Here is a 144,179-nt window from a genome sequence, read left to right as displayed (position 1 = left end):
TATTATTATTATTATTATTATTATTATTATTATTATTATTATTATTGCTATTATTTTTATTTTTTACTATTATAATTTCAATGCTTTTACTATTATTTTTACTATTGTTATTATTATTACTGCTGTTATTATTATTATTACTTAACCCAATTTCACAGAGAAAAATTATCTTACAAAAACAGGCTGACCTAAGCGCTCCACCCATTGTGGTCAAGGCCTTAGCACCTGCTCTTGGATCTCAGCAGTGTCTAGCATAAGTGGTTCCTGTAAATTACAGGACTTTCTTTGCATACAGTCACTAAACACTAACTAAACAATAATGTACAATCGTTAAACACTAACACTCACTGCACTTACACTCACTAAACACTCACACTTACTATACACTCACACTCAATAACACTAAACACTCACTGAATACTCAACACTCACTAGGCACTCACTATACACTAAATGCTCCCTAAACACTCATAGAACACTAAATACTCACTAAACATTCACTAAGTACTAAGTAGACCATAAACACTCACTAAACATTCACTAAGCACTCACTATACACTCACTTAATCCTAAACATCTATTAGACACTAAACTCATTAAACATTCCCTATACAGTAAACATTCACTAAGTACTCACTATACACTAAAACATTCACTAAGCACGCACTATACACTAAACACTCACTAAACCCTAAACACTCATTAAACACTACTCACTAAACCCTAAATGTTCATTGGACCCCTAAACACTAGCATTCACAAAACATTCACTAAACCCTAAGCACTCACTAAACATTCACTGAATACTTACACACTAAACATTCACTTAACCCTAAACACTAACTAAACATTCATTAAACACTTACTCATAAACATTCACTAAACACTCACTAAACATTCACTTAACCCTAAACACTCACTAAACATTCACTTAACCCTAAACACTCACTAAACATTCACTTAACCCTAAACACTCGCTAAACATTCACTTAACCCTAAACATTCACTAAACATTCAGGATAAAATAAAAATTACAATCACACTAAGCCCATGTTCAATTTGTGCAGTTACCAGACCTTTCAAGATGACCGCAAGGCTCTGCAGCACCGCCCTGGTGAGAGCCCAACGAACTGCGCGGTACTGGTATATTTACCCTCTATGGTCTACAATGAGTAGTGACAATGAAAAGATCTTGAAACCATTTATTTTATATTTGTTAGAGGAACATTTGGATTTTGATAAAAATAAAATTATAAATGTTATATTTCTTAACTTCAAAAATTATAGCTTACTAGCAAATAATCGCCTATGCTATTATTCTTTTGTTAGAGCCAAGATTTTGTTCCTAGGCCTAGGTATGTTAGATTTCTTTACTTACTATAAATACCTTACACTTAGCATTCACATCTCTATATTAACAATTTCTGGCCAGAAGGCATATGAAGTTATCTGCACATTTTTGCACCTCAAGTTACCTTGTGAAAAAAATAAATTATACACCAAAAGCATGCAGAGGGACTTTTAAGAAAATAATATTTTAAGCCAATTAAAAAAACAAGTGTTCCATAGACTTTATATTAGTACTAATAGATATGACGATTATCAGCCATCTCCTCCGTATACTTTAAATCATCATCACCTGTTATTCTTCAAAGAACAGGTAATCTCTACAAATAAATTATTTAGAAACAGAGATTGCATCTCAGATGACTTAGATTATTTTTTTACGCCTATAAATCATTTTGCAACACAGGCTGCTTGAACACAGCCTAAAACTTCAACATTCAAAGCAAACTTGTCGTAATTCATATTCCTATTTTGAACATTTTGTTATGACTGTTGAGCTTATTAGGTCTACTGTCATAATGTTTCTGAGGAAGTTACGTTGACCAGCCCGGGGAGCATGTTAGCGCGCTGTCACTGACAGCACTGTTGACCTAATCACATCCCGCTTGGAGGTAAACAACGTAAAAAAAATCAGTTCAAATCACACAAATTACTAATTATACCGATGCATAAAAGGATCATATTTATATAACCATAGGGAAAATAGTGTTAGCTGTGAATTCGCAAACTTGTCGACGTGTTTGATATTGGAAATGAAAAAAGAAAGTTTAACACTACTTGGCAACATTACGTTGAGTCTGAGATTTTGTACAATATAAAAAGAATCATGTCGTCTGAGATTTGAGCATGACTGTGCAACTTCCCTATATCAACTATCATACACAAAGAGGGAAGCCTGCTAACAAACATTGCTGCTGTCACTACACAAACAAAAACAAACAAACCATTTCATGGTCCTTGTTGACGAATAAGACTGAAGGCTGATGATAGCAGCTATTCATTCAAGCAGGGTTTATGAAGTCTGGAGAGCTGAGAATCATACAATTAGTAGCAAGAAAAAACAATTAAAAAGTGCGTCCAAGTTTCTTCGACGCAATCGAGTTGTCTGTACAAGCCGCGGCCCATGAAGCTTTCAGCCATGGCCCGGTGTGTCCTATAGCGTTGACACAAACAAGATTATGGCTAACTTTAACCTTAAATAAAATAAAAACTATTCAGGCTAGAGGGCTGCAATTCTGTACGTTTGATGATTGGAGGGTGGATGATCAACATACCAATTAGCAACTCTCTAGCCTCAGTAGTTTTTAAGATCTGAGGGCGGACAGAAAAAGTACGGACGGACAGACAAAGCTGTCAATAGTTTTCTTTTACAGAAAACTTAAAAAAAAAAAACTGCAGTATACTATAGCGATTTGGAAGAACGGGCGGACACAACGGTTAAAACCATTCAAGAAATGAATAGCAACAATGAACTACAGCCATGACGCCAGCCTGCTCTTGCATTCCTTATAGTAGAAGAAAAAATTCAGCGACACTGTGAAAAGGAAAAAATGCACGCCTTACTGTATTTCCTCAAGGAGAAAAGATCTTGCCAGAACTTCCTTCTGCCACTTCTCGCTAAAACACACTAGTAAGACCTCCATTTTTTTCTTTAAACACACACTTTTCCTGGATTATTGAAAAATACCCGTGACTGATCTTCCAGGAACAAAGGGGAGCGTATTTTACTTTCTTAAAGAAAAATCCGCAACATTTTTCAAGTTTACCATTATATTACCCTACCCATTAAGTAAATTTCACGTGAGCAACATAAGTAAATTCAAATGAAAATCCTAACAATGAATTTCTTAAAAACAAATATGAAATAATGGATATGCAATTATCATATACACATTATAGTTTAAATATATATTTATCAGTGTGAAAAATGTAAAATTTTTACATAAGTGGAAACGCCAGTATAAAGTGTAAGTTATGTTAGGTGATATAAGAGGGAAGCAAGAAGAGAAAAATGTGGAATTACCAACAACACAAGGTGCGAAGAATTCCAGAAGTTAAGAGGGCACTGTGATTATTACAATTACATAATATCTGGCAAAAAAGTAACCACTATATTATATAAAAATATAACCTTTAGTAATGCCTACAGTGCACCACGTAAGGTGCCCTGACGACACAGTCTCCTTAAGGGGTAGGCAATACTGGAGGATTACTGCTTTCACAAACTGTACAACGAAAAATATCTGAATCCTCGACGTAACGAAAACAATGATAATAATATATCGCCTGTGAGCAGTGCTTTGCTCATCTTCATGCACACTTCCGAATGTAGGTTTTCAAATATAAAGTCGGATCATAATCAAAATATAATACTGGAAAAACATACCGTGGATGCAGGCGACGCGTGGACCTCAGCAGTGAGGAACAGCCATACCAAGAGACGCATCCCAAACAGGAGACCTTTATTGCCGTAGGCAGCAGCAATGATCATGTCTACTAAAAAATGTGAATTTGATCTCCTCTTACAAGCTGCGTGTTCTACGAGCCACCAGAATTCAGTGTCTCAGATTTATTCACAAGAGACGCCAATCTTCTCAATAAAACGTCACTTTGGAAAACAATTAATTGTAAATCATGCAAGACTGCCAAAGGCGATACCCTACGATGAGTTCTATTCCAAATTAATCTGTTCTTAAATTCTTCATGAACCCTTCCAAACACTCACCAAATCTTCAAGTTTGAAAAAGCAAATTTCTTCTTCACATTTGCTAGAAGGTATTGTCTATGATTTATCTGACAAACGAAGTTTACTCCAAGTATTGTCATCACTTTGTGATTTGTGGGATTTTTGAGCGTGTCAGCATTTGCATCAATCTGTTAAGCCAATAACGTATTATTAACAGAGTCTCTATCAACAAAAACTGTCTACCGATTGACGTCACTGAGTACCGTGAACTGTGAGCAATGATCGGAAACTGAAAGGCGGCGAGGCCTCGTCGAAAACTCCGCGTACAGCAGCAGATTATACTTGGGTCACGCTTTTATCACAAAAGGTAGTACCGGCTGGGCGGTAAAGCCCGGATAAACAGCCGTCTGGGGGTGCGGTAGGGGAGGCAGGAGACTGTATCAGATGACAACGCCACATTAGCCTACACTTTATAGAGAACAGTGTTCAATACGCACACATACAAGCATATCAGAAAAAAAATTAAAAATTACACCAAAATTTCTAATATATCTTGAGACATGTAAGAATGGAAACAGAAGTACTCCAAAACTTCCATTAACAAAAACTGCATAGCTATACTACAATACCAGTCATCACATTTCTGACATGATTTTAGCGTAACAAACGGGTGATTCACACATACTTCATATTTACTCCTACATTAACTTGTAAAATACGAAAATAACGGTAAAAGTTATTTGAAACAGAACAAATAATGAGTCACGAGGTTAACAAACAAAAACACAAATGAAAATACACACAATATATATATAAATATATATATATAATATATATATATAATATATATATATATATATATATATATATATATATATATATATATATATATATATATATATATATATAATTATATATAATTATAATATATATATATGATAAAATTTCCACTTCGTTCAGTCGTAAGAGGTGAGTTCAATTCACTTTGGAGGGAAAAACAAATTTGAGTACTATCCGTTTAGAACCATGAAGCCTCCGTTGAATATTCAGTGAACCTGTTAGCAGACCGTTTCAATTTATAATTACGGATAAGGAGGAGAGAGAGCTACCAAACTCATCATAAGACTTGTTGCGAACCAGTAGGCTAGCATCGCCTGAAGCCACTTCCTCTAAACTGACAACTGTGTACAGTACTGGGAAAAACAATATTCCTAACGTTTCTCAATCTTCACGACTGGCCCAATGAGAATACCTTCAACTGAGAAATCAATTTAACAGGACATCCGTTCTTCAAATCAAGGCCTTAAACTTACAAAAGTTATAATAGTTTTATTTTCAAATTGACCATTTAATTTGCAAAGAAGCCCCTCGTCACTCAGCAGCATGTACTTTAATGATACCTTTATTTCACTAGAACAGAAATAATATACCTTATTAGGTCTCCATGTTCCCATGTTGAGTTAGGACTGCTAGAATGCACAAGCAAGATAAATAGCAAAATTTTTCAAGTTTTTTATATTTTTCCAAACCTGTAGTCCTTTAAATTAATGGCCCACTTCAGCTAACCTCACTCTGGTACCTGAGCTAGAAGACTAAGTGAAGTGCGTACCAAGAGGTGGATGGGGGCTTCCCCCTAACCCCATACCTGTCTGGAAGTTATTCGGCTGTTCCAGCTTGCGTTTGCAAGCTAAATCCTTATGTAAAGAACTTCAGGTTTGTATGTTTGGAAAAATTACTTTAAAAATTTTGTTTTGCCCTGACAGATTTTCATCCTTTTAATATGAGAGATTGATTGATGTGTCTTGTTGGACTGCCAGCTGTGGAGATAAACTGAATGTAGTTTTGGAGATAAACTGAAAGTAGTTTAGAATCTCTTATGTTTCAAAAAGGATGCAATAAATAAGTTTTGTGAGATAAGGATAAAATGTTTGAAGTACTGTATTTCACACACTCACTTTAAACCTAAATACAGTACTTTCATTTTATTTATTTGCCACATTAATAAAGTACAGTACCTCGAAAACAACTGACTTCTTATTGCGGTGAGAAACAATCTGGTTGAAGTATCTTTTATCTAGAGGAAATGCTACGGCATTCACTGATAGCTGTGTTTAATAAACTGATAAGATGTTTTGTCAAGTCATAGGTGTATTGGTGTTTTACTGCTTTATACCGTGATAGGGAGACTGGAGGTCACATCTACATGAATTTATGACTGCGTTGGTCAGTGGCTTAAGTAACTTTCTTGATTGGAATGACTACTTTGCTGTGTACAATAAATTAGAAGCTGAAAAGGATCCCCAGTATTTTTTATTTGTGCTTTTCACCCTTAAATAGGGAAGTTTAATAAGGAAAATATTTTGTATACTCAAGGGAGAAGGAAAATTTTTTTGCGAAACGTATACTGGAATGTAGATAAAACTATGAACTGGAAATGAAACTGGTAGATTGTAAAAAAAAAAGTATGAATAAAATTGACTGAAATAGATATGAGATAAGAATCAGTTAGTAGGTTGAGCTTACTCTGCACATTAAAAACCTTCCTCTCAACATAAAATCAACCATATAGAAAGGAAGAATACAGAGGAGCCTGAGATGTGGTGATGAGAAAAGGCTTTTGGATGTTACAAGTGAGACTTGCCAGCCCTAAGTAATGCAAGTTTCTGCAAACCTTAAGGAATAAAGTAATGTATTTACAACAGCTTATCATCAAGACGCCAAACATTTAAGACCAAGAGAACTCGAGAAAAGGATTTACTTTACACGCTGTGTTATTTCTGACTCTCAGGTTTTGTCTCTGCCAATAACTCTTAGGTATTGGACACTGATGTTGGTTAATGAGACTCATGGCTTAATCAGTAAGAAAAAAATGCTCATTTCTCATGGTTTTATCTTTAGCTTTACAAAACAAAAATTTCCATGCTGACGACACACAAAAACCTTACTCCTCAAACCACTGTCAAAACTTTCAGAATTATAATCAAACAGTACAATTAATATAGCTTTTTTTTTCTTTTAAACAGTATTGCCTACAATAAATATGAAAACAAGATCTCTATCACAGAAAACAGACAACTTATACATGCACAGCTATAGTTGAGAAAATGCAGGCCTGAGTGATGAGTACAAAAACAAAATACCTATTTTAAGGAGTTGGAAACTATAATTTACATTACAGCTTAGGCATAGGTCCACATTATTTGCTATATGGTTATCAAAAAAGAAAGCCTAACACATTGTTAGACGTTGCAACACCACCTAGACGTACTTATAACTATGATGACTATGTTGCATGGAAGACCAGACATACATACGAGACAATCATGAAAACAAGGGCAAAACTGAAAGAGTTTCATAAAACTCCTGCCAAATATTATAATAAAAGTACCATTAAACCAGACATTAAAGTAGGTACTCAAATTTATGTTCAAAATCATGTTCTAGAAGGGCCAAATGTAAAGGTTTCCCCCAAATTCACTGGACCATATGAGTTGTAGAAGTGATAAAATTAAACAAATATAGAGTAATTAATGAAAGTGATCTAAAGGAAAAAGTAGTTCACCGGAATCATATAAAGACAGTAAAAACAGATCCATGGTCCACTGAAGTTATGGATAACATAAGACATGAAAATGCTGTAGATAATATTGTACAAAAAAGATATAATCTACGAAACAGAGTTAAATATGTATATATGTGTGTATATTAGTGTTGGACTGAGAATGTCATAATTACAATGCATGTAGTGAAACCTATATATAAAGAAAATCGGATAAAAGTCTATGTTACCAAAGCAAATGTAGAACACGAAAAAGAAAGAATAGATAGACTGGAAAAAAGGGTAGCACCAAGAGGCACAGTGATAAATAAATTGATAACATCACAAAACCAAAATGCAGAACAAATAGAAAAACGGAAAAATTTTATAAATCACAAGTCAATCAGAATGTAACAAAAGAACTGAATAAGTTGGAAAACATACAGTTTTTAAATACATTTGCTCTAGAAAGTGAAGTGATATGACAGGCACATAAAAACACATTAAATGCCATTTTGCTTGCTTATAAAGGTATTTTGAGCCCAACACTAATCACTCCTAAAGAATCAGAAGACATTATTAAGTTTTGCATCGTGGAAAAACACTTCCAGCCAACTGTGGAAGATGTATTCTTGTACTACAATTAATAAGTGCCAAAGTGCTTTATGATAAAATTATTTTAGTTGTACCTTTCAATACTAGGATCACAAACACATTAATCACTGTGTACCCATTTCCTATGATTGTTAATGAACAAACAATCATTCAAAAAGGGAACAATCAGGAATTTTGCATTATAAGAACATGCTCCACTATTGTCATTCTTCACTGATAAACAATTTAATGAGTGTATTCTGTTAAAAGAACAGGAATATATATGTAATTTTGATAACCTGTATAAGAATACTAATGCTTATCCCTGTATTCAAGAGATTGTGTTAAACCAAAACCAAGAAAAAGATGTATGTACCACAAACTATGATAAACCTTTTGAAGCACTTATAATTGATCAAGAAATCTTTGTATTTTCACTAAATACTGTTGTAGCTAAAATTAAATGTCACAGCATTAGTATAGAAATAAAGTTTAAAAATGTTAAATCTTTTACAATATCATGTCAGTTAGTTATAGAAAACCAATTATATTATGAACCCCATCTTTTCACAACATATAAATTCAGCAAACATATGCCATACCAGAATAACTCATATAAAATAGATGAATTTAAGTTGTCTAAGTTAGAATTAAGGAAGCTTGAAAATTTGAACTACGTTGATGAATATTTCTACTATAAAGAAACTGTCTCCCCAATTTTATCATTAGTACATCTAGTGATAATAGTAATAACTGTTATTTTGTTTATCCTGGTAGTGAGAAATCTTATTACCAGAAAAATACAAGGGATACTGACAGAACTCAATAATAATAAGAGTAATTGAAAATTGATGTTAACATTATTGTTACATAATAATAATTTCATATGTTTATGGTTCACATGTTTATTACTCATATGTTCATTTAATATACTTATGAATTAATATACTTATGATTTGATATTTTTGATATTTTAAAATGATTATTTTTGAGAATGTTTTAATGAACTTATGCCTTTTCCTCCCCAATTAGAAAAACTTTTTATTATATCCATTATTGCATTTTATTGCCAATTTAATTATTACTGCTGTATCTATTTTATTATGTTTAGTTAAAAACTGAAGACAATGTTTGGTAGGTGACCGAGTGATGTAATGACAGCTGGGAGAATATTAGTTAGGAATAAGTAAATATGAGAGAGAGAAAGAGTGAATAATAATGAAAAGAGAAAAAGAGAAAGAGAAAAAGAATAACGAAGCAGGAGTAGTAACAACACTTCCTGTGTCATGATTAGAAAATAACATTCAATAACAAAATGTTTACCCGTCTCACCTGTGAGCTTACCTTTCAGCTTTCGCCGGAACTAAAGACTTCTGGTGACGTCATTAGTCCCACCTACGAAGGAGGGACTAATTCATCTAAATACACCCAAAGAGACGTCGTTAGATAATCTCCAACCAATTAGGACATCTAACAAGGCCTATGGTGGGATGGGCATTTCCTTTTCAAGACCCTTCAAGAGGCAAGGAAGGAAGGAAGAGAAGCAGAACAGAGCAGATAGAAGATAGAGAAGCAGAGGAGTGAGGTCGTGAGACTCACCAGTTGTGGGTTGAGAAGAAAACAAGGCTCATACTTCGACTCGTATTCATGCTACTTAACTTGTATATACATTTAACTTGTATATGTACAGTGTTATTTTTACTAGTGTGGTAATGAAGTAAGAAAGCTGCACTGTCTTTTCCTAAACCTCCTGGGACTCAAACGTTACTATAACAAACAAAGCCAGGAAAGATAATGCAGCTATAAAGAAAATAATAAACTTCTTTACATATGAACGGCTCCAACAATAAAGAAAAGAACATCATAACATTTGAAGGTGGTAAATACATAACAAAGGGTGATGTCGGATGATCCTTTGGTGGCCGGCTCGAGGGCTGAAGGATGACGGCGGCTGATCCTTGGTAGCCAGCTCGAGAGGGGCAGCAGCAGGCTGAAGGATGACGTGGCTGGTCCTTCGTTGGCCAGCTCGTCCAGTACGAGTGCGGGGGCGGCTTCAGGTTTCCTGGAGGAGGCATCCAGGGCTCTGGGGGTGGGGTGGGTCATCTTGGAGGGTCGGACTCCTACTGAGAACTCAGGAACTGCGGGAGGCAGTGAGGTGGCGAAGGGTCTGTCGGCGCGTGGGTCGTCACCTTGGGTCGGCCGGGTCCTTCGGGTCACTCCGGGGTCACCAGCGTAAGGACTGGGGAATGAGCGACATACTGGTTGGGTGTTTACTGGTTTATTGGTAGTTCCTTACTGAGATTTTTGTACAGAATCTTCAAAGATGTTATTGATGCGTGCGAGCGGTAAAGTAGCGTCTACACACAGACAGGTAAAAACAGAGATACAGACTCAGACATCTGTGTTTGTCGGCAGACAAACAGATGGCGATATTGATAGACATGATTAACACACAGTGATGAAACATATATCAATGGAAAGGACAGGAGATTCTACATATGGCCAATTGCATGAGATTCAAGACAGATTAATGAATACAATGCAGTAGTGTAATATATGTAAAATGGAGAGACGTTTGGCGTCTTCACAAACAGAAACACACATACAGTTTGGTACAGAAGATTCGGTGGAACATTATGAGTGCATGGCAATGCAAGTAATGGTGACTGTGCACACATCAAGACAACAATGCTTAGGGAGAAACAGACGGAAATATTGTATGGTTGAAATCGCGTTCCTGTAAAGAAAGAAAACGAGACGCTTGCTTTGTCCTGTCCACTCCGATGGATGACGACTGACGAACACACGTGTTTGGAAGAGACAGCGGCGGGCTCTTACAATGTCAAAAGGCAAAACCAAGCTAGAGAGGGACTTAAAGAGAGAGGCTCATAGGCTAAAACAAGTTGATAACTACGTAGTATAACTTTGTAGGAAAACTACACAGCAAGAAAGAGCAAAAATCACCAAATGTAACAGAATAGCACTTGCTGCATTATTTCAAAACAGGCAAAATTATATTAAAAAACAAAAAGAATTAAGAATTAAGGCGAACAGCAAGCAGCAGAAGAGACACGTCTGTCTCAGACCCAGCCAAAAGGAAAAGTGAATGAGTACCAACTGGATGGCGGGGATTCCTCTCCTACCATTGGTAGCCAACTACCAATATCCACCTTGTCTTTAGTTAAATGGCCAGCTCCAGCTTGTGCTGAAAGTAAAGATCCTATGTCATGACCAAGGATTTGTATATGTGTAGGAACAATTTATATTAGTAGCACAGGCTATCATAAATACTTGGTTCAAACATTACAATTTCCCTCTAATATCTAACAAATCTGGGGACCAGTGAGAAACCATAAATTTCAATCAGAGGTGATGCAGGGGAGCAGGGGAGGGCAAAGCCTCCCCTTCATCAGTTGTCACAGGCATTTTTACTCAGTTTAGCTTAAGAGGATTATATATACAACGTATTATAACTGTTTATTAGCTTTTCATGCCTTCATCCCATCCAAAATCCACAGTTTCCCAAGAGACAGCATCTGACTTCCAACCCATCATTAGACCTACCACATATTTTAGCAGGGGTAGATGCAGAGTGAGGGGTCATGACTTCCTTGAAGGGGGCTGGGGGGGAAAGATAAGTTAAGTATACCTTAGATTTACAAGACCACTGAGGTGATTAGCAGCTCTCCTAGGGCTGGCCCAAAGGATTAGACTTATTTTTCGAGGCTAAGAATCTGAACCACATTATAGCGAGAAATGAATTTCTATCACCAGAAATAAATTCCTCTAACTCTTCTGCAGCCGGCCAGGGAATCGAACTCCGGCCCAGCGAGTGCCAGTCCACAGCTCTACCGACTCACCCAACAAAGAGCTGGAGCTTCCCTGCCCAGGTTAGGGCATAAGATAAACGCTCGGGCTGTGGCACACTGCGTAATTCCTCCGTTGTTTGGATACTTTCAGAAAATGCATTTGAATGTGCCCCCATCAGCATCAGTGAGACTTGTGCCCCCTCTACACAACACGCCGAGACCTCTACATTCCTATCAAAGTAACAGATTTCTCTTAAGAAATAATGGCATATTTCCGACTAAAAGGGGGTTCGTTAAGATTTAGCCATGAGCAGTGCTAACTTACCAGCCATGACGTTCTCGAACTTTTACTTAAAACACTTTAAAAGTGGACAAGTGACGCCATCTCAATATTTGCAGGGTCACTTGTGTAAACAAACAGTAGATCTGAGCTGGCTGTCCACAGTGAGCTAGGCTATGGCAGTTGACGTTTTCCTATAGAACTTGCTGAACAAGAATTCAAAGTAATATTTTGTCGCTCGGCTGTAATTAAGCTGTAAATTATCTTGGAATTGGTGTGGTAAAACCCTTTCGAGAATAGCTAACAGTAAGGGGGACCCGTTGGAAATTTGGACTTTTTTGGTGGGGTAAATAACTTGAGAAAAGGTTTGGGTACCTTATTGTTGTATTTCCTGTTATATATGTCATTTGGAACACGAAAAACAAGCGTAAAAAGAAGGGCGAATAAATGGATAGTGGTAGCCGTTCCAAAGGCACTTTTCATTCATTACTAGTACTACTGATTCTAAGCCTTAACATGCATGCGCTAGCTTTCAGTTCACCAATCAGCAGCTGCCAGTTTTCTGCGCTTAGCGAGAGCTGAGAGACTGGCAATTGATGCTTTCCTGAGTTATTTTACTTGCTGAACAAGAGTTTAAAGTAATTACCTCTTGCCAGAACATGTGAGCTTGTAGGAATCTTTAAAAATGCAGATAAAGCACGCAGCACCATTCTGCCACGGCTACCTATAGAGGCCACCCAAGTTGAAAGCAGAAATGGTAATGTTTTGTTTCCTGTTTACGAAAGCTTCGAATAGTGTGCAGGGGAGCTAGACTATGGCAATTGATGTTTTTCTATGTTATTTTACTTGCTTTACATGAGTTTAAGGTAATATTTTGCCAGTTGGCTGCTGCTAAACTGTAATTTACCCTTGACTGTGTGCAACCCACTGGTACAGACATGCAGTTTTCAAGGGTCATTTACATTTTAGTTATAGTCGACCGACAAAATATTATTTTAAATTCTTGTTCAGCAGGTAAAATAACATAGGAAAACGTCAACTGCCACAGGCTAGCTCACCGCGGACAGCCGGCTTAGAATTACCTAAACAAACTGCCCATTTCCTGTGTTAAATCTGCAAAATATTTGTACCCACAGACTCTGACACCGTTTCCTTGACATCAGTGGTAAACACTGGCGCCTATGGGCTTGGACAGGGAACTCTAGCGAATTTCCAGGACGCCAGAGAGCGAGATAATATTTAAGTAACTAGGTAGCTAAAAACCAGAATAAGGTTATAAACTGAGTGACTGTATTACGTGTTCATTATAATTCATTTGAAAATATTTGTTGTTGTGAACATTACGATGTAGCTATTTTTCGCATTTTTTTTTTTTATTTATTAATATAAATATAGAGTGTAATATACTAAATATATATATATATATATATATATATATATATATATATATATATATATATATATATATATATATATGTGTGTGTGTGTGTGTGTATATATATGTATATATATCACATACGCACAGTAAGTTTTGTCAAATATAATGGTGTTTTAAGTAATAATTTGGGATTTAAAACCATTGTTTCAGTCCTGTATTTTGATGTCATGGCATCTTGACTCCCGTACCAGTTCTAGATAAACTGCCATACTTAACTTTCTTACATCTTTGCCAAAGTGGTAACATTCATATGTACACATTACATGTCTCAGAAGTATACATAATAATATGGACTTAAATAAATGAAGTCTTAACAACAAAATACTACATTTCTATAGTAAACAATTCACTAATGCGTCGTCTGCTCTCGGACGTTTGTGGCAGCCAGATGTACAATAAGTCTGGAAAATTATTTCCGCCACAGTTTCACTACTTTGATGGAGCAAAGTACTGTAAACAAACATTCTCATGTATTTTAAGTGGTACTGTGAGTGAATTAAGAACAAAATAAGCACTATGGAGCTTCAGTTGTGATGTCAGTAAGGATAAAAACATGGATCAAAGGTAAAATTGCAATTCAGTTCAACCATATGACAGACGGGAATTCTGTCTCATATTTTCACTAGCATAGGCAACAAAATGTTTTATCATGCTGATTACAGCCAAAATCTTGAGTAATATCTATAAACATTACATATATACACAATTAATGTTCAGTACACTGTCAAATGAGCGCTGGGAAGGAAGTGACCAATCGCCATTCATTTTGCATCAGTATTTGGGAGGACGCCATATTGGATTCAAAATTGCTTTCAACACTTATTTTACAAAGAATTCACATGCTTATTTTATTTCTTATGGCAGTCTCCTATAGCTCATTTTGTTAATGAAGCTTCAATCTTTTGAAAGGTTTTCTTAAAGGTATAATTTTTTTGTTATTACTCCAATTAAATATTGAGTGAAAAGTGAAACTTCTGCCACCCATGTGTCTCACGCCCCATCGTTTTACCATAGTATCTAAGATTAGGCTAGGTTCAATGAAGTCTGGCTAAGTCGTAAACCCTTGATATGACTACAGCAAACCCCCTTGTATTCGCGATCTCACGATTCACGGATTCACATATTCACGGATTTCTCTGTGGAACGTATCTACCCATTATTCGCGGAAAATTCGCCCATTCGCGGTATTTTTCAGAGAAATATTCACTAATTACTGTATCTGCATCTCATTTTCATGAATAAATGCACTTTTTGTGATAAAACTACTAAAATACTCAGGTAACGCTCGAGTTACGATAATTCACCTTACGATAATTCAATTTTGCAATGGGATAAGCAATTAATACCGACAGACTCTATTATTTATAAAACATTTTTAAATTTCACGCAGGCGCAGGTGGCAGCATAATCAAGGATTGAGAGAGACCAAATTACAATAGACAACTTTTCCTCTATCTCTTTATCCCAGTAAAAGAGAATGATAAAAGTATTGTTAGTAACGTTATACTCTTGCGTAAATGTGTACAGCCATAAACAACAAACCAAGAAACTGTTTTTGCTTATAACTGAATTGGATAACAACAGCCGTACCTGGTATTTCAACTATCATATCATATGGTAATAAACATTTACCATACCCTATAGCACTGATGACGTTAGGTAGAATAGGACTGATATATTTTTACATTATACCCTTATTTGGTATGGATAAAAGATTGTCAAGGAAGTATACTGCTAAATTTAAGCTGCAAGTTGTAGCTGAAGCTGAAAAAACAATGTTCAAGCAGCTTATGACTATACTGTAAATTATCAAGCATCGGCAACATGGATGAAACTCGATCGTAATTAAAATTGGGGAGAAAGTATTTTAATCAAAACTACTGAGCACGAAAGAACACATTATTATTTTTATGCCGATAAACAATAAATACGTAAAGCTCGTATTATGATGAAATCAAGGGAAAATAGCGAACGGAATCTTGAATTTTTTTGACAAAACAAACGTCCCCAAACGGCCATCATCTATTAACGAACAAATAAATGAATTAATTTCACAAGGAGACGTATTTTTGTTTATTTCAACTTAAAAACACTTCATAGGCCTATAGCGAAAAATAACCTTGCTCCATATAAATAAAATATCTAGAGATTCATTAACACTAACTAGAAGCAAGAAAAGCGCTCTGAATTGAATTAAATACAGTGAAATAAACACCGCATAAACGGTTTCCATACCAAAGCATTGATCGCCACGCTATGACCGCAATTTATAATACAAAAACAATAGAAGAATATATACAATATTACCGGATACAATGAGTTAAGCCATAACATTTTAAAAGATGCATATTCATTATGTTGACGTTTGTATACTATGACGTGAATAAAGAGTACAGTATAATGTAGGCTATGCTACCATATATGTATACAATGTACCATAGTTTAGGCTAAGCTAATTCTTGTTATTCAATTTCTCTTTGCACTGAATTATCTTAAGTCACTTTGCATGAACCTCCAGAATTAGCTGATATTAATGATTACTATACCGTCTATGTCTAGAGTATAAGGTAATTCTAAGCTGGCTGTCCGCGGTGACCTAGCCTATGGCAATTGACATTTTCCTATGTTATTTTACTTGCTGAACAAGAACTTAAAATGATACTTTGGCGGTCGGCTGTAACTAAAACGTAATTGACCTTTGAAGGTTACAAGATGGTACCAACGGGTCCCCTGCCCTGACCTATACAGTTCAAAGGTAAATTACAGTTTAGCTACAGCCATCTGGCAAAATATTACCTTAAACTCTTGTAACACAAGTAAAATAACAGAAAAATGTCAACTGCCATAGTCTAGCTCGACTGGACACCATTTGGAGCTTTCGGTTGGGGCAAAGAAACGTAAACAGCAAAATATTACCATTTCTGCTTTCAGTTTGGTAGTGGCGGAATGGCGCTGCGCACCTTATCCGCATTTTGAATGATTCTTGGCAAGCTCGTATGTTCTGGCAAGTGGCAATGTATTTTAAATTCTTGTAAAGCAAGTAAAATAACATAATAAAATGTCAACTGCCACAGTCTAGCTCACCGCAGAACACCGGCTTAGAATACTCTCTCAGTTGGACTGTTGGAGGCATCGCCGCGTGATTGGCTCGCCTGTAAAACCGCGCATGCGTGATAGGGCCTGGCAATCAGCAGTAATAGTAATGCATGAAAAGTGCCTTTGGAACAGCTCCCTCTCTCCATTTATTCGCCCTTTTTTTTACGCTTGTTTTTTGTGTTCCAAATGTCATATGTAACAAGAAACACAACAATAAGGCGTCCAAACATTTTCCCAAGTTATTTACCCCACCCAAAACCTCAAATCCCCAATGAGTCCCCCTTACCTTTAGCTATTCTCGAAAGTGTTTTCCCCTACTCAAAACCCTGATTCCCAACGGGTCCCCCTTACCGTCGGCTACATTTCCAAGGTAAATTACAGCTCAATTAGATTTGGCTGCCAAAATATTACCTTGAATTCTTGTTCAGCAGGTAAAGTTCTATAGAAAAACGTCGACTGCCATAGCCTAGCTCACCGCGGACAGCCGGCTTAGATCTACCGAGTATACTTTATAGTGTAGGCTAGGCTATCACATATGTATACATGGTACTGAATACCCTAGTGTACGCTAGGCTATGTTCGAGATACGTTTTGGTATTACGTTTTTTCCAACAAACGATGTTTTTTTTTGGAACCTAACCCTATTGTAATTAGAATAATGGTAATTCTAAGCCGGCTGTCCGCGGTGAGCTAGACTATGGCAATTGACATTTTCCTGTTATTTTACTTGCTTTAAAAGAATTTAAAGTAATATTTTGTCGGCCGGCCGTAATTAAACTGTCATTAACCTTTGAAGACTACGCGACTTGAATTGCCTAACGCAGGGTAGGTCTAAGCTGGCATTCCGCGGCAAGCCCCCCACCCCTCCATAGCTAATATGGCAAAATTGTAACCAGTAAACACCCCTAAAAATACCAACATAACGTACCCTAGAGGTGTTTACTGGTTACAATTTCACCCGTGAATACGGGGGGGGGTTTACTGTACTAGGCCTTCGATAGTCCCAAGTTCCTCGTTAGGCAAGTCGATAGTTGTGGGCTAGCATTCGCTAGACCCGAGTTCGAGTCTCCGGTCAGCTAATGAAGAATAAGAGGAATTTGTTTCTGGTGATAGAAATACATTTCTCGCTCTGATGTGGTTCTGATTCCACAATAAGCTGTAGGTCCCGTTGCTTAGTAACCAATTGGTTCTTAGCCCCGCAAAATAAGTCTAATCATTCGGGCCAGCCCTAGGAGAGCTGTTGGTATTTCTAAGTAATAGAGACACTGCAGTATTTAGCGAGAAATGGCAGTTTCTTATAGTATTTTGGTTGCCTATTTACAATTCAACGTTATTTTTTGGCGGTTGGCTGTGATTAACCTGTAATTGTCCCCTGAAGTACATCCAACAAGGGGTTTCCTAACCCAATCTTCACAAGGCACGATTCATATCCCGTCCGGCAAGTGCAGTACCTTGGAAACTGGTTTTTTCAACACTTTTAGGGCTTCTGACACTGGCGGTGCATTTGTTTGTTGTCGGCCAAATGGAATGAACCTTCACCGTGTTTAGTACTGGCCTGGGGGGGAGGGGTGAGTTACCCATATGTTAACAAGTTATTGCACTTGCCAGACGGGATATGAACCGTTCGAAACAGACGTACTGGTGCTCTGTCTCGTGAAGATCGCGTATGGAAACCCCGGATTCCCATGGGGTCCCCCTTACCGTAGGGTAGAGTTCAAAGGTAAATTGTAAGTTAATTACAGCTGACCGCCAAAAATTAACGTTAAATTGTTAATAAGCATCCAAAATACTAAAAGAAACTGCCATTTCTCGCTATATACCCGCCGTGTACCTATAACTTAGTTCTACCGAGCTGTTAATCAGCTCAGTGGTCTGGTAAAACTAAGGCATACTTTTTTTCTTCCATAGCCCTAACCTCCTCACTATTCATTAACTATCAAAATGGTCAAAATAATACCAAGTCACATCAGTACTATATTTCCCCCATTTAACAATGAAAGGCTGAACAGTAGATATAGCCTACACCAAGGTTTAAATGCCTATAATGCATAGTTGTTCTTTAAACCGACCTAGACTGTGGGGGTGGAGTTAGGCCTAACCTACCTTATGGTTGGGAACAAAACTTGAGGAAAATATTTGATAAATTCACATAAATGAAGTGAAACAAAGTTTGTGGATTTACTCACCAGCCTAAGACAGTATGGAGGGGAAGTACAATTCAGCCAACATTGAGATGCCGTTGCTAAAGGCCGCAGGGTTTACAGCCTAGGCTACTTAGCTGAACTTGTTACACTTCATGCCAAACACTTGTAGGCTATTATGAAGTTGGGAAAACTAGAATAAACACAACTGCCATGTCACTTTATATCACTGGAACACTGAGTGAATTCCAAAATATTTTCACCACAACCACTGCTGAAGCGCTAACACAGCAGCCTAAGGTAGTTACGATTGCAAATTCTATAACTTAGCATGGATGGTAGATCTGCTGGCTAACGTTATGAGTTCTGGTTACCGGTTCGCAAAAACCCAAAGGATTGCGCGACTGCCGTGACATTGTTCTTGGTTTACGTCCAGTAGGCGTTCGTTAACTTGAATTGTTCATCGTTTTAAACTAAGACTTGCGCTGGCAAGGGGTTGCTCTAGGGCAGCCCCTCAAAATGTTCACCACATACCCCAAGGTGTACGCCATTTCTTCGGGGAAATTGAAATATGCATACACAAATACGAAATTCTGAGGTTGCGTTTATCAACAGCGAAATAATAATAATAATAATAATAATAATAATAATAATAATAATAATAATAATAATAATAATAATAATAATAATATACAGATTACTCCACAGCAATTTATAGATGGGCACACATACACAGTTTAAGATTAGTTTATTTCCAAACTGTTGGTTTATTTTAGAATAACAAGGTAATTTTATAAATTAGCTCCGCGCCTGTTTTTACCTTTTCAACTGGTTTTTTCTACAGTTGTATGAGTTCTGGTACTGGCGGTGCATCTGTTTGTTGTCGGTCAAATGGAATGCCCCTTCGCCGTGTTTAGTACTGGTCCGGGGGGTGGGGTGCCCTTACGTTAAGTTATTGCACTTGCCGGACGGGATATGAACCGTTCGAAACAGATGTAGGCTACCCGTGCTCTGTCTTGTGAAGGTCGCGTACGTAAACCCCTTATTGGATGGACTTTAGGGGTTAATTACAGGTTTATTACTCTCGAGCGCCAAAAATGAAAGGTAAATTCATAATTAGCAACCAAAAGACTGTAGACAATGTTAAGTTAGAAGGCATCGCCGCAGCGGAGCTACTAAAAGATTCACCTTTAACTTCTATTGCAAAATGGCTTACCGACATAAATAGAATAAACTAGTAATAATGATGATATCTTTGAGGAGCAATTCCTGTTATCGTAATCTTATTTATCAGACAAAGTCGTAGACATACATCCTGTGCGGATGTGAAGAGAAAGAGAGCGAGACAAATGTGCTCGGAGTCACCATAATCACATGCAGTTTCGATGCGGTAGTGGTACAGGTGCTGGGGCTGGATTTTATGAAATTCATCCGAAAAACGGATGGTGACGTCACATTTCGAAGATAACGAAATGGAGGAAAATTTTTTCCGCCATGTATATTCACATGACATGAAAGGAAAATAGCACTTGTAGAATGAAATTTTTATACCAGAATATTATGTTTGAGTTTTTCAACCGTTTCTACATTTATGAATGGTTTGCTGATAATGAATTACATTTGGAATTGGGCCATCACTCACTGACTGCCTGGAGAGTGGCGGAAAATTTGACGAGGCAGAAACTTTGTTGTCTGTGGCCGATTCCCAGATATCCTACCTCTATGAGGTAAGCCAATCGTACTTTCATATATTTAACCCATTCATCAATAAGCCTTTATGAAACATCATTAATAATGGAATAAATTTACGTGATGTCTCAAACTTGAACAGGTACTTTGTGAATAAGATATTGAGTTTCACGTCGTGTAGCGCTTGTGTGAATTCTAGTGAAATATCAATTAAACTTCTCGGTTCAATTCGGTTCTGAGAAGTCACTCGTTAGCGATTGACAACGAAATTATATCGAGCATTTTTGCTTTTTGTACGAACACAATTTTAGTAATGGAATTAGGCATGGATGAAATGTGTATCTTATCTTTCGAGTGCAATTAGGCTCTATCCTAAAGCTATAGTCGGTGTACGATGGGATGAGAGAGATTCGAACAAGGTCATTAGAGTTGATGTGTTGTCTATGGTTCTCTCTGTGTGTTGTAGTGATTGCTGCAACCGCGACGAAAAACTGCAGAGAAGTAGGAGGGCGAGAGTGAGAATACGCAGTAAGATTTCTTGAAAGGGTCCTTTGAAAATAAACGCGAGTAAATTGAGGAGGTTATGGTGTACACTAATTAATATTAGTGCAGCAGATTGCTGTAAAAATCGTTCAGATAGTGAAACAAGCATGAAATTTGGCACAAACATTCCTAAGACTACGCTCTCTTAGAAAAGGGCGCTGGCCACCTGAAAATCCAAGATGGCGGCTATTTTTCAAAATGGCCGCCATCTATGTTGAGATTCACTGGTTTGGGAGCATCTATTGATGGAATATGCCAGTTTTTTTTTTAAACCTCGACTTTTAGGTTATAAAAATGTTCCATACCACACATTTTATTGAAAACCCTTACTAAATGAATTGTAACCAAGATGGCGTACAAAATGGTAGCCATAAAAGTTTTTTTTCTATCCACAGCGCTAGCAGACATAGAGACCAACTGTTTTTATTTAATGGTATATTCATGTGATCAGACAGTTTAACTAATATGCTATTTTCAACTGAAATAGTAATGGTATGGTCACATACAACATTGTGTCTAAGACTGTAACCATAAAAAGAAAAGAAGAGAAATACGGACTAAACGCAACCAATCTATGTATAGGTCTCTCAACCTACACCTTTGAAAAATTCGAGGATAAGAAGGTAGGCATAGCATGACACATTGGATGCTCAAGCCAGATTATCTACTGAAGAGAGGGCAATATTTATCTAGACTTCACATTTGCAAGTGCACAGAGCTGTGCAGGGAAGACCCAGCTTGTAGCACTTGCACCTTTCCCGACAGCCTGCTTTGCATCCACATTTGTAAGCTGTTGGCAACTCTTGGCTAAGGGCGAGTTGGTTGTCCAGAGGACTTGCCATGCTTCACCAGACTTTTGCCATCCCCACTCAGCAGGGTTCTCTGGCTGTGGCTGACACTGGGTGGCCTGCCCCACACACAACCAGCCTGGCACGCAGCACGCTTGGTGTGTTGGAGGAGAGCTCCCTGGTTGGTGGAATGGCCTCATATGCCCTTTGTTTTCTGGCAAACATATCAAGTCTAGCCTCATCCACAGTGCCAGCAGTGCTGGATCTTTCATACATAAGTATGACAAACCTCCAGGACCTTCAGGTCACTCTCTTCCACTCTGAGAGGGTAGTGACTCAGTTTGGAGAACACAGTGGAGGCCTCTGGAAAGATGTTCCATGTCTGCCAGGCGGTCTTCTTGCCCTTGCCCGGAAGGCTGACACTGTATCACAGCCTTTATAAAGGCATTGGTCTGCTCATGAGCTTGGTCAAGAGCCATTGCTGAGAACTGGCGACTGGTCTTGTGCACAACAAAGTTGCCAGCCTTGAACCTTGTGCAACTCTGGGTGTGAACTCTCTAGGGTAAGCATGTCCCTGAGGTGAATAGGCAGCCAACGAGCATAGTTTGTATTATTGTTGGAAAAGAAGTAGGGTATCAGCTCATGCAATGCCTGGCAGTAGAGGACAAAATTGGCCTCACGGAAGGACCTGATCAGTAGGAATATCACAAGTTCCATAGACAACACCATGTGCCAGAAGTGGAACTGTGGACTCTGCTGTCTTCGAAGGTCACACCACTCCTCAAACTCTAATGCCTGCTCATTGTTGTTTGCTTTCTCAGCACAGTAGTCAGTGTATGCTGTCCTCAGGAGTTTGTACAAACTAGAGGCTGTAACCTGGTGCATCTGCCGTGTCCTGGTTACACTTGCAGCTGACAGGAAGGATTCTGCAGTTCCAGATGAAGCAACTCCTGCCTCCACCAGAGCTCCTGTCCAACCACTGCCATGAAGAAGAGTACCAAGAGATGTCATTGCTGCCATCTCAATGTGCAGACCACCAAACATTACCAGATACTTGTCTTCGCCATACTGATCAGGCCACTGCCACTGCACCTGCTTTGCTACGACAAAAGATTGGCTGATCAGCTGTGATTATGGGTATCTGGCCAGGGTTCAGAAAATCAGTGACATCCTGCACTTTCTGCATCACGTGTTTGATCGTAGCAACAGAATGAGCCTGATCACGCAGGAGAGGAAGCAATGAAGTTATGGTTACTTCAAATTCTGGGCTTTCTTCATTGAAGCGTGATGAGCTGACCACGTCAGATTCACTGCATCATCTATTTCCTGGGTGACTATGACCTTGTCTAGCCACTGATACTCCAGTGCAAGCTGTGGCCCCAAGATATCTGTGGGTGGCTTTGGTATTGCAGTGTTTGGTGGCACAGGGTTCTTTGTTTGAAAGGAAGCTGGTGAGATGTTTGTGAATGTGTCCGCAATTCAGGCACCGACCTCACTTTCTCAGGTGCAAACTTTAGTTGCTGTCTTTCCTGTCCAGTGTTCTCCTTGGTGGGGTGCTGAAATATGGAGATGCTAGTTCCATGGAAGGAGGTAGTGGCAGTAGTTGCAGATGGGTTGTGGTCGATGTTGTCCATCACTGCAGTGGTGAACAACCCCTTTCGCAGTACTGGGGACAGACCACACCTCCTCCACATATTTGCTAACTGTGGCATCTCCTAACTGTGCAGAGACCTCCAGTACTCTGTCATAAGAGATACTGAGGCCATACTGATGTAGCATTTCAACCAGGTTTCTCTTCCTGGTTTTGGCATAGACTGAGAGTCCCATGTAGACTGGGAATGGTGTTTCTCTGTCTTTGGAGTGTCTATGAGTTGTTGCTCCCTCTTTGTATTGGGAGTAGCAGTTGAACTGCATGAGCTGTGCAATGGCCTGGTCTGACTTTGATGCTCCAAATCGTAACTGTGACTTGATGTCAGCCCCATGTTCAACCATCCCTACAAACTGGAGCAGGAGAGGAGGCACAGAATTTCGTACACAAGCCTCAGAAAATGTGCCATCAAACCGTGACTGATGATCAAGTATAGACTTTCTGAGAATATTTGCTGCTTTAGCAATGATAACTGCCTCTGAAAGATCAGATGATTGAGCAAGTGCTTTTCCCACATCCTTTTGAAATGCAAGTAATAGATCTCTGCCAGATTTATGAGCCTCAAGTTCTGGAATTTCTGCCAGAAGTTTGTCTTTGAGTCTCGTGGAATTTACACTTGGTGACTCTACACCTAATTGTTCCAGACGTTGTTGGTAGAGGTGGCAAAATATCTGCCAGCCGAAATGTGACTGGATCATCTGAACAAAGGTTGTTTTCAACAATGTATGTCATCAGTTCTGACAGAACTAGTGGATACACATCTGATTCTGACTCAGTGCTACCTTGGTCTTTCTCAAGGCCCTCAGGTAGGACCTTTTTCTGTTGTAGAGGGCACAAAGACAGGCATGGTGATACTTAAACTCCTGTGCAATGACATCCCCACCAGTCAACTTAGCAAGGAGCTTGCCATCACTAAGTATCTCTGCACATTCACGCATTCTTTTCAAGTCAAGGCCCTTAGTACTAGCCTGTCTGAGATCAGATGCAGGTGCCACTTTCTCACAGAAAATGCAAACTTCATTGTCATGACTGGTTCGGCGCAGTTTTGCAATGACTAGTCTCAGTGTTGCTGGTCTGGTCATTGGATTGTCGCTTTCTTTGCACGGTCCAGTTTAGTGTTGTTAAACAACAAGTTTACAGTTCACATGGTATTTTGCTGCATTTTTCCTGAGAGTGGCCTCTATGCCATCACCTTCATCCAGCCTTGCTGGATCCATTATCAGTGGCATTTCATTAATTTCACTGAACATGGGAATGTTCCTTGCCAGCATTGTGTACCCATCATGGTCTAGGACATGATGACTTGGAGGTGATGTCAAGTGCTCACCTCTTTTGTCCTTCTGACAAAGACAACACAAACTCCAGTTTGTTTTTCTACTGCTCAATATTGGATTGGCATCACATTCTGCCATGATTTCACTTTTGATTAAGGCCGAGGGGTTATCCTTTACCACCTTAAACAAAGCACACATTCCTGTATGGGATTCAACTAGGTTCGGTCTCCCTACACCTAGCCCGATCATTCATCCAGTGCCATTTAAGTCCCGTGTGATCTGTACACCATCCGGTAAGTACATGAACCATCATGTACAGCCCCCATACCCTTGGCTCGGCTCTCCCGCGCTGGCACATCCTGTCTATTCAGGTGCGGCTATCTAACTATAGCTGGTCTGGGGCTGTTAGAAAGCATTTGGGACACTAAACTAAACTATACTACAAACTACTAGTCTAAGACTACAGGATTAGTAAAGCTGGATTAGCTGGCACTGAACCCCATGCTGAGTTACACAGCAGTGATGTCACCAGTGTGCCCTGGTTGTGTGCAGACATACACTTTTACATTTATTAATTTTCCTTCAAAATTGATGAGTTATTCGAAAGAGATGGCCTCATTAGGATCTAAAACCACAGAAACCAAGATCCATGCTTAAAACGATAATTGTTGAACGGGCATTATTTCTCATTATAATTATTGTTTCTACCTTTCTTGGCAGCCATATAGCCCCATATTTAAAGGTAAACTGTACTGGGAAGCTACAGAAACATAATATTCACAAGAAATAGTATGGAAGAGCTTTACCATATTGCTAGAAGCAAATACATGCCATTCTAGTGAAAAATTAGCCAAAATCTGTCGATACTGGCCGCCATCTTGGAATTTGGCCGCCATATTAAATTTTTGCGTGGCCAGCGCCCTTTTCTGATAGAGGGAACTTTTAAAGAGCACTTGTGCAAAATTTCATGCTTGTTTCACTATCTGAACGATTCTTATGAAATATGCAATTATCTGCTGCACTATATGGCCTTGTTCGAATCTCATGATTCTCATGCCGTCGTAGTCAGACTATAGCTGCCCTAGGTCTAATCGTAACTCGAAATGAAATACACTTCTGTCGTTGATGTGGTCAAGCTGAGGAAATCTATTTCTAGGTATTGCAAAATCTTATTTAGAACATGAAAATAATTGCATACCAGTTATGTACTGACTCGCCAGTCTAGGTTGAGAATTTGCATTAGTCTATTGGTGATTACTGATGAAGTAACAATACATAGAAGTGAAATATAGATATGAATACAGGTAGGCTCTATCCTAAAACTAGCACTAGGTCTAATCGTAGAGAAATTAACTTTCTTCCGTTGATATGATAAACTTTAAAATAGTAAACAAGCTTTAAAAATCATGTAATTTCAGGCATATCAAGAATCTGTTGAGAGTGCACTAATCATCACTATTTGCGTGCTGACATCCTGGCTTTACTTTGAACAGACACAATATTGTCATCCATCAGTGAATAAGGTGTGTGTGTGTGTGTGTGTGTGTATGTGTGTATGTATGTATGTATGTATGTATGTATATATATATATATATATATATATATATATATATATATATATATATATATATATATATATATATATATATATATACATATATACATATATAGCATTAAACATGCATAAATATAGTTTCTCAAATGTTTTTGCATGAGTTTTCTGATCAATTCTTGTGAATTATCAAATAGCCTATATTACAAATTGTTGCTTACAAATTTCCCTTGGAAAGATATATAAATTTTCTGCTTTGGTAAAAACTTTCAAAATGACACTTTCAGGGAACTATGCTTGTTTTTATAGAGACTGGGTAGGGTACATGGACATATGAAATTTTTACAGTAGTTTATCATTTTGCTGTATACCTAAAATGGACATAAATACTTCGTTTTGTCTGATCTCTTGGATGTACACCATAGTTTGTCTCACGGATTCAACATTCTTATCAAATGGTAATATACTGGCTACTGTTGAGCAAGAGTCCGTGCCAGCACAAGGCTGGCTAAATCTAAGTAGTAAGTGGTAATAATGAAAGTAGTACTAGTAATGGTAATTGTTTGTAAGGGCGACAAATCGCGCCTCTCCTTCTTGTGTTTCTCCCTTCAGATGTACATTAATCACGTCATGTATATTACCTGTCTTTATTTCAGATTCTTTATGTACCTCATCTTATGCATCACTGTACGGCCTTTCCGCTGATATGTATATCTACCTTTTATACGCCATGTAACAAATATTGTATGTATTTTTATGCTTGTAAGAAAACACAAATTCTATATGGACGAGGCGGGGGCCCTCGGGTCACCCGCTACCTTTCTGTCCACTTTTTGTTTTGTAAACACCTGTCGAGAATAATAAAGAATCAGCCTCTTTTGACATCTCTCTTGAACCTCACACTGGTGACCCCAGGTCAGGGACAGGTAGTGGTTTTGGCACAGCCGTTAATGGACTAACTACGGCGGCACCCTACCATCAGAAAGCCTTTAGCGGACTAACTACGCGTAAAGTTTAGGCCTCTGATAGCACCCTCCCTGGCAGAAACCGTGCTATTAACGGACTAAATACGGCGTATCCAAAAGGGCACGTTTTGGCACTTTGTTCGACCTCTCAAACAAATCAGCACCATTAACAGACTCAATACGGCGCATTTTCCCGTGCTTTGGTGCATGAGAAGTAAAGATGTCAGAAGCAGAACCTCAATGCGAACCCATGAACATCGTCTGCATGCCTCCCTCACCAACAAAGCCAGACACAGTGAAACTTCCTGTTCTCGCAGCAAAACACAGCAACATGGTTCTGGTGCACAGATGTGCACTTTCGCATGGCGCGCAACTCAGACGATGCTACCAAATCAGACATAGTCATGACGGCGCTCCAGGAAGAAGTATTCAACAGAATCTCTCCCTGGCTGGACACATAAGCGGACTTAAAAAACAAACTGCTGAATTCTTACTCCATGTCCGTGTCCGAGAGAGCGCAACGCACATTTGACATGTTATCCCAGCCCCTCGGAGATGCATCACCCAGGGAAACCTGGGACCAGCTGCGGGGGTTGATAACACTCCCAGGCTGTGATGAGAACGGGAGGAAACGGACTATAGACCTAACAAAAGCAATTTTCCTTCGGCTCCTCCAGTGGGAAGTTCGGCGCCAGGTAAGGGATGCAGAGAACCTAGACATGGGTGTCTTAGTCGACGATGCCCAGAAACTATATGAGGCCGCCAAGGCCTTGACACACGCCACCGCCCTCGCAGCCACTGGCCTGGGAGCCTGCAACCTGTCGGAGGAAGACAGCAACAACGACGGAGACATCAACACCGTTTACAAGAAGAGACCACCACTCAGAGAGCACGGTACATGGTCAAACCCGAAGTGGTGCTTCTACCACAGAAAGTTCGGGACCAACGCCAGAACCTGCAGGCCTCCCTGTTCTTTCACAAAAAACAACAAAGGCGGCCACAAGTAACAGCTGTGGCCGCGAAATCCAACTCCCCCTGACCAGCAGGTTTTTTCATCACGGACAAAATTTCCAAACGTCGCCTGCTGGTAGATACCACTGGCCTTTCGTCATAGCGGATGTTAAGTTCCCCCTACTGGGCGTGGACTTCCTAGGACACCACGGACTTCTAGCTGACATCGCCAGACATCGTCTCCTTGATACAGAACATGCCACTCCCGTCAGCTCTCCACCAGACCTGGAATGCCCACCATCTGCTCCACAGCCCCCAACAGCTACATGTCCCTCCTACAGGAGTTCCTGGACGTATTCAAACCAGAGCTGCGCCAGTCACCTGGGGCTTCAGCAAAGCATGGCATCTTCCACCACATCACCACGAAGGCCCACCAACTCACACCAAGTTCCGACAACTGTCCCCCCAGAAGCTACAAGACGCCAAACGAGCCTTCGCAGAAATGGAACACATGGGCATCTGTAAAAAGGCATGAGGCCTGTGGGCGTCTTCCCTCCACATGGTAAAGAAATCTGATGGTTCATGGAGGCCCTGCAGGGACTATCGGTGCCTGAATTTGGTAACAACACCAGACCACTACCCCCTCCCTAACATCCAGGACCTGACGGACGCCCTCCACGAAGCCAAAATTTTCTCCAAGATGGACCTACTGAAGTCGTACTTCCAAGTCCCTGTACATCCCGACGACATCCCAAAAACCGCCATCATCACGCCTTTTGGGAGCTACACATTTTCCTATTCCACTTTCGGTCTCAGGAATGCAGGCGCCACATTCCAGCGCCTGATGGACACCATCTTGGGAGATCTGCCCTTCTGCATCTGCTACGTCGGCGACATCCTCATTTTCTCCAGGTCACCAAAGGAACACCCTCGCCACGTCCGCACCGTCATGAAACGCCTGCAGGACAGCGGATTAGTTGTCAGGTTCGACAAGTGCATTTTAAGGCAAGAACAAGTAGACTTCCTTGGCCACGAGATTACCCCAGTAGGAGTGCGCCCCACGGCCTCTAAAGTAAAAGCTATAGAAAATTTCCCGAAACCACAAACCATCAAGGCCCTTCAGGAGTTTCTCGGGATGATAAACTATTACCGGCACTTCATCCCAGATGTCGCCTGCATCATGTACCCCCTGACATCAATCCTGAAGGGGAAACCAAAAACACTAACATGGGAAGCTCCGCAGCAGCAGGCATTCATTCAAACGAAAAGGGCCCTCTCCAGTGCCACCACCTTAACTCACCACAATCCCACCGCTGCCCTCAGGTTGACAATGGACGCCAGCAACATCGCCTGCGGTGCAGTACTCGAGCAGCTGGTGAACGGCACGCCCCAGCCCTTGGCCTTCTTCAGCAGCAAGTCTTTGCCAGCTGAGACCCGCTACAGCACCTTCGACAGAGCTGCTGGCTATCTACCAGGCTGTGAGGCACTTCAAATACCTGCGGGAGGGAACCGAATTCATAATCCTAACAGGCCACATACCCTTGATTCACGCATTTGCAAAGCAGGTGGACGCATGGTCTGCAAGGCAACAGCAGCACCTGACCGCCATCTCCGAATTCGGTTGCACCATCAACTATGTTCCTGGCAAGAAAAACCCAGTGGCCAACGCTCTGTCAAGAGTAGAAATCAATTCCCTTCACCTCGGCATCGACTACGAAGACCTGGCAAGAGAACAAGCAGCAGACCCAGAGACAGCAGACTACAGGACGGCAGTGACAGCTCTCAAATGGGAAGACGTGCCCTTAGCAAACTCGGACGCAACTTTCTTTTGCGACACCAGCACAGGCCGCCCACGCTCCCTGGTTCCCGCCTCTAGGAGAGGGCAAATGTTTGACATAGTCCACGGTCTCTCCCATCCATCGAGGTGCACAGCGGCGCGCCTCACGACTGAAAGGAAAGATTCAGTAACTCTCAAATCTCTAGCCTGGAACAGACAGGCTCTGCACTTATGTGACAAACTCAGGAACAAAGGGGAAAGACTGCTGAAGAGATAGGACAGGCCATGTGACCCCCACCCTTTTTGCCAAGGCCACAGCCAAGGGAAACAGTCTTAGGTTTTAGGTCTCTGTCTGAGACATGAGACAGAGGTTTGAAGGGCGACCTAGCAAGGCTCCATTACACTAGCATGGTGTCCCATTCTGGGAGCCTGGACTCTTCAGGGGTCAGTTTATCATTGGCAAGGATAACTCCACTGAAGTGGAAAGACCCAACCCCTTCAGTTTGAAGACCTGAGATAAGGCTGAACAATAGTGTTAACTGCAGAAACTGGGAGGAGCTTGTCTTGATGAATGTAGTAGAAGAGGAAATCTGCAATCCGCAGAATGGTGAAGGTACCCAGTCATCTCTCGCAGCCATGCAAGGAAAGCCTCTATCTCCCAGGGTATGCTGGATAATCTCCATGCATCAAGGCATAGAGTGTGAACTGCCTGACGGTACCTGAGAACGTGGGGTTGACACAGGAGTATGGGCCATGGGGACAATTTGCTTGTTGCCTTAATCCAAGTGTCAGCAGATTGGTGTACCAATCAGTCTGTAACTAAGAAGAAGTCACCAGTCGTACAGACCTGGGTTGACAAACACTTGATTACCCTGTGGAAGAGACTGAAGGGTGGGAAAAAGTAAAAGGTTCTCCCAGGGATGTTGGAATGCATCCTCCATCAATCCCCACGGGTCTGTGACGGGAACAGAAGACTAGTAGCTTTCAGTTCATTCTGGTTGCAAACAGATTGATCATCAGAGAATCCCACATCTCGAAGTCCTCTGCTACTCAGGGGGGGAGGGACCACTCAGTCCCCACTACCTAATCTCAACAACTGAGCTGATCATTCTGCTTGCCCAGAAAGTATCTGACTGACAACTCAATGGCTGGGAGAGCCACCCACTTGTGCATCTGCAGCAACTGACATAGGAATAATAGTACAGGATTTAGGCCACAGGCCAAGCGCTGGGATCTATGAAGTCATTCAGTGCTGAGAGGATAATTGAAAGTAGAAAGGTTTGAAAGATGGAACATCAGGTCCTCCCTAACTTCCCTACTCAAGAACACAACACACGAAGAGGGATCTTGGAGATGGATCAGTGTTGCCTCAGTTGCCAATGGAGTGCACATAGTTGACTCTGCCCGAGGCTCCAACTGCTCCAACAACTGACTCAGGACCACCTGCCACAGCAGAGCTGGCTGTTCCTGTTGGGGCAGGATCTGTGCTGCTACCTTCCTGAGATTGCTCAGATGTGAAACCAACAGGATCTTAATCTGCTGCGGGGAATGAGATTGGACTTCTCCCAGGTGATCACAATTCCTAACTCAAGACAAGATGCTAAAGGTCAATCGCTGTCCCAAAGGGGAATACCTGAGTAAGCACCTGAGGAGCCTTTGCCAGTCTGAAGCAAAAGGCCTTGATCTAGAAGTCATCTCGTAGACAGAACGAAAGCATTTCAAAGGATCTTGATAAATGGGCACTCGAAAGTAAACATCTTCCAAGAAGGTGAAGACAATGGCTCCTTCTCTGGGCTTGCAAGAGCTGTATCTCCTTTGCTGTCTGTATCTTTGTTTCAATAAATTATTGTTTCTAATAATCTCTTATATAAACTTTTCTTTAACACTTTAATCAAGCTTTTCCTTGTCCAATCATCCATATATAATTTTACCCCTTTTTAATTGTTTTCAAGTATAAACCCAATGTAATTTGTTGAAGTTTATATTACACTGCTCTCTTTCGTCAGTTATTTCTTCTATTCATATAATTAGGCTTTGCTTCACTCCATCTCATATTTACTATAAAATTAAGGATACCATCAGGTTTTGTGTAATAAGAGTCTTGCATCCGAATGAATTTCCACCATCACCCAAGTTTGGAGCGCTATCAGCCGAAGGACGAACCTCACCTCTTACGCTGCAACAGTTCCACTTGTGACCAGCAACCCTGGCTTAAATCTGACAGCTCAACCGAATCACCAAAGAGAATTCAGTCACACTGATGGACGGAGCAAAAGATGATCTCCTGATGACCAGAACAGATTTCAAGTTTCAAAAGTTAAACAAAGCCATCATCTGCTTCTACCTAGTTGAGCTCCCCCTGGAACCTCTAAAGAACCTGCCAAACATTCTTGACACAGAGATGTGCAACCAAACAGAGCACTGTCAAAGAAAGTGCTATCTACTTTCAAGAGGACCAGTTCCAAACCAAGTACGGCTCAGAATATGGGGATGGTTTCCCACAAAGCCCCTCAGGTGCTAATCACCAAAACTGGTGCAGAGGACCCATAATTTGTGGAATCTGCAGTAAAAAGTGTGAAACCAAGGACTGTCAGGATAAATTTAAGAGGCACCTACCATGCCCAAGTGCCCCAGCTGTTCAGAACCACATCATGCATGGTTCAAACACTGCAGTGCAAAGTTAAAAGTGAAGTTGAACCTATGAAGACTGACACCAGCACCTGTACCTTAGCAATCAACTTGTCAACCAGAAACAACCAGACAACCCGTGGAAGCAGAGCAGTTTTTTGTCAAGAGAAACACAAGCCTCGCAACCAACACCCTCACATTCTCCTTCTTGCTCCACCCCCTCACCTCAGACCTCAAAATCCTCCTGCAATTGTTTGTCCACGGTCCCCCATGCCAGACCTTGAGAGTGTAACAGAGAAACATCCAAGTGTGAAGAATGCAACTCTTCTACTTCATGTATGATTCCATGGAAGCCATCAAAGAAGTGACTGGGGCAGACCCTACAACTGTAAAACATTACTTTTCCAGTTCCTAGATAAGGCTGAACAAGATTACGGCATTCGTGACCACGACGATTCTCCCAGCAAGCACCACTTTCGCTAATGTTAACAACTCTGATTGGCTGTTACCACTTCTCCTACTAACACCTTTTCTTTCCCTGTTTGGCCACCTAATGTCTACTGACAATCCTTCAACTATTGCCCTATCTTTCACTTAAACTGTTACTCTTTCCTTTATCACCTGCTGAAGGGGGATAAAAGCAAAATATAATTATGCACCTACATTCTATAGTCCTCCTTTGAAAGGCAAACACAAGCCAAGTGCCATTAAATACTCTGACAGAACACTGTTCTCCTCAAGAGAGACACACAACCATGTCTTCCCTTCAGTTATGGCAGAAAAACTTTTTTCCTCTGACCAGACATTTTTTTCTTTTTCCACCAACAATCCCTGCTACTAGATCAACATTTTTCCCTTTCCTTTCAATGTAAGCTAAACATGTTATGGAATCTCCACAACTTTTTTTTTTTTCATTTTCAATCTTTAACCATTTTAATCATGACCAATTTTTTTTTTACTTCAAATCACTGAAAGATAGTCACAGGCTGCTCTGTGAGCAAGAACCTGTGCTGGCATAACACCAGCTCAATCAAAAAACTAACAAGGATATCATTTAGAATGACAGAACTAAGACAGGAGAAAACTAGTTAAACAAAATACAAATATGATGATTTATTCTTGCAATGAACAACTTTCACTTCAGAGGAATACTGTATCATGTGGGATGTAACAAAGTCAACAAAAATTTTATAGAGATATAAGGACCAAGACTAGGACCTAGAAGTAGTAATTTGAAGCTTTCACTGAACTCACCTTTATCAATCCACAGAATCACAATGGTGGTGTTATCCTTTAAATAAACAAATTGCAAAAATGACAGGTATAATAAAAGCAGGGACATTGGTGGATATATCAGCAGAAGGTTGTGTACAATTCTCCTTCCATCATCATCCATGCCTTCATGGCCCAAAGGCCTATACATTATCATTACCTTGACAACATAATTATCTGATACTGACCATCTTGAGACACCTGCAGTTGTGCTTAAGAGATGCTTCACTATAAAACAGTCTTATACTCTTATAATAATGTCTTTGTCAGGAGTCAAACTTACTTCCCAGGGCAGGAGTAGGAATGAGATGTTTTTCAGTGACAGAATATAGTGGGTAAACAATACTCTTGACATGCTTGTCTTGAAGGCTTTACTGGAGTATGAAAACTCCCCATCAATGCCTCTCATTCCTAAAACCAACCCCCTTTTGCCACTACCCAAAAGACCGAAGTCGTGATTGGCCAAGATATGTGGTTTGTGGAGTGAGGCTCAACCTATCTGATTAAATGTTTTTGGTCTATGCTTAGACACCAATTTTTTGTGTGCTTTGCATTAGTCATGGCCATAACCTTTTCAATGCTGCACCTCCTAATATCTCTGTGTTTACTTTTATTAGGAAGAATGACTTCACTTATGTGTGCATGTGATGGTTCACTTAAGCATTACTAGGAGTAATGGGATTAGACCATGTTCATGTTCCAAAAGTTGTATGTCATGTCATCAAAAACATTGAGAACTGAAACCTGAATCATGGACAACCACACTGACGAAGGTGTCCCCAGACTTCTCATTTCTTGTTGACTCTTATAATAGCAGGGGAATTACTTCACAATCATGTACTGTAAGTCCTCACACTACATGCTTATACTGTATATTTAATTTTACAAATACATTCAGTCTATTTAAAGAATCAATTTACAAAGCAATGTTAATTTAGTCATTAATATAAAACTTATGTTAGCATCTGAACCCTTTACCTTTTCCTCCAAAGAGCAGTGATAAAGCATTAATAAAGTAATAGAAATCAAGAGAACTTAAATTATATTTAAAACCAGACCATTTTTCCACTGCAAACTGAATATAGATGAATGATGCAAATTTCTGAGTCATAAAATGATTTTCTGGCACTGGCACTACCTGAAAGTAAAGGACTATGCATACCATTATAAATATTACACCCTTTTTATGATTGATTGTTACAATAACCTGAGAAAGATCTCCCCAAAAGGGAGGTAATGATTATGTCTTTGCAGTGTCCCTTCACCCACAGATGCAATGACTTTTTACTCTTAATTTTCATATTTCACTTGGCTTCATCCCACACAATTTTCCAACTTCTCAATTTTATTTTGCTCCAATTTTTGGCACTCATTCAAGAGCAAAGTCTTGTCTCTAGTTTTTTGACATGTGACCTATGTCTAGTTTAACTGTATATTTACCATAATAATAATACTGTAAGATGGAAGACTAGGACTTATTGAAAAATCACAAAGAATATACAACAGTATCTAGGGTGGTTAATGTATTTAATCAGTAAGGATAAAAATGTAAAACATGAAAATGACAATTACATGCCTGCATGTGTATCTGAATGGCACCTGAAAATTTCTGGTGGACTGTCTCTTATTGTTTATAGATTTCAAATATAGTAAGGAAAGAAGTTTTAACAATAAAACTTGCGAGAGAGAGAAACTTCCTTAACAAGAGCACAGGTACATCAACTTTACATTAAACATATACTTGGAACAGAAATTTTTCTCTTATAAGTGATATCAAGAATGCACTTACAGCAATAAAACGATACTGGTAAAACAGAGGAAAACTATAAAATGTAAACATTTTTTAAATAAAAGTATCCCTTTCTTAAACAAAACAGGAGCAGCAAGTTTTCTCTTAAGAGTGATATAAAGAATGCATTTACAGAAAAAAAAAGAAAAAATGAAAAGGCAAACTTTAAAATATATATAAACATTTTAGAAAATTAAAAAGAGAGAGAGAGAGAGACTACCTCCACAAAAATATAGGTACAGGTACATCAAGTTTTCCCTTAAAAATGATATCAAGAATGCACTCACAGCAATGAAAAGCTACTGCCAAAACAAAGAGGGAAACTATAAAATGTAAACATTTTTAGAGTGAAGAGTGCCCCTTTCTCAAATATAACTGGAACGTCAGGTTTTCTCATAAAACAATATTAAGAATGCATAAAAAAGTTACTAGCAAAACAAATAGGCAAGCTTAAAAAAATAAAAATCTTAGAAAGTGACAAGGAAAAAAAGAAAAGAGAGAGAGAGAGAGAGAGAGAGAGAGAGAGAGAGAGAGAGAGAGAGAGAGAGAGAGAGAGAGAGAGAGAGAGAGAGAGAGTACATCAAATTTAAACTCAGATGTTTTGGAGCATGAAGTTTTCTCTTAAAAAAAAAAAAAAAAGATATCAAGAATGAACTTGCTGCAAAAATAGCTACTGGCAATAATGAAGCAAACTAAAAAATGTAAACATTTTTTAAAGTTATATATATAAATAAATATATATATAATATATAGTGTTCCTCTCAAACATAACTAGCATTTTCTTTTAAAAGTGATATCTAGAAAACACTTATAGAAAAACAAACTAAAAAATGTAAAAATTTTTTAAGTTATATATATAAATATATATATAATATATAGTGTTCCTCTCAAACATAACTAGCATTTTCTTTTAAAAGTGATATCTAGAAAGCACTTATAGAAAAACTACCAAAACAAAGAGGCAAACAAACATTTGAAAAATGAAAGTGTCCCTTTTTTACACAGTTTTCTCTTAAAAACTTTGGCAAAACAGTGGTAAACTATAAAATGTAATTATTTTAGGAATAAAGAAATAAGTGTCCCTTTCTTACACACAATTGTATCATTCTCCCATGATACCTTGCAAAACCTCTCTTCTGACCTACAGGCTAGACTGCTGTACATTGCCTTTATCTAAAGGAAAAAAAATACTGTATTGGTCAATAAAACATACTATAAAATGGAATATTCCAAGGCACTATCATACTTAACTTAAGAAATAATAAAAACCAAAACGTCAAAATCATACATCACAGTAAATATGCATAAGTGTATATATTGGGAGAAGCATTCATGAATTTTGGACAATTTTGTTCATTTTATTTTAACAGAATCTGCCAAAGTCAAAATGTCTCCCTGACACAAGAAAACCTTTACTTAAAAGTATCGATGAAATGGAAAATGCATACTTTATAATATATATATATACAAAAAAAAAATTATCGTGCTGCATCATATCCAGGGAAGAGTGTTATGAGGATTTTGCTCAAGTGTTTGTTTACATCTATTTTGTAGTCTTGGCCCAAGTCACAGCGGCATGCAGGACAAGAGTATACTTCTGCTTTAAATGATCGGTGAAGACACAGTGAGCAAACATTATGCTTACATTCAGTTGTAACAGGCTTGAACACCAGTTCTTGACAACAGATGCAGAGAAACCTCTCTTCAACCGCATTCAGGAATTGCTGCCAAGAAAATATGCCATAGCTATAATTATAATATCACGAACAAGAAAAACTTAACTTCTAACACAAAACAGAAAATGACAAATATTGTTATCAATGGTCATGAAACAATACACATGCTAGAACTTAAGTGATTGACATGGATGCCAAAAATACCAAAATGGCTTTTGGCTGCATGAAAATAAACTTAAAAATTTTTTTTCTGACAAGTTTAGAACCAGCGTACAATATTCTGATTCACAGTAAGAAAAAATTACAGCATTAGGTACACAGCTAATGTATGAAAGCAAGGTAACAAAATTTTGGGGAGATACTTTCCAGGGTAAGAAGCTTAAATGGTGGTCTGCTTAAACTGTTTAATAATAATGCAGTAACGATAATATTAATAACAACAGAGAATACAATAATCTGTTTTAAGCCAATATACAATAATTTCTCTGGCTTAGTTTACCATGAATCCTAACTGACAGATCATTAGTGACTGGCCTTTTGGCACTGTCTGGCAAAAGGAGACTAAAATGGATTTTGCCTTCTTTTTTGATAACAGGGAGACATGGTGATACATCTTTTTAGTGAAAGGTGCTTCTTGCAGATCTGCAGTAAATGAGTCTTCCCCAGGTTCAAGCAAAGAACTTGCTTGATATAGTACTACTGCTTCTAATATTATGGGAAGGCTCTACAGTAACAGGCAGCAGGTCGATTCAGGGGACAATGTCCTGGGAATATAGAGCTTTCCCTTTTTAGAACACCAAATACTTGGTCAAAATAGATTTTTGGTAATTGGTAGTATAACAGCCTCGCTAAAATTTGAAGTAGTTTTAACTGGAGTTTTTTCAATTTCAGGGCCTTAGCATAATGTTTTGCTTTACATAAAAGCTCCCAAGTAAAATGCTACACTTAAACGCTCAATTAGTGATTTGTAAAGAGATGAGTCTTCATTTTGATTCTCCCAACACTGTCATTAGGCCTGTGGTCCAAACTGCAATTAGAACATCTTGGGATAGAGGCACATTTACCATGTTCAAGAGATGAACAAGTGCCACATACTTGGAGGAGGAGGAGGGGGAGGAGGAGCTTACAGGGTGGGCGGGCTGGGAGAGCTGAGTGGAGATAGTCAGGCGCACCTTCATCTGTTTGGAGCTTGCATGTTCAATGCTTTTGAGTGGCTGGAAGATGTCATAACTACATCACAGACATTTTGTTCTCTATTTGGCTGCTTGTGTATTCGTCCTCCCCTTCTCACTCCCATACCCCTGCCTCCAAAGGATAATTCCAATGGTAACAATGAACTTTTGAGTGTTTCAGTTTACAAACAAAGTAAATTTAATATCAAAACAGCTTTCTGAAGTTGACACCTCAGCAACTTAAAAATGAACAGATTACAAAATAACATATTGGTGTAAACTGCCTAGCCATGTTGTTTCAGAAATTTTCTTGCCCATCAGTGCCTCAGTCTGTGTAGTGTACATGCACAGTGGACACCTGCTATATCGTGGTTCAGCATTCACGGCTCCAAAACAGCAGAATCGGCTGATTCTGGGAACATAAACATTACAAATGTCGGGACGATTGGTTTTTTATACGTAATACAATAAAAGATCTGTATATTAATACAGTATAAATGGATTCTGTAAGCAAAATAAGATTTTATTGCTATTTTGCTGTGTTTACCTTAAATTTAATATTTGAAAATTATAGTAAATCATTGTAATGTACATATGTATGCACGCACTCATTTGTATGCGTTATGAACTTTTTGGAGTTTTAGTGTCTTATTTCTATATTTATGATACAGTAAATCATATTTCATTAAAGGATACGTACAGTACTGAGAGCGAGGGGGGGTTGAACTGAGGTATGGTTACATCAGTAAATTGAATTAGGAAATAGCAGTTTTGTGATTTTGATTTTTATATATTTTATATAAAAAAAAATAATTATATATATATATATATATATACATATACATACACACACACACACACACACACACATATATATATTGATATTTTGACGTTTACATTAATATTATATTTGAAAATTTGTCAATAATTTGTTTATCATAAAAAATGTATTTGGCCCTCACAGTCCGGGCTACATATATATTAAGTACACCCTTATACTGGTTGAAATTTAAGGAAAAAAAAAAAAAGTGGAAAGAGGAAGAGATGCATATGTACATCGTAAAAAAAAAAAAAAAAAAAAAAATCTAACAAAATTGTATGTACCTTCCAGGGGAAGTTGAAAGTGAATTTTTCCAACCCTGTGTGGGGCCTCTTTCTCAAAGCACAGTCATAAAAATAGCCTAATTTTGCCGAGTTATAAGTGTTTTTTTTATATATTTTTTTATTTTGTCAAATTATAATTACAGCTCACACAATATCACAACAGATAAGGACTAAAATCACTAACAAAATCTGAGTATATTTATTGTAAAACATTTACGACTCATCCTTGGATGGGAAGTTGGGACAACATTCTGCTTTACCACCTCAAGCAAGACTAAGTCTCTCCCAGCTCACTCAGACACTCGTACTGCTATCTGAAGAGTTGCCAATAGCGATTTATGGCACATGGAACATTTTTCCTGCAAAATTCATTCAAACTGTATGGCACAAAATCTTGAATATACTGTATATGTATGTTACCGGTCCATAAGGGGTTAGTCACGAAAATAACATGAAAATACAGTAATTAGTGAATATTGCTCTATGAAAAAATCTGCAACTTAGTGAATTTTCTCGCCTTTATTTGGATTTATGTTCCATAGAAAAATTTGCAACTAACTGAAACCGCGAATGCTGAACCATGATATAGCAGGGGTCCACTGTACATGCATGCATACACAGACTGAGGCACTGATAGGCAAGAAAATTTCTGAAACATGGCTAGGCAATTTACACCAGTATGTTTTGTAAACTGTTCAAGTTTTAAGTTTGATGAGGTATCAACTTCAGAAAAGCTTCTTTGATATTAAATTTACTTTGTTTGTAAACTGAAACACTCAAAAGTTCATTGTTACCATTGAAATTATCCACTGGAGGCAGGGAACCTAGAAACTTTGGAGAGGGGTGCTGCTCCTCTTTTCAACAACAAGTTGACCCAAATTTAAATGAGTCAGGAGTCAAGTAAGAAATGGCCTTACTAATATAAGGGGCACTCCCTTTTGTATCACCCAATGCAGTGGAAGAGATTTTCACCACCGCTGTGGACCATAAGTCCTGCCCAGAGGCAGTCTGGATAGCAGAAGAGGCAGTTGATTCCAAGATAGCAGCCTCTTGAGGAGTGAAGGAAGGGCCCTCTGCCCTAACCTGATCCAAAGACAACCCAGGGCCTAATCGAACCAGATCTGGTTCACCTTGTCTAGGTTGTAGAGCCACATTAGGGGTTGTATAAAACTGTTTACTATATGCCAAGAAGTGGTGGGGGTAGAAGCTTGAATGGCCTACTAGATCAAAGAGAACTATCACACCCAGAGATGAGATAATTAACATGAGCTAAGACAGAATCAACATGATTTGAGCATGGCAACTATATAGAAGTCTTTGAATCCTTCTTAGGCCTGAGCAAAGCTTCAATGCTTGTAAGGAAATCCGAAGAAGTTGCAGCAGCTTCCTTAGGAAGATTGGTGTACTCACAAATGAGCTCAACAACCTCAGTGCATGTAGTAATCAACTCCTGGTTTTCAAAATCTTCTACCTCCTGACCACAAAAATCTTTCTATTCTATCGGTCAGATCAAAAGAATGTGAAACATCCTTGTTTAAGACTGGGGCGTAGGCCCTTTCAGGCCCAAACACCTTCTCGGGGCTTGAATGCCTGCTGATGACGAGGGTATGTTATTATGGGAATCATCCCACTCACAGGAAAAAGAGATAGATTTCTGATTCCTATGTGATGGATGTGTAGCGTTACACGGCCATGCAGGGCAAATGACACGTCCGCGGCTGACTGAACTAGAATGGTGATCACGGTCGCTCCAGGAGATCTAAAATGAGAAAGATGATGAGATGATGAACCAAGACCTATTCAGACTAACTGCATGTATGTGCTTCCCTTCACAGATGTGTCTCAAAACACGGCCACAAGAACTGGAGTTACGATCACAGACCCTCCTGGGAGAGTGTGAGAGAGAATGATGGACAGACGAATGTCTGTGTGGATGTGAGCTGACAGGACTTCTGGGATGATGGAGTCTTTCAGCATGGACGTGTGAGCTAGAATGAGACACAACATCTCTCAAAGGCAAACGTGAATGAAAAATTTGATGAGGAGACAAAGGCCGACGTTGGGTGTACATATGTGTATGTGTGGAACTTTCCACGGGAGAGGAAGAGCTGCAAGACCCAGGTAGGAGCTGACCTCTAGCAGACTTCTTCACATGTGATTTCTTGATAGGAGCCTTATCATCTTTCCTACAAGCCTGAACAGCATGACCATGGGAAAATGAAACGAAACCCCTGAAATATTTCTCTTGGAGGAAATCTGTCTGGAAGGGCCTACCAAACGACGAGAGATGATTGGAGGTGATACTTCAACATCAGAAACATGGCCGTGAGCAGGGGAGCCATGTACATCATCAGATGACGGAGAGGATGATTCCAAGATGGTCCTACAACTTCTCTTGCAAGGAGCAGCAACAAAGTCCCTAATCCTACGTCTAACAGGAGAGGACCAGGCAGATGAAGATGAAGATAAAGATGAAAACAGAGACAGAGGCCTGTGACGTTGCCTCTTCTTGGTAAAGATCCTTCACTGCTCAGGAGTCCAAGAATGACATTCAGAACAAGAATTAGTAACATTACATACATTAGCTCTACATGTGGTGCAAGTTGAATGAGAGTCAGTCTCAAATGAGGCAAGAAAACGAGAGCAAGGGCAGTTACCAACCCCAGGACATTTTCTCTGAGACTTACAGTAGGAAGGGCAGCAACACATCCAACCAGCAAGGAGGTAAGGAAGAGACTCGATGCATCATGGCATCATGGGTGACAGAAGGTTGGACGATGCCTCCTCTCTCATCCCACTGAACGAACCTCATTGCCACCAGTTCCTTATTCTACAATTTTATATGCTTTTTACCGGTTTCCAACTGGTGCTAAAAAATTTATCCTAAAGTTAAGACCCAGGTTTATTCTGTGTATGAACAATGTGAAATGTTAACTTTTCAAAGGTAATGATAATTGCAGTTTTGCATCTCTCTCTCTCTCTGAAATCTAACAAGTCCTCATTGGGTAAATTTTTATACCTTAAGAGTACTCAACATGTGTCATCTTGTTCTGTAAGTTACTCATATTTAAAGTATGAACACCACATACAGTACATGATAAATTTAACATCTGTTAATTAATGTAATTAATATAATTGTGTTAATCAGTAAATATACAGTAGTGCATTACAAAAGGTTTCAACCAATGATTGATTTATGATAGCATAAGCTCTAGCAACGTAAGTATACAATACTGCGAATTTACAAAATAAGGGAAAAAAGGTAGAAATGTATGGTTTTATATCTATAAAATACTGTAAAGTCTATTGTTTGTTGCTTATAAGCATATACAGCAGACAGTAATCTTTTCCCTATCCATATTAAAACATCCAAGACTCTGTGGGATAATGAAAATTCCAGGATATGACAGGAGGAGGAGAGAGGAGGAGGAGGAGGAGAGAGAGAGGAGGAGGAGAGAGAGAGAGAGAGAGAGAGAGAAAGAGAGAAAAAAAAAAAAACAGATGTATAACAGCAACCCGCACCCTTACTCCCTTACCTTATGAATACTGCAAAACTGCATACACTAAATATATACTTATAAACAATAGTCAACACACTTTAGTCTGCTTATAAACAATACAGAATATAATGCACAGTACAAAATAAAAAACAAACTGTTCAGTACACTGTATACACAGTGCATAAAAAGTTAACATTCAAATACTCTCTCTCTATCTTTGATATGTCAAACTGCCTACATGGGGCAGACTTGAAAAATCTTTTCTTTATAAAGAATAAGCAAGAGAGAAAGAGAAAGGAAAGCAAATGCACACGAACATGATGCATATATGTTCATACACACATACGCACACACATGTACAATACATATACACTTCTGATTTTATAATAAACAAGTACCAGCCTTTTCATACTGCATTTTGTTACCTCCACATTAAAAATCTAATAAACATTTCATTTGAGTGTGTATGTGTGCGTGCAGCACTTCTCACGGTGTTTTACAGCAAAATTGTTTTTTATTTTTTAGGGCATACAAAAATTTATGAAATCTTTACACCATCCAGGACATAGTAAGCTACCCGAGATCAGGCTATCATAAATAACTGTTTGAAACCTTTAGTAAATGTGTAATGCACTATATTTACTGATTAACACAATTATATTTATTATGCTCCATTAATGAATATTAACTTTATCATGTATTGTATATCAAATTCACACTTTGCATATGAGCAACTTACAGAAACAAAGTGACACATGCCTAGTTCTCAGGCCATGTACTCTCGACTCTCCTCACTAAGCAGTACTTGCAAATACCCTTGCATCACTAAATAAATCTGGCAAACATGCCACAGGGTAGCAATCAGGAATGGTTTTCTTGTTTAACTTTCTAAAGTCTACACAAACTCGGACTGAACCATCCTTCTTAGGCACTGCCAACAACAGATAATTATAAGGTGAGGAACTGGGCCTAACAATGCCTTCTTCCTTCCTCTCATTAACCTCTTGCTCTACCTGTTCTCTAACCTTAAAAGGAATTCTATACGATGGAACAAAAATAGGCTTACTTTTGTCCTCAAACTGAACATTGTGTCCTAACACATTTGTTAATCCTAACTAATCCCCTTTTAGTGCGACTATGTCTGCAAACTCGGCCAGAACGTCTTCTACACCACCAGCATATTCTTCATAATCAGCATTGGCTAAATGATCCCTAAAAACTTGCCTTCTAGCCTGTAAATCTGCTTCTGCAAAACTACAAAAATCCCCAACAGTAGCCACTGAATTATCTTCATTGACCCAGTCAACAAAGTCGACTGCACAAGTACCCTTCTGGTAACTGCGAACTGAATCATTACAGTTTAGCAATTCCACCCAAGTATACCCTGAACTTGAAACATTGTTTATAGAACCCGTACAGTTCCACCCTTCAGCTTTTTGCTGCACTCATCCACACACATCTGCCTGAATTTATGCACTCCTTTCACTCAAACTTTCACCATTGCAACCACACCAGGACCAAGCACCACATCATCTGTCAAAACTCCCTTATAACACCTCTTATCCACTGACACATGTTCAGCATCTACCCAGAGATCCTCCTGTACACCCGATCCATCCTCACCATCCACTACACCCACATCCGTCCCCTCATACGGCACAAACACCCCAGGTACTCCCACAGTTATACCACATACCACCGTATGAACCAAGATTTTCCATCTCCGACACGCTGAATGACCCAGTAACAACATATTCTCCAAAGCACCCCCTTGTATAACCAAAAATGGTCCTGTCAAAGATCTACCCCCGAGAGATAAACCTACATCTACATATCCCAAATTTCGTAGCCTATTTGCTTGAACAGCGCATACAGTTTCCTTGGCAGGTCTCAAAGAACGATCTGGAAACACTGATCAGAACAACTCATAATTCATCAAATTAACAGAGGTGCCTGTATCTATAAAAACTCTTACATTTATACCATGTACAGATCCAATTACGACGGGCTTCGACCCTGAAGGTTCCCCCCAGAAATCCTATATCCCAAGAAACACCCACAGAGTTTTCCTTTACAACTGATCGGTCTTTAGACAATGTCTGCTGATCACAAGATCCCCTCGAAAAATTTGCGTGAGGAACTTTCTTATTTGAGCTACCAAAATTCTGAAATGCAGGCCTACCATTATACTGTCTCCGAGACGGACAGGACCGCCAAGGATAATCATAACTCTTACAACTGCCACAATATTTAACACAGCAAAATCTCTTAATGTGCACCTCCATATTACAATTAAAGCAACAAACCCGTGAGGTTCAAGAACTCAAGCCCACCATCGACCTTTGGCTATTCTGACTTACAACAAAATCCTTCGAACCACGGACTGAATCTCCACGCCCTACACAACCATAGGCTGATCTAAGGAATCTCTGATCACTATTTCCTCTCTTCATTTTTGCAGCTTTTTTTTCCTTGTAAATAAATCCAATCAATTATTCTTGGCTGATCACAAATGCAAAATTTCCCAAGTCCTGTGAAAGGACACCCTTTACAGAAAAAAACCCAAGGAAAAACAATTTCCCCTGACAGAATTCCCATACAACAATAAACCTAGAAAGTTAATTCCCTTTACTCTAACAATTAATTCCCAAAACTTTTTTTTTTTTTTTTATAAGTCATTATCGCATGAGCTGATATTAACCCTTAAACGCCGAGCCTCTATTTACAAAAACGTCTCCCGTATGCCGGCGGCGTTCGGGAGCTAGCGCTGAAGCGGAAAAAAGTTTTTTCAAAAATCACAGCACACTTAGTTTTTAAGATTAAGAGTTCATTTTGACTCCTTTTTTTGTCATTGCCTGAAGTTTAGATGCAACCATCAGAAATGAAAAAATATCATTATCATATATAAATATTGAAAATATATGACAGCACAAAAAAAATGTTCATATATAATTTTATACAAATCGCGCTGTGAGCAAAACGGTTAGAGCTAACGGGTTATTGTTTTTTCTTTGTATTGTACACTAAATTGCGATGATTTTGTATATAACACATTGTAAAACGATCAAAGGAACACAGAGAAAATATTATCACAAAATGAATGAATTTTTTTTTTTTTTTTTCAAAAATTCACCATAAATCGAAATATTGTGCTAGAGACTTCACGTTTGTTGAAAAATGAAGCTAATTGATTGAATATTACTAGACTGTAAGTGTTTTAGCATACAATTGCGTTTTTTACCATTTCGGTCGAGTCAAAGTTGACCGAAGGTTGAAATTTTGGCAGTTATCGTGATTTATATGAAAATATTTCAAAACTGATAAAAAGCTACAACCATGAGTTATTTTCTGTTGTATTGTACATGAAATTGCACATTTTCATATATAAAACTTTATGTAACGACTAATATAAAATGGTGAAAATATTACGACAACGTGACGAAAGAATTTCTGAGATGTTCGGCTGAGTTACGCACGGACGTAAGGAAAATGTTTTTTTCAAAATTCACCATAAATCGAAATATTGTGCTAGAGACTTCCAATTTATTGCAAAATGAAGGTAAATGATTGAATATTACTAGAATGTAAGAGTTTTAGCTTACAATTGCGTTTTTTTACCATTTCGGTCGAGTTAAAGTTGACCGAAGGTTGAAATTTTGGCAGTTATCGTGATTTTGTGAAAATATTTCAAAACTGATAAAAGCTACAACCATGAGCTATTTGCTGTTGTATTCTACATGAAATTGTGCACATTTTCATATATAAAAGTTTATGTAATGACTAATGTAAAACGATGCAAACATTACAACAACGTGACGAAAGAATTTGAGAGCAACAAATTTCTCTGAGATGTTCGGCCGAGTTACGTGCGCAGACGTAAGGAAAGTTTTTTTTTTTTTTTTCAGAAATTCACCATAAATCGAAATATTGTGCTAGAGGCTTCCAGTTTTTGCAAAATGAAGGTAATTGATTGAATATTACTAGAATGTAAGAGTTTTAGCTTACAATTGTGTTTTTACCATTTTGGTCGAGTTAAAGTTGACCAAAGGTTGAAATTTTGGCAGTTATCGTGATTTATATGAAAATATTTCAAAACTGATAAAAGCTACAACCATGAGTTGTTTTCTGTTGTATTCTACATGAAATTGCGCACATTTCATATATAAAACTTTATGTAACGACTGATATAAAACGGTGCAAACATTACGACAACGTTTGAAAGAATTTCTGCGCGGATGTAAGGAAAAAGTTTTTTTCAAAAATTCACCATAAATCGAAATTTTGTGCTAGAGACTTCCAATTTGTTGCAAAATGAAGGTAAATGATTGAATATTACTAGAATGTAAGAGTTTTAGCTTACAATTGCGTTTTTTTACCATTTCGGTCGAGTCAAATTAGACCGAAGGTTGAAATTTTGGCAGTTATCATGGTTTATATGAAAATATTTCCAAACTGATAAAAGCTACAACCATGGGTTGTATTTTGCTGTATTTTACATGAAATTGCGCACATTTTCAAATATAAAACTTTATGTAACGGCTAATATAAAACAGTGCAAAAATTACGACAAAATGACGAAAGAATTTCTGAAATTTTCGGCCGAGTTACCGCGCGGGTGTAAGGAAAATGTTTTTTTTCAAAAATTCACCATAAATCGAAATATTGTGCTAGAGACTTCCAATTTGTTGCAAAATGAAGGTACATGATTGAATATTACTAGTATGTAAGAGTTTTAGCTTACAATTGCGTTTTTCGACCATTTCGGTCGAGTCAAAGTTGACCAAAGGTTGAAATTTTTTGTAGTCGACGTACAGTACGTCCACTTGACACCCAACAGACAATTTTAGTTGATGTATGATACGTCCAGTAGGCATTTAAGGGTTAATATGGGATTGTTTTTAGCTAAAATCTGATGACATTTTTTTTCACCATCTTTTCTTTGACATTGGTGTTGTTGGCAGTTTCTTTTGTTACTCTCCTTACTGATATAACTGGATTGCTGACACTGAATACAGAAATTCTGTGGAGCAGCCCATTTATGGCTCAAAGTATCTCGGATTCCATTAGTCCTACATTGAAATTAGACTGATATTCTGTGGACCAGTCCCTCACATGTTCAGAATATAATTGTCAATTTTTCATTATCCTGTGAATGTATTAAATGTATGCCTAATATCCAAGTAGACACTCCTAATTACCAATGTGCCTCTAATCTACCAGACCCTTGGTCTTATTTTTTTTTTTCTTTTTACAAATGTGCCTGTAACCAACAAAGTGTCATTTCAATGTTCCAAACAAATAAAACAACAAGTTGCCCCTTGTGATTCTAAATCCATTGATGTCTTATTTGTTTAAATCTGATCTTTCCATCAGCAGTTACAACAACTGTCTTATTTTATCAAATGTGCACCTATGAGCTACTGGACCTGTGTCCAATGTTTTGCATTTATGTGCCTGCATCTAAGATAACAGCTTCCCAATGTTCAAAAATAATTAATTACTAGATGCCCTTGTGACTCTGAATCCACTGATTTCTCATATGTCTAAATCATGACCATTCGATCAGAAGTTTCATTAATTTTCTAATTTTACGAAATATACAGCTGTGAGCTACCAGACCTGTGGTCCAGTTTGTTTTGTATGTAAATATGCCTGTATCTGAGAAAATACCATTTTAATGTTTGAAACTAATAAAATACAAGATGCCCTTTGTGATTCCGTATTCATGGATGCCTTATATGTTCAAATGTGACCACTGGCTCAAAAGTTAGCATTTTTTTTTTACATATTTTCTATTTGCTGGGGGGGGATTTTATTTGGGGTCTCTGTGCTTGACAATTGGGTTAAAATTGTTCTACAGATTCTAAACTTCAAATTGGTACCAAAAGACAAACTTTTACATCAACTTGAAGTGAAAGTAAAAAATTACATACAGTATGCTGGGAACCCCACTAACGGTAAATGAAGCATATTTTTCTTATTGAATCCATTTACGGTATACTGTATAACTGTCTTGTTATATCATCAACTTGATATGTATGAAAAAAAAAAGTCATCGCCATCTGCATTTACAATGTTTACGTTCTCATGATCAGTTGATTGAGCCTACTAATGAAAGAATTAGAATAATTTTTTAGTTGATAAAAAACAAAATTATTACCAGAACTATTATTTTTTGTGCATACATGTAAAACGGATATGCAAAGGTAAATTAACATACTTTATGTTAAAGAAAAATCACTGAAATCATAAAACAGCTGTTTCCTGATTAGTTTGTTTACATTATACTTGATGTTGTTTATGTCTGTTTTTTGGTAAGTGGTTGCTAATTATATGAGAAAAGATTATGAAAATGAAATTCGTTCAGCAAGTATCGACCATTTCAATTTTTTACTTTCATTTGTTTAAGAAGATGGGATTACAGAGAAAAAGAGGTTAGCCTAATCTTACCTTGGGCTATCGAAAATGCAACTCATAATACACGAGATATGTACACAATGACATGAAGTGTCGGGGACTAGCATATATGACATATTTACTCTATTTGCCTTATCATGGAAACTGTATGTGTAAAATACCGTATTTACAACTTTAGTACACATGGCATTTCTTAGTGATGATAGTTGTCGTTCTCTCCATGCCGTATCCAGTCTTCATTATTTTCTTTTTGCTTTGTTACAAGTTACAGTACAATAGTGTACATGTCCTTTAATAAAATGTGGAAAAAACTGTACATGTAAAAACATGAAACAAAAAAGTTCTAGTAAGTTCACCAATGCCAGCAAATGAGTGTGCACATATGTTATGTACCCTACACACACGATTGCATTTCTTATGGGTTGTAAAAACAAAAATGAGAAAATACAATAAAAATATATATGAGAATAGCATAAAATATAAATTAAAAGGGAAGGAGTGTGTGTGTGTGTGTTATAGGCTTCAATGTAAGTTGTACCTAAGTTGTTTTCCCATCCCTCTCTCTCTCATCTTTGTGCTTGATGTATTTCATTACAAGTTACAGTACAATATTGTACGTATCCTTTAATAAAATATGAATTATCACAAACAGAAAACAACACAAGCTCTAGCAAGTCTGACATCTGCCTAGCCCTCTTCACCTATCCAACACTGCATCCCCACCCCTTCCCAGTCAGGGAAACTGCTCCCCAGCTCCGTCGACCTTCCAAAGCCACCCTTTCTCTGAGTGAGTTCCTCTACACAGCCTCACTGCTTCTTCTCTCCCATTGCACCTAGTCATCCAACCCACCCCTACCTTGGAAACCTCTTGAGGCCTTCTCCACCCCCCAAAACCCTTTCTCAGTCTGTTTATGAGTGTAAGCAGTGTTAAGAACATTTTTCTGAGGCTGCACAGCATTTCCAACCATTGAAGAGCAGTTTCTCAAATTTTTTAAAATTTATATACTGTATGTCTTTGGTGCCTTGGTCCCTGGTCCAGGTGTGTTGGATAATGTACAGTTCCAGATAATGCTGATCTGGATCATCAAGGGATTACTGTTATATTTCTCCCCACCCTACCCTGAAGGGATTGCAACAACCTGATTAGGGTGGCTAGAGTTTAGACTAAACTCGTTTGCTGGAACATAGTAATACATAAATACAATCACTCCCACTATATTTGTCTTGGTGGGCAAGCCAGACAACACGCAGTCCTATCCCCGAAAAGCTCCCACACCTGAATCCATGGCCCAGTCCCAGGAGATAGTCCCACCTCTTCAGCGTGACTGGCACTTTGATACCTCTCCAGTCTAATCATTATTGGGTGGTTGACAAGACCACCAGAGCTCACACAATAGGCTTTGAATACAAACTCTAATTCCAGCAGTGGCATCCCATCTTGATAATCAAGACAAAAAAAAAGTTGGTGTGGTTTGACAGCAAAATGAAAGAAAGATGAACTTCGAAAAAGGTTTAGAGTAACAATGAGAGATGGAGGAGCAGTAGAGATTTTTCATTTACAATTAAACCAAAGAATCTTTTCTCTCAGTTCAAAAGTCCCCTCACCTTTCATATGGCATTAACACAACATTCTATTATGAAACTATGTGACCTGATCAAGGCAACCTCTCACTGACAGTGAAAGAGAAGATTAACAAGAATTTCACAGACTATACACCAGAATAAAAAGTTTTGTCTTAAAATTGGTTATTTTAATACAGGCAGTCCCCGGTTAATGGCGGGCTCGGTTAACAGCGATAAGGTTTTATGGTACTTGTCTAGCGCCGAAAATCGCAGATTTCCACTTATTGGCACCAATAATTGGGTATTGGTGCCGATACATACCTAACAGAGGCACCAATAACCAAAAATCGGCGCTTTTCGTTGCCGATAACCAAACCCCCCCCAAAAAAAAAAATTGCAGATTTTTGGTTAGCGGCGATTTCCGGTTATCATCACACCCTCAGAAACAGAACCCCACCAATAACCGGGGACTGCCTGTACTTACCTAACATTCATAGAGCTACAAGTTTTGAGCTGCCAGCTTACTCAGCAGTTTAGGAAAAACCCATTTACCCTCCCTCTGGTAGGTAATGAGAGTGTGTGCTTTCTATGTCTCAATTAGTTTTCTGCGTTAGGTAAGTAAGGAAATAACCAATTCTAATATGAAACTTGGTATTAATTCTACGAAACTTGCCTAACATTCATATAGCTGATTAATGCACTGATGAGGATGGTGAGAGTGTAGCATTCAGCAGACTGATAAACCCAAGCCACTGAAAACATGAATGATTTTAAAAGTAAACAAATGAATAACTCTTGCCTAATGTAGATAATTCTGCTGGCATTCTTGGCTCATCTCAGCTATAACCTCCTTCTTTCCTCTGCCTTCCTCTCTTCGGCTGGCCCTGCAAAGTGAGCAAAAAAGGGCTGGGAAGTGTCAGGGCCCTTGGGTAGAAGACAAGGATTCTGACTCTTGTCAGGACTTCTGGGTACTTATTCTCGGAGTCAGTACTTTGCCTCCCTACGACGGCTTGAAGGCGGCTGCCTGGGAGATGAGGGTATCTTAAGAGCTCTCCTTCTTCATCTCAATAGCTGCTTCTGCTTTTCCTTGAGGAAAGTACAATTGCTACCCCAGCTCTTGTGCAATATCTACCTAGATATCACGGTGAGGACAGAATCCCTCCTATGTAGAATTGCATTAGCACAAACACTGGTGATCTGATGAGCTAAAAAAGCAAGTGCTTTGTCCCCAGAAACCACTAACCTCCTAACAGAAGACCAGACTTCCATAGGAAACTCAAAATAACCGTGATGATGGCAAACTGCCAAAGATCCAGCCAAGCTGTGGTGGTAAACTACTGAGATACTCCATATATGAAAGGCATAGTGTTTTTATCTTCACAGGAACAATTGAAGATAAAAAGTTATTTAAAAATTGATTCTTTCAAAATAGGTTAATCACATAAATATACATTCCCAAACACTTTTTCATATGCAAACTTCAAGTTCATATTCTCAGAACTTTAACCATTACAATAATGGTTCCCACTTTCAATCTGATATACTACTTAGGGTTGTCTTCTGTTGCACTTTCCAAGCTGTATAGAGGCAATCAACAAGAGAGTAAATTAAAAATGGAACACTTTCATAAAAATTGCCAAATTTACATTATAAACTGCCTCAGCTGCATATCTTACAGCATTTTTCCTCTTTTCCTATGGTAACACTATACTGTAACTGCATAGCAACAATTCAAGATAAAATATTTCAATTCTTGTTCTTGTATTAGCATCTGTAAGATTAGGTACTCACAAGAAAAGATACTCACAGATCTTCCATTGGATAATTGTTCTGTGCACTCCTTCCACAGCTTAACATTTTTAACATCTTCGGATATGTAATCCTTTATTTCTTTGTCTAATGTATAGCCAACAACTTTCTGTTTCTTTGAGGCTGGAGATTTCAAATCCTCCTCCTAAAATGGGAAGTGGAAAAACAATTAACGAATAAATATAATGCAAATTTTTTCCGATCTTTAAATTATGGGAAATGACTGATTAAATAAATATTGTACCTGTATACAGTAAAGTGCAAATCATTCTCATCTAAAGAGGGGTGCATTTGTAAACATTCATTCGTACAGGACAAATCATTGAAAAAACTATGCATTTTACCTCAGAAATGAATATCTGATTCCCTGTAAAATGAAGGAATTAAGTATTGCCTTTAAATTATCTTTTAACAGGTTGAAATTATTCTGAAAGGGCAACTCATATAAAATTCTGTAACATTTATGATATTGCAAAATATCTTGTCTTTTTCTTGAAAACCATAAAATATGAAAAAAAATTGTCCAATGCATTCATCACTACCATGTTCATGTGATAAAATTCTCAAAGATCCATAAAACTTCTAAATAAACTTTGTATGACAGTTGGCTGTCAGTAACTATAGAGAACATTTATTAATTAAATGGCCTGCCCAGAACAATATACTTATCATCTACAGAAAATGAAAAGTAATTAATAGCCTTTCCCAACACAATACATTAGATATTACAGAAAATAAAGGTCGTAATAAAATCAAGTGCAAAATGTCAATGCTCTTTGTAATATTAACACATCAAAACCAGTGCTCAAGGAAATTGTTATTCAATCTTTCCAAGGAACACACAGAATTTCTCTTATCAGCAGCTTAGTTATTTTGAATGAACAGTTAAATGCAAAAATTAAAGGCCTTGCCAATCTCTTAAGTCTATTCAATAATGGAACCTTGGCAAAACCAGCTCCATCTATGGGGACCCACCCTGTATTAATGTTGTGAAAAAAATTTTTTTTTATATTGTACACAGCACATTTTTGTTTATAAGGAAAAACGACTGCCCCAAAAACATGGAGTCTCCAACACATTTCAGGCTATCTGAAGATACTGCAAAAACTGTTATCTTTAAATGAAAACCCTAAAATAAGGAGTGTACAAGACCTTACCACATTTTCATTATTTTTCCTCTTCTTTGACTTTGGCTTTTCTCCTTCACTATCTGATGAATTTCCTTCACTTAGCCTTTGTTTGGCTTCCTCTTTTTCCTTTTGTGCCTCCAAATACCCTTCAGGATACTGGAAAAAATGAAAAGCATTAAAAAAGTATTTTTTTAAAGTAAAAATTTTATCGAATTTCAGGATGAATGAAATTAACTACTTCAAATGTGGCTTAACCCACAAAAATTAACTAGATATAAATACCCAGTTGGATTTAGTTTCTCATACCATGATTCCATTTTACACAGATTCAAGGTCAGTAACTTGAAATCCCTGAGTTACAATATCAAGTATTTAAAAGGCAGATGTTTTAATTGCTCTTTTGAGGTTAATGTTAGAGCTTGGGAAAGGACATATAGTTTTCTCTTTTATTTACACTGAATTGTTCAGAACAATGTACACAAGATTATACCTACTTTCTACTCTATTAAGTACTGCATATTGAATGAATTAGCTATGCAGCTATTTGTGGATGTCTGAATCTGTAATGCAACAGTTAAGAGGCTCATGTTAAGTGCTGTTCACCATAAACATTTTTATTCCAAATTTTCCATTCACCAGTCAAGATGTCAAATGAGTTCTTGCCACTCTCTCCGATTTCTTGTACTTTCCACCTGAATTTCCATGGTTCTCTGGGCTGCCTTCCACTCTTACCTTGTTAATTCCATATCTACTATTTTTAACCATTCCTCACTTCTCCAAAACATCTCAATCATTCTTTCTGTAGTCTTCAATCATAATATAATCTTAAGGCTGCACTACAGCCAAGGATCTTGATATTTTTAAGGCACCCATCATTGCAATCTCCTCTACTTTATTTGAAAGTCCGTCTACATAAAACACAAGGGTACAAGCTTTCTCCAAGCATCAGTAAGTTTTGCACTTTACTCATAGGATATTCTTTTTAACCAAGCAATTTACTTCCATTTCATTCATCTAAATAGTCATCTTGGTACTCTCGTCAATATTTATATAATGCCCATCTAAATAGCTGTCACGGTACTCATTTCAGTATGTGTTATATATTATTGTTAATGAGACTACTAAGGTAAAACTACTTGACCCACTGTCAAGACCCAAAAATGCATTTGTTGCTCATTTGTCTGGCATAAAACCAAACTAACACTTGGTCTTGTCAAATTTTCTTGGCCTTTCCCTGAATATGTTCATTCCATGTTTAAACAACTTTATTTTAATATAATTTTTATTGAAGTTCCTCCATTTTTCCTTTATATATTATCAGTATCACTCCCTTTCTGGAAACTTGTAACAGTAAACAATGTTAGATCCCTGGTCTGTTAAACTCTTTTAAAATTAACATGCATTTCCCAATTCTACTGGTTCTTTCTCTTCCTTCTCAAGATTTTCAAATTCTCTGATCCAACATAAATTACTTGTTCTATCCTGATGGACATGGGTACTTTCCACCTCTAATCTTCCCAGGGACTCTCCTAACTTCTTTTGTTGCTACAGGCTCTACTGGTCCCCTTGTCCTGTCAACATGCTCCCCATTTAAATTGATTTTCTTCATTCAGTATTTTCAAACTACTATCTCAAGCCAATCCATGTTTTGTCTCTTTTAATTCAGTTTCTCTATTTTCACATATACTTTGCTCTAGTCACAACTTTTCCTTCTTTCCCCACTGACTGTTATCCATAATACTTTCTTCCTTCTGCTGTGCTGTGAATCTGATACCACTACTTCCAATTCATCTTTATTCCTGCTACCTGATTTTTAACTTCACATTTTCCCTACAAGAACTTTCTTTCCTCTTAACTCTTCACTGCCACAGCTTGATGATGTCCTATTCAGCTGCCATTTATACTTCTTGATTCCATCATTATTCCCTCTATCCATTTCCAGATGCTATATCATTTACTCTTTGTCTTTTGATGCCATCTACTAGCTGTTTCCACTGTACATCTTTTAATTCTATATATGACAATATATTTATAAAGTAATCTTTTTTAACTCATACAGCTTTCTGTTTCCCTGGTTCACTGTTCATTCTTTACTTTTTCCCCTGCCATCACTAACAATTCAGCTCACAACAGTTTTTATTAATTGCATTATGCCACACACAAAAAGTAATCATTCTCTTTGAAGTTACCTACTCTTCTTGTTATAGTACAATAAAAACATACTGCGTTCTAGCTGTTCTAATTAAATGTTAAGTGATGACCACATTACTTAGCATGTGTTATCAGCCCTTAAAATTGCCCTTGTATCTGTACCATGACAATTCAGTCGTAGTTAGTGCCCTTGCTGGAGGGCACAACCACCCCAGTCCAGTTTTGCTTTTAGATTACTAATTCAGCTGCAAACTACTAAGTTACTTATGTAAAATAATTCTAACTACATTTCACTACCACATCATGTCCTCTTTTCACTTATGTGCATTTTATCTGGGAAAAATTTGTTTTTCAATCAAATGGCCTTCTGGTATTTTCCATATTCCACAGTGCACACACTGTATTATACTACTACAGCACTAAAAAAATTGTTCCACCCTAAAGAAAAATAGTACAGCAATAAATAGGAGCCATCAAAAACAACAACAATAACCTATCCAAAATCTGTGCAAACCTTGACCAGTCATTCTTGTACTAATGTAGGTTGAAATGACCCATCTTTTAAGTGGACCTTCCTTACAATTCCAAATGTGTTCACTGAAATAATACTTCTCTATAACTTTCAGTTGCTTAGACTTGGACCTTAATGCAAAATTAACCAGGATGGATGTACAAATGAAAGGATTAGAGCTATATTCCCTCCCAAACCCTGCTGAGCAAGTGGATTATGATGATTCACCACTTATATGAAGGTACCACTAAAAGTATGCCTTGAACAGCATATTGTAATAGTACTAAAGGTTCAGAGAAGCATTCCTTTGGTCCAGCGGTACTGCTTTAGGCTTGGTATTTTTCATCCATTCCCTTTAGTTCCTTCCTACTTAGCTGAACAACTACTGTACTTTAACTTTACCCTGCCCAAAATTTCACATCCCTTTTTAAGAACTAATCTTTGGGTGAGCCACATCAGTACAGAAATGTGGTTCAGATGTCTCATTATAATAGTTATCATCACCTGATGATACTTTTACAGTAAATTCCAAACCTCCCAGAAAATGTAATAAACATATATACAGTATGTCCTCTGTATTCACAGGGGTTAGGGACCACAACCACCCATCAAAAGCAAAATTCCGTGTTTAGTAACCCCCCCCCCTCTCAAAATGCTTATAACTGCCTACTGTAATAGTTCAAACACCAAATACTGTACCCTATATGCATTAAACTAAAAGGCTTATAACTGCCTATTTTAATAGTTAAACACCAAATATACCTTAAACTATCATCCTAGAACACTTTAATATAATTTCAAAGTCATCTTACAACAATACCCTTAAAAATATATGGCTTACAGCTACGTGTGAAAACTAAATAAGTTACCCCTATATTCAGGCATGCATGTTTTCTCTCATACAGTTTTTAGTTTTAGTTTTGTATTTTTATGTTTATCATACAGTTATTCATATTTCATTGAGAGAGAGAGAGAGAGAGAGAGAGAGAGAGAGAGAGAGAGAGAGAGAGAGAGAGAGAGAGAGAGAGAGAGAGAGAGAGAGTTAGGTTTACATCAGTTAAAAAATTAAAAATGCCTGGACGGTTTGTTTTTATACATAATACAATAATACATCAATATATATATATATATAGATATATATTCTATCAACCACTCTCCCTTTCTATCTATCCATCTAGTACATTCTATTAGTATTCTTTTGGCGTAGAGAGAGAGAGAGAGAGAGAGAGAGAGAGAGAGAGAGAGAGAGAGAGAGAGAGAGAGAGAGAGAGAGAGAGACCTGTTTCCCCAGGTGCTACCCTTCTCACGGTCAATATGTCAACATGTCAAGATGATTGACAGTGGGAGACTTAGTAACAGTAAAAGATTGGGAATTGTGCTAAAATCTTACCTATTTTACTATATTTTCCTAAATGAATTGATACTTTGCTGTGTTTATATTAATATTAATATCTGAAAATTAGTACTGTAAATAATTTTTTTTATCATACCCTGTATACCTTAAACTAAAATGCTTGTAACTGCCTATTTTAATAGTTCAAACACCAATACAGTACTGTACATTATAAGAAATAATGATAAGTTTGAGATTATGTAAATCATACGGGTACAGTATACCCACACAAATTACCTAGTTATTGAAATGCAAAAAGTTGTAATTATAGCAAGGAAAATATATATATATATAAAAAAAGGACAAACTAATGTCATGTTTATCTATAAAACTATACAAAACAAATAAACATACATGTTATGTATGCATAAAAAATCTCTCTCCCTTATCAGAGAAAGAGAGAGAGAACAAAAATACAACTCTTACACTAGTGACAGTACGTACTCAAAACATCTGAGCTACAAGCTGTGTGACTGGCTACTTCCAACCCTTCCAGCCAATAGCACATCATCATGGAGCCTACCCTGCTGTGTGACTGGCTACTTCCAACCCTTCCAGCCAATAGCAAGTCATCATGGAGCCATGAACTTCCTGGAGTTTTAGTCTTATATGTTTATGTTACTGATACAGTAATTCATATTTCATTAAATGATATATACAGTAGAGAGAGAGAGAGAGAGAGAGAGAGAGAGAGAGAGAGAGAGAGAGAGAGAGAGAGAGAGAGAGAGAGAGAGAGAGAGAGAGTGAGAGTATGTACAACATACAAAGGCATGTCAAAAGGCTACAAGCTATGTGACTGGCTACTTCCCACCCTTCCAGCCAATAACGTGTCGTCATGAAGCTAACCCTGCTGTGTGATTGGCTACTTCCAACCCTTTCAGCCAACAGCGTGTCATCATGGAGCCGTGAACTTCCTGGAGTTTTAGTTTCATATTTTCATGTTAATGACAGTAATTCATGTTTCATTACAGGATATATGCAGTACAGAGAGAGAGAGAGAGAGAGAGAGAGAGAGAGAGAGAGAGAGAGAGAGAGAGAGAGAGAGAGAGAGAGAGAGAGAGAGAGAGAGAGAGAACTCATAGACTAATGACAGTAGTATACAAAGCATCCAAGCTACAAGCTGTGTGTTTGGCTACTTCCAATCCTTCCACCCAATACCATGTTGTCATAGAGAGAGAGAGAGAGAGAGAGAGAGAGAGAGAGAGAGAGAGAGAGAGAGAGAGAGAGAGAGAGGTGAAGTGAGTTATGTTTACATTGGTAAAACAATTACAGATGTTGGGATTTTTTCTTTATACAGTACATATTACAATGATAATAATCACTATTGAGGGATTTTACTTTAACATTTTATTGATATTTTATTGTTTATATTATTAATATTAATATCTGAAAATTAGTAAATCATTATTTTATCATAAAAAATGTATTTAGTCATAAAAATAACATGAAAATACAGTACTTAGTGAATACTGCTCCATGAAAAGATCTGTGAATTAGTGAATTTTCCACAATACATTTGGAGATATGTTCCACAGAAAAACCCACGATTGACTGAGGGTGCGAGTGCTGCGATCTAGCGGGGACTGACTGTAATCACCAAAAGTACCAAAATGTTAGACAATAATCCTCTGAAGAAAAGAAATTCAGCAAATTAATCACCAATGAACATAAAGGAAAATGTAGAGAGAATTCAGGGAATGCAAGTCTCTGACTCCAATGGCAAAAATTATTTTTTTATCCAATTTGCCAAAAATGTTACAGGTTGAGAGACTACATAACATTCAACACACTGCCATCAGCTAGAACAGTAACTATTTACTGTACTGCCCAGGTGAATGGGGTTTAGATTTAGGATCATTTGTTGTGATTCATGAATATCAGTTTCATACACCTCAACTGTTAATGGAATTGGAATATAAAATTTAGGCCAAAGGTCATGCACTACGACCTATGACGTCATTCAGAGCTGAAAGGGAAATTGAGAGTAAAAAGGTTTTAAAGCTGTAACAGGAGGAAAACCTTGCAACTGGACTAGGAAACAACTGTTAAGAGAGGGTGGAAAGTAAGATGGAAGAAAGTTGATATGAACGGAGGTACAACAAAAGGAATAAAATGGGTTGCAGCTAGGGCCAATGGAATGTTGCAGCAAACTTTAAAGTAATGCCTGCAGTGCACCATGAGAGGTGCACTGACAGCACCATCCCCCCACACGGCAACTGTTGATGTAATCCATGAACTGCATTTTTTGAATAATTATCTGTTAAAAACTTTTTAGAACACTCATTAACATAACATACTTCCAACTATCACTATTATTATAGCTATAGATGTGTTTCTTTCAAATATTCTTACCTGTTTAAAAGAATAAACCAAACTTTGGATCTCAAAGAAGCACTCGCTCTATATCAACTTAGTCATTTTATCAACGAAACTTCTACTTGGAGTTTGTTATGCTTCCACCATGCTGATGTCTCCACTAAAAAAACTTACAAGAAAAATGTACATTCACACTTTGAAAAGCACAGCTACTTACCACTAGTAAATATATGAGTACAAATTGTTTGACATGAATATATGTATAAAAAAACATTGATCGGATTACATCAACTACAATGAACAGCACTACCGACACACCCATTATGCAGCATATACAGTTCATCAAAATACAGCTGTGTCAAAAAGTTTACACGTGCATGCCAGTCCCGAGCCCACATTAAAGAAGTTGAACACAGGGTAATATCCCTGCCTTATAATAGAGCAGAGGTGCAAGTCTAGTGCAAGGGACAATGGGTCATGAAGAGGGCAATAAGCCAATGGCAAACATGCTGGAGAGAGATGCACACAACCTTGAATACACAATCAACACTAAGTCTTTCACTTAAAAAAACATTACTGAACTTCTATTCACCTGCATTTCTAAACCCAGTTCTGCAATTTTCTTTTTCCCTTCTTTAGTCCAAGGAGCAGGAGTAGGATCATCACGCTGCAGAAGATAACGCCAAACTTTAAATCCACTTTTACCCGTAGACTGCCAATATTTGACTATCTTATATATGCCATCATATCTGAAAATTCATTTTTATACAGTAATAATAAAAAATGGCAATAACATCCTTTAGCATTAAAACAAATATTCTGCACTAAAATTACTTCATGGGAATGACAAATGCACATAATTGATTTTCAATTATGTGGTCTGATTAAAATACATCATAATAATATAATAAGAATAAGAATAATAATAATAATAATAATAATAATAAAGTATGCTCAAAACTTACGTATCATGCAGTACACAATAACTTACAAAATATATTTAAGTATCGTACAACTCCTTGTCAACATGAATAAAAACTCAAAAGAACTTTTAATTAATCAAAAACTCATCATTGTCCCACGTGGTTATTAGTAAAATTAATATATTTAATCATAAAAGTTAAATCAACTTACAAATTCAGGTTTGATCGGGAATTATGGTCTTATCTTTTAGCTATTACTAGGTTTACAGACAGTATTTAACAATACAGTAATACTTACTCTATTAGGTTAAAATTTACCTATTGTAATAGTAATTTACCCTTTACTCTATTTTGTATGATCTACGACCAGTTAGCTATGGTATACTGTAGCCAGATATCTAAATATGGTGCACACAGTTCTTAGAAATTTATATTTTCCTTTTAATCGGTATCATATTAATCCTTTTAAACATTTTGTATTGCAGTATAAGTTTTTCTTTTCAGATGATCAAAACATCAAACCCATCTAATAGGCCCCAAGGGTAATAAACACAGGCATGATCATGGGAAGGCAGCTGTATGCACTCTTTTGTCCATTCCTTATATCAATCATTGTCCAAAATTTAGCAATTTCCTTCACTTTCATCATTCACTAATGTTGGAGCTGACATGTTATAACTGTACGGGGTGATAAACTTCCAAGTTACTTTTAAAATAATGTTGTACTATAATTACTGTAGGTAAAGTAATAATGCTTTTACTTGTTTATTTAACCAACTGCCATGAAGTATCAAATGGTCATTACTCCCATAATCTTTCTCAGGTGTTGATAATGGTGTCTGCTGCTTTACTATTTCACATTTTATCAATCTGTGTTAATATGCTGGATATGTTCATCAAATTCATGTATTAGTGGGATATTTTTTGGCAGGTTGCCAGAGGCACAGTAAGTGGTTGATTGATTGATTATGAAATTTAGGTCTTGAAGACCAAGTGCCGGAACCCATCAGAATTATTCAGCGCCATACAGTAAGTGGGGTAATGACTGTTAGGGGTGAAGTTACATGTTTGTAACTCTGCCATACAAGTCAACCCCTAGTTTTAGAACATTTTTTGGGCTTTAAATGTCAACTTGCATGCTGAAATTTATGGTATTTCACTTCTTAAATATTTTCTTACATTAATATATACTGGACTACTTCCTTTTTAGTGCAAAAACCTATCAATGATTTGCACTCTCCCTCCCTTACTATACTGCTGTTTGCATCTTTCTCAGTGAAACCATATCTATTAATATTAAACTACACTAAATGGCAAAAGCACAATTAAAACTGAACACAGAAAAATTAATAACAGGAGGATCTCGGGATCATGATGCTGCACTTACAAGTGTACTACTGTACTGTTCAAAATTACTGGTAATCTGGTCATTAGGGTTTCATTCTATTGTTGCACTTGTACATACACAGCATACATTATATACAACATCTTCAAATATCTTGCACTTGATGACAGCAGTTACTTGATCACTGATAACTTTCGGCAGGCTAAACAACTTTCTGTGACAAAGTTCTTGAATAATATATTTTGCCTGCTAGTGTCATACTTTTTTGCTGTTTTGCGTTTAACGTAACTTATTACAAAATCTCAACAAAGCTAATTCTTTTTTCTTTGGTTTCTGTCGAATTTTTTAAGCTAGTTGTATATTTCTATATGATACCCTGGGTTACATTAGAATTTTTGGGTAGCCTAGAGGTATCAGAGTTTAGGTTAGTTATTCATTATTCCTTACTCCATATTTTTGATACATTTATACTTCCCTTGGATGTATTTATGTGAAGGACTGAAGGGTTACTTCTTAAAGAAGTGGTAGTTAACAAGAATTTAGATGATGAAAAAAGAAAAGTGCACTTTCTAGGTTTCAGGTAACTATGTCACACTCTATATGTACATTAAACAGTAGTTCTTGCTATAAAAAATATTTTTTCTTTTACAGATTATTAGTATATAGTACCAATAGGTTGCAATGTACAGTTGGCCAATGAAAAATTGGCGCAGTTTCTTTATTCATTGTTCGTTATGGAAATATTGCCATATGCAGGTGCCATATTATTTGCTTTTCAATCGTGACAGCCTCAGAAGCAATTGGAATTTGGCTTTGCTTCTGCTCGAGTCTTGACGATGACCCAACGTATCGCACAGTACTGGTGTGTCGTCGTTCGTCACCTACAGCCGATCAGTAATAATGAAGCCTGTCAATATTCTTTAATAGCAAAGTGTAATTCAACTAATTTTGTCCTTTGATCAATGAAGTAATTGACATGGCACATTTAGTTGGCCTAAATTTGACTTCCGATTCTGACACCTGATTACCTATTTTCAGCAGTATCTCTCTCGGATGCGTCATGTGAATGAATGTTTAAACCGACAATATCTATATTACTCTGCTTTATTTGATTATTCCCGTTATTCTTTTTTTATTGACAAAGTTCTCCTTTGTTCTTATCCTTTTCATTAGTGCTTAACATAATTTACTCAGACCTAGCTATCCCATGTCAAAAACCAACATAAGAAATCAGACGAAAACAATTTAATCTTTCTTCAATCTAATTCCTCGCATGTCATCCTGTTTCATATATATATATATATACACATATACTGTATATATACACATAAGAAAAAAGTAGAAATCCATGAAGTTGTAATGCAGTCAAATAAGGAGTAAAGCTAACAAATGAAAATAAACATATCCATAATAGTAGGTGAGGTGTGTATATATATATATATATATATATATATATGAGATGAATTAAATAGAATTCAGTCCTAACATAGGCCTATAAGTACGTATAGATTCACATGAATAAGAAAATGTTAGAGTATAAATAAGCCGAAATAAAGTCAAATACAAAATAACACTGTTAAACTAAGGAGAATAAAATGATAAAATTGGTCACATTATATGAAAAGGCAGCATAACTCATTAAAACTGTATAGGATCCTCGTGCATCTAGCACGCACTTATCCTATTTGGCACTGATGCAACAAGGACTTCGCAAGTGTCTGCTGCTCCCCTCTCTGGCCCTAAGTTTTCCCAAATATCTATTGCATGCTTTATAAGGTTCTCTTTGGTGTAAGCATGATTAACACCCTAATGTTGGGTCATGTAGGCCCATAAGTTTTCTATTGGGTTCAGATCTGCAGACTTGGCAGGCCAGTCAGTTCGAACCACGTCTGGATTCTGCTGGAACCATTGCTTTACAACCTCTGCATTGTGGAGATAAAAATTGTCTATGGTGATGTATACTAGCATGGGATACGGCAATAATAGTTTTCGAACTGAGGGTACTAAAATGTCCCGTAAAATTTTGATACACTGATTGGTGTTCAGAAACGGTCATCGATGGCAATTAGCCCTCCCGGTCCAATGGCAGCCATCCATCCCCATGACCCACCTGATATTCTGACACTACACCTTGAAGTCGCGATATTATTTTCAGCATATCTCTCCACAGAAAATATTATTTCAAATGACAGACAATTCAACAGAGAGTAGTTAGTCATAAAAAAAAGAGAGAACAGTAGGTCTACAACTTACAGACATTTTCTTCCATTTTTATGTTACAACATAGACCTATCTTATGAATTATACTCTATAAATGAAAATTATGTTTCCTAATAGCCTATTGGCATGCATTGATATTATATCTCAAGACAACTATATGAAGATAAATATGCAGTATAATCCCCATTAAACAGATAATTCGTGTATGAATAGTCAAATACATATAGTTATTGATCAGTTCTCAGCTTTAGGTCTAGGATATATATGCAGTAATAAGGACAAAATAACAAAAGTTTCTTTTTTCATTTTGCAACTATTTATTATTTTCACTTTATAGTCGAATTGCATTAGTTTTTTATATATAATGTAATGCACTCAAGTATATACTACATATGTTTATAATAGGAATAAACAGGTCCCATCCTTTTTTCTTTATGCCGTTGCGTTAGCAACGGTTTCCTTGCCAGAATCCTGTAATGCATTCCTGCCCCATGCAACCTATTCCGCACAGTCTACACACGTATTTGCAGTCTAAGCTGCTGTTTCACAGCAACTGCTGTCATCTGGGGTTGTTCTTTGACAGCTGCAACTATCATATGGTCTAGCTCTTTTCTGGGGCTTCGAGGAGTTCCACTCTAGGCCTATTTTTCACACTTATAATTTTTTTTTCTAATCTTTGATAGCATTTTGTGAGTTTCCATTGTTTTCTGTAAAATTTAACAAATGAAATCGTTCAATTACTGTCAACTTTACATTGAAATGATAATATAGGACTATGTTTATACGATACTGCTAGTGATAGCTGTCTCCTATTGTTGCCAAAACGCGTGCAAATGTGGCCTCTTCCAATGTGGAAGTTTTGATGCAGAACTGGGGTACTCATTTTACGGTCTGCCAAACCAAGTGTGGAAAAAAATGTTTATACTCTTTTTAGGGGTTCATTGTGGCCAGATATATTAGTTTCTTATATTTTATGATTCATTGTCCTATATTCTCGGCCATTTGCATATTTATATATCTTTTCATATAAAAATGACCGAATAAAAAAGCATCAAAGAGTGGCTGTTTTAATACTTAATCATGAAGCAGCAGAAGTTGATCGAGCCAGGAATGTCTGATGACTGACACGTCGAATGCAGACGACATCAGAATGACAGCAGCTTTAGGGATCCATCTAATTATGGTAGCTTAACTTTATTTAAATTTGTTTTAGTAAATGTAAAAAATATTGTGATTAACTTAGGGAAGTTACAGGAAATGATCTTTAGACTACGAAGGAAAGCTATGGGTTAAATGACTTTAAACTTTAGGCTACCATAGAAGTCAGTCCTGTGGAAATGTGGCAACACTGTACTATGGCAGTGGTCGTGATTCGACGTTTTTATCACTTCGCTTGCTCACGTGAATTTTGTTATATGGAAAATAGTTTTACGTAATAATATAACATGATGTTCTAAAGATTACAGTGACTGTTTTTAACGCCATTACATAAAATTTACTCCAACTTCAACAGAAAATATATTAATCAGGCATGAATAATAAGGTCAGGCAGGTGATCGAAAAATTATGAAACTCTGCCAATTCTAAATTGGCCGACTGTACAATATTCTCATTCCCTTTAATTTACTGCAGTGTACAGTTTTGATTCTTATATATATATTCCTATATATATATATATATATATATATATATATATATATATATATATATATATATATATATATATATATATATATATATATATATATGTATGTATGTGTGTGTGTGTGTGTGTGTGTGTGTGTGTGAACTTCTCATTTCAGCAACTCCATTACTATTTCCTTCAAAGTAAACGTTTGTATCTAGGTTAACTCAAAGAGTAACCAAGTTAGTTAACATTAGTTCACCTTTGTTTTGAACATTAATGGGGGATAGCCTAGAAGGGACTTTGTCTTTTTAGACATCACAGCATCGTATTAGTATAGCGACACTGTGTAACAGCCAAACAACCAAGGGCAAACCCTGACATTTGGTTTATTTACTATCAGCTATTTGAAGTATCAAAGCATCCCAACTTTAACACAATTTCCACAATTGTCGCTTCACTGAGACTTAGTTCCCTTTACTTTTCTTTCGCACATGTGTAACTATTCAGATTTCTCTTCATGAATATTTAGAGCCAATTGTTTTTGCTATCCCATGCATTTTTTGCATTTTACTGCCTATTAGTGATTGGTATATTGAAATGGAACACTTTTATGTTGTACAGTATTCTGTTTTTCATAATTCTTCAGTCGCAATAGTTTCGATAAGACTTTTTCTCTGTTAGACAAGGCAAACGTTCAACGAAAATATGTGCAGAGGAAATGGAGCTATTAGGCTTAGCTGCAAAGTACAGGATTGCTGTTAATTCCAGAGATAGGAAAGATGAAATAAAGAATTCAGTTTTGGAATATCTTGTAAATGAAGAAATTGTAGGGGAAGAGACTACGAAATTCGTGTCAGACAAAAAACTCTAAAAGCTTAGAATACATGTAATTAGCTTTACAGCTTGGGCATGCGAAGATTGAGGCTGAAGAGAAAAAACTTCAGACAGAAGAGAGAAAATGATATTTTAATAATAAAATAAGGTTTGTTCATACTTACCTGGCAGATATATATATAGCTGTATTTCTCCGAAATCCGACAGAATTTCAAAACTCGCGGCACATGCAGTGTGGTCAGGTGGTTAATATTCATTCCCGCCGCTGGGAGGCGGGAATCAGGAACCATTCCCATTTTCTATTCAGATTTTCTAGTGCCACTGTCTCAAGAGGGGAGGAGGGAGGGCACTAAAAGTATATACATCTGTTAGGTAAGTATGAACAAACTTTATTTTATTATTAAAATATCATTTTGTTCATGACACTTACCTGCCAGATATATATATAGCTGAATCCCACCATTGGAGGTGGGAAGAGACAGAATAGGATTTAGGAAACAAATAAATGTAGGCGATTGACGCCTTGGTTCCTTACCTGTTAGCATAGCTGACTTCGAGGTTATCTGTCACCCAAGCCTGCTTCTGCTTTTCTAGAGTCTCCAGCAAGGTAGGGACCTATAAAGCTGGAGAGATCTAGATGACCTGTCCACGGAGCGTGACCACAATAGGACTAGATCATGACCATACAGAGAGGGAAAAGGAGCAACGACCAACCACCTGACCGACCTATCTAAGGCAATGAACCTAACATAGGTTAAAAATTGGGACGCCCATCTCAATGGCCACCCAACAACCAAAAATACAACAACAAGATTAAAAATACTACCTAACCCCTAAAGGATAGGATGAGTATTGCCCTCTTCTCCCAACATCGCGGTTGCATGAAACGTATGGTCCCAGCGAAGAGCAGTCTTCAAATGTCGTCTTCACATCCCGCAAGATAATGCGGCTTAACACTGAATTACTTCGCCAGAAGGTGGCACCAAGAATATCATTCAGGGCATATTCTTTTGGAAAGCCAAAGTCGCAATAGCTCTTACTTCATGAGCCTTTACTTTCAGAAGTCTCATGTCACCTTCTAGGCAGGAGGAATGAGCCTCTCTAATAGTATTTCTTAAAAGAATGCTAAGGCATTCTTAGACATGGGAAGATCAGGTCTCTTCACCGAACACCACAGACTGTCCGATGAGCCTCTAGTCTCCTTGGTCTTGGCTAAGTAGAACTTGAGAGCCCTGACAGGACACAGGACTCTTTCTGACTCCTGCCCGAGCATCTCTGTCAAACCTTTGATCTCAAACGACTTGGGCCAAGGGTTTGAAGGATTTTCATTCTTGGCTATGAACAAAGGATTTAGGGAGCATACAGCATTAGGACCCCTAAAGCCAATATGTTTGCTAATGGCTTGCACTTCACTAATCCTCTTAGCTGTCGCCAGAGCCGTTAGGAAGACAGCTTTCCCAGTCACGTTCTTAAGGGAAGCTGAAGACAGAGGTTCAAAAGCACTTGACATAAGAAACTTCAGGACAACATCCAGATTCCAAGAAGGCGCCCTGAGTTGAGGAATTTTGACAGTCTCAAAGGATCTCAGTAGATCGTGAAGATCCTTTGCTGTCGCATAAGTTCAGGCCTCTGTGCCTAAAGACTGCCGACAGCATACTCCTATAGCCCTTAATAGTTGAGACTGCCAGTTTATTCTTATGCCTGAGATAAAAAAGGAAGTCAGCTATTTGTGGTACAGAGGTCGTGGTCGAGGAAACTCCCTTTACTCCTGCACCATTTCCTAAAAACAGCCCACTTGTACTGGTAGACACTGCATTCTGAAGAAGGTCTCCTGGCACTGGCGATAGCCTTGCCACTGTCTCGAAAAACCTCTTGCTCTTGCCAACTTTTGTGATAGTCTGAACACAGTCAGACTCAGAGCGGGAGGTTTTTGTGGAACCTTTCAAATGCGGCTGCCTGAGAAGGTCCACCTCAGTGGAAGCGTCCTTGGAAAGTCCACTAGGAAGGCCAAGGTCTCTGGGAACCAATCTGCTGCTGGCCAGAAGGGGGCTATTAAAGTCATCCTTGCTCCTTCTGACGTTGCAAATTTCCTTATCACTTCTCCCAGGATCTTGAAGGGAGGGAAAGGCGTGAAGGTCGAGACCCTTCCAGTCCCAGAGGAGGGCGTCTATGGCTAACGCTCCTGGATCTAGGACAGGAGAGCAATAAAGGGGGAGTCTTGTCGTCCTGGACGAGCAAAGAGGTCCACCAGAGGACGTCCCCATATCCTCCACAACTCTTAAACATACCTCCTTGTGAAGGGTCCACTGGTGGTAGAAGCTGGTGTTGTCGACTGAGAAGGTCCGCTCGGATATTCTCCACGCCCTGCAATGAACCTCGTGAGAATTGTGACCCCCGAGCATGAGTCCAAAGCAGGATCTCCTCGCAGGATGAACAGGGAACGGGAGATCGAGTACCCCCTGTTTTTTGAGGCATGCGCTAGAGCTGTGGTATTGTCCGAATTTACTTGGACAATTCTGCCTGAAACTTGGTCTTGGAAGAATTGAAGGGCCAGAAAGATAGCACCCAATTCCTTGAGATTTATGTGCCAGGACACCTGTTCCCTCTCCAGGTGCCTGACACTTCCTCCCTCCTAGTGTTGCTCCCCATCCTTCCCTGGGGAGCGCCGGAAAACAACACTAGGTCGGGCTCTGAAGATAAGAGAAACCCTTCTGCCAAGCTTTAAGGGGTCGAACCACCACCTCAGATGATCCTTGATTAAAGGAGATATCTTCAATGACTCTTCCAGATCCTCCTTGTCCTCCAGTTCTCCGCCATGAAAAACTGGAGCGGTCTGAGATGAAGCCTCCCAGGGAAACAAACTTCTCCAGCGAGGAAATGGTCCCCAGCAAACTCATCCATTCCCTCACCGAGCATGTTTCTTTCCCTAGGAAGGATGAAACTTTTCCTAAGCAAAGCAGTTGCCGTTCCTGGGATGGAAAAGCTCGAAAAGCCACTGAATCCATCTGAATCCCCAGATAGACGATGGACTGAGCCGGGATCAGATGGGACTTTTCTTGGTTCACAAGAAGTACCAGGGACTTCGTCAAATTCAGCGTCAAAGTCAGGTCCTCCAGACACTTCCCCCGAGAAGATGCTCGTATGAGCCAATCGTCTAGGTAAAACGAAACACGAACACCCGCCAGGTGAAGCCACCTCGCAACATTTTTCATGATCACCGTGAAGATCATGGGAGCAGTGCACAAACCGAAGCAGAGAGCTCTGAACTGGAAGACTCGTCCCCCCGGCACAAACCTCAGGTACTTCCTTGAATGAGGATGTATGGGAACATGGAAGTACGCATCCTGTAAGTCCAGAGAGACCATCCAGTCTCCTGGTCTTAAAGCCCCTGAGAACCGACTGGGCGTTTCCATCTTGAATTTTTCTTTGAAATAAAGCGATTCAAGACGCTGACATCCAAGACCGGTCTCCACTCTCCCGACTGTTTCGGGACTAAGAATAGTCTGTTGTAGAACCCTGGAGAATCCAACTTCAGAACTTGTTCCACGGCTCTCTTCTCTATCAACTGCTCCAGGAGGTCTAAAAGAATCTGTTGCTTCTCTCGGTGGTAAGAAGGCGACAGATCCCTGGGCGACGTGCAAAGGGGTGGCAACACGAGAAAGGGGATCTTGTAACCCTTCTCTAGAACACTTAGCGACCATGCGTCCGCCCCTTTCGTTCTCCAGGCTCCCGCAAAATAAAGAAGCCTGGCTCCTACTGGTGTCTGGAGGCGTAAGGAGTCACTTTTTTCCCCTAGGTTTTGAGGGGGCCGCTCCTCTGGTGAAACCTCTTCCTCGCGGAGACGATCTAGAGGAAGAAGTTCCTCCGCGAAAGGGCTTCTTCTTCCTGGCGGACAAAACTGAAGCTGAAGAAGAAGAAGGAGCTGGAGGACGTCTCGAAGAATGCGCCAGCAGATCTTGCGTGGCCTTCTCCTTAAGACTTGAGGAGATGTCCCGAATCAAAGACTGGGGGAACAGATGGTTGGACAAAGGGGCGAACAATAACTCTGCCTCTGAAAGGAGAGACAGACTTAGATGTGAAGTCGCAAAACAAGGCCCTCTTCTTTAAGAGGTTGCACCAAAAATGAGACGCCAGTTCTTCTGATCCATCCCTGACTGCCTTGTCCATACAGTTACAGGACACCAGAGAGCTCCCCAGGCTAATTGAATCAGAGCTCCTAAGCTTAAGATCTAAAGCTCCCAAGCACCAGTCCAAAAATTAAACACCTCCATGGTGCGGAAGAGACCCTTGAGATGATGATCTGTCTCTGACAAAGTCCAAGAAACCTTAGCAGTAGACAGATGCGACCTTCTGGGAGCATCGACAAGACTGGTGAAATCCCCTTGAGAAGCGGAAGGAACTCTAGGACTGATATCCTCTCCCGTCTCATACCACATACCAGCCTTGCCGAAAGCTTAGACGGAGGCACAGCAAAAGAGGTCTTGCCATGGGACTTCCGTTCCTCCATCCACACGTTGACTTTCTTGAAAGCCCTCTTGGTCGCCAACGAAGAAGTCATCTTCATAAACCCTGGCGATTCCTCGCTTTGGAAGAAGCTAACTGAGAAGGAGGAGAGAGAGGAGCCGAGGGTTTAAACTTGTCTCCAAAACAAGTCTTTAAGCAAGGCCGGTTAAAACTTGATAATCGGAAGCAGAGGAAGCAGACGAGGCTCGACGTCAGCAGGATCCGATTCGCCAGAAACCTCTCCCGCCACAGCCGGAGAAACAACCGACAGTCACCCAACACTTTAGGGGAACGAAGGCCATGAGGTCCGATGACGAAGAAGAGATCTTCTTTTCCCAGACAAAAGAGAATGCCCGTAACGCCTTGAAGAGCAACCTGACGAGGCGGGACGCCCTTCTGAGCGCTCCACCCGGCGCCCCGCCCAAAAGCCAGAAGAGCGCGTCCTGCACAGACGCGCCCTGAAGAGCGGCAACCGAAGCGCCTTGGGAAGAAGCGCCACGTTGACGAGCGCCACGACGGGAACTTGTGAGCTAAGAGGGCGACAAAGCGGCGACACAGGAGATGGAGACGAAGAAAAAGGAGCAGGAGAAGGAGACTTCCTGGACCTCTTGACGGGCAAAGTCAAGTCCTTGCAACGACGAGGAGCAGAGTCCTCTCAGCAATAAGAGAAGACAACTGCCGCTGCATCTCCAACAAAATCTTCTTAGATGGAGAAGAATCAAGTCTGGGGGGAGAGACAATCCTATGGGAAGACGATGGGGAAGGGGACGCCTTCTTCTTCCTCACAGGAGCAAGAAAGGTTCTCTCCTTAGAGCGACTGGGGCGCTCAGAAACGTCCTCATCAGAGAAGTCCTAGTCCTCTTCTCGGTGGAAAAGCTTCAAGATAACCAGCAGACGAAGAAGACTGAAGAAGCGTCCTCTTGAACACAGCTCCTCTTCAGAGGACGAGAGTCCTTACGAGAGTTCCACCCCCACGAGGAGGACGCCTCGGAGGAGGAAAAGCAGTCCTGAGAATGCGATAAAAGCACGATCTCTGGCAGCCTGGGAAGTGACAACAGGACCTGCCAAAGGGACGCCAGACCGGTGGGAAGCCCCCGTAACCTTCTTGCGGCTTTCGACATGCCTTCTCCCTGAGTCCTGGGAGTCTGACAGCGGTCCAGGCCTAGAAGCATTATGGGGCCGATCTGACGCCCCCTCCACAACACTGGGGGGAGCACTACACTTCACAACACTTTGAAGAGATGTCACTTTGTTTTCGAAGCGCACGGATGGAATTCATGATCTCCGCCAGGCCAAACCTCCGCAGACACAACATCAGGGCCCGAAGGCAAAACCACAGGGACAGGTGCAACATCAACTACATTAGGATTATCAGGAGAGGAAATAACCTGACTCTTGCACACACTCCTGGAGGAAGACCTCCTGACCCTGTCACGCTCCAACTTGCGAACATACGAATCATACGACTTCCAGCTCGCATCAGATAAAGGTTCATACTCCTTACATCGATCATCTATCAGACAAACATGCCCTCTACACCTCAAGCAAACCGAGTGAGGGTCTACCGAAGCTTTCGGTAGCCTCACCTTACAATCACTCATGCAACATACACGAAAACTAGCAGAACTAGAACCAGACATATTTAAAGAGTAGTCATAAGCAAAATCAACAACAGTCCAGAAAAAAGCGTGTGCCAATCCACAGTCCAAGATCCAATACCAAAAGTCAAGAGAATACTTAAGTGGAAATATGCAAGTTAACGAAATCTAGAGGCGGAGGTACTGTAACAGATGTTAACAGTACCGGCGACAGAGAAAATCTGAATAGAAAAGGGGAATGGTTCCCGATTCCCAGCAGCGGGAATGAATATTAACCACCTGGCCCATCACCGCGTGCCGCGAGTTTTGAAATTCTGTTGGATTTCGGAGAAATACAGCTATATATATATCTGGCAGGTAAGTGTCATGAACAAAACGTCAGTTAGAAACTGAAACTGAGAAGTAAAGGCGAAAGTTAGAAGTTGAGGCAGAAAGGCAAATACTGGAGTTAACTAAAACTAAGTTAGATCATAAAGCTTTTCTAGAACAAAATCTAGAACATGAGAAAACTAAGCTATCTGTTGAGGAGAAAAAGAAAATTCTGGACATGAAGGCAAGTCTTCCTATTAAATTTGATCTGGCTAAAGTGGTGAAATCAATGCCTGAATTTAATGAAGGTGACGCAGATTCATTTTTCTGTAATTTTGAGGATATTGATTCTAGTATGCAATGGCCAACAGAACAGAGGGGCTCGTTGATCAAGACTAAAATAAAAGGTAGAGCAGCAGTGGCAGTTGGTCATTTAGTAGGAGACAGGAATTATGAAATGTTGAAAAAAGCAATTTAAGACTCTTACTTAATTACTGTTAAGGGACATAAGCAAAGTTTTAGACAATATTTCAAAATTCAAAATCAGACTTGGTATGAATTTGACAATGAAAAACTACAATTGCTCAATAAATGGATCACAGCAGCTAAGGATGATGGTTTTGTAAGTCTTGTAAATCTGACTGTGACTGAAGAATTTATGACTGTGCTACCCTGACAAAGTGGAGAGGTATCTTAAAAAACTGCCATGATAGCACATAATTTTTCACTGATACTTAAGACACAAAGACCCTGATAGATTTGAGGAGCAAGGAAAAGCAACTCTGGGTGGTGTCAAGAAAGAGCATGCTCAGACTTGAAACTATTGCAAACCACCTGGTCATAGCATTTCTGAATGTACAAACCCCAATTGTAAGGGCTTTTTTTTTTACCAACAAACATTAATCCACATACTCTGGTAATTAGAAAACCCTACATGTGGTCATAAAGGTCAAGGTACTTTGAATAGCTCTTCTTTAGCAAACCTAGACCTGTCGTGTCTGGAGTTCCATTGTTATTTTTTGTGTATACAAGTGATATGGTTGTTGGCCTGGAAAACAAGATTGTTCAATACTTTGACAACAAAACACTTGTGAGTATAGTAAAGTCTACACTTACAAGAGTGTTCCATTACTACAACTAAGCTGGCAAGTCAATTTGTCAATAATTGAGGAGCCTGTTCCCCACCCACTCCCCTCCATCTCCTCTGATGGATAACCAGTAGCTGACAAGAAATTTGAATGCTTAAATTTGCAAAGAAAATTAAAAAACACCAAAATTGTAGGGTAAATACAATATATGAAATTTTTTTAAAGTTTGTGAATTAGAATATTTTCAGAAGTTCAAAATAAAATTGTGTAATAAATATATTGTCTTTTTGTCATGTAAGTTGATGTGTAAGCCTAGCCTATTGGCTATCCCAGCTAGCCTGCATGGGTATATGTAAATTTGTGCACACACTACACACTTACTGTACTATGCCTTCCCCCTCTCTCTTTATGTTCTATTTTTCAAGACAGGCCCCCTCCAAAAAAAAAAAAAAAAATAAAATAAAATAAATAAATAATTAAAAAATGAGCCTTAATTTTTCAAATCAAGTATCAAAAATTTAACAAATGTTCCACAGTAACACTCACCTATTACCTTCTTCGGGTGCATATTTGGAGTGCTTACGTCCCTTTTCATTCCTCACCACACGAACGGGTTTTCCTCCTCTCCAGTCTTTAGCTTCTGCACCCTTTACGTTGAGCGGCACGTTACAATTCAATGCTAAAGCTCTAAGTAATGAAAAAACAAGAGAATTAGCAGAGAAATATATAGATTACACAACCTGACAAACTTCAAAACAATATCTTGAAACATTCCTTGTCTACTTTCAGCTCTTTTTGTATATTAAAAAAAAAAAATCTAGGCAATACCAATTCATGCAGTCAAGCATTTTGTTGAGTACTTTATTGAAATGACTGATTACAATTCCATATACAGTAAATGCAAATATCAATAAATATGATACTGCTGCCTGCTTTGTTTTGTTTCATATGTATTATGGGTACTAGTAAAACGAAACGAGTCATGCAAAGGCTTTAACAAAGCAGAACCAAAATATTTCACATAGGTTAAAACCTAAAGCCTTATGTTCCATTAATCATTAAGCAACATTAGTGTGGTTTTGTTCCTATGATTCAGGGAAATTTTAGCTTAATCAAAACCCTTAAAGAAAGTCACTGTTCAGATTATCTCCTATACTTAAATTTATAAGCATGTAGGACATAATTACCTGTTCATCCTTGTTAAAAGTTGATCACAAGACTGTTCGGCTGTTCTCTTATTGCCAGAGAGATCTCGACCTCCTGACCCTGTATAGGTGAAGCTATCACCATTGTCTTCATCATCCTCATAGCCACCAGACAATACTATGCTGTAAGCACCCTCACTCTCACGACCATGAATTCCTGCAACATGTGGCCGATGGATTCCTGCCTCTGAAACCTACAATGATAAATATGATCTTGCTTGACTAAAAAAGAACCTTACAAAATATCATGTAACTATAACAAATACAGCAGTTAATCATAATACACCAACTGATTTAATCTAAGTCCCTTATACTATATACTGAAGATGAAAAGTATATGTTTGAGGATAGCTAAACTCATGATAAACGTTTTGCTTATCAGAATTCTTTGCTTACCAGCCAATTTTTGAGAAATGAAACATTTTGGGAAATCTTTAAAGTGAATAAAATGTTAATAAAGATGAGATTATTCCTTATCAAATGTTATGACTTATCAGAAATATAGACCCTAGAATCATTTGGTAAGTTGAGGAGCTACAAAAAAAGTAACTTGCACATTTAAGGAAACCTACCCAAATTATGTGTACACTTCAACTGGATTTGATGATTTTATGAAATTTTGGCTTTCAAGCAAAGCACTGGGGCCCTTTCATTTACTCAGCACTTGAGACAGTGCTAAGAGGAATTTGGAGTAGTTGCAAAGTTAGATACAAGCAGTCCCCGTGTTATGGAGCCGTTAACCTGATTTTATGGTGGTGTAACCCAGTTTTATGGCGCTTACAGCACCAATATCATTATGATGTTCCAGTTTATGGCGTTTTCGGGTTATAGCGTGCCGCTGGGAGCAGAACCCCTGCCGTAAACAGGGGACTGCCTGTAATGACAGCCAGAAAATATAGTAGTAGTACAAGGACCTAAGAGGGGAACTTCGAATAAATCCTACAGTTGCACTAAGAAGTAATAGTCACAGAGATTGGACAGCAAAATTGACAAAAGGAAGCAGGAATTGAGGTATAAAGTAAAAAAGAGTAATGCTAGGGGGCAGAGGGATACTGCAAACACCTTTTAGTAATGGCTACACTGCACCGAGTGAGGTACACTGATGGCATTAACCCCCTATGGAGTAAACTATAACTGGATTGACAGGGGTCATAATGGATAATTTTTGAAGTTCAGACTTACACTGGGTTAGTAATTGCCTCTCACCAATATAAGGGACATGATAATTTGTAACAAATTATTTGGCTTCAGTCTTCACTTCATGCATATGCTGCCTCAATGGAGACGTGGCTGTCAGTGCACCCCATGTGGTGCACTGTGGACATTACTTATGGGTTTTTGCAGCATCTCTTTGGCCCCTAGCTGCACCCAATTTTTAGCCTTTTGCTTCACCTTCATTCCTACTTCCTTTCCCCAATCTTGCTGTCCAATCAGCTCAACTCCCTCTTTTCACTGTCTCAAGTGCCAAATGGCTGAAAATGCCCCAGTACCTGGCTTGACAGCTAAATTTATAAATCAAATCAACTACATATACTGCAAAAAGAAGGAAGAGAAATTTAACTGCTTAATTAACTAACACTTTTTGCAACACAGAAAATGTGAACATAGATCCTCTGATACAACATAAAATGCAAGTTATCCCCTGCATGATCCACAGAGTAAGTGAGTTAAAGGGCTAAAAACTGGTGAGTGTAGGGGGTCACATACAAAAAGAGCCATTCTAAGCAATTTAAGATTCTTGTATTTGTTTAGGTGCTGACTGAATTATACTACCAGATATAATAGTGTTGATTATTTTAATTAATCTTATTTTTCTAACTATTCATTTATTGCTCTTATAAATAGTAATCAAAATAAAATTTTTTTGATGGTTATTATTAAGGAGATAAATCCCTATTCATATGGACCAGGCCAACTTGGGCCATGAACTTGCAATTCAAGCTTCCAAGAATATGGTTACATATACTAAGCAGGCATGACAAATTTTTAGTTATTTGTATTCTTCCTAACATACCATATCACTTGTATACACTAAAAATAAGGATATCTTGAAGTAAACCTAAAACATATACACCCACTCCAAGATTCTGAAATTTATAAATAAGTGCCTTGTGATTTACTAAATAGAAAGCAGCACTAAAATCTACTTGAATTACTCTACACTCAAACCCTTATCAGGATTCTTTTGCAAATACCCTGTGAAATCTAAAGAGTACCACAAGTACCTAATTGTTTCCAATATGTATACTACCAGCTGACAATCCTTTAGATTCCACATACTTATATAGAGCCTTGAAAATAAGTTTTTATGCAGCTTTGGAAAGCACAAGAATAGATATTGGCCTGTAGTTACTGCAGGCTGCAGATATGCCACTCTCAGGAATAGGTACTGCATTACTAAGCTTGTGCTCATCCACAAAGATACTACATCAGCCTAAAAATCTATAAAACCTACTAATCTTGGGAGACAACACACTATTTTTTTTTTTTTTTTTTTAACAAGGGGAAGAAACCATCCAGAGCTTCTCTGAACCATACTAACCCTCTCCAAGAGACAGTCATATATAGAACATCAACAACTGGATTGCGATAAACAGCAAATACATAAACATTGCAGAACTTACAAAAAACCTTAAAACAACTGCACTTAAAAGTTTTTCCTCATGATGAATAGATCATCAAGATTTAGTACATACAATTATACACTGAGCACATGGGATTTTACGACAATAAATAAAGTTAAGACGATCAAACCCTGGGATTAGGAAATCAACCTTTGACTTGTTACTGCTTACAAGAGTCTTAGATAGATAGATCAAATTGTAATTATAAGCACAACTCTACAGTTCAAGAAAATCTGACCTTGAGCCTTGAATACCTCAGTAAAGCACCCTATAATTTTTCTTATAGTAATGAGTAGCAGGCTCAGGGCTAAGCTCAATGTCTACCAGAATAAATAGCAAATCTCATAAACAGATTCATAACAACACCACAGTAAAATTCAACACAATAACAAACAATAAAATCAACAGCAGCACTTACATCATTTACAACAATTTCATTACTAGTATGAATGTAGCTAACCATACGTCATTAAAAAAAAGCACCGGAAGCAACTGGTTGACAAGGTGGAGCTGGACACCTTGTAAGGCAAAAAAGAAACATAACAAGTTTGCCACAACAACTGGGGAAGGGCAATTAAGATAAATTTAGATAAAATGGATACAACCAAGAGTACAATAATGTAATGTATTAATACATTTTCTTATTGATAGGGTAAATAAGCTTCAAAAGAAAGATGAATTGTGAAAATGACTTGGCAGGGGAATTTAGACAACTGTGAGGATAACACTGATTTAAGAGGTTGGTATTTCATAAAATTTATCTTTAATAAAGTATTGTTACTATAAAAATACCAGAGTAATGTTTTTGTTTGATAAAGGGTTGCGATTTCCTGTTTAAAGTAAATTTCAATGGCCATGGAATGCATCCCATTTTTTTTACTACTGATTCATATACAAGTAGTGTACCGTAGTTGAATTACAATTACTAAGAACACAACCCTTGGAAACCTTTAAGTTACTGATAAAAAAAAAAAAAAAAAAAAAAAAAAAAAGGGGGGGGGTTTTCTTGCTGTCCTTTCCACATATTTCGAAAATGTGCTTAAATACGCATTTTTTAACTGAATAATTCTAGTTAAGATGACAGGGCATCTAATTTACCATCAAGTACAGTAATCTGCCTACATAATTTTCTGATAAAAATTCAACAAAATCAAAAATTATTTTTCTCTTACCTGTAATCTGTATTTCCAAAGTGTTCCAACTTCTACTCCAGGAACAGGACCAAAGTGATTCTGAGGAACAAGCGTGCACACCTTCTGTCTACCAGCACACGCAAATCCTTTCCCCCAATCCCTGTTGGACTTGCTTGTTTGAGATGCCATTCTCGCCTTCTTTTTGCTTTCTTTAAGCTTCTCCCCAGCTTTCACTATTTCAGTATCATCATTTTTACACAGAGGACAAAACCTAAAGTAAAAAAAAAAATAAAACCTATGAAAGAATGGAGATGTTACATAAATAGAAATTCACGTAAGAAAATTATTTTCTAAATACTTATCTCTCTATTATGATCACTGTATTCCCCAGTGTTTAGTTTGAACAATCTACTGACCCATCCCTTTCAGGTGGTTTGATCATCTATTGTTTTCCATACAATTTTTTCTCCATCCACTGAGTGGGGAGGTTGGGAGGGGATACATAATAAAGATGTATATATATATATATATAAAAATAAATTTCATTATAAAAAATTCCAACTTTTTTAAATGAATCTTACCTCTCTATTATGAAAGCTGGTTCACACACTGAATAGGTGGTGGGAAAAGGTGTGGGGAAAAATAATTATAACCCCCAAGAAAATAAAATTTCACCAGGAATAAGATGCTTCGTACCTAATGATTAGAATCCATCTGCTGGTACTGTTGCAAGGAAAGGCCTAATTCATTGGGCTGCAAAGTCTGAATGATGTTGGACGTTCCTTGCCAGGGATACCACTTTGACGCTGATGAAAGTGGAACAATGAGAAGCAAAAGGTGAAAATAAGAATCCAGCATGTCTACCAACTACATCCAATCCTCCTCTGGGCTGCTGCTAAAATCCAACTTGTTACTTCAGAGTAAGTGGAGCCAAGTAAAAAAAAAAAAAAAGGGGGGTTTGTTTTGACATTCTGTGCTGGTCTCCATCGGCCCCTGAAGCCTCAGTACCAGAAACAGGTGATTACAGAAGCCATGAGATGACTTTGTAACAAATATCTCTGTCCCATGCTAAAAGAGAATCTACATCCCACAGCAGGATCTGGAGCTTCTCCTTGTTGAGTAGGTAGGAGGGGAAATCTAACAGTGAACCCGCTAGAGGAAGCTGGAAAAAGGAAGGGAATGCTGTAAAACTCCTTGTGCACCTTCACCAGCCAGGGATCCACCTCCAGATCTTTCCAAAACACACAAAACAGGCTCACTCTTCCTCCTACTCGGGTCTGTGGGTACACAGCATCACTTTTAACTATATGGCTGGCTTGAAGAAAGGGATGACTTACCTGCTAGCGTAGGCAGACTCTTGGCATTTTGCACCAACATAAAATGACAAATTTTTTTGAGTCATTTGTATTTTTTCTAATGTACAAACCTGAGGTCTTTACATACAGGATTAGCAAGGTGGTTATGGTGATAGCTGTGACTCCTTTAGTGGCAAAGGAGCACCACAGCTCTCGCTTCTTCAAGATTCCCATTGAAAACAGTGAGGCGAGCTCGGAAGAACCATCCCTGACTGCCTTGTCTGTGCAAAACAATACTCCAAACCAGTCAGAAGAGAAATCTTCAGCCAAAACCGGACAATCGTTGATTTTTCTAGCTAAAGCCCCCACCATGCAATCAAGGAAGCTAAAAATTTTTGATACCCTGCACAGGTTCTTGACAAGATGGTCCAGTTCAAGCATAGAGAAGGAAATCTTGGCTGCAGGGAACGCAGAACGAAGTGTGGCGTCAACCAGACTGGAAAAAAAACCCTGGGAGAAGGCAGAGATTCACAAGGAGGGAGCTTCCCCAATGGCGTAGAATAGACACTTTTTCCTGAGAAGTTTGGGAGGAGGAAAGGCAAAGGTTGCTTTACCTTGGTCCCTCTTCACGGCCAGCAACTCATCCACTTCTCGAAGAACTTTCCTTGAGGAAGAAGAAAGCACTAGGCTGGGGAACCAGGAGCAGCAGGCTCAAAAAAGTCTGGAAAATTCGCCAGAAAGAATCTTAGCAAAGACAAATAAGCATAAGAAGGAGCGGTATCTAGTTCCCATTCATCCTCATCAGAAGACACAGGATAAGGTGTCCTCGCTCTTGGAAATGACAGTTTCCTTCTTTAAAAGCCCTTAAGTTCCTCAAGCTGACACTTAACAGGGGCTAAAGCAACATTTCCCTGAACTGATGAAGAAGGAAGAGGCACTGAGCGCCCAAATGTTGGCACAGAACGCCAGGAAGCTGGTGCCGAGCGTCCGGATTTCGGTGCCGAACGCTCCACAGTTGTTGCCAAGCGGTCGGGCACCAAGCGATCTGAAAGAGAGGGGCGCTTAGCAGACAGTGACAGGAGCTTACTTGAAGAATCATGTCGCTTCAAGATGAAAATGGGGTCCCATGACTCGAAAGATGAAACTGCAGGAGGGCTGAGAACTAACACTAACCTCCTTACATCTCTTGACAGGAGGAGGAGAGATGTCTACCACATCGAAGTGTCTTTTCAAAGGCCTAGAGATGGAAGAATGACGCCACCGATGCCTCGCATCCGGCAAAGTCTTCTGAATCCAACGACAGACAAGAAGCACTGAACGTGACACCTTTCTAATGGTGCTCTGTCGTAACCTGGGACTGTGCAACAGGCTCACTGGAAGGGCGACTGCCCTGTGGGCAAACACCACTGGCCTCCTTGGACCTCCAGTATATCTTCTCCCCGGTGTGGGGAGTAGGACACTGACCTTCGTCTAAGAGCGCCAGGGGATGGACAGCCACCTCCTCAACACTCACAACATTGTCGCTTGGTGCAACACTGACGCTTGGCACTGTTTTCAACACAAAATCCCTGAAAGAGGAAGTTAATTCCATGACAGTATTGGCTAAGAATTTTGCTTTGAGACTGGCAAGAGTATTGGGACTGGAAGCATGGGAACCTGGTAAAGGATTATGGGGTAAATGTGTAGGAGGGCTAAGGGTGGGAGACATAACATGAAGCAAAGGAGAAGAAACAGAGCTATCTTCTACCACATCAGATAGTTCTTCTTTGGAGTGGTGGTAGAGCTTTCGACTGGCACGCTGTTGGTCCAGCGTTCGACTCTCCGAGCCGCCAATGAAGAATTAGAGTAATTTATTTCTGGTGATAGAAATTCATTTCTTGTCATAATGTGGTTCGGATTCCACAATAAGCTGTAGGTCCCGTTGCTAGGTAACCAGTTGGTTCTTAGCCACGTAAAAATAAGTCTAATCCTTCGGGCCAACCCTAGGAGAGCTGTTAACCAGCTCAATGGTCTGGTTAAACTAAGATATACTTACTTTACTTTACCACATCAGGTAAAGAATCTCATGACTGGCTCTACTTTCGGCTCCTTTTCCTGTCTCGGTCTAGCCGCCCACACTTGCCACACTTAGTGTGAGAATCATAAGCCACTTTAACAAGTCTAATTTTACACCCCTCAATGCAATAAAGAATGCCTGAAGAGCTGGAGTCTGGCATATTTGTCTATCTTTAGAATTAAAGTTACTAACGATATTACTAAGTTAGGAAAAGCCACCACAAAATGAGAGAGAATATTCACCAAAAATACAGGACAAAAAATCCAAAAAAGACAAAGCAGTGACTGTACAAGACTACCAACATTAATTGGGAGCCGGCAGAAAATGAATCGATGGTCTATGCTGAGTTGTACCCATTAGTACCAAAAGTGGGGGGACCCTGTCACCTACACTAGCGATGATAGCGCCACCGCGAAAATTTGAATGTTCTTAGACTGTAGTGTAGAAAGATGGTAGCTATGTACAGTAATTGCTTGGTAAGTCACTTATATAAAACAAAATTTTAATTTGTGATCGTCTGTTCGCATCTCTGAAAATGCGTAAGCAGGGTAGTGTCTGTACTGAGATGAGATGTTACCTGTCCAATTACAGGAGCAGGCTAGCTACATTGTTGAGCAGCTGCCACCTAGAAAAGGTGTCCAGGGACTTGTGGCCATCATCCCACAGGTAAAATGAGGTAAATGTGGCTTGACAAGACCACAACCCCTTACATAATGCCTGCTGAACTGATAGGTTCTTTTAGAATGTTAGGGACTGGGTGATGACCTCATACGGTGAGCTCTCACAAGGACTGTGCACTCCTATGGTATGACACCTCTCACAGGAACTCCCAAGTGACTAAGTCTTACAGATCTGATAAGTAAATATTGTTAAATCCCAGCAACGAAAAAGCTATGCCAAATTCTGTTGCTAGCATGCTTAACTGACTGATGGGTTTGATCCATAATGACACATACACAGTCAATGCAAAAGGAAAATGAATACTAAAGTTTACTTATCAAAAAGTTTGAATGAACAAGTCAAGCAGAATCTGGAGAGACATCTCAACTAGACGGTGGCTGGAAGCAAAGGCGGAATGCAGACCAACAGGTGGACAGGACTTTCCTCACCTGGTGTTAATTGAATACCTTGTCATTAAATCTGAATGGCAGTTCAATTTTGCACTCGATGCAAAACACTACAAAAAGAACTTCGGGTTTTTATTTGTATGGGAACAAAAATGCTTTTTTCAAAGACTTCAAGTTTCATTGCTTCCAATATAAAGTTCATGTCTTTAGTTTTTTATATGTACTGTACATAAACTTATTGAAAATAATGCCTTGGCAACAAAATGGCTACTCCTGAGACTTAAAGGTTATTTTCAAGCTAGAATATTTTCAATCAGCAAAAGGTTTTTGGAACCTAACCCCACTGTAATTAGGTGTGCATCAATATTTACCCTTTAATATACCTACACACTTTTCCTTGAATAATGATTTATGAACTTCTGAAGATATTTTACAATTTAACATCCCTGGGGCAAACTGCTCCTCTCATCCATGGTCATGGTTGAAGAGTTGGCCACCTAAATGGGCTAATTTTTTGTTATACTTTATGTTTCTTTGGTCTAAGCATGTTTGCAATAACACAAATATCAATATATCTAAAGTTTATAAAATAAAATATGGATACACAAAAATCATCACTCCTCTTATGCTAGTCTTCTCACATCACAAATGTAAAGAAATAATTTAAGGTGTCCTAGAGAATATAAAAGGCAAATAAGAGCAAAAGATTCCCAGGTAACCGATTTTTGGCTGAAGCACTTCTAGGACACATGCTCAATATTTACAAGGAAGCCACTGTTGCAAAAGTAACAAAGAAATCAAATGAAAACCCCAAAAATCAAGCCATTCCAATTTACTGTATTCCAACAGTGTCAAGAGTAGCCATGCAGCTTTTAAATACGTTCCTAAGTACGTGTAAAAACACAACAAAGCCAGCCAAAAAGTTGAAAAAATACCTGTTATGGGACAATTTGTTTTTGGATTTTTGATCATATATCTGTTCCTAGTAATATCGGATTTACATCCCTTAATGAATCAAATGGTTGCTTGTGGTTCTACAAAGGAGGAGAAGGAGGCATAGATGATTTCTGCCTACCCAAAAGACTTTGGCTAAGATAGGTCATGTTCCTCTCAGATTAGAGGTGTAGATGACTGAGAGGGAAGTGGTAGGGGTGCATCCCTTAATCTGTTGGCATGACTCCATCCCATGGCAGATAGCTCTCTAAGAAAGTCACTGAACTAACATAGGGTAGTCCAGAGGCCAGCTCCTGTACAGAAGGGGACACAGGCAAGTCCTCTCTCACAGCTGGGAAACGTGAAACAGTCGGTATACAGTATAAGCAAAAAGGAAATCAATATCCTTCTGCTTCCTAGCTTACACCTTAAGGAAGAGAAAGAAAGAGCTTGCAGAGAAGGATGGGCAGGAGGGTCAGGAATAAATAGATGTGTGTATGGTTGCTCAGGACTGCTCACTTCAGTCTACCTGGTCCTCAATCACCTGTTCCAAATTGGGACAGACATCTTTAACAAGAGTTTATTGTTCCTATCTACTTCTCTCCTATTCTCATCAAACAGTGTGTTCACCAACTACCCTTAGTCAGACAAATGATTCTCCATCTTTTCCTTATAATTCCGTTCCTTCAATTTATGTATTTTCTTCTTTGCTGCATATACCTACAATCAAAATTTTAAACATCATCTAAAGAGGAAGAAGTTCTCTTGTTCAAGATAAGGTTAAATAATAACATACAATAATAATAATCTTAAGCAAGTTGCAGTTTGGCTTTGACTCTTCACTTGTTACCAAGGTACCCTTGCTCTTGAGATATCAATTTATTTCAATTTCCCAGTTTAATTTTCACCCTTCATTTAGGAGCAAATCCTTTATGCCAGCCATAATCTACTTCATAATTATCACATAATGGTACCATATTCAATAATACTAACCACTCTTCAACATCTGGTATAGCTTCCAAAGGTGGGTCAAGGCAATAGATATGAAAGGCACTGTTACACTCATCACACAAAAGCTGCTTCCCTGGGTTATCTTTGCCACCACATTCATGGCAACCACATTCTTTGCATTTCCTTTTTGGATTATCTTTGCAGATGTTGCAGTTTGGAGCATTAATTCCTGGAAAAAAAATAAAGATTTGCCTTCAAAGACCAAAAAAATTATGAAGCAAACTAGTTAAGAAAACTACTATATTTTGTAGAGGTTGAAATTTCCCACTGTTATAAAGTATACTGTGAAAATAATCAATAAAAAATGCTTACCAATATAGCAAATTTTAAAAGTAATTTGTATTCTTCCTACTACAGGCACTCCCAGGTTTACGACAGGGGTTCCATTCTCACACCATGTCGTCGAAAATCATAAGGAAACCTTACCTTTAATCCTTTGGATGTCTTGAAAATGACGTAACCTGCATTTTTATAGTTTTTCATAAAAAAAAAAAAATAAAAATTTAGACCATTCTACCGTTTTGGAGCCATATTTCTTCCATCGAACCAGCATTATAAGCATCGCAATCCCACAACATGTGTCATAAACTGAGAAATAATTTTTGATGAATATATTTGAAGTGTCGTAAGCTCAGAATGTTGTAAGCCGAGCCTGTCGTAACCTGGGGACTGCCTGTATACAAACCTGAAGTTCTTTACTTTGGATTTACCTTGTGAACACAAGCTGGAACAGCAATTCAAACTTACTGACATAGCAGTAAACTACCAACAGGTAGGATGAAGCCCTGCCCACCTCTTGCTAAGCAATTCACTTTGCCTTCCGGCCCAGGAACCAGAATGATGGGTGGCTAAGGTGGGCCTTAAGTGTAAAGAAATCAGGTTTTTATGTTAGGAAAATACAAAATACTTATAAAATTTGCTATTTGTTCCTACACAAATACAAACCTTCGTTTTTTACATAGGGTACTTAACCATTGGTGGGAAAAATCTGGATACTCTCTGAACCAACTGGTAAATATAGCTGAAAACACCAAAGAAACATTTTATGATGTTTGATAGCTTATTGCCTCTACTAGAAAGCTACTTTTTTACTTCACTTTTATGATTTTGTATACAATAGTAAAGGTTTCTGTAAACATTTTCCATGAAATTTCCCCGACATTAAATTGTTCCTACATAATATGTATATCGCCTAATCCATGAAGAATGCTACTTTTCCAAAAATATTACGGCTCAGTTTCTCCCTAGACAAGAGACAAATTATTCATCTACAGTCCAGCTCATGATATATGCATTTATTTAAGGTGGAATTGGCTGTACCCAGGATGCATTCACTACCCAACTGGAACACAACCATGTATTCACCAATTTATTACCACATAAAAATTTAGAAACCATGTATTCACCAAATACTTACTATATAAAAATTTAGAAACCTAACAAAACCTCTTAACTACTTATCAACCCCTGGGAATTATTAGGTTTGTATAAAACATAACCTGCTGAGGTTTTTGGTGTTAACTCTGTTGAGAATGTCTGTGTATGACATTGCACTTCACGCTCGTCATTTGTTTGTTATGCTGTGAGGCGCTCTGAGCAAAGCATCACTATGCAGGCATTTGGTAGGTCGGATCTCTGAGGTAAATAAAGTAAGTTTTTTATGTCTGCCTTTGATTTCAACTGCCATACTGGTCTACACAATAACAAATGGTAGTAGAGTGTGGTTGTGGCAGGAAGGAGAAGATTAACGAGTAACTTAGAAGATGACGTAAACATGGGTAGCTTCGGCGAATGTGGCAGGTGGATGGCGTTACCAGTTTTCGCCGCTGATAAAGGTTATGACCACTGGAAACAAGAGCTGAAAGCATGGCAGCATGTCGCAAGTATCAAGAAAAAGAAACAAGCTGTGGTTGTTGCCCTGTCATTCCCAGAAGGAAGCGAGGTAAGGAGCAAGATTTTTGAGGAAGTGGATATTGAAGAGTTAACAGTCGAAGATGCAATGAAAGTTTTGCTTCAACACTTGGACAAATGGTATAAGAAGGATGAGATGTCAGCAGCGTATGAGGCATGGACAAGGTTTGACAACTACAAAAAGGAAAAGGAACATACAATGGAGAAGTACATTTTGGAATTTGTGAAGAGAAGTGCAGTTCTGGAGAGGTACAAAGTAAGTATACCAAATTGTATTTTAGCATTTAAGCTACTACACAGTGCAGGACTAGAGGTTAAAGACAAACAAATAGTGTCAACAGCAGTCCTTTGGTGAAACAGATAAAATGTTTGATTCCATGCAGCAAGCCCTTAGAAATTTTTGGAAATCAAGAAGTGTTATCATTGGGTGCAGTGTCAAACAGGAGTGAGAGTGAGACCCCTGCTGTGGTGATAAAGCCTGAACCAGTATTTAGCACGGAGGTGGTAAATGTCATTACACGTGGAAGAGGACAGGGAAGGTTTAGAGGTAGAGGAAGAGGAAGCATAGCAAACAGAAGTGAAACATATAGGAAGAGAAACTCGGCTGACGTATATGGTAAGGTTAGGAAATGTTATGTGTGTGGATCAGAGTACCCTCTGTCTCCAGCATGTCCAAAAAATGTGTAAGTAGTGTAAAGGAGGAAGAGTTATATTCTGTTACTGAAAATCCTAAATTGATGTCAGTGTTGATGACAGAATCTATTATTTGTGCTATCCTGGACACAGTCTGCAGTTCTACAGTATGTGGTAGTGATTGGTTAAAAGAATACACAGGCGTCGTCGGATGAGGAAAAACTGAGAATAGAAGAGGAAGAAAGTGAAATAACGTTCAAGTTTGGTGATGGTAATATGTATAAATCAATGATGAAAGTAAAACTTCCAGTGAACATTATAGGTGACAGCGCAAGTGTGATAGCAGATGTGGTGACCTGCTCTATCCCCCTGTCACTCAGTAAAAAATCAATGAAGAGAGCGCACAAATGAAATTAGACTCAGAAAATTATATTCATGGAAAAAAGTTGAAATTGAGGTGTACTTCTTCAGGACACTATTAAGAAAACAGAATAAATAATGATGACCTTGGGATATAATGAAAAGGAAAAGATGATAGGAAAATTGCACCAACAATTCGGTCATCCCACATCAAAGAGACTGATTCAGCTGTTGAAGGATGCTGGTGTTAAGGACGAAATGTGCTACATGTACGCTGAATAAGTGTCGGATAGCTGTGAGAGATGCATGAAAAATAAGAAAACACCATCAAGGCCAACTGTTAGTGTGAATATGGCAAAGGAGTTTAACAAAGTAGTGGCATTAGACCTAAAGGAGTATAAAAAAAGGGGATACAGTATATATTTTCTACATGTGGTGGATATGGCAACAAGGTTCTCAAAGTCAAAGTCTTGTGTGACAAGAAGTAACGAACCCAAGGAGATAATAGAAATAATTATGGAGACATGGTTGGGAACTGGTTTGGGACCCCTGTGAAATTCCTGTGTGATAATGGTGGGGAGTTTGATATTAACACGCTTCTAGAAATGTGTGAGAACATGAACATTCAAGTGATGCAGACAGCAGCAAATTCAACTTTCAGTAATGGCCTGTGTGAGCATAATCATGCAGTTATAGACAAAATGGTGACAAAAATGATGGCAGAGCAACCAGAACTGTCTTTAAAAGTGGCTTTGGCATGGGCAGTCAATGCTAAAAATTGTCTCCAAGTGGCAGGGGGTTTTAGCCCTTATCAAATCGTGTATGGGCGGAATCCTAACTTACCATGTACCATGAAAGATGAACTTCCTGCACTGGAGGGTACAACATCTAGTGAAAATGGTTGCTAAACATCTCAATGCTTGCCACTCTGCAAGAAAAACCTTTATTGCTGCTGAAACTTCTGAAAAAATAGGACGGGCACTAAGACACAAAGTAAGAACCACTGGTAAAGTCCTTTAGAGTGGAGATCATGGCTATTTTAAGAGGGAAGAGCAAAAAAAGAATGGAAAGGACCAGCAACAGTCATTGGTCAAGATGGCAAAACAATGATTTTGAAGTATGGTTCAAATATCGTAAGAGCACATGAAACACATTCAGGAGATACCATACACTTTGATAGAAACACTGAAGGAAGAAATGCGCTTCTTGGTATGTTGAGGCATCAAAGAGAAAAGGATGAAATGGACAATAGCATAGAGAATGAGATAGAACCAGTTATAAATCCAGTGGAAAATGAAAAAAAAAATTAGTTAGAAAAAGAGAACCACACCAAAGTTGAGGACACTTCATCATAATGAGTATTGTAAATCTCTGGAACCTATAAATGTAAGTGGTGAGAGAGGACTAATAAGAATACGGAGTGTAATGAAGAAAAGGAGAATTTTAGGAGTCTAGCAGGCCAACTAGGATGGTCAAGTACTAATTCAAGACCTGACTTGTCATATGATGTACTGGAACTTAGCTGCAAAATAAATAACCCTAAAGGAAAAGATCTTATTGAGGCAAACAAATGTCTAAGAAAAGCCTGTACCTTTGAGAGTTGTATGTAATTCCCAAGACTGGGTGACAGTTTTCAGTTTAAGTTGGTGGTGTACAGTGATGCTTCTTATGCCAATCTCCCTGATGGAATTAGTGGTGCTGGGGGCTTTGTGATTTTCTTAGTGGGTGAAAATGGAAATAGTTGTCCTTTATACTGGGAGTCAAAGAAAATAAGAAGGGTTGTAAAAAGCACTCTGGCAGCAGAAACACTAGCAGCTGCTGAGGCAGTGGATATGGCCTACTATCTTGGAAACATGTTGTCCCAAATATTGTATGATGGATACCGTTCACTTTATGAATGTTTCAGAAAAGAGATTGAGATCTGACATAGCTATTCTCAAAGAATTGGTTAGATTCAAAAGCACAGTTTTCTGATGTGTTAACAAAAAAGGGAGTAAACTCTTTGAGAATACCTAAAGTATTTGAGAGTGGATCCCTGAAATCTTAAATAGCTTTCATAAGTAGACAATTTTATTTTTTTCTATATCAAGCAATGGCTTATTACTTTGGAAGTAGATTTCTTTTGTTTCCATTCAAAAGAGGGAATATGTTAACTCTGTTGAGAATGTCTGCATGAAGTTGCGCTTCGCGCTCGTCATTTGTTTATGTTATGTTTATTTTTTATGTAGTGAGGTAGCCTGAGCAAAGCGTCACGATGTAGGCACTTGGTAGGTCGGATCTCCAAGGTAAAGTAAGTTTTTTTTATGTCTGCCTTTGATTTCACCTGCCACACTGGTCTACACAATCAACATTTGGGTTCCAAAATTTGTTTGTGGCAAATCACAAGGACCATTTATAGTTTTTTTTTTTTTTTTTTTACTTGCTGAAAATCTATTTTTCATCTATTTCTGCTTGGACTCCTTTCAGGCTGTCCTGCACTCTTTCTGTCTGAACTCCCTTCATGTCTAGGTCTTTTTCCTCCTTTCTAAATTACTTTCTGTGCCATTCTACAGGTCTTGTCCTGCTTCTTCCTTATCCACTGCATTTGTGACTAACTTTTCATAAATGACTTATGGCAACTCTTCTGGCAACACTAGCACCTCAGTGCAGGATAGAGGGAGATCAGATTTTATGTGGGAAATGTACTGCATCCCCTCTGTCCCAGCTATAATTGTAATTCTGCAACCTAAAGTACAAAGAAATATTTGAAAAAACATGTATAACTCACCAAAGGTACTGCATCTCTCAATCTCAGCACATCTCATCAACATTTTACCATAAGTATACTCAGAACTTGTTATCGATTTAAGTTCTTATCTGTTATCACATTACATGAGCTGCAATTGCAATTTTACAATATAAAAAAAAATTATTAGAAAAAACATGTATAACTTGGTAAACTCAGTATATTTTTGTCTTGCCCTGCACAGGGTTGGAAATATTCACTCTCAACTTCCAATGGAAGGTACATAAAATATGATTTTTTTTTCTTATACCACATGCATTTGCATATCTTTCTCTTTTCATTGATGTGTTTTCTAAACTGGCCAACCTTACAGTTTGCCCAGTCTAGGGGTTTTCTTAATGTATATATAGCCTGGCCTGTAAGGATTAATGCATTATAGGCATCAATCTCTTGCTCCATGTGTATTTTGTAAGCCTGAACTCCTGTTGTGACTCCATCAGTTACAGTCGATACCCAATACAGAGTTCACCCACACACTTATCCCACACCAAGTGCATGGCTAATCCTGATTATATTTTTATCTCTATTATATTCCAATCTCCATAAACTTTGTTTTGTGTACACTTATTTTTTGTCCTCTTCCTGCTCCATTCTTTTATTTCTTAATATTTCCACCACCTCTTCCTTAGATGGTCCTCTTAGTAGCACAGAAGAACCACTGAAGTCAGATAAAAAGATGGCCCCCTATTGCTTATAACATTGACATACTTCAGAGTTAATGCTTCTTTTGGAAAACATTAATTTATTGTCATACATGAGGATAGGTGAGCAAAATTAAATTGTTTAAATATTACCTACCTCCAGTTAATGCACTCTCCTTTCAAATACAACAATTATGTCATATATATTACTTTTTAGCCTTTTTGTGTTAATTTACATAGGTCCTTTAATGAAATGGGTGGATCCTGAGCTACTGACCCAAACCTGTATTTTCCTCTTCACAATCCCCTTAGGGTAAGACAGATTTGGCAACATCTGAGGAAAGTGCTGTCACATTGTCTTGACCATTTTCATATGTTATTTCCAACAATATTTAAATCTTCTAAAGAATCACAAGGAAGTCTTTAATTGTTCACATAATCAAGAAAGGACACTTTGCATAATCACCTTCTTCTGACTAAGTATGCTTAATGGACTATATGTCATCTGCATACAGCAGCTCCCAAGGAGAGAAAGAGCACAATTCCCTATTGACATCAACATTACACCTCAGATTATACATACACCCACCACTATCTTCATGCAAAATCTAGTATTACAATAAAGCTACATTACTTACTTTATGAATCTTTCTGGTACACTCTGGCTTTGTAATCCCATTTCCTATTGCCAATGATCTGTGAAAAGCCTTTTCAAGCTCCACAAATACAGCAAATTCTTAAATTAATTTGTATTTTTCCAAACATACAAACCTGAAGTTATTTACACTGATTTAGCTTGAGAATGTGAGCTGGAACGGCCAATTAACTTTCAGACAAGATCATTAACTATCAACAGGTAGGGGGAAGCCCACCAACCTGTCGGTATGCACTCTACTTTGCCTTTCAGCCCAAGTACCAAAGGGAGAGGTGGCTAAGGAGGGACATTAATGTAAAGACCTTCAGGTATGTATGTTAGGAAAAATACAAATTACCTTAAAAATGTGTTATGTGTATCTACACAAATACAAACCTTATTCTTTACATAGGAGCCTTACCCACTGATGTAAGGAATGAGACTTACCCATTAGTGTAAGGAATCTGGGTACTCTCTAAAGTGAATGGTTGGTTCTACCCACCCGGGAACACCTTTCTTCCAGCAAGTACCAGCTCGAAACATGACTACCCAAAGCATGAGAAAGGTGAAAAGGGGAGAGACCTGTCACTCTCACACTCTCTTGTTCACTGAATACCTTAGATGAGATGCTACTGTCTCTAAGGGAAGCTGGGTGAGCTACATAACTTGTTGGGCAGCCACCACAAGACTCAAGGAAAATGTGTCCAAGGATTTATGAGCAACATCCCAAGACAGAACAAGGTGAATGTGGTCTGCCACGACCACACCACCACTCGTAATATTTGTTGAACCAACAAGTTCTTTTGGAATGCAAGGACCAGGGAGATGCCCCTGACCTTGTGAACTCTTGCCGGACCATACCCCTGTAACTGATTTCCATCTGTCAAGTGCTTAACATCAAAGGAGAGGTCATGCAGCTCGCCTAATCTCTTCACCAAAGCCAGGGCAAGTAAGAAAACAGTCTTAATGGTCAGATCCCTGTCTGATGACTCTCTCAAAGGCTCATAAGGGGTATGAGTTAGGCTCCTCAATAGAAGAGTTACATCCCTTGGTGGGCAAGACTGTTCAAAGCTTCTCAGAAGCATGGCGATCTCCCATGAGGAAGAGAGATCGACTCTCTTAATCTGAGGACTTGGCCAAGGGCAGACCTGTAACCCTTAATGGCTGAGACAGAAACAAGCTTCTCTCACTTAAGAAAGACTAGAAAATCTACTACCTACTGAAGAGTTTCTCTTATTGCAGAGATGCTCCCCTTGACAACACCAACTACAGAAGATGGCCCATTTCCCCTGGTACACAGCCACTGAGGATTACTAAAGATATCCAGACATCTCTTTCACTAGGTGGCAGAAGACAATGGTTAAGCTCCAGGCATGAAGTCCCTGGTGATACCTCTCGATGTGCAGCTGACACAGAAGGTTGTGTCATGGGGGAATCTCTCTCGGGCCCTCAGATAACAGAGCTACCAGGTCCAGATACCACTCAGCATGTGGACACTTGGGGGCCACAATAATCAACCTGAGATTCGGGGTAATCAATACCTGGTGATTACCTGACAAGTCAGGCAAGACAGAGGAACGGCATAGGCCACTAGGCTGTCCCATGGGTGCTGGAAGGCGTCTTCCATCTCAGAACAGAACAATGGGAGCTTTCTGGTGTGCTGGGTAGCAAACAGCCCCTTAAAGATAGAAGAGCCTCTTTGCAATGCCTAGGTGAAGAGATTTCTGTCCCTCTCACCTGACTTTGGCAGCTGAGCTTGTCTGTCACTACATTCCAAGAACCCGGAATGTATCTGGCTGACAGCTCTACCTAGTGTGTTACTGCCCACTCATGCACCTGCATCACCAACCTGTGAAGCTGGTTGACATATACCACCACTGTATTGTTGTCACTCATGAACACCACAGAGTGCCCCATCACTTGACCCTGAAACTCCTGAAGGGCTAGAAACACAGCTTCCAGTTCCTGGATATTGATGTAGAGGTGCTTGTCATTCTGGTCCCACACAGCTGAAACCAACAACTTCCTCAGGTGTGCGTCCCATTCATAGGTCAATGCATCCAAATACAGAAGTATCTCTGGAGGGGGAGTGCAAAGTGGCACCCCTATTTTGAGGTTCTTGTCATATAGCTACCAATTCCAGTCTCTCCTTACTCTGTCTGAAAGGCGAACAGGAAAGAAAGGCGGGTTCCCTGCCAGAGACCAAAACTCCTTGGCCTCCACCAAAGGGAGCGGAGGTGGAGCCGCCCATGAGGGACCAGCTTCTTCAATGATGACAGGTGACCCAGAATGACTTGCCACTGCCTAGCAAGTTGTTCCTGTTGAGACAGTAACTTCTGTGCTACCTCCCTGACCTTGCCGATGTGAGAATCTGAAGGGAAAACTCTCGCAGCTGCTGTATCTACCAGCATGCCCAGGTACTTTACCTTCCGCTTGGGCATGAGATCCGACTCCTCAAGCTTATCATCACACCAAGACTATGACAAAGCTCGAGAAGGTGATCCATGTCCCGAAGCAAATGTGGCAATGAGCTCGTCAGGACCAGCCAATCATCCAGGTACCTTAACTGATGTATCCCATGCAAATGAGCACAAGCCAAAATCAGCATGAACGCTAGCATCAACACTTGGGGGGGGCAGCTGATAGCCTGAAACAGTGCCCTGAATTGGAACACCATCTCCCTGAGGGTAAAGCAGTCACTTCTGAGAGCTTATTTGAAAATAAGCATCCTTTAGATCCACTGAAAGCATTAAGTCGCACTCTCTGACAGAATCTAGAACTGAGCTAACTGTTTCCATCTTGAACTGGGTCTGGCAAATGAACTGGTACAACAGAGTGGTCAATGACCAGCCTCCAACAGCCTGTCGCCTGCTCTTCTCCACTAGAAATAGACAGCTGTAGAACCATGGCAGCCAAGCCCAGGTCCGTAGACCTGGAACCCTTGCCAGCCAGGATAGATTCTAAAGGGGCTGATACAAGTACACCGGGGGTCCAGGGAACCACAAGTAGTGGTTCAACCCTTGTGCTCAGCAATTGGTGCAGTGGTACTAGAGGTACCTGCTAGTGAGAGACCCATCAGCCCTCTCTGCACCAGAGGACTGAATGCTGGAAGCTCTACAAGACTTCCAGCAGGGAGACAAAGCAACCTTCATCTTCCTCAGCTTGCTAGCTTTGGACGAGCTGGGGAGAAGGTGACAGCACTCGATGATGATGAGAATGGCTCCCTTCTCCTCTTCTTCCCAAGTTCAGTGCAGAGGACAGGGAGTGGAGGAGGAGGATCTCCTTCAAGGACGAGGTCAAATTTAGTACCTGGGGACACATCACTGAAAACACATAAGGGGTAACCAGTGAGGTGGGGGATGTCCTACAGCTGGTGGAGACTGACCGGCGAAGTCGTCATGGTCACAGTTGAAGCAGTCACAGGAAGACCCTTCATTACCTTTAAGTGATCGATGAAGAAACATTTGGCTCACCTGAGAATCCCAAGGAGGGCCACAGCTTTCTGAGCCCCTCAGCCTCTACAACATCTGAAACAAAGGTCGAGTTAGGGGAAAGCTCTTCCTTTTGCCCGAGAAAGAGCGCCCTCTACAAGGCAGCTCCCCCTCAGAGAGAAGAGAAGCTCCCGGGGAGGACCTGGGTTGGATGTCTTCCCCCCTCCTCAGCAGCTCTCTACCGAACCAGTAGTAGGAGTTGGCGAAGGGGTGGAAACTACTCCTTTGGGGGTAACAACGGGAGAAAGTTTGGCAGGAGGATGGAAAGTACTGAAGAGGACTTTCCGTTTCACTGGTGGAGTATTACAAACTGATGATACAGAGGACACCTCTTCTTCCTAGCAAAGTTCACCCAATGTTCAGAAGACCGGACACAGCACTCCAAACATGGAGGAGGCAGATGGGGTATAAGAATCTACGTCTACTGAGGATAGGAACCTATCACAAGGCCTGTCCTTCCCTGAGCTGCACCTAAAACAATGAGGTTCCTCTACAAGGTTGAAGGGTTAACTGACTGAGGGGTTTGCAGCATAATAATACAAACAACTCAAGCCCATTCAATATATTCAAGAAAACAAGCAAAAAGCATGCAAAGAAAGCAAACAGCAAGTCAAGCAGAGTCCACAGAGACGTTTATACACAACAGCACCTGGAAACAAATTGGAGCGCATACGACAGGTGGGCAGGGCTTTCCCCTACCCGCTGATAATTAACGATTTTTCTACTTTTAAAATTCAAATTCTGGCTACTGTATAAGTAATTCAATGGAAATATCAGAAACCATACAACACATCCTAAAAATTTTCTATTTTTAGGATCTAATTTAGACTTAAATTTTACAAAAGCAGAAGCAAACTGACCTTTAAGCTTGTATTCCCAAATTTTTTTTTTTTTGCTGGCCTATGCAACATAGGGTGTCATTGCTTCAATTCAATATACTGTACTGTATATGTTTACCACATTTTGCAATTAGTTAACTATTCTCTCCAATGAAACGAACTAATGGAATTCTAATACTTTGAAATGATTGAAGCAAAAACATAGCAAGGCATCAATAACACCAAATACAGAGCAATTTTGCAAATCAACAGATAACTTACTCTTTGTAGGAGAGCCAGTCCTCATGTGGTGATCCATTTCTGGATCTCTATCAGTCATTTTAATATGATTTTCAATTTGGTAAAGTTCACCCACAAATTTGATATGGCAATCATCTAAAGGAGAGGCATCTACACCTAGGAAGACAGTAGCAATAACCTCCTTCTGAGTTCTCGTATTCAAAATTTTGGTAACCTGAAAACAAGTCACAGAAGTAAACTGTAAAATCAGAAAATCACAATTCAAAATTAAGTAATGAAACACCAGCTAATATCTCCAACTTACTGTAATTTGAAATTTTAATTAAATACCACTTCATAAACACAATATTCTAAAAGACTACAATATTTTATCTACATACTATTAAATAAAGTTAGTTTAAGGATATTTATCAACAGCAGAACTGTAAGTTTCTCAAATACATTAAAAACCTTGTCATACAGGTACCATAACCAGATTCTTTTTGGAATGTTTTCTTTAATTTTCAACATTTAGTTAAACAGCTCTTGAGCTTACTTTACAGTCATACCAATGACCTCGTTGCTCGGGTTCCTCCAAGTTATAATTGGCCATTATTATATCACCAGGATTAAGTTCATCAAGCTTGATGGTTGATTTTGCTCGAGGACGGATGCATTTAAGTGTAAGTAAACTTGGTTCATCTTCATCATACCTAAAGAAAATACATTTACTTTAAATAGATATATTCTTCAACAAAAGATACAAATTATGAGCATCAAAAAATGGCATTAGCCAACACTACTTTGGCAGTATCCTACTCTCACTTTCTCATGCTGCAAAAATGTATAATCAACACAACAACAGAAACTTACCCTTCAAACACAATGTGATAGAGCAGGCCATCTTCAACATCCTTTTTGGGGTTTTTTGAGATCCTTACAATTTTGCCTTCCCACCAAGTTCCTTCCTCTACATGTTTTCCATCAATCAAGTCTTCTACTTTGTAGTATTCACTTTCCAATTCACATTCCTCTTCTTGGTCATTGCCCTACAACAAATAATCACAAAAACACAAATTTTGAGGATATCACCAGTACTTCATGAGCAGAGTACCATGTGAAAAGTGCACATTATACAATCTTTAAGCATTTTACTAACCTTCTTAAATGACAGTCAACTAAAGCCTTACTAACTCTGACAAGATGGATCTTCATTTAATTTTTATCTGCATACGATGTCACTGTTCTTCTTTCTAGCTTATTTTTGTATATAAATCATATTTCTAAAACTCTTAAAAAAATCACTTTCATAAAAAATCTATTAATAACATTACTTTTATACTACATCCATTAAAATCTTAGCACCTCTTTTGCAATACTTACTTTCAATATCTGCACATGCACTAAAAGTAATTATCTTATTATATCTCACATCAGTGCCTTAAGATAAAGATGTGGCATCTTAAAAAACTTGGAGGTCTCAGTCAAGTCAACCACATGTAAGGTGATGGCCTAGTATCCTGATCTTTCCATTTAAACATGTAAGATAACTGTATGAGTACACACACTCAACTCTGTATGGGGTACCATTTACAGTGTGCCTGTAGATGCTACTAAAGTTTCTTTGTACCATCCCTTTGGCCAAAACTTTTTGCTTTTTTTTTTTCTTCCATGCCATTTGGCATCTTCCCAACCAACAGTCCCACTCCCCTTAACTTTCCTTTACTCTAATTTAACCTCTCATCAGAATAAAGCCTTCAGATGAGCTCTTTGAGTCTTTTTAAACTGATATATAATAAACACAAAAACTAAATCAATGACCTGATCAGTTTGACCTAAGATACTTCCTGGAGTCCGGATGGACGGGGAAGTGGAAGTATGCATCCTGCATATCCAAGGTTATCATCCAATCGCCCTCGTGAATGGATGAAAGGACTGACTGGTTCATCTCCATCTTGAACTTTGTCTTCCGGACGAAGAGATTGAGGGTACTTAAGTTGTTATTATTATTAAAACAGTTTAACCAGTCCACTGAGCTGACTATCAGCTCTCATAGGGTTGGCCCGAAGGATTTGGATGAAATGCCAGGTCTAGGGTAGAGGCCTAGCAACTGGGACCAAATAGGTCATTTGGCATGATGATGAATGAATGAAAATGAAATTAAAAACTGCACAAAGGCATAAGCTCTCATACTGGAACACACTCGCACAATAAATGCATTTACACTCATGTTTCCATATATACTCACTAAAAAAGTATATTAAAATTCAGAATAAGTTAAACAACATTTTAGAATTTAGTTTTAAAATTCATTAGACACCATATGGGTTTTTGTATTTTTATTATTTACTTATGTTTACATTTTATTAATTAAATCACAATTCCTCATGAACATTAAAATTGGTATTACTGAAAATGTAGAAGATTCTGACAAAATTTCCCTTATTGATCTACTCCCAAAATTTTATAATCGCTGTTATAGGACATTCACACAATATATGCTTGACTGTTGTCAACACTTTGCAATCTGGGCATTCGGGAGGAGGGCCATGTGGACTGTTCATTAAGTGTCTATGTGTCAACCGAGTATGGACTATTCGAAGACGAGTCAGAATTACTTGTGTGTGTGTCTCTCTCTCTGATATGATGAACTCCATTTTCCAACACTGGATTTTATCTGTTTAATTTATTATTTTCAAATTCTTCACTCCATGCATTTTGCCATTTATTTACAATGATTGTTTTTAATATCTTAGTGTCACTAACAGGGATGTTTACATTTGTTCTTGTCATGTGGTTCGCTTCTTTAGCTGCTTTATCAGCCTCTTCATTTCCTTTAATCCCTACATGGGCAAGGATGTAACATATTCTATATTTTTTCCATTTATTATACAATTTATGGAGTGAAAAACTTAATTTGTTGTACAATATTATTTTTTGAACTGTAACTTTGAATGGCTTCTATAGCACTTCTCAAGTCGCTATAAATCACAAAATTATTAAATGAGACTTTTTAATTATTTTTATGGCTGATGCTATTGCACATATCTCAGCTGTATGATGCTATTGCACATAACTCAGCTGTAAATAGTGAGGCATTATCTGGTCAAGAGAACTGAAATGTTTTGTCCTGTGACACTGCACCATATCCCACTCTGTACTTTGACTTAGATCTGTCGGTGTATATATTGCATAATGTGGGCCTCTTCAGATTATATGGTCTACTGTATGTTGCCTACAGTATAGTGTTCTGAGGTATATAAATAACTGTTTGATAAATATTTAAAGTGTGTACAAATTCTCATTTTATTCATTGTCCAAGGAGGAGGTAATTTTACTATTAAAGGTAATTGTATATTTATATTCTGCGACTCAAACAATCTTCTAGCTCTAATTGGGAAAGGAAGTGTATGATTGTTTATAAAAATACGTCTCTTAATCCAAATAATTTTTTGGTTGGAGAATCATTTGTCTGAATTCTCAGAGCACTCTTCATTGTTAGTACTGTACCTCTCTATAGAGAGAGAGAGAGAGAGAGAGAGAGAGAGAGAGAGAGAGAGAGAGAGAGAGAGAGAGAGAGAGAGAGAGAGAGCGCAGTCAACACAAATGCCCAAACACTACAGCAGCTGGAAACAATTGGAGTCATACAGACAGGTGGGCAGGGCTTTCCCTACCTGTCAATAGTTAATGACCTTGTATGAAAGTTAAAAGGCTGTTCCAGCTCATGTTCACAAGATAAATCCTATGTAAGAACAAGGCTTTGTATTTCTTGTAAGAAAAGAAAATTTTTTCTACCCTAGATTAACATCTATTTCTGTTCCATATACATATGAGTGCAAGTACACTTCATTAACCATTTATCTTAGATTATCAGAGCATGTGCTCACACACACCCACAAACAAAAAAATCTACTGTAAGGAACTTTTCTCATGTTTGATTAACAATGATTTGCATGGTACATATATGCATTATTCAATTAACACCTAATTTAATCAAACACCTCAGAATTTTGGAGTAAATAAATTATTGCCAGATGAACAAAGAGTGACACCTCCACTTTTAGATATTACTTTTCAAGTATATAAATTTAACAATGTACAACAGTATTTTATATTATGTACTGAACCGAACACTAAGAATTTTATCACACCAACAAAATACCTAAATATACTTAACTAATAAAACCAAAACCACGGTAGTATAAAATTTAACTTTCTCGTTTGCCACATTTGATGACATATCCAGTAAGCAATGATATCCGATAAATTCAGGTCTGTTGAGTTGAGGTGCAAGTTAACTATATATACACAATACTACCATGAAGTAACTCTTTTGCTTACAAGTGGCAGAACATGTTCGAAGACAAAATTACCTGTTTATTTTCCTTGTCTTTAGCACTGGAGTCCTTCTTAACAGGAGAATGTTTGCTTGGAATGTTACTGGCAGTAATGTCAGACAAAACTGGTTTGACCATTAACATCACAACATCATTGATGTTAATATTATAATCAAACAGTGTGTGTCCATTTTCCATCTGAAACAGAAAATGCAAATTATTGAGTAAACAGACAAATAGCCTTATTAGAGTAAAAATATTAAAATATGTAGATCATAATCAAATTAAAATGATTCCTCAAAAGTCTATAAGCATACAAGTTAAACAGATACACCTACTCTATGCACAACACCTTACAGTGGATATATTAGCCCTGCAGAAGTTACTTCATAAAGAGTAAAGGTACAAATATAATACTGTACTGTATGGTATTAATTATGGCAATAAACTTTTTGGTCTAGACATGTGAAAACAATACATAACAATTGTATCAAACTGATTAGCCATATCTTTTACCTGATTATTGGTTCTGCATGTTTACACACACTCACCATCTTACCTTGTGCAATTATATTACAGTGGAACCCACGTTTTTGCGCTTCACTTTATTGCGGATTTTTGTGGAACGTATCTTTCACTTTTACGCAGGAACTTTCACCAATTCGCAATTTTTTCTATGGACTGTATCTCTAAAATTATCCCAAATTCGCTTTTCTTCGTATTAAATTAGGCAGTGAACTGTTAAAATAGGCAGTCATAGGCATTTTAGTTTAAGGGGTACAGGGTATCTGGAGGCTATACGTGTTTTTACAGGGGATTTTGCATTTCCGCAGTGGATTCTGGAACTTATCCCTGCAAAAAATTGGGGGAGCACTATACAGTATTACAGTTAACACTCCTACTTATTCCTGCGCTTAAATCCAAGTCAAGTCTTCAATGCTATTTCTCAAACACATCTCTAACATGACGTTGTTTAATGTGTGTACCATAATAACATGAAAACACAAAGTTATTGGCATTAGATGTTCAATTTCACATGTCCAGTAGTATGGTCACAACTAAGCCATCCAACTAAATGTACAGTGCATTACAGTACATGTAATTTTTCCATAAATGATAAGTACTACCCTACTGTTACATACTGTAATGTACAGCACTGTCTTTCACCTAACATACACAGCATGATGTTATTTAATAAATTATCCTTAAGAAAAGTTTGCTGAATAGCATACAACTACACACACAAAATTTATGTCACTTACTTTTAAGTTTTAATTGAAATATGACTTACTTCTTACTTTCCCTTAACAAACACCCTCTGTAAAAATTTATTTACTAACAAAGGGTAAAATTAGCTGGTTGTTCCTACAATCCCTCCACTTGGTAGTTAGTGATGGGCACTCTTTATTAGCTCTTATGCCAATGTTAACACCTTTATAATACACTTTAAAAACTTAAATCTTACAAGATAATTTGCATTTGTTCCAGATACATAAACCTTTAGTCTTTTATAAGAAATACCTTTGCTGATAGCCTGTCTGGTTGCTGACACTTAAATACAATGAAGAATTGCAAATCTTGAAAACAATTTGCATTTTCCCTTTAGCTTTTTATAAGAACACCTTTGGTAATAGCTTGTCCAATTGTTGATGTTTGATAACAAATCAGTTAAGTGACTGCTAACCAGAGGCATATGAAAGAGTGGGTGGGGCACCCACAAACTCAGTAAGCAGTATCACTTTTTCCTTCGGCAACAGAGACAGAACAGGGTTGGTTAGAGGTGAGATTATAAGAAGTTAAGTATACCTTAGTTTTACCAGACCACTGAGCTGATTAACAGCTCTCCTAGGGCTGGCCCGAAGGATTAGACTTATTTTACGTGGCTAAGAACCAACTGGTTACTTAGCAACGGGACCTACTGCTTATTGTGGAATCCGAACCACATTATAGCGAGAAATGAATTTCTATCACCAGAAATAAATTCCTCTAACTCTTCATCAGCCGGCCGCAGGAATTGAACTCCGGCCCATCGAATGACAGTCTGAAGCTCAACCAGTTCGGCCAACAAGGGGCTTCAAAGAAATGACTTCAGGTTTGTACAACTAGGAAAAATGCAAATTATCTATATAAATGTTACTTTCATGATAAAATTAAGGTTCATATATACTTGCCAAGTAATTACTTAGCCGTAGGTTTTCTAACCACGGCAACCTAAACTCAAATATCGCGGCAGCGATTCTATTGTTTTTTTGTGTAGGTGACAAGCCCTGCCCACTTTCGGGGAACAAGAGGAACAAAATAGCAGAGCTTCAATTCGTTTGTGCCCTGATGTCTATGCGAGGGGAGGAGGGAGGGCTCTGACTCTGTAATTACTTAGTAAGTATATATAAAAGTGATATTTTTGTAATAAAATTAAGTTTTATATATACTTACCCAGTAATTACTTAGCTAAGTTTCTACTTGAACGGCAGTTAGAATTCTAAACTCCGCGGTAGCGATTCTTCTGTTTTGTATAGGTGACTATGACCTGCCCGCTTTCAGGGTACAAAAGAGGAACAACACCATCAACATGAAAATTTGTTTATGCAAAAAAGGAGTCCATGTGCAGGGAGGAGGGTGGGCTCCATCCGTAATTACCGGGTAAGTATACGTAAAAATTAATCTTATCATAAAAATGTCATTTTCATATATGTAACTTACCCAGTAATTACTTAGCTGATTCCACATTGAAAGGTGGTGGGGAATAAAGGACAAAAGCTTATGTTATAAATAATACGATAATTGTTGTTCCTTACCTGGTGAGAGAGCTGCTGCAGGTAGATACTGCCTCTGGCAGTGCTCATCTCAACCTGTAGCGATGTGGCGGCATGGCCAGATGCACCTCTACTTAAGTGGGACACTTCGCAGCGAAGGAGTACTCCGAAGGCTGACGACGTATAAGGTGTACTGTACACTGAAGGCCGACAAAGCATAAATAATTGCCCCTGCCCTGGACACAGTACCACAAAAATAACATACCAGAACAACAAAGTCAACTACACCATAATTAAACGATAAAAACAAGACCACTACCTGACACTAAAAAACTGGTGGGCACTCCAGGTACATCATACCCTCCCAAGCTCCCCAAGAACTCAACACCATTTTCAAGGTGAAGAGAAAAGGAAAGGAAGGGACCCTTCCTACACTTCCTCACCCATAACTACACCAGCTACGGACACAGGTCCCAGGGTACTGCATTTATCATTTATCATAAACTGTCTCGAAGTCCCGCAAATAGTGCATCGCGAACACCGACTTGCCTTTCCAATGGGTTGCCTCCAGGATCGCAGAGAGAAAGATTGTTTGAATGCTACCGAAGTAGCAACTGCTCTTATCTCGTGCGCTTTAATTTTCAATAATGCTAAGTCAGTTCCCACTAATTGAGAGTGTGCCTCAACGATGAGGTCCCTCAAGAAAAAGGAAATGGCGTTCTTCGAAAAGGGTCTAGAGGGTTTTTTTTACCAAACACCAGAGATTACTAAACTGGCCTCTAATCTTCTCTGTCCGATGTAAATAATATCTGAGGTCACGTACTGGGCACACATATCTTTCTTCCTCTTCCGTGCCTAGGATATCCAATAAGCTTGGAATCGAAAAGGAACAGGGCCAAGGATGTGACAGGTTTTAATTTTTTCGCTAGAAATCCTAGCAAAAAAAAGGAGCAGAGTGCATTCCTTGCAAAAAACCGATCCTTTTGCTTATTGCTTGAAGTTCACTTACTCTCTTAGCTGTTGCTAGGGCAACCAGAAAGAGAGTTTTCAGAGTCAGATCCCTTAGAGAGGAAGAGCGCACAGGTTCAAAGCGAGGGTCGGAAAGTCACTTAAGAACTACATCAAGATTCCAAGAGGACCCCTCTTTCTTGGACTTGGAGATATTGAAAAACTTAATTAGATCGGACAAGTCTTGGTTGTTCGAGATGTCTAGACCCTTATGCCGAAAAACGGACCTGAGCATCACTCTGTAACCCTTTATTGTCGAGACAGACAACCCTTTAGAAGATTTCAAATAGAGAGGAAGTCTGCTAGCTGAGCAATAGAAGTTTTCAAGAAAGAGACTTTGTTTCTTCTACACCAACACCTAAAGCGTGCCCACTTAGCTTGATAGACATTATTGGAGGAGATGCGTCTACATTTGGCGATAGCCTCTGATACCGATTTAGAAAACCCTTTCGCTCTGACGAGTCTGTAGACAGTCGAAATTCTGTTAGGGCCAGAGAGGATAGGCCTTGATAAAGCTTCCTGACGTGGGGTTGTCTGAGAAGACTTGGAATCTCGGGAAGGAGTCTCGGAAAGTCTATGAGGAGATCAATCAGGTCCGGGAACCATTCCTTCTGTGGCCAATAGGGAGCCAAGAGTCACCCTTACATTGTGGTGTGCGCGAAACTTCCTTACTACTTCCCGAATTATCCTAAATGGAGGAAAAGCGTAAAGATCTAGGTTGGACCAGTCCGGGATCACTGCATCCATCACCCAAGCTAGAGGGGTCCAGAAAAGGGGAACAGAACAGAGGAAGGTGGTAATTTCTGGAAGGTGCAAACAGGTCTATGTTTGGTTGACCCCATAATTTCCAAAGGCTGGCACAAACACAAAGATCTAGTGTCCACTCCGTTGGCAGAATTTGCTTGTAATGGATCAACTCATCCGCCAGGACATTGCACTTCCCTGTATGAACCAAGTGACTAATCGTGTCTGGTTCCGATCCGCCCAGCATAGCAGGTATCTCGCTACCTCGCAGAGAGAAAATGAGTGTCCCCCCCGCCCTTGATGTTTGACGTACATTAGGGCAGTGGTATTGTCCTCATTTACCACTATGTTCTAGTTGTGTACCTGTGTCGCAGTGTTGCAGACCTAGATGTATCAGTTCCTCGCTGGGTGAGCGGGTTCCGTTCTCAGCTACCACTCTGTTGGTCACGAGTTCGAATCTCTGATCGGCCAGTGAAGAACAAGAGGAATTTGTTTCTGGTGATAGAAATTCATTTCTCGCTATAATGTGGTTCGGATTCCACAATAAACTGTAGGTCCCGTTGCTAGGTAACCAATTGGTTCTTAGCCACGTAAAAATAAATCTAATCCTTCGGGCCAGCCCTAGGAGAGCTGTTAATCAGCTCAGTGGTCTGGTTAAACTAAGATATACTTAACTTAACCCAGATGTATCACCTTCAATCCTCTCACATTGATATGCTGCCCTTTCTCCTCCGAAGACCACCTCCCTGAGACTTCCAGGTTCCCGAGGAGCGCTCCCCAACCTAAATCTGATGGCGTCGGAAAAGAAGCCCTCCAACCTAAATCTGAAAGTCTGCCTGGACCTCCACTACCACAGATCCTCCTTTATTTCTGGGGTTAGAAAGACATGGCGGTCTTGATGAACTTTCCGCTCCCAGCAAGCTCTTAAACAGAACTGGAGAGGTCTCATGTGAAGTCTCCCCAGTCTTACGAATTGCTCCAGAGAAGCCATCGTCCCCAAGAGACTCTTCCACTGGGAGGTGGAGCAAGAGTGAAGCGAGAGGAGGAGGTCTACCTTCCTCATACAGTCTTCCCCTCTCCTGAGTGACAGAAGCCTGAAAACTCAGAATCTATCAGAACTCCCAAATAGAGAATCTTCTGAGTGGGAATCATTTGTGACTTCTCAAAGTTCATTATTAGTCCTAATTCCTGGGTTAAGAGAAGTTTTCTGTAAGTCCTCCATGCAGTGTTTCTTCATGGGCAAACGAATTAGCCAATCATCCAGGTATAGTGAGATACTCACTCCCGTTAAATGTAGCCAACCCGCCAAAGGAGCCAACACTCGAGTGAAGACTTGTGGGGCTGTCAGGAGACCGAAACAAAGTTCTCAAGATTGAAAGGTCTGGTCCTCGAAAATGAATCGTAGGTATTTCCTCGAGTCCGAGTGAATCTGAATATGGAAATAAGTATCTTGCATGTCCTGGGATATCATCCAATCTCCCTGACGGATGGAAGCAAGAACTGAGTGGATGGTTTCCCTGCTGAATTTTGTTTTTTATATATAGACCTTCAAAGCACTTCTGTCAAGCACCGGTCTCCAACCCCCTGAAGCCTTGGGTACTACAAAAAGGCGGTTGTAAAATCCTTTCGAGTCTGCCTTTTTCACTAATTCTATTGCTTCTTTGCTCTGAAGAGAAGACACTTCCTTCGAAAGGGCCGAATACTTCTCTGATCCTATGGAGTAAGCCATCAATACGACAGGAATGTTGGTCAATAGCGGATTCTCCTTGAAGGGGATAGAGTATCCCTCCTTTAAAACTTTCACCACCCACTGATCCGCTCCTCTTTTGCTCCATCTCTTCCAAAAGAGACGAAGCCTGGCCCCTACCGGAGCACCGGAGCATGAAGGACTAAATTCTCACTTGCGAGAGGACGATTTTGAAGATGATTTTTCGATCGCTCGGGGAGCAAATCTAACTGAACCTCGGGACCTGAGGCGCGATCTCTGACTTCCTCCATGAAATGGCTTTGGTTGTTCGAGAGGAGATGATGGTTTAACTGAGAAGGCAGACCAGTCCCTTTGGCGCTTCGTCAATTGTGTCAACAAATCTTGTGTCGACTTCTGGTGTAGACTCGCTGCAATCTCACTTACGGTGGGCTGAGGAAACAAATGATGTTTATCCAGAGGAGAAAAAAGGAGAGCCGATTTCTGTGGGGCCATAACGACCATTGATGTGAAAGAGACCCACAGTTCATACTTCTTAAGGACGCCCATGACATGAAGGGCAGCTAATTCCCGTGAGCCATTTCTAACAGCTTTATCTGGGTGGGGAGAGAAAATTAAACAGGTCTGGAGCTTCACCACACAAAAAAGCTGGTTCTTGAAGCTTCTTGGCAACTGCTCCCAAACACCAGTCAAGAAAACACCTTGAAGGATTTAAAGAAACTCTTCAACAGATAATCCATCTCCTTTACTGAAAAGAATGTTTTTGCCGAAGCGAGATCCAATCTCCGCCCCGAGTCAATGAACGAAGAAAAGTACCCCTGGGAGGAGGCAGCCACTCCCAGGAAAGGAGCTTCTCCCGTTGCGCAAGACAAGTACCGCATATGTGCGAGACAAGCAGGAGGAACACTAAAACAGGCCTTCCCTTGATCCCTCTTCTCGGAAAGCCAGTTCTCTACTTGGCGAAGAGCTTTCTTCGATGATTTAGAGAGAACCATCTTAGGAAGCCTCGTCGAATCCACGGGCTGATTGCTCATCAAGAAAGACGAAGGTGGAGGGGAAGAGGTCGGAGTGAAAAATTCCGGGAACTGCTGAAGAAGGAACGTGAAGAGCGTCGCATACAGCGTAGAAGACGCATCCTGCTCCTCTTCTTCATCTTCAGAGGAGATCGGAGTAGTAATCGAGTCTTAAATCAGGGGATGTCTGTGCTGCAGGTTTCTGTAAAAGATGAAGGATATTATCCAGTTTACCTTGCAAAGGTTCAAGAGTTGGGTCCAACATAGGAGAAGACTTATCTGAAGCTGCAGGGGTCTCAAGTGTATGGGAAGATCGGAAGCTTCAGGGTGCTCCGACAAAAGAGAGCATCCGACCACCTCAGGGCGCTTGGCTGCTTCAGGGTGCTGGGCTGCATCAGGGCGCCTGTCTGCTTCATGGCACTCATCAAAGCGTTCCGCCGATACGGGATGTTCTGAGGGAACAGGGCGCTTATGCAAAATCTGGAGCTGCTAGACTGGCTACCTAATGGCCAATAAAACAATCCTACCTTTATTCAGTTTTGCAATCACTTTTACCCAGGCATGTTTTTACCCTGGAGATGATTAGGCCAACAAATAGGACTAAGACAAGTGTAGCCCATCATGGTGACCTGTCATGCATAACCCCTTGCTCAGTTTTATGTTGTTTTACCTACCCTGTAGATTAACCCAATTTGGAGATTAGGTTAACCAACTGGACTACAACACTACCAGGCTTAGCCTGGACTACAACACTACCAGGCTTAGCCTATGTCATGGTGAACTGTGGTACACGCCAGGCATTGTTCAGTTTTAGGTTGGATTCGTTTTCTCTAGGCCTAGACTAAAACTTTTGAGGAAATTGGGCATACTGACTAAACCAAGGTACATATGATGTCATGAACTAGGCAATCAGGAGCATACCAGTGCTGATAATGGGGCAAGTTTAGAACAGCGGGGCAGGTTCTGCAGACACAAAACAAACCTAACCTTTCCTAGAGTGCCAGGTCCTGACCTTGACTTCCTAACCTCACTGCGGGAGCTGTGCCATGGTTCTGGTCATTTCAGCCATAAGTCATACAAAACAATGCAAGACGTTATGTTCGTGGTATTTAGCCTAACCTACCGTCATTATGTTTTATGTACATCCCCAAGGGGCTGGCACTAAACGCAGCACCCATTTTGCACATAAACGTGCATACGGCCTAAATAACAGTAATTTTTCGGAAGACTCCAGCCAGCCAGCCACTTCGAAAGACTCCAGCTAGCCATTTTTGCATTAAAATCCATTTTGGGTTTTACATGTGAAAATCAGTAGGAAATGATAGGACACTAAAAGAACCTAAAAATACCAACCTACCATACCCTAGGTGTGTTTACTGGTTACAATTTTGCCGTATTAGCTATGGAGGGGGGGAGGGGGGGGTGGGTATTGCCTTAATTTATAAGTTGTGATTTGATTAATTATTTTCTCTGTTATTAAGCATTTGTGAAGGTCATGTATTGAGAAGAAATTTTTTGTTTTGATTTGTTTTACCCAAAAAAATATAAATTATGAAGTGGGAGGTGGCTGGAGTCTTCCGAAAAATAACCCTAAATGACTAATGACCGAAACGACCTAAACTCCTGTGCCCTAACCTGGCTGGGGTTTGCCACTCTATGGACCCTCCCACAAGTAACATTAGCCATTGGAGGCAATGAAATTTGCGGTTATTCTAAGTATTAGCTCCGGGCCTGTTTTTACCTTGGAAACTGGTTTTTTCTACAATTTTAGGGCTTCTGATACTGGCGGTGCATTTATTTGTTGTCGGCCAAATGGAATGTCCCTTCGCTGTGTATAGTACTGGCCTGGGGGGGCGGTACCCATATGTTAACAAGTTATTGCACTTGCTGGACAGGATACAAACTGTTCAAAACAGACGTACCCGTGTTCTGTCTCGTGAAGATCGCGTATGGAAACCCCTTGTTGGATAGACTTCAGGGGTTAATTACAGGTTAATTACATTCGTGCAACAAAAATTGAAGGTAAATCCATAATTAGCCAACAAAAAACTGTAGAAAAGTAAAGTTAGAAGGAAATCGCCACCACAGAGCTACTACCCTACTTAGATCGGTAGAACTATATAGTAGCTCTGCGGCACCGACGGCACTATAAACTGACTTTTTCTACAGTTTTTTGGTTGCTAATTACGAATTTACCTTTAATTTTTGGCGCTCGAGTGTAATTAACCCCTGAAGTCCATCCAACAAGGGGTTTCCATGTGCGATCTTCACAAGACAGAGCACGGCTACATCTGTTTCGAACGGTTCATATCCCGTTTGGGAAGTGCAATAACTTGTTAACGTGTGGGTACCCAACCCCCCCGGGCCAGTACTAAACACGGCGAAGGCACATTCCATGTGGCCAACAACAAACAGATGCACCGCCAGTATCAGAACCCCTAAAAGTGTGGAAAAAAGTTGAAAAGGTAAAAACAGGCGCGGAGCTAATGTATAGAATTACCCTTAGATCTACGGAATTTGCTTTAGGCCTAGTCCGGAGGTAGCCCCGTCGTTCTGCAAACTACCCTACGGTATCAAGCGTTTCCTGTGTAGCCTTTTAGCCTAACCCTTGCTCATTTAGGGCTGGTCTAGCCCCGTGCAGTTCGGCCGAGTCTAGCCTACAGCCACGGCAATAATCGAATGCGTTTTGAACCTCGACTATCAATGACTACTCTATAATGCAGCCACTCGACCCAAATACATAAGAGAAAATGACGGTACCTGTTTGCCTCGATAAAATAAGCGTTGCCTGTCGGGCGCCACACTGAATTTTTCTTCGACAAGGGCGCGCAAGTCTTCCACCCGCGTTGTCTTCGAAATAGTCAGGACAGCCGTCTGGCTGCCATCCATGGAGCGCACTTTTATATACATACTGGAAGCACAAGCACAGCTCTCGACACAGTTAGAGAAATAAGTCCCGCACTGCACGGAATGAATGAAACTGACTGGCTCCTGGTGCCGGGCCTGCCTGAACCGCGAACGGACGGTACTCGGAACTAAGTTGGAGCTTTGGCGGGAAACAGGTTGTTGTCGACCAAATGTAAACAAAGACACGAGGCAGATGTGCATCACGGGGTTTGCCTTGAAATGCTTTTAATGGTTGGTCATCTAGCCGCTAGATGGCATCATAAAGCTATTTACTTTAACGAGCCCGTTCTATTTATCTCTAGTCATAACAGGCCTTCTCATTATGGGAATTGTCATTGTTTTATATTGAAATTATTCAGTAAATTAACATACCACTAGTATGTTAGAAATTTAAGTATGCTTAATTATAGAGAAGATAAACTGTTGCCATGACAACGATAGACGCTACCAGAATTCGGCGTGCTCTAAACATGTCGTTCAGGTACGTGAAGTTCTGTTCAGTGTTTATTTTAATTGTTTAGTTTCATAAACGCCATCTGTATCCCATCCCTTACTGATTAATGGCTGTCATTCATCTTCTAGAACATACAATGCAATTTGGTCGGAGACTCAAGAAGAACTGGGAGGTCTTCTTGATAAGGACGATGAACTTCAGGGAACCTTCAACCAAGAGGTATGAAATATAAAAAATGAAATATAATTTTTTTATTAGGTATAGTGTAGGCCATTACACATTCAAGAATATGGAAACGTCATTATTAGTTAGTATGTTATCGTCTTAGTTTTCACCACGGAAGCGTCCTCCCAATCAGTCATATAGTTTCCAACGGTTACACGGCTGATGACTTTGCCGCCGAGAATATATTCTACTAAATTTCTCGCTATTTAAAAGCAGACAAGTAATTTCCATGAAGTCTTGTATTGAAAGTAAAGAAATCAGTATATATATATATATATGTGTGTTATTATTATTATTATTATTATTATTATTATTATTATTATTATTATTATTATTATTATTATTATTATTATTATTATTATTATTATTATTATTCAGAAGATGAAACCTATTCATATGGAACAAGTCCACAGGGGCCATTGACTTGAAATTCAAGCTTCCAAAGAATATATGGTGTTCATTAGGAAGAAGTAAGATGAGGTAAAGAGAAGTACATAAAGAAGAGATTCCACTAATTAAAAAAGAAGAAAAATAAATTAATAAACTAATTAGCCTAATAGATAAAAATGTATTAAAATACAAGGAGAATAGTATTAGGGTAGTAATGCATTGAATGTTCGTTTGAACTTCTGAAGTTCCAATTGCACGACATCCTCTGGGAGGCTGTTCCACAGTCCAATGGTGTGAGGAACAAAGGACCTCTGGAACTGAGAAGTTCGGTCACCAAGGCACATTTACTGCATATTGGTGCTGCTGTTCAGCGAATCTGGTCGCTCTCGGCAGGTCATGGGGATCTGGGATCAATTGTGAATGTAAAAGATCTCTGTTGAAGTACAACTTATGAAAAAGTGACAAAGAAGAGACCATCCGTCGATGGTCCAAGTCATAACTGCTACTATTAGGAAACAGAAACCTACCACCACTTACCACTCTATCTAAAATAGAGAAATCTTTGGTAGAAGCAAACATCCACACCAGAGAACGGTATTCTAAGAAAGGCAGCACAGATGACCTAAAAACAGGTTGCATTGATTTTATCACTGTTATAAATATGTGAGGCCTTGTGATCAATACCTAACTTTTGTTCGGCATTTCCTGAAACTTTCATTAAATGTTTCCTAAAAGTAAGATGTGAATTAAAAGTTACACCTAGGATAGTTAAAGCTTCAGACTCATTCAGCAGTCCCATCCACCTGAAGGGGAGGATGGAGTGGAAATCTGCACGAGATCTGCTAATCAATAGTGCTTTTGTTTTACTGGAGCTCGGCCTCTTACCCCACCGAATATACCATTTATTGATCCGAGCCATGTCCAGATTGAGGCTGAGGGAAGCTTCATTTCTCATAAGTGAAGACTTTACTACGGCCACAAGTGTTGCGTCATCGGCATACTGAACAATCTTGCTTTCCAGGCCAGCAACCATATCACTTGTATACACTAAAATTAACATTGGACCAAGAACGCTACCCTGTGGAACTCCAGACAAAATAGGTCTTGGGTCACTGAAGATCCAGTACAAAGCAGCTCGCTGCTGCCTACCTGTAAGGAAATCTTGAAGTAATCCTAAAACATATCCACCCACTCAAAGTTTCTGAAGTCTATAAATATCATAAGTGCCTTGTGATTTACTACATCGAGAGCAGCACTAAAATCTATTTGAATTACTCTGCACTCAAAAACCCTATCAAGCTTCCCTTGCAAATGGCAAGTCAAGTCTAAAAGAGCATCATATATGCATCTATATGCTTCCTATATGCATATAGACTATCAGCTAACAATCCTTTAGATTCTACATACTTATATAGTGGCTTAAAAATAAGTTTTTAGCAACTTTGGAGAGCACAGGGAGAATGGAAATTGGCCTGTAGTTACTGCAGTCTGCAGATATGTCACTCTTTGGAAAAGGCACTGTATTACTAAGCTTGCGCTCATCCACAAAGATACTACGCCGACATAAAAATCTATAGAATCTGCTTATCTTAGGAGACACACTAGAAACTTTTTTAAAAAACAAAGGGGAAAAAACCATCAGGATCTTCTCCACCCCAGCTATCAAGATTATCCAGAATTTTCATAACATCCATAGAGCAAAATGCAAATTTTGTAAGAACAGGCTCTGGATGACAAGTATCAGGGAGAGGGACATTCTCAGCTGATTGCTCAGCTTCAAAAGCTCGATGAAGCAATTCAGCCTTTATCCTAGCGCCAGTAACCAATCTACCAACATCTGTTGGTAGTGGTGGAATGGAAGAAGAGCCTGACACAAAGATAGATGATGCCAATCTGGTCCACCGCAGATGTGGCTGAGAAATTCCTTCAAGTTTCCTCTTCAAGGAATTATTGTAATTTATCTCGGCTGTATGCTAAGTCCTATTCGCAGCACGGAGAGACTTAACAAAAATGGCGTAATTTTCATTTGAACGATTTCGTCTCCATGCATTGAATTTGTCATGGTAGGCTCGTCTACATGTATCATTAAACCATGGCTGGTCATTTGTCCTAAATTTGATAACCCTTCTATGGGCATATCTTATTAAAATAGCCATCAGCATTTCCTTTAACTTCTTCTTGGGATCAGGATCTAACATAGCATCTGAAATATTAAGTGCCTGACAAGATTCAATAATGCGATCCCAGTTGGCTCTGGATTTTAGCCAGACCGTTTTTCCAATGATGTCATTAGGAATATGCTGATTGACAGATATGTCCATCTCAATGGTGCAATGATCAGAAGTGCCTATGTATTCGCGGACCTTGGACTTGACAATAGCTGGAACATCTGTGAATATGATGTATAATCTATTACCAAAAATGTGGGTGAGTTCCTCAACTAGCTGGACAAAATCGAAGGATACACAGAACTCAAGAGCAGACCGGCCGTATTGATCTGTGGAATTTGAATTTAGTCACTCGCTGTGCTTTGCATTACAGTCTCCACAAATAACGAATGAAGCTTTTGAATCCTGTGACTGAGCCATACTAATCCTTTCCAAGAGGCAGTCACATACAGAATCGTCGATATTTGGATTGCGGTAAACAGCAAATACGTATACATTGTAGACCTTTTAAAACAAAGAACTTCATGGCATGGCAACTACATTCCAAATTTTTCTGACGATAAATAGGTCGTCCTGACTTAGTGTATATATCCATACCTTCAGCATGCAAGATGTCACGACGATAAATAAAGTCAGGGCCATCAAGCCCCGGGATTAAAAACTCAACCTCTGACTTATAACTATTTACAAGTAAGTGTCTCAGATAAAAACATCAAATCGTCGTTACGGCCACAACTCTGGAGATCAAGAAAATTTGACTTTAATCCTCGAATATTTGAGAAAAAGTACTTTACAATTTTTCTTACTGTAATGAGCAACAGGCCCAGTGTTCGGCTCAATGTCTCCCGAAAGAATTAAAATTGATAACATAAAATCAGTATCAAAGCTGATAAACAGACTCATAACAACAGTAACACTGTAAAAATCAACAGAACAATAAACAACAATGCCACCAACAACAGCAGTACTTGCATTATTCCAAAATTTCTGTTGAATGTGTAAATGAACATGTCCATATGTCATTGAAAAAAGCGCTGGAGGTAACTGGTCAACAAGGTGGGGCCGGTGTACACCTTGTAAGGTAAATGAAATCTTCGAGGTTTGCCACAACAATTGCGGGAGGGGGGGAGGACAGTCAGGATGGATTTAGGAAAAAAAAAAACTCGGTAGGAATAGATTTGGTAAAGATGAAGGTACTTTCCTGATACACAAAGAAACTTTTGCTTTCTCATCGTACTGTGTATATATATATATATATATATATATATATATATATATATATATATATATATATATATAATACATATACATATATATATATATATATATATATATATATATATATATATATATATATATATATATATATATATATATATATATATATATATATATATATATATATGTTGCAGGTTCGTGGTAAACCTGCAATTCTGATAGTACAAGAAAGGTTATTAAATTCTCTCTCTCTCTCTCTCTCTCTCTCTCTCTCTCTCTCTCTCTCTCTCTATATATATATATATATATATATATATATATATATATATATATATATATATATGTACATATATTTATATATACATATATATATAAATACATATACATATATATGTGTAGGTATGTACAGCATAAATCTGCACTGTTAAAGTTGTGGCTACATGAATATAAATGTACCTCATCAATACGGATCACTAATTCTATCCTTCTTTCGTGACATGGTACACAGCAACTGGCAGATGTCATCCACCGTATGCGTAAGATGTACGTTCGGTACCTGAGCATTGCCCGCAGGCTGGACACTTGCTATGACCTACTGCTCCACCCTCAGAAACGTCTTCTCCTGCGCCGCCTTTTGGACAATACACTCGGAAGGGTTTGCGAATTGAAAGTAAGTGAACTTATTGTAGGTTTCAGCGTCTTTTGAGGATTATGCGTGTTTTAAAGCAGTGATCATTCACACACGTAACTCAGTATGCAATTATACATTTTGTATTGAGCAATTTGAAAAATGTACAGCAAGGTCCAAGTATAATGTTTTGATCTTCGCGTTTGCTTTTATTCAGACGAATGGAGGGAGGTGACAGACAATCCTCATATTACTGTGACCCGTGGTCACTTAACCCTTAATCATCTATGAACGAGTAAATGGCAGCCAGGGGCGTCATTTCAGATTTTTGTTTGGCGGGGGGGCAAAGATGGTTTGGCGAGTGAAGCGAGCCTAAGCAGCTGGGTTTTTTTTTTATCTTGAGCTATTTTATGTGCTTTTTGAAGCCACATGAGCAAGGTATTTCAGCAAAATAGACAAACAAACATTGTGTGTGATAGAGAAATATAGATAGATAGATAGATAGGTAGATAGATAGATAGATAAACAGACAGACAGACAGACAGACAGACAGATAGATAGATAGATAGATAGGCAGATAGACAGACAGACAGATAGATAGATAGATAGATAGATAGATATAACCTAATGTGATGACACACTTGAATTTCGGTAGGAATAATGGAAAACCAGCTGCTGTTACTTCTTGGGGCTTGGGGGGTGTGGGGGCAACTTGAGTCTTGGGGGCAGTTGCCCCCAGCCCCCCCTAAATGACGCCCCTGATGGCAGCGCCGCTCAAAAAATGCCAAATCTACCAGATTATCACCCGTTTTCATGAAAACGGGTTTAAGAAAATATGGCAGCAGTGCTGATCACCTTCGAATCTCAGCCTTGTGTAGCTAGACTATGGTTGGGATTTTTCGAGGTATACGAGACCGTGGTAGAGATGCGGATGTTTTATGCATTTGGTCTCATCCTCCATGAACGAAACAATTAATGAACATTTGTTTTCATAAAGACGCACCCTTTTAGAGGTCAACGTTTTGCTTAGAACATTCGCTAAGGAATTTTTATAATTATATATATATATATATATATATATATATATATATATATATATATATATATATATATATATATATATATATATATATATATATATATATATATATATATATATATATATATATATATATATATATATATATATACATTATATGTGTGTATGTATGTGTGTGTGTATGAAAGAGAGGAGAGAGCAAATTTCAGAATAAAACGTGAACATACATTTCTTGTTTGAAATTCTTCTTCTTACTTAACTGTACCTTATGGCGACTGAAAAGTTCGGCCTCTTGAACAGCACGAGATGGTGGCACAAGACTTCAGCGATATTCAGCACTGCGACAACATCATGGCCGAATTATCGTTAACACCCGATGATATGGTGGTTCCCATACCTGCTTACATTAGAAGAGACAGGATTAGTTTAATCACACAGGTGAGTCGTTCAGACTTTTCACTATAGTGCTGTGCATTTCGTGCAATGTTTTCAACAGGTTGTTCGAGAGCTAGCAGTTATACGGTGATTTTGAGCAATCCTTCGAAAGGAGCGTCTAGAGTTTCGAAGAAACTGCCGAACGCCTTCAAATTTGAGGATTTCCTGACAGTATTTGCTGTTGAGTGATATGCTCAAATGACTTTAGCTTTCAGAGTTAAATATTTAAACAGGTATATATGACATATGGCATGGATTTCGGTTTATCGAAAATATGTTGAGAGATTGACCAAAATGCTTATAAACGAGTCTATCGTTACCTTTATGATTGGCAGTACTTACAGAAGATTAATAGTGGCTGTAATATATATATATATATATATATATATATATATATATATATATATATATATATATATATATATATATATATATATATATATATATATATATATATATATGTGTGTGTGTGTGTGTATATATAATACACACACACTATATTGCATATATATATATATATATATATATATATATATATATATATATATATATATATATATATATATATATATATATATATGTGTGTGTGTGTGTGTGTGTGTGTGTGTATAGAATCTACTGGTCACTTACTGACCAAAATGCCTATGAATAAATCTATCATTATTACTTTTATAACTGGCAGTACTTTTAGAAGACTAATAGTGTTGTCATACTGTAAGCAATTATTCAGTAATATATATATAATATATATATATATATATATATATATATATATATATATATATATATATATATATATATATATATATATATATATATATATATATATATATGTATGTATAGATAATATATATATATATATATGTATATATATACATACACATATATAATGTAGAATCTATTGGTCACTTTCTATCAGATACGTATGCAGTGGCGTAGCTGGCATTCCATCAATTGGGGGAGAGGTCTAGGTAGGGCTAAGATATTTTTTGGGGGCCAAAGAAAATTACACAAAACTAATGTACCAGTTCTGTAATCAGTAAAATATACTATTCTCGAACGTATATATCCATGTGAATGAAGGAAAATAATAGTATTGGTAATTGGTAAACCTGTATTTGAAATTATAGAGCTCAGTTTTCAATTAACTTTCAACTCTTACCATATGCAAATGTATCAAATACTGTAATGTAAATTTCCTCACAATCTTATATTCAACACTAGCCTAATTTCTATTATCAAGTTTTAATTTTCAGCTATAGAAAAATATCCTTGTATTGTAAGTATATCAAAATAGTGTATGTCATCAATAACACAAATGACCTCCAAAATCTCTTCAAAATGTCAACCTATCCCATTCCCTCTTCTTCATCTCCTCTCCCTGGAAATTAACTCTAAGCAGCAGTAGCAAATTGCATTGCACTTATTCAAAACTGTAACTATAGTTTCAATCATTTCATACATATAAATTTATAAAATATATATATATATATATATATATATATATATATATATATATATATATATATATATAAAATATTAGGTGATAATTCTTACTGTGTTTGAAATATAAAAGTTTAGAGTGAAAGAATGAAAAATTTTAGTTCAAGTATGAAACTTAACATCATAAGAATTGAGGCCACCGCTTCACATTTAAGAAAACAAATAATTGCAATAATATATCCATTTTCTGCATACCATGATATCCTGTTTTTAAAGCCAAAAGTATTTTTTAACAATTAAGAAATAAAATGAAAGCATTTCTTGAATAATACCCCATCCTTCATCGGATGTCATGCCTAGGCTCACTGAAATCAATATGAAAACAACTTTCTGTTGCTAGTCAGCTAAAACTGTGACTGCGATGAAGTGTGTAGCACCCATTACGTAATTAGTGAAATTCGTGTATAAAAGCCCGGGTGTGAAGAAGATTAAAGCCACTACTATAGGTAATCTGCATAAATCTGTACTGATATCCATTGCCAGCTGCGTAGTCTGGCTTTTTTTAAACATGTGGTTAAAGTCGCTTTCTACCGTCGTAGGACAAGATCGCTAGGGCGAGAATTTCTGCTTTTGACCACCAAAGGGTTACAGTTTAGCTACAAAGGGAATTTCAACTGGGGGCCAGTGGGGGTGGGGGCAAAGCATCTGACTGTGGTGGGGGTGTCTGTACGTATGTAGTATTTAGTAGCAAGTTAAGAGGGTATTGTGCCTAATAAATACTACCATATATATATATATATATATATATATATATATATATATATATATATATATATATATATATATATATATATATATATATATGTATATATATATATATATATATATATATATATATATATATATATATATATATATATATATATATATATATCGATAGATAGATAGTAAGTAGACAGAATTATATATACACAGTCACATGGATATACAATAAGTGTTAGGCTACCATTTCCTACAAGTACGAGTATTTCTCTTTTGTACGATAAAGTAGCCGAGGCCGTATAAGGCTGGTTCAGATTTGATGTGCTTTATAAAAAGACAATTGGCGTTGTTACCACTTTTGTTATTAATTTAATGTTGGCTAGTTCCATTCCGAACACTTTGCTACCCGAGTACCTACAAGGATTTTCTGAGCTAAAATTGAATGTTTCATTTTGATGCCTTAGGAAAGAGTCCTGTGCTATGACATGATTTTGTTGACTCTACCGGGATATAAATCTGATATTGAAACTCAGGTCAGTTAATCAGTCTCATTCATTCGTAGCACAATAACCTCATTGACGACTGCCTTCGGCGAGCTGGCTTAGAGGCCACTTCGGAAGACGAACTGTCGCCCTTGTCCATCCTGGAGGCCATCCTCCTCGTCCAGAAGCACGAGAGGGCAAAGCAAGGACGAGCCAAGGCTGACCACCGACGGGAACTTCTGGCCAAACAGGTGAAATGTCTTTTGAATTTGATTTTGTTAGTTCGTTAAGATGCACTCGGCTATCAAGTCTTGTCCCTTGCGACGGTTCATGAACACTGACCAGCTGTTGAGTTGAGAAGAAGCGATTTTTGTGAAAGGGAAGAGGGATATGAAAGGCGACCTTTTCGTTATAAATAATGTTCTCGGGTCTGAAGTTCTTTTTGCAGCTTTGACTTACCGTGGAGCCATAACCTCTACACAGATAACATGACACTATAAGGAAAGTAACTTCGTTTGCTACACTTTGCGTCTGGTTGTATTGCTTACGTACATTTCTACGTATATAAGTATAAAATTTTTAACAAGTCATGAACAGATAGGATTACATAGTGTCACTTATCAGTGATACAAATGACTCAAATAATGCCAAATTTTAAAAGTCAAATTTCTCCATAAATTGATAACACTAGTGATATTAAGTTTTATGAAAGCAGCAACTAGTTTTATCAGTCATTGATATGTACGCTGTGGTAAATTTTCAAAAGACTTCAAAAGGTTTGACCAATCTCAGAATTAAAAAAGTTATTTCTTTCAGGAAAGAGACAGAGGGCGAGGTCGTCAGCAAGTGTCCCTCGAGGTTGCAGTAGTACGCTTACAAGCATTCACCCGGGGAATGCTTGCCAGGAAAAGTGTTCGGCAGATGAGATATGACGAAGAGATCTTTCTGGGGCTGGTAAGCTTTGATTTCATTGGAGTCTTTTCATCTTTTTATTCTGCTTTAACATGCTGGTCTAAACTCGTGACACGTAAGTGTCATGAAAGGGAGCATGTTTCGTAAATGTTTATGCTGACATGGGTAGTTGACTCGCCACAACCCTGCTACAGTCTGTTGGATTTATTTCAACTTGAAAGTTTCGTGCTTGCATAAATTCACGTGTGCTAAATTTGCATTCATGGCTACTCAAGAAGTTTGTGGAAGAGCTGGTTTTGCTGGACTGTTGTCGTCTTCGTCTAATCATATCTTGCTCTCGCTCTTCTTTTCTGGAAACATGCGCTAGTTCAGCTCATCCCTAAAAAGAGTGACTGCTTTAATTCTTCTGATTTCAAGTTGTTGCTTTACCTTTCAGGTAACCAGTTTGAGTCTGACGGACAAAATCTGCTGGTGGCCTCGCTTTTGTGTCACCCATTCTTAGTCTGCAGTGCTTCTTATAAATCTTGGTTTCTTTTTACTTTCCTTATCACTTTTGACATCTGAGGCATTTACCAGAACAAGGCATAAGGTTCTACTAGCTACACTTCTTATTTACTTCGTTACGCATGTGTCATATACGTGAGTTATCTACATATGCACATAGCACCTGAGACTGTATAAGGCATTTATTAAATGATTGATACTTCGCTTTTATATTTTCCTGTTTATATTCACATAAAGGCTCACGGCTAAGGGTCTGTAAGTATGGCTAAAAAACCTGCTCTGATATCATTCTGTCTTTCCTCTTCCGACCATTTGTTTCAAGTATGTACAATATTGAAGGTAATGGTGGAATTTTCTGTACAGTTTCTATCGTTCTTCTTTTCAACCTTTTTTAAGCGATGTGAAAGGTTTTGTAATAGTTTCTTTTCTTTTTGATGCAAACTTGGACCAATAGTAGAGTTGGGGTTTGTAATCAATCCTTTTGGTAAACTCATCTTTAGCGTTTTATCTGTCATTGTTGACGGAGAAATATCTGCTCCTTTCACCATAAAAAAACAGTTTCTGCTCATTTCAATCAATTCTTTTCTTCTTATATTTTAGAGATAATTTAACTGAACCTCTCAGTTGTATCTACTCATTGTGCTGAGATTACAAGAACCTGTCTTGGAAGGATCATATTATTTAAATTGCTGTAACTGCTTCTAAGGTTCACGCCACTTATTAAAGCTGTATGTTTTCTGTAAGTTCCTCGTTGGGCGAGTGGCTTCCGTTCTCAGTTAGCACTCTGCTGGCCGCGAGTTCGAATCTCCGACCGGCTAATGAAGAATAAGAGGAATTTATTTCTGGTGATAGAAATTCATTTCTCGCTATAATATGATTCGGATTCCACAATAAGCTTTACGTCCCGTTGCTAGGTAACTAATTGGTTCTTAACCACGCAAAATAAATCTGATCCTTCGGACTAGCCCTAGGAGAGCTGTTAATCAGCTCAGTGGTCTGGTTAAACTAAGATATACTTAACTTTTTTTGTATGTTGTCTGTATAAGCTTTCTTTGGAATGTTAGTCCCATGTTTGGGGCGTCGCATCTTTCGCCTCCCTGCTCGAGAAGCCTGAATAAAAGAATTCGCAAGACCAATGATTTCGCTCTTACCTACTCCCTTATCTTCTTCCTCATGGTCACAAGGCCTCTTCGATGTCTTCTTTTCTACAGGTACAGTTTCCAACATTATTCCCTCACTTTCTCGGACTTCCTCAGAAAATTAGGCAGACCATCCCCTCCTACATTTTTTTTTTTTTGTTTTGTTTATGGAGAAGTGAACACTCCTTGGATTGCTCGGCGCAGTGATTGTTCCTTTTCATCTACTTCAGGGCTTTGAAATGGTCTTCTTGCTTCTGTTTCCCGAGGTTCTTTTAGCTAGTATTACTAGAGATGGGTCTACTGTCTCTAGGGGTTAGAGCTCCTTGATTTTTTTTTTCTATTTCTTGTTTTGTTTTTTGCGCTACATTTAGGATCCCGTGGTAAGGTGCCTGCAAACTGGCCTTGCATTAAGCAATCACACACATACCGTACATACGCATAAGCGAGCACGCAAGCATACACACGCTATATATATATATATATATATATATATATATATATATATATATATATATATATATATATATATATATATATATATATATATATATAAAACGAGCCTATAGTTGCCCTTTGAACGATTTCGATTAATGAATTAATTTCTGTGCAGAAATGAATGAATTACTTCATACATAAATTTATTTAGAAGAAAGGAAAATAAATGATTCAGCATCATCAGGGTGCATTTATTAACTTCGGCTCATGCATCCTCAGTAGTATGCTGGTCTTCTTGCCTGTTCGCTTTCTTCGTTGTGAAGTCAGTTATGATATATCCATATAAATAATACATATATATATATATATATATATATATATATATATATATATATATATATATATATATATATATATATATATATATATATGATATCTTTCTTTATTTATTATTCTTCTTTCTGCTATTCGTTGTCAAGTTAAGAAGATTGCTAAAGAATATTTATCTCACTAAGGCCACCATGCGTTTTTGTTATGAATTTCTCGCGGATACGAACTCGATTTAAAGCAGTCATGATGGCTTCGTAACCACAACACAATCATAACATTTACTCGTGTTTTGCTTTATGTTCCAAAACATCATTGAACCCAAGCGTTTAAAACGCAACACCTTTTGTTGGCCTCGATACAAGGCGAATAAGCATTTAGGTCTAGCTTTGTCATGAAATTACAGTCAAAACTCCAAACTTATTCCTTTTTCTCTGTTCGTCTCTCTATTCTCTCTCTCTTCTCTCTCTCTCTCTCTCTCTCTCTCTCTCTCTCTCTCTCTCTCTCTCTCTCTCTCTCTCTCTCTCTCTCTCTTGCTCTCTTCGTTTTCTTAAAATCTCTCTCTATCTATCTTTGTCCCTTTATTCAGAATTTCTAGTTATACCCTTACACACACACACACACACGCACACACATAATGTATATATATATATATATATATATATATATATATATATATATATATACATATATATATATTTCAGAAAAATACGGCCGCTTTAACATTACTGTGGTTTGAGATGTGATGAAAGAAAAAGAGCTGTGAAATGGTAGTAGGTCAAGCCGTCAGTTGCAGAATCGTTGCACTCAGCAAATACTTCGTTACATCTGCAGTTAACTTGATGAACACACAATATTGGCTCTGTCATATGACCGAGTTGGTATGTGGGTACATGAGTTCGTACGTTAGAAAATCTAGATTTTGTGTGTAATTCTGCCGAAAAATTAGTCCGATCGTTCATTAGCGAAGCTAGAGCGAGATCGTCAAGACATTATCTTTGAGTGTTGCAATCTCTTAGAATTGGCAGAATAAGGTATAGTTCAGACTCTTCGTTTTTCTGTGTGAATTGTGAACTTATGTTTTTTACCATGTTTCAAGACATTTTTGAACTTGTGTGGGAAGTGAACATAACCTTTTACCATTTCAATATTCTATTTTATTGTGTTCTATTTTACCAGTATATACCCATGCATTTTAGACTTTTCATTATTATGTTTTGCACTTGCATACTTTTGGGAGATTATTATTTGTGCTTAATTCTTTCGACAGATGTCGGTGGTGGTGTGGTGAGAACATAGTGGGAAGACATGAGGTTATCATGGTTGTGTGATCATAGAGAGTACATTGTAAAACCTTTGCAATGTCTATTATTTTTATGTGGTAGACTTCTGAGACTAGACTACAGTGTCTAAGATAGAGTATGTGAGAGTTTTTGAATTTGCAGGCTATTAGCCACAATCAGATTTTTAGTTGGACTGAAACTAAATCTTGAGTTAGATGTTTTTTTACTTGATAATTTCATTTATGATGCATTTTAATCTTTGCTTTGTTTATTCATTACTTGTTGGGTTGCTTTAAATAATAAATCTATTTTTGTAGGAAAGATTGCGTTTCCTTAGATGATCCATTTCATTTCTTTAATGTGGAATGCAAGAGAAAGAGAATGCGTGAGGTGAACGCCGAGAGAGAGAGAAAGAGATCTTTGTGACATTCGAGAGAGAGAGAGAGAGGGAACGCGTGAAACGAAGCAGCAAAAGACTCGCTGAGAGAAAAAGGTGTGTGGGACCTAAGGGGGAGTGTTCAGGGAGAGAGAGAACAGGGTCGAAATTCCATTGCCTTCTGGAGTTAGACCGCAAATCGGTACGTTACATAATATTCCTACACGGAATATTGAGTCTGTTTCCAGAGGGGTTACATATATATATATATATATATATATATATATATATATATATATATATATATATATATATATATATATATATATATATATATATATATATATATATATATATAACTTTGTAGAATCGTTACCGCTACTCCAGCGCATCTATTCGTGCGAGTAAGTCCTATGACGCTCAATGTTTCTTCTCCATTTTATTGACGTGACCAAATGACCTCAAAAGAGGAAGTCCGTCTTGTTACCAATGCCAGTATTTTCCCTGCTCATATAGTAAGTACGGAGGGATAAAGGATTTTCATTCTTAATCCCTCCTTAATAATTATATGCTTCCCGGCACATATTCTTAGCCGTTCTTTCTTCTATAATTATTTTCAACAACCACAAGGCCTTTTTCCTCTCACGCCCCCCACTCAAAAGGCCTCATTCAAAATTTTCCTCTAGTGTATTGAATTTCGTCTCCTAAAATACTTTTCTGATTCATACCTTGTGGAAGCTCTAAGTGGATGTGGATGTGGATGCGGAAAAACTCTGGGAAAGTGTTGGCTTCTGTGAGTTTATTAAACAGTTCTGTGGTATTTTTGGGAGTACCGAAAACGAATATAAGAAGTTAAAACAACTGATAAGAAAGCGTGCATTTGAAGCTGTCGAATCATCTACGAGGGGAAGATATTAAACAGAGAAATGATGTAAGAGTTCGGAAGAGAATGCCCTTCTGGAATAAAGAAAAAATGTGAACATTTTCATTTCGTATTATTGAAAAGTTTTTTGTTAAGCCTCTACAGTAGATGTAATACTAACCATGGCCGTTGGGAGCATGCATATCTTTCTTTCATATTATCGAAATATTTTGTTTAAAAAAAAAAGTGTAACTTTAGTAAATGTCACTTAATATTATTTTTTCTTGACCGTCAATCTACACGAAGGTATTTTTAATCAGTAACCAATACACTCATAAAATTCTTTGACTAAAGATCTCGAGGAAGATTTTCATTTACTTAAAAATTAGAATTTGCTATGGAAACGTCTCTTATTTCTCTGAGGCGTTATTTGACATTTTGCCTTTTTGTCTTCTTCAGCGTCCAGATCCTACTCTGGACCGCAGCTGGGACAGTAAGCTTCAGAAGGTGAAAGAGGCAAGGTACCAACTACAGGAGATGAGACAGAGAGACTTTGAACTTACTACCAAAAGAATTCAAACCAAGATCATCTATGAAGACGGCACTCACCTTCTTACGACAATGGAGGACAAAATACGAGCTTGGATGTTTGAGAAGAAGTAAGCTGATGAAAGTACCAATCTCGCTCCCTTTTCTCAGTCTTGCTGTCCGACCTCACTAACTACTTCCTAGGGCGACTGTGGGGTTTCGCCTTCAGATACTTATACTTTTCTAATTTACTTCTGGATCTCTTTATCTTGTTTCCCAACCACTCCAACTCCCTCTTTTCACTACTTGAGCGCTGAGTGACTGAAAGCTCTACAGAGCTTGGCATTATAGAGTAAATTCGATGATTTATTCATTCAAACATCTCGATTTAAGACTGGTGGTTTTAGCGGGAAAACGAGATTCTTGCCAAATTTCAATGTATTTTTAGACTAGATTGCTAGAGAGAAATAAATTTCTGGCGTTGTTACATTTTTACCTCAGACATGAAACCGGCAAATTTCCTGATCTACCAGAAGAAGAAGAAGGTGGGTCCTCAAGCATTGTGGGAATGGCTCGCCCAGACGACGATTCAGGAAGTGAGAAATCGGACAAAAAGGTTTGTGATTTCAATTTCACTGAGTTTTTCGAGGTGTTACATTTCATTCCATCGAGATGAGTTGCGATTTTGTGTTGCTGTCAGTTTGGAAAAGTTGGACTCGTTACTTGTCTATTTAGTTAAAAATAGAAGGGTCAATTTTACATTTTCTCCTTTTATCAAATCATAACAAGAGCCTCAGTAAGATCATTTCATCTAAATTGCTGCTGACCTTGACTGTTGCAACGAAGGATAAAATCCCTTTGACCAGAAATACATAGATGTATTTCTGGCTTTAATAAAGCCTCATGGTTACTTTACCGTGGTATAAATTCCTCATATCCAAAGGCATTTTTGTATACCATATGCCACTTTTGGTATGGTATTGCCCTATATTTATTATTTTGACGGTCAGTTTTGTCTGTAGATTGCGGAATGGACAATAGGCTGAAGATAAAAGGCGGTGAATTATGAAACGCTACTCATCTGAGATGTTCAATGATATTTCTAGCTGTTCAGAGATGGTCATGGTTTCATTTCACTTGAGTACCATAACTATTAATAATACTACGATCAATATGAATAAATAACTTTTTTCTTTTAATATTTCCTGCTATTAGTGCCAAATCACATCAGTAATTCCAACTGATAATGCAGTAGAGGAAGAAATGTAAAGTCTGTCTCACACAGATAGTGATATGTTTCATGTGGGGCATATTCTTGTATTGTTTCTTGTCCTTGTTCAACGTTTGTCGATGTGTATAATGAGTCTGATAATGTCATTAGATGCATGATGATTATTTTGAAATACGAGTATTTTTATAACTGATAAAATTCCTCATTAATTTCCATATGATTTAATTTCTACCCTATATGTCTGAAAACACACGACTCTTCTTTATATTCTCACGTTTCCCGGCATTTGTTTGGCTAAGAGATGAAATCGTCATTTGTGTTCAGTTCGCTAGGCGATCGTTTCACCAAACACGCTTGGAAACCTTTTGACGTAGGATTAAGAACCTAATTATATTTTCCTTCAAATGATTTTACCCTTTATTTCTCATGTAATAGGATGACGGAGATACATCATTTGATGAAGTAAGACACTTGTATATGTTGTGACTCTAAATATTCGACCGAGGCAACTGAAACAGCCTTAGGCCTATGCCAAACAGCCGTTAAGAAAAAACATGAATGTGACGAATGTAAGCTAGTGTGTACGAATGCGTGCGTGTTGTTTCATCTGGTTTCTTATACAAGAGCAGTTATTCTATATGCCTTCATTGTATTTTAAGGTTTATTTAATTATTAATTTATTTGTCTCTGCTATTGCTTGTATATGCTGGTTATAGACATACTGGCGTCTCAAAGCGTTTTCGCAAATGAACTGGGCCTCCTACCACCCGAAAGAGATTGTTAGCCAACGGAAATAAGCCCATAGATCTCTAAACTTCTATTCTTCGTAAACGACTGCCTAGGAAGGACACTAGTGAATTTAAAGAGACACCCAGACTAAAAACAAAGCATGACTTGCCCTTTTGAATCAATGCTCCTTCAAAGACTGACGTACCTTTTTGACTGATTTGTTTTTATTACTTTTTGTTGGAGAAATACAAGTAAAATGTAGTAATTGCCTACTGTATATGCTTATCAGTGATAAATGTGAATAACATTGTGATGTAGTTGGTTATCTTTTCGTTAAAACGCATGAAATTTGTTCTCATTACATCTTGTAGACTCATTTATTTGCGTTGAAATATTAGAAATATATATATATATATATATATATATATATATATATATATATATATATATATATATATATATAGTATATATATATGTATGTATACACACACCGCACATGTATATTTACATATGTATGTATATATGTATTTATGTATGTATGTATATAATATAGTAAATGGCATTATTTCCTGAGACTATTTTCTTACTGACTTGTATTTCTATACAGTTTCTTTCCCTCCACAGTTATAATTCTCAGGAATGGTAAAAGGTTGCACGTATTTTCTCCCATTTCATATTCTGTAGCCGGAAAATTGACGAGAATATTTACAGCTTTTCATTATGCCTAAGAAATATCAACGACAAAATTTTCTCCGGAAATAATGCATTTGAATTTAAGAGAAACTGTTTCTGAGAAAAAACACACACACACATATGTGTGTGTGTGTATATACATATATATATATATATATATATATATATATATATATATATATATATATATATATATATATATATATATATATATATATATAATGATTTTTTGGCCCAGTGAGTAGTCTGTATCATTTGCTATCTTGCATGGCTTATTTATCATAATCATAGCAACTTAGACAACCTGTTTGATAACATACATTTCAGGGCGGGTTATGCAGCTCTAGATAATAGCACTAAATGTTATGCTTCAACATCTTCACATGATTATAGGTAAACCAAAGGAAAGCTAAGGTAAGGTAATGAGTGTCACAAGCGTGAATGCTACGTTTAGCCGGAAGTGGAATTCTATGATAACTATCTTGGCGCCATTTTTGTTCCTGGGCAATGGGAAGAGGGGAATCATACTCGAGATGTCTGATAAAATTGCTCAATCAAATCACTAATTAAATAGATAAGTGTTAGATCAGTGGTCTTCTTTAAATTCACTTTCATATTTAGAAGGTCTACATTTTTTTTGTGATTAACGCCATGAAGTATATTGGTTCATTTTGGCTCTTGAAGCTTAAATGAGCATCAGCACAAGTGTGAGCTCAGTATAGCAAACCGCTGAGGTCAGATTGCTGTTGCCATATGCGTTTGTAAAGACCTTTACGAGAATTATCTAATTATTTAAATTAACCTGTTGCCCTTAAGAACTCCATCACAGGCTTGCTCTAATATTTTTGTTTCCTTTTTAGATATCACATTTCTTTAATGCATAAATAAGGAATTTCTGTAGCTTTTGTATAATTTAAGATTCTTCATACAACGAGAGCAGTCTTATCTTCCTTACCGTATTCTGTGTTCTTCTCAACTGATAGACTGAAAGGGAGAGAGCGAGAGAGAAGGATAAACAAAAGAAGAAGAAAGAAGAAGAAGAAAGATCTGTTGTCATTAAGCCGTCTGTTTTTGCAGCTGACATTCGTGCCTCTTGTGAAAAATACACGGGTGAGTTTCCTTACACTGCGCCGTTGCGCATCGCTCTTCTTCTGGTTCTTGGGTTTTCCATATCTGTGTAAGTATAACTGTCTCAACTGTTTCCATCAGGGATAAAACAATTCCTTTTGGAAATGCATCTTTGTTAACGTGGTGTACTCCAGGAGTTCTGTTGTGCCAATTCTGTATCCATAACCAGAGTATATACAAAATTACAAAAAATTGAAATTAGCCTTAAAACTTTTTTTTTTGTTTAGAGAGAAAGAAATAATTCTTTAGATTAACATTTCCTTATTTAACTATTTATTTTCACTGCAACATCAGAGCATCTTTATTACGAGAAAATTTCATTAAAAACTATTCAAAGCCTTTCAGAAGTTTTTGGATTAAAACCTTACTAAATGTACTTTTGGATTAAAACCTTACTAAATGCGCATTTGGATTAAAACCTTTAAATGCGCTTTTGGATTAAAACCTTACTAAATGCACATTTGGATTAAAACCTTACTAAATGCACGACATTTCCTCCCACCAACCACCACCTTCCCTCTGACGACCGTCGCCAACCAAGACGTCTGGTCTGTGAGGGACATCGAGAAGAACCCCAAGGAGCGACCCGAGGAGGACATGATCGAGGTCGAGCAGAGGACGAGGGTGGAGATCGAGATCAGAAGGCAGGTCGATTACCTCATGAGGCAAGAACTACAGAAACTCAAAGAGGTAAGGTTGCGTCCTACATGGAATCGTTTGTCTCTTGTTTACCAAGATCTTTCACGGGAAAGATCTTGCACTTCCTTGTTTCACTTATCTCAAAGTCGCAGGCTAGGTTTGTATTTTATATCACGTTTTGTTCTCCGTGAAAGACGTTATACATTATACATTGGGTAAGTACAATATATATATATATACATATTCATTATTTACTAATATTAATGTTTAAAATGTAAGTATCAAATATTATGAAAAATCACGATTATCTATAAACAATAATTTTGCGCATAATAGTCATTTTCAGTGTTTTCACAAAAGATACTTACAATGATCACATTGTCAGGTTAATAAACTAAGTAAATTCGTTGTAATTAGCCCATTTATATAGATATTGAATTAAAAATAATCATTAGTGGATAATCCAGGACGTACAATTTTTATTCGTGCCTTTTGCTTGTCACTTTTAACAGGTTCCTATATTGGAAACCACTTAACTGCCAAGAAATTGGTAATAAAAGTTTCATTTCCATACCAAAGTCTGTGCTGTCTTAAGTTTGAAAAGGTCATCCGACTAGAAGTGAGAAAGTTATTGCGTTAACTATAACTCAGTTCCCCCAAAATTATAGTGAGGTGTCAATATGCAGGATGTTGACGGCGAGAAAAGGGGGGCGAAGAAGAAGAAGAGGATGAAAAAAGGCGGGAAAAAGGGGAAGAAGAGGAAGGAGAAGGACTTGACGCCCGACAGAACGACTGAATCTTTGTTTGAGGAAATGGTGCTGAATGGTAAGGCTGAACACATGGCATTCAACGCCTTTTTTTGGAGGGGGGGGGGTTATTTTCGCTTTTTCGTGTTGTTTTTCCTTTTGTTTCTGTCTACTAATGTAAAGCCAGCTTTCTTCCAGTACGTACACACCAGGACCCACGTATCTTTCGGAAACCTAAAATATTTAATGCCCCTGTCCTTAATTTTCCTTTTGGTATTTGGACATCCATAGACGGAACAGTTATTAGGCATTTTAGATGAAATAGCACAAGAGAATATCATGTACTGTATTGAAGGTAACAGCTGAGTCAGTGCGGTCTAGGTGTTGGGGCTCAGTTGACTTCTTTAGCGTGAGTCATCGTTAATCTCTTGTTTGGCTGACCTGTATAAGTGGGTCCTGGTACACACAAACGCCGTTGTCGGACTTGTTGGCGATTGTTGCGGATAAATCTACGGCCGTAAGAGCATGGTTTCATTTATTTGTAGAATTTTATGAACGCATTAAAAATTAGTCAAGATGTGTAGCGGACTGAAAATGAAGCAACTGTTCCACTGTCGGGCTCGTTGCACAAGATATATTAGTCTAAGGATGACCTTGTTCATGCATAAATTCATGAATGCGTAGGTACGCATTTAAACCACAGAAGCCTGTGAGAATAAAAGCACTCGTTCCCCTCGATAGGTATAATAAAGAAGGTTCCAGAAGTCCGACTGAAAGACTTGCACGGCGACATCAATCTCATCGGGTCAGACATTGTCACTAAAACGAACTACGCGCAGCCTGCGTTCGGCGACATCAAGAATGTTCTGACGGAGTACGTCGTCCTTCCAATGGGTACGGTTGTGTTTCCGATTCTTTTCTTTCTTTCTTTCTTTTTTAACAACACAGTGTTGTGATTTCTAATCCTGAAACGTTGATACAGACAGGAATTAAAAAAATTATTTAAAATTATTTCTAGACATCTAATGCTACAACTGTTTTTCATATATATATATATATATATATATATATATATATATATATATATATATATATATATATATATATATATATTATATATATATATATATATATATATATATATATATATATATATATGTGTGTGTGTGTGTGTGTGTGTGTGTGTGCGTGTGTGTGAGCGCGTGTGTGTATTCGTATTTGCACACAAGCTTGTCTCTTCTTAAGTCTGAACGCTGTACATAGTGAATTAACGTATTTAAACCTCACATTTTGAAAAAAAAAAATAGTAACTGGAGCTGGAACTACTTACTTCTCATTTACCGACTAGTAGGCTATCTATGGTGTTTATCGTGAGCGCAGCAAGCATGTTTTCTTTCCCACACGCAACTGTTCATCGACAAGGCCAAAGCCACATTCATTCATACTTTGTTATTGCCCAGCTATTCTCATCATGCTACTGTACGAACAGGAATTGACTTGGTTCACGAGAAGGCGCAGCTGGTGAAGAGCGTGTTGCTGTGTGGGCCGAGGGGTTGTGGGAAGACCACGCTGGTGCAGGCGCTTGCTCACGAGTCCGGCGCCATCCTCATGGACCTCACGGCGACCAACATCGTCGGGCGGTACCCCGGGAAGGCGGGACTCAACATGCTCACTCACCTAATCATGAAGGTACCGATCTTTGCACATTCGGTCGTTTTTATTGACGTGTAAGCCAGGATTAATAGAGCACAATAAGGACAGTCTCGCACTCTCGCGCATGCCATCGTCTAGCTGCTTTAGGTCGAGGTTAAGATAAAGAAAAGTCACCAGTCAGTATTTGACCTTAGCAGAGTCAAGAACAAGGAAGCTTGGGAGACACACCTGGCATGGATTGACACAGGTAGGCCTACTGCATTAGCCAAATGGCAATAAAAAGACATATGGAGAATTACTCATATATATACCGTAGCTCAGCACTACCTTGAGATTAACGGGGACCTCTCTTGTCTCAAGTCCTGAAAGAGAAAGGGAGAATGCGTATAGACATTTGCCAAAGTGGCCATTCATTTCCTTGTTTTCTTCTATGGTAAGCTTCCAAGCATCTGGCAACGTCTCAAAGATGCGCAGTAATTCCGGGATTTACCAACCCTGTACTCTATTAATCCTGGTGTCAGCAATGACAGATACTGATCGATACTATTTGGTTGATAAAGTCTTATAATCTGCTGCTCTGCTGGGCTAGCTAATTTCACCTTCCAAATTCATCCAGGATTCTAAACTTGAAAGATTTACTAGTATTAATAAAATTTGCACTGTCTTCTAGATCTTTTATTATTTAATTTTATTCATTTGTTATTTATTGTCTTCGTAATACAGGTGGGGCGTCTGTTGCAACCCACGATTGTAATGATCGATGCCGCCGATAAAATGTTCCTAAAAAAGGTTGGTAACCATTCATTGAGAATACTTTTCTTCTGATCTATGATATCTTTCTCTTGCAGGTTAAAGAAGACGTGCATTTTGTGACTTCAAAAAAGTGTAGTATAAATACATAATATTTACTGAACACCTGTTTTTTATCAACACATTCATTCAGCCGCAGTGTTTCCATTGCCCCACATGTATGAGTACAGGCTCTCTGTAAGCTGGGCTAAATAGAAAAGAGAGAAATGATATCGAGTAAAGACCTGAAATGCTATAGAGGAAAGAAACAGTAAGAGGAAATCGAAGAAAGACACAAACGATAAAGCAGATTCTAAGGATATTTTTTAATCTTCAAGCTATTGTTGTCTTTAATTGTATCTGAAAAATTTATCCATGGGACTAGACTACATTTAGCTCTTAGACAAGCGTCTGTCTTGCCCGATGTCACGAATATAGCGTCGTTTTTTTTTTTTTTTATCTTTCCGCCAGACTTATCACCATTTGGCAATAATGTATTCTATGTTGGTGGCACAAATGAAGCCACACAATTATTTTTGTTAAGGCCATGTCACGCGAACATGCGTGACTGAGATTTTGCAACTAATCCTGGGTATATGTGTTAGAAAGTTTAGCCTGTAGGTGCTAAGGAACGCCAGAAGAACGACTTTTTGTGACACCTTCAGATAGTTACCATGTCGAAAAGATTCGATACCAATGTCAGTGGCGGGAAGCACGTAGACCCACAGCTTCTTCCCTTTTAGTGCTGGAACAGCAGCCTAGGCTACACAGTTTTCCCAGATATTGTGATGCCCTTTTAAATACTGTTTGCATATTTACAGGTACCAAAGACTGACAAGTCTGACCCAAGGCGACTAAAGAAGGAGATGCCCAGGATGTTGAAGAACATCTTGCCGGAGGACAAAATCATTTTTATAGGTATCTCTAATGCTCCTTGGAACTGCGACGTGAAGGTAAGAGCAAAGAGGTAAACGTTAAGAGCAATTTGTGATTGTAATCTGATTTGCTCAAGGTTATTTGCTAATTTATAAACATTCTTAATGCTTAGCACTTTGCACATAGGTTATTCACTAAAATGAACATTCGCTTTTCCATAATTTTACTTTTATTTCTTGTGCAGTCTCTTGCTTCTGTGTACCAAAAAATACTCATGATCCAACGTCCAACTTATGGTGCACGCGCAGACCTATGGCGTCATCTGATCACCAAAAAGGGAGGCAAGGTAAGCACGAATGAAAAGACTCAGTCCATGCCCACGCAGTCTTAATTTCTAACAGGATGGTCCTTTTTTTTTTTTTAGAATTCCAAGTATTTCAGCAAGTTTCCCCATTTTCATAGATATTTCGTATTTGAAAGAAAATTTTCATTTTTCCATGTGAAATTGCCATTTTTCATCTTTAATAGACTTATTTTTAGTTTCTACAAAATTATAAAAATTATAGTATTTCTCACGTAGTCTTTCCTATTTTTCATGCAAACTCCCAGTTTAAAAAAATGTCCGTAGCTCTAAACGTTCCTCATTTTCATTGTAAAGTTTCCAATTTTGCATGAAAATTGAAATTTTTTATGAACTATTACTCATTCCTTTTAGATTTTAAAACATTTTCTCATCAAAATTTACCACGTCCCCACAACAATTTTCTAGCTTTAATAAAACCGTATGTTTCCCCTGAAAATTGAGTCACTTTCCGAAAAAAAAAAATTTTGCAATTTAAAAATAAAGAAAATCTGTTCATTTCTCACGGCAGCTGACGTATCGTCTGGACCTAGGAGGACTGGCTCGCATCAGTGATGGCTACACAACCGGGCATATCTGCAGTGTCGTCAGTCAGGTTATCTTACAAATAAACGGGTTGCAGTTGAACACTTTTTATCTTCCAAAAAATCCTTTTGGCCCCTCTCTTTCTAGCAGATATTTCTATTGCTGTCTAAAAAATTCAAGCTCCATAAAAGAAGTTTTTCTCTATCTCATTAGATGCTTAAAGTATATTTAAGTTTCGTTCGTAAAACTACCATTATTTATCATTACAGTTCCGCAATTATTGTATTTGTTCTCGATAATCCAATTCTGCTTCGGACTTTGACCTTGAAGAATTTCGACACCTTTGAGCATAAGCATCGGAACGACAAGTTCAAAGCCACGTATCACAAACCACTTGATGGATTGCTGTCAGACTGTACATATACCTCAGAATGAGTTGCAATTTACCTGGCCAGGAGTTATCCATGTGCCCAATTACTGTTATTATTACATAAGACTTTAGAAAATGAAATTATATGGCTACTGGCAGTTTAGGCTGGTTAGTGGTGCTTTGTTGCCCACAGCATAAACTGCTTTGGTTTCACTGCGTACAGTGCAGTTCTTTGCGTATGAGGGGTGGCATCGTAAGGGAATATCGAGCACTCGCATAGGTTAAGGCTGTACAAGAACATACAGGAATGAGGAGTACCTTCTGGGTAATACTCATCATTTCAGTTACCATTTTTCTCTTTGACCCTCTCTGGCTCCAATTTCCCCAAGTGGCATTCACCTTTTCTTTACTTGGCACAGGTGGTTACGGAACAGCGCTTGACCAAACAGGACAAGGCACCTCTGACGGCTGTAGAATTTATTGTACCTTTGAGCAAAATAGAGCCAATTTACAAGTGAGTCACCCACAGGAAAGATTATGGTTTTGTTGCTAACTCTAGTAGCCCAGGAAAATCATGTATCAGTAATCTAGCGTTTGTAGTACATTTGCTCAGTTGTAAAGAGAACAAAATGCTGCTGCCAATGAATTTTCTGTAAGAATTGTGATTTCATTCCTTTGATGGACGAAGCTGTCACGGAAAAATGATAAATTCAAAGTAGATAAGGTAGAAGCTTTCTTCAAATCTACGATCAGTCGTTAATATTCGTGGTTATAACGATGGATTACAAGTCGTTGGCAAACGCGCATCATCATGTTATTTGTAAATTTCAGGGAGGAAGAAGAAGCGTTCGTCAGTTGGTTTCAGAAGACGCCCATCATGAAGAAGAAAGCCAAACTAATCGAAGAGGAGCTGGAGGCTCAGGGCCTTAAAGGAAAACAGGCTAAGAAAAATGAGGCTGCTGAGGACTCGAAGGGAAAGAAAGGAAAGAAGAAGAAATAACTAGACGTCTTTTTAAGGAAGATCAGTCAGTTTTGCCTTCCAGTTACGATAATCAACATAATTTACTAAGTCTGGTTGAGAATGTTTGTTTCTGTTGTTTTTGAATATGAGGAAAATTAAACTATGGACCTACGGGACTTCACTTATGATCTTACACAGTACTCCATTTCTCGCTATGTGGAAAAGGAACCTGGTGGGGGAAAGTAGGCTGCTATGTTTTTAAAGGTATTTTGTCCAGACAAGTGGAATGTTTCCGAAACAGAATTTTGTATCGGTAAATCAAATAAGAAAATGCTCACATATTTTGTGAGAGAAATCCAACTTTGATTTTGACTTTATCCTTATTTTTTGTAAGAAATTTTCCGGGATAGTCACATTAGATGGTATTTGGCTGTTGAATGATGTTTTTCATAAAAACTTTTTTTAAAGTCATCGATGAATAACAAGTATGAATAAAATTTCTACAACTAATGCGCTATAGCTTTCTAATGGTGCAGAAAGTCAGACAATGCCCTCACATTCTATTTTAACCTGAAATCCACTAAGCCGTAAGGTAAAATGTATAACATACATATAATTATTATTATTATAAGAACTACTGAATATTGTGAGTAACCTTGGTTTTCAACGGTACACTTCGTGTTGCTTTAGGTATGCGACAAGAGCTCTCACCGAGAACTTACCTACGCCAAAAGCGCCGACTGTCAGCAGATAACTTTTTAACATTTCAAGGTTGTCGTGAGCGCATATCACATATACAAGTGTAGCAGTTCTGTGACCTTCATCTTTAACTTTCAGTGTCAAACATGGCACTCACGTCCAATCAATATGTAAATTTATGAGCATGAAAAAGATACCGTTGGTACGTAGACGGTTATGAAGCTATTAACCGTTGGAATTCAAGGACCTTGACCTTTGGCCAATTCCTATAAGCTCCTCCTTAGGCGAGTAGGTAGAGTTGTGGCCTTGCACTCGTTAGGCCCGAGTTCGACTCCCCGGCCGCCTAATGAAGAGTTAGAGGAATTTATTTCTGGTGATAGAAATTCGTTTCTCGCTATAATGTGGTTCTGATTCCACAATAAGCTATAGGTCCCGTTGCTAAGTAACCAATTGGTTGTTAGCACGTTAAATAAGTCTAATCCTTCGGGCCAGCCCTAGGAGAGCTGTTATTCAGCTCAGTGGTCTGGTAAAACTAAGGTATACTTAACTTTGGCCAATTCCTCTCAAAACTTGATTATCTCAAGAGGGTTACCAACTGAACATATTCTCCATGTTTCAACGCAACCCTTTTCTTAGTTTTCATATAATACTGGCGACTGACTTTTGACTTTTGCATTAAATAAATCAATTAGAAAAAGTTCAGGATCTTAGAAACTCGTCTCATCTATTTTTTCACCCGATTAAATCAAAACCCACTCAGCAGTTTCCACGTAATCCTGAATGGAGCCTTTGACCCTTTTCCTATTCTATATTTTTCTAGATCATCACAGACATTTATTATCTTGAGAAGTTCCTTAATATAAATTTTCAGTAATTTTGATCGAAATCCTCCATCATTTTTACATGATACTGCTAAAAGGTCTTTGACCTCTTGACATAATAACTATTTTTTCCAAAACCTGATTACATCCCAAAGGTCACATGATAAATGATTTTATCGTCCTTTCATCAAAATCCGTTTATTAATTTCACGTAATTCCTCCAGTAGATGGGCGGACAGATAAACGTTACCGAAAAATAGCTTCTTTGTTGGAAGTAAGAGAAACCGAGTGAAAAGCTGATAGGGTTACTTAGGCTAACCACTTTTGAATATTTTTCCCCATCTTTACGCTTACATGGAAAACCCATACTTGAGATCGTGAACTATGAGAATTGTTTACACACACACACACACACACACACACACACACACACACACACATATATATATATATATATGTGTGTGTGTGTGTGTGCGTGTGTGTGCATGTATGTATAAATTTCTGACTCACATCGGGGCCGTACCTCGGTTTTTCAAGTGCGACTCAATGCCTTCCTTCACAGGTCATGGGGTTCGGTCTGATGGGAGTCAGAAATTTATTTCTGTGTGAAACACGATTTCTCATATGATTATTTATATATATATATATATATATATATATATATATATATATATATATATATATATATATATATATATATAATATAAGATCAGATAAAAGTAAAGTTCATTTGCGAACCTGTTGCTGATGTTTCAAAACTGGTACGGTGAAGATAAATTCTTTGCAGCTTTTCTTTACGGTTACAGAATACGAAATGTTAGGAAAGCGACATGATTACAGACAAAGTCCAATATTAGGTATGATACATGAAGAGAACTTATATTCTGTCCAAATGAAGTGAAGGATTTATTACTCTCTTCACTTACAAGTTAGGAACGAGAAGCTCACATCGAAAAGCTTAATATTTCAGTAGATTTGATGGCATAACATACAGCACAATCTTCTGGTCATCATAGCTGAAATTTCACGTGCTACTTTCAACGAAGATGCTTTCCTAATCTCTGATACCTCTTCACAAGTGTTCAGCAACATATGAAAAACTCTTTGACCTTCAGAAAACATATGGAGATGACAAGTGGATTAATGGCATCAAATCCATGTACTGTAAAGCATAACTATACGTATGGTAAGTTTGCTACTGCATCGGTGTTAGCGGTTCAATTACCGTGCTCAGTTCATTCAAGGATGTAACCATAATCATTACTTTTTTCTTCACTTGTTTGAATACGTTATTCGTTATGTTGTTATGAAGTTAATTCATGCAACGGGTAATACTTGGATTTTCCCCACCTGATTTTGCTTAGCTTTGGTGAAGTTTGGTAAAAGGTAACATACTCTCTTGGCTTTTATCACATTTACATATGCTCTTGTATGTATCATATCCAGTGGGTAAAATTGGTTTATTATTTGTCTGCTAATGTTTAATTTTGCTTTATTTGACCACATCCCTGTAGTAAAGCAGACAACATCTTTACAGGTCCCAGAAATAGCATCATCTCTCTTGATACTACTGTATACGTATATATGCTCTTGTCTTTATGTATCATATCTTCCAGTGGGTAAAATTCTTTGTTATTGAAATGGTTTATTATTTGCCATTTATTCCCCTTGAATAAAATTTCCTAGTTTTCTGAATACTTAATGTTTAGTTTTTTGTTGATTATTGTTTTTGACTTTTTATTATATTAACATCCCAATGAGTTAGTAAAAGTAGATTAAACATCTTTTACAGGTCATCCAGAAATAGCATCATCTCTTGATACTACTGTATTACGCTTGCCTTCTATATGGCCTTAATGTTTGCAGTTTTAGTTGTGGTTTTTTCATCAGTCTAATGCAACTGTGCTTCAAGAGAGTTTTCTTTTCATGTTTCACAATCTTCCAGAAAGGCAAGTTTGAAATTATGTCGTGAAAAGAGAAGGAATAATTTATGTTTTCCTCCATTCTTTGTTTTTGAAATGTTTTCTTGCTTCTTTTAATCTTGTCCTTTAAATATTAATTATATGTAATTATTCATGTCCTTTAAATATTAATTATATGTCTGAAAGTGCATCACCCAAAAAAGAAAAAATCTACAAAGACCATGGTACATTTTTTTACTCCTCGATCTTGGTCTCATTCAAAGCTCTGGTTGAATGAAAAATATCCAGTTTCACCACATTCTGTGAAAAGGACCATTTTTTACGATCCCTCTGGGGCGTGAAAAATATCCATCTGTTTGTACTCGACAAGGAAAACATGCAGTCTCCAATATTTCAATGGACTGACGATTTCCGTTTATAAAATAAACCAAATTCTAATAAATAGTTCTGGTTCATTGGTTAGAAATATGACTTTAAGTGTATGCTATGTCAAGTAAGTCAGTGATTCAAATCCGACTGCTGTATAATGGTTCCTATATTTTTTCTACCTCGAAACCCTGATCAAAGTGATCATCCTGATGCGAGTAGTGTTAAATGCAGTAGTGATATCGGTATCTCGGTTAATGGTATTATTGATTTGTTCAAATTGAAGCCTCATTTAAATGAGTGAAGTGGAAAATTGGCTACTTCAATGTTAAAGACGTTGAACATCTCTGTTTCTAAACATTGTTATTACTGTTACTTGCTTTTACATGCAGTTTCAAGCACTGGCGAATGGCTGATGCTAGCAAGTTATGAAGCCCAAGACTTGAGGTAATCAAGGTCAAGTGTCACGTGAGTACGGGAAATATTTTGTAGTTGTTATGCCCTAGGCTAGTACGTACTAGCATTCGGGCACTTGTACAGTTGAACACCTGGCTAGGTCGGCGTTTGTGCGTTGTTGGTTTTGTCACAAATTTAGAACCTATGAACTGACATGGATTTTGCCGAATCAAATCCGATTGTATAACTACTCGGTAATTTTTCGGAAGACTCCAGCCAGCCATTTCGGAAGGCGCCAGCTAGCCATTTTTGCATGAAAACCCATTTTGGGTTTTTCATGCAAAAATGGCTATGGAAATGATGGGGCACTAAAAGAACCCAAAAATACCAACCTATCGTAACCTAGGAGTGTGTACTGGTTACATTTTTGCCGTATTAGCTATGGGGAGGGTGGAGGGCAGGTATTGTCATACCTTATAAGTCGTAATTTGATTAATTATTTTTCTCTGTTATTAAGCATTTGCGAAGGTTATGTATTGAGAAGAAATTTTTTGTTTTGATGTGTATTACCCAAGAAAAATATAAATTATGACGTGGGAGGTGGCTGGAGTCTTCCGAAAAATAACCTCAACACCAACTAAGGAGCCAATCGACAAGTCGTATACGCATGTGCATCATGAAAATGAGCTTTACGGCGCGGATGCTACCTAATTATAAATTTTTTTTTTTAATTTGGCAAATGTGCACGCATAGGCAATCGTCAACTTAATGTTGGAATGACATTTTAGTACTTGATATAGCCTAATCACTTGGTGATCTAAATGAAAGCTTATTTCAAAACCGAAATTTCTCCCTCAAATATATGATATATCTGATGCTATTGAGTTGAGAGACTCCGAAAATGTGTTCCCTAGGCCGAGCAACTACTGTAATATCGAGGGCATAGGTACGATATTCCATGCAGACTGTTGTTATGCATTTTCCATATATTTTAACGGAATCTGGAACATTACACAGTATATCTCCGAAGGAGGGGGATTAGTTCCGTCAGTGCACCTCACGCTGTGCACTGTAGGCATTACATAATGTTCTTTGCAGCTGCCTTCGGCCCTTAGCTGCAACTCCTTTCGTTCCTTTTAATGTACTTCCGTTCATATTCTGTTTCTTCCAATTTACTTTTCCGTCTCTCTTAACAATTGATTCATAGTGCAACTGCGAGGTTTTCCTCCTGTTACACCTTTCAATTTCAATTTCCATTTTAGCACTGAATGACCTCATAGGTCCCAGTGCTCGGCCTTTGGCATAAATTCTATATTCAGTGCAATTCAATACACAGTATATATACACACACATACATACATACATA

General features: G+C 38.4%; 3 protein-coding genes across 3 annotated transcripts in view; 1 reads left to right on the top strand and 2 right to left on the bottom strand.

Annotated features, from left to right (window-relative positions):
* Nucleotides 1–4,668, bottom strand: part of LOC136853488 (sortilin-related receptor-like) — a 159,341-nt gene extending 154,673 nt beyond the window's left edge. Inside the window, exon 1 of the mRNA XM_067129110.1 lies at nucleotides 3,734–4,668. Coding sequence (XP_066985211.1) covers nucleotides 3,734–3,838 — 105 coding nt within the window. The 5' untranslated portion in view covers nucleotides 3,839–4,668. The remainder of the gene's footprint in view (nucleotides 1–3,733) is intronic.
* Nucleotides 4,669–37,144: 32,476 nt separating this feature from the next.
* LOC136853483 (E3 ubiquitin-protein ligase UHRF1-like) lies at nucleotides 37,145–112,514 on the bottom strand. The gene is made up of 13 exons (XM_067129097.1): nucleotides 112,152–112,514; nucleotides 102,205–102,366; nucleotides 98,705–98,880; nucleotides 98,388–98,544; nucleotides 97,874–98,066; nucleotides 86,301–86,487; nucleotides 79,996–80,227; nucleotides 76,182–76,393; nucleotides 75,541–75,681; nucleotides 61,140–61,296; nucleotides 54,204–54,332; nucleotides 53,045–53,191; nucleotides 37,145–37,529 (listed from the first exon to the last, which is right to left on the bottom strand). Exons 1-13 carry the CDS (start codon nucleotides 112,497–112,499, stop codon nucleotides 37,284–37,286), a joined length of 2,487 nt encoding a protein of 828 aa, XP_066985198.1. The 5' UTR covers nucleotides 112,500–112,514; the 3' UTR covers nucleotides 37,145–37,283.
* A 4,758-nt stretch (nucleotides 112,515–117,272) lies between these two features.
* Nucleotides 117,273–138,969, top strand: LOC136853473 (IQ and AAA domain-containing protein 1-like). Its single transcript, XM_067129084.1, has 17 exons — nucleotides 117,273–117,423; nucleotides 118,721–118,858; nucleotides 121,623–121,793; nucleotides 122,359–122,496; nucleotides 127,840–128,039; nucleotides 128,410–128,524; nucleotides 131,545–131,671; nucleotides 132,231–132,379; nucleotides 133,015–133,153; nucleotides 133,816–133,968; nucleotides 134,564–134,763; nucleotides 135,451–135,516; nucleotides 136,338–136,469; nucleotides 136,637–136,738; nucleotides 137,265–137,348; nucleotides 138,068–138,162; nucleotides 138,480–138,969. The coding sequence occupies exons 1-17, from the start codon at nucleotides 117,286–117,288 to the stop codon at nucleotides 138,646–138,648; spliced, it is 2,316 nt and encodes a 771-aa protein (XP_066985185.1). The 5' UTR covers nucleotides 117,273–117,285; the 3' UTR covers nucleotides 138,649–138,969.
* Nucleotides 138,970–144,179: the final 5,210 nt, after the last annotated feature.

Source organism: Macrobrachium rosenbergii, chromosome 3 (genome assembly GCF_040412425.1).
Source record: "Macrobrachium rosenbergii isolate ZJJX-2024 chromosome 3, ASM4041242v1, whole genome shotgun sequence".
NCBI lineage: Eukaryota > Metazoa > Arthropoda > Malacostraca > Decapoda > Palaemonidae > Macrobrachium > Macrobrachium rosenbergii.
The sequence above is the reverse complement of the archived record's forward strand: the minus strand, read 5'-3'. Positions and strand labels throughout refer to the sequence as shown.

Coding starts and splice junctions, on each gene's coding strand:
- LOC136853483 (XM_067129097.1), bottom strand. CDS start 112,499: ATGCACATCTGCCTCGTGTCTTTGTTTACATTTGGTCGACAACAACCT. Junction 86,488..97,873: donor GACTGGCTCTCCTACAAAGA/GTAAGTTATCTG, acceptor TTTTTTTTCCAG/GAATTAATGCTCCAAACTGC. Junction 37,530..53,044: donor AATTATCCAATGGAAGATCT/GTGAGTATCTTT, acceptor TTTTCTTGGCAG/CAATTCCTGAATGCGGTTGA.
- LOC136853473 (XM_067129084.1), top strand. CDS start 117,286: ATGCGTAAGATGTACGTTCGGTACCTGAGCATTGCCCGCAGGCTGGAC. Junction 122,497..127,839: donor AAGAGATCTTTCTGGGGCTG/GTAAGCTTTGAT, acceptor TGTCTTCTTCAG/CGTCCAGATCCTACTCTGGA. Junction 132,380..133,014: donor AACTACAGAAACTCAAAGAG/GTAAGGTTGCGT, acceptor GTCAATATGCAG/GATGTTGACGGCGAGAAAAG.